Source organism: Polypterus senegalus, chromosome 3, assembly GCF_016835505.1.
Source record: "Polypterus senegalus isolate Bchr_013 chromosome 3, ASM1683550v1, whole genome shotgun sequence".
NCBI classification, from domain to species: domain Eukaryota; kingdom Metazoa; phylum Chordata; class Cladistia; order Polypteriformes; family Polypteridae; genus Polypterus; species Polypterus senegalus.
Genome location: NC_053156.1, coordinates 14,300,102 through 14,444,280, shown reverse-complemented (window position 1 = coordinate 14,444,280; position 144,179 = coordinate 14,300,102). Strand labels below are relative to the sequence as shown.

General features: G+C 45.2%; 2 protein-coding genes and 1 non-coding gene across 6 annotated transcripts; all 3 read left to right on the top strand.

The window, feature by feature from the left end:
* Nucleotides 1-16,227: 16,227 nt before the first annotated feature.
* kansl2 (KAT8 regulatory NSL complex subunit 2) lies at nucleotides 16,228-62,268 on the top strand. Of its 3 annotated transcripts, none has more exons than XM_039746663.1 (10): nucleotides 16,228-16,320; nucleotides 27,706-27,964; nucleotides 33,169-33,347; nucleotides 33,427-33,541; nucleotides 33,623-33,786; nucleotides 37,336-37,502; nucleotides 40,671-40,767; nucleotides 49,616-49,869; nucleotides 50,719-50,943; nucleotides 61,518-62,268. In XM_039746663.1, the coding sequence occupies exons 2-10, from the start codon at nucleotides 27,714-27,716 to the stop codon at nucleotides 61,608-61,610; spliced, it is 1,545 nt and encodes a 514-aa protein (XP_039602597.1). In that variant the 5' UTR covers nucleotides 16,228-16,320; nucleotides 27,706-27,713; the 3' UTR covers nucleotides 61,611-62,268. The 3 variants fall into 3 exon arrangements, with proteins under 3 accessions (XP_039602597.1, XP_039602596.1, XP_039602598.1); XM_039746662.1 differs by lacking the exon at nucleotides 16,228-16,320 and adding an exon at nucleotides 16,327-16,542; XM_039746664.1 differs by lacking the exons at nucleotides 16,228-16,320; nucleotides 50,719-50,943 and adding an exon at nucleotides 16,327-16,542.
* On the top strand, nucleotides 46,280-46,414 carry LOC120526977. Its single transcript, XR_005633259.1, has one exon. It is a non-coding gene; the product is annotated as a small nucleolar RNA SNORA2/SNORA34 family (small nucleolar RNA).
* A 16,046-nt stretch (nucleotides 62,269-78,314) lies between the features above and the next one.
* On the top strand, nucleotides 78,315-137,571 carry nckap5l (NCK-associated protein 5-like). Of its 2 annotated transcripts, XM_039746659.1 has the most exons (14): nucleotides 78,315-78,520; nucleotides 82,122-82,251; nucleotides 102,304-102,373; nucleotides 106,566-106,704; nucleotides 113,707-113,775; nucleotides 119,749-119,787; nucleotides 119,992-120,111; nucleotides 124,779-124,871; nucleotides 128,469-131,452; nucleotides 131,548-131,692; nucleotides 131,804-131,882; nucleotides 133,623-133,925; nucleotides 134,028-134,176; nucleotides 136,739-137,571. In XM_039746659.1, the coding sequence occupies exons 4-14, from the start codon at nucleotides 106,570-106,572 to the stop codon at nucleotides 137,000-137,002; spliced, it is 4,380 nt and encodes a 1,459-aa protein (XP_039602593.1). In that variant the 5' UTR covers nucleotides 78,315-78,520; nucleotides 82,122-82,251; nucleotides 102,304-102,373; nucleotides 106,566-106,569; the 3' UTR covers nucleotides 137,003-137,571. The 2 variants fall into 2 exon arrangements, with proteins under 2 accessions (XP_039602593.1, XP_039602595.1); XM_039746661.1 differs by lacking the exon at nucleotides 102,304-102,373.
* Nucleotides 137,572-144,179: the final 6,608 nt, after the last annotated feature.

The following is a 144,179-nucleotide window of genomic DNA, read 5'->3' as shown; positions in this document are numbered from 1 at the left end:
CAGAGTAATTACCATTCGTTTGCGCTAATGTGATCTTTACTATCCTTTTTTTTATTATTATTATTTATTAAAAGACTTTTGAATTTTACACTTTCATTATCTCTAACCTGCTCTGCATGTGTATCGCACCATCGTTTTTGAGTTCTTTATGACATTCTTCTTTGTCATCTACTCTTTGTCCTTTATTTCCGGCCCCAGGCGTGGTTAAATCTCTTTTTTTTGCCGGACGTACAAGTGTCTCTCCGAGAAAATCACGTCTCGTCTCCTTTCAAGATTTTTTTTTATAATAGAAGTTTGGAATCCTGTGCTCAATTCAAGGATTTAGATGGGGTAGTAAAGGCACACACCGTCCGCAGTTCACCAAAAAATAAAAAGTCATGAGGTTGAAGGAATTGCCTGCCGAGCTTACAGACAGGATTATGTTGAGGTCTGTAGAAGGGTGCAAAAAAAAATGCAAAGGTTCTTGAGAGCATGGTGGTGGCCTCCATAATTCTTAAATGAAAGACGTTTGGAGCAACCAGGACTCCCTCTGGAGCAGCGCTTCCCAAACTCGATCCTGGGGGACCCACTGTGGCTACAGGTTTTCGTGTTTCATTGGACTCATCCTAATTAAGTGAGTTATTTTCCACTTTCTGTGTTTTGGTGTCAATGTAGAAATTACAAATTAAGTTTGGTAGATTTTAATAAAATGTAATAAGCAGTTATATGGGGAAGGTGTCGTTTTGTTTTTTTTGTTTTTTTAAGTTGTTAACAATATTTTCAAACTACAGTGGAACCTCGGTTCACGACCATAATTCATTCCAAAACTCTGGTTGTAAACCGATTTGGTCGTGAACTGAAGCAATTTCCCCCCATAGGATTGTATGTAAATACAATGAATCCGTTCCAGACCGTATGAACTGTATGTAAATGTATATATTTTTAGTTTTTAAGCACAAATATAGTTAATTACACCATAGAATGTACAGCGTAATAGTAAACTAAATGTAAAAACATTAAACAACACTGAGAAAACCTTGAACAACAGAGAAACTAACACTGCAAGAGTTTGCTCTATAGCCTTACGACCCGCTCGCTAAAAACACTTTTTTTTTTTTTTTTAAAATGAGTTTTAAGCACAGGGAAAAAAGTGAACATTTGAAAAATCCGTAATTTAATAAACAACCAAGAAAAGTAACATTGCAACAATGCACGATATGAACCGATCGCTGGAAACAGAACTGAAAACTAAAACAAGTCCTTTCTACCTCATGCGTCCAGACGCTCGCTCGCTCGCTCTGTCTTTCGTGTGTGCGTGTGTCTCTTTCGCGAGCCTGGAGCGCCTGTATGTGTGTGTCGCACTTTCTTGCTCGCTGCACAGGGAGAGAACATGTACAAACCAAAAGGGAAACTGGCTTGTTCGTATACCGAGTGTGTGGTTGTGAACCAAGGCAAAAGTTTGGCAAACTTTTTGGTCATAAACCGATTTGTACGTGTACCGGGATGTTCGTGAACCGAGGTCCCACTCTACTCTTCCAGGTGTTCTGCTTATTTAATTGATTATTTACTAATTAGTGGGTCTGACACTGAAGTTGTTGCTGCTTTCCTGGGTGTCTGCTGTGCTGGTTGTTAATTGTCACTATTAGAGTTAAATGAAGGGAGCAAACTACACAGGAAAAAAAACAAAAGAGAGTTAAACATTTATAGCTTTAGAAAACAATAGAAATATTTCTAAATGTCTTATCTCTCTATTATAAAAGAAAATCTTGAGACGAGACTACTGCCAAGAGATTTTTTCATTCGTGTGAATGCTTTTGTCAGACGCAGTTCCTGCTCTCTCAGCTCTTAGTAGTGAAAAGCCAAGCAAAATGAGCCCTTTTATTGGCGAAGTAAAAAGATTACAATATGCAGGCTTTCAAGGCCTCTGGATTACATCCTGCCTGATCTTGGCTCTTTTGAAGACAATCTAAGGAAGAGTGTTTTTCACTTTAGATAAATCTCTCTGCCCTAAGATCTAAATATCTAACCTCACTGTAAAGGTAACTGATGTAGGGGAAAAAAAAGAAATGGTGGTTTTGCATTTAATAGTTGCAAAGGGTTTACATCTCGCCTGAAGAAGGGGCCTGAGTTGCCTCTCAAGCTTGCATATTGTAATCTTTTTAACTTGCCGACGCCTACCGTAGCATACGGCGGTGTAAGAATAGGAACAGAAAATGGTGAGAAAGGAATTCAGAAATCGAGAAGAAAGTAATACTTCTTGAAAGACGTAGTTGTGAATAGGTGTTTTGCTGGAGATGACAGATAATGAGTCGAAAGATCTAACCCTAGAAAAAGCTGAAGACTGGTGGTTGTAGATTAACGCAAATCTTTGCAAACGCTTGTCCTTGGGACTTCCTTTTCAGACCCGGTTCCCCCACGCCATTTCTCGATTCCTATTCCTCCTCTTCCAAACCCTTCCCCACGCTGGCTGTGGTCTCCCATACACCCCCATGCCGCTTTTCTTGATTCGTATTCCTTCTTTGGATGACTGCGTTCCCTGCTCCTCTCTCATGACCCCATTGGTGTCACGTCACCATCAAAGTGAAAGGTCACGCGGTCAGGCTAGATATAGGGCTGTGACGTAATGTGACAAAGGTTTGAAGAGGAAACGGGACGAACCAGAAGAGAAATATAAAGAAATCTATATATCCTCTTTAATAAAACCCCTGTGTGCGTCTTCTGGTGAAGTGCGCATGCTCAGGCCGTGCCGTGCATCAAACTGTGCCCCGCACATGCGCACAGCACAGTGAATGGCCTTGCCACGGCCACGCATGATAACAAATAAAGGACACCATGGCTGGGGAAGAGTGCTGATTGGGTAGTTGCGGCTGCGCACATAAAATCCATTGCTGGGGAGACGCCACACATACAATAATCGGCTGCACGCCAGCACAGATTAAAATACTTGCTGGGGAGACGACACAGTCACGATTATCGGCTACACGCCACACATTAAATCAGTTGCTGGGGACACTCTGCTGATTGCCCAAAGTTGTGACAGAAAATTAAAGTCATACTAGCCATGTGCGCCTAACTGTGTTGCGCGTGTTAAAGTTGTCTGTGAAGGGCTCCCTGTTTAAACACGGCTGCCAGTCGTGAACTGGGCCCTTCGTCGCACAGCATTATGATTTTTTTATAAGGGAAACAAAATTACAAAAGAAAACCCTTGGATATTGATTTGATAGGACCGGCCTACTCTTAATCACTGTCCGAATGGTAATTATGTGGTGGTGTAGGAGCATTCTGCTTCTGTCCGTTCACAGTCCGTCTCGTATTTCACGATGCTATCGTTTCCTCTCACGATGTCTTCTCAACCTTCCTCCAATCTCGCAGGTTGCTTTGTGGCAATCCAAAGAGTAAGGCAATATACACGGAGCAATGGTTATAAAAGGGGGACACATAGGTATCCAGGCTCTTTAAAGCATAAATAGGGATCACTTCACTGACATGTGAGCAAGCCACGGTACAACTGTGAGACGCGCAGCACTCGCCGGCTACAACGTAACAATAATAATTTCCAGAACGTGCTGTTACGTTGTCATTCATCATACCCACTGTCTTTCTTTCATTCATATGTTACGTAGGCACGTACCTTTTATCTTCTGCAATCTCATTCTCTAACCAGGCCTCAGGAGCTGACCAGCGTAACACTGTCCACCACCCCTTTCGTTATTCTGGCACATTGTTGACATCCGTGAGTAACAACAACGTACTAAACTGGACGGTGGTCTACGATACGTGGAATTCACAGACAAACAACGATCAGGATCTAAATGAAGATCTCTTTAGTTAATTTAAAGCACAACAATTTGTTTAGTTTGAATGTCTGTGTTTTGAGGTGTGACTGGCGTACTGCAGTCTTCAGTAGTATAAGCCTGGAGGAGATTCTTAATGCAATGCCTATGTTTCAGCTGTCTCTCTACTGTCTTTCTACTGCCATCTAGTGCTTCTTCTTCTAATTCATTCACGGACAAACAAAGATCAAGATCCAAATATAGAGAGATTACGGACAACAAAGCCAGTATTGCCGTCAGTGAAAATTACAGGCATTTTACAGAAATACAAACCAGTATTACTGCAAGAGAAAATTAGACACACAATACAGTGATGCATATTACAGCCACATACAGGCCAGTATTACTGTAAGTGGAAAATATTACGGACGTATCTACTAACAACATGTCACCCAAAAAAGGACACGTCAATCAAATCCTATATAAGCAACATCTCCTTGAAGAACAGTCAGCTCAACAAGTAAACATCAACAAAAGAAAGGCTGAAAAACAAAGAAAAATACGAACAAATAGATCGATTGAAGAAAAAGAAAATGAGCGTCAGAAAAATGCTGAAAGAGAGAGACTCAGAAGAGCAAACCTTAGAAAAAGTTGGCGTTTACTTGCCAGATCCAGTATTCAGCCACGGTCAGTTATGTTGCATTATCAAGCGTTAGAAGTTTTCCAGATGTTGTTGTCAACGTTGTAGAGATTCCTGAACAAGGCAAACTGTTGCCAAACTCGGACAGAATATTTACAAGAAATGTTGTCTATAATTGTACAGAAACATTTCATGAGGTAAAAAAATAGAAAATTTTACCTAAATATCTTCTTCAGATATTGTGTCCTACAGATAAAGTTTTACACTAAGGCAAAATTAATTATAAGTCTCATGTGAAATAGTGTTTAGTTTACGCCTGACATCATCTCATTGAAGTGTGGCTCTTCCTGTAGGGTTATTCTGATCTCCTCTTGGTTACAACTGTACTCCAAAAGCCGTGCTCCATGCTTTTCCACTTTTCAAGGCTCACTGGGAGAGGAAAAAAGGTGAGCGCTCATCATTACAGAGAGGCTGCAGAGCCATGAGAGTTTGTTTAGCCTTTCCTTTGTAGATCCTTTGTGTATTTTTATAAATATCAGCTGTGTTCTTATTCATTATTTCATGTTTTTTACTTTCTCGTATATAAAACATAGGGAAAGTATTGTCAAGTTGGGTAGCATGCACTGGTACAGCGTGTTGCCGCACTCGCTACACGATGAAACAACTCGGGATCTCGGTTGGCAACCCCCCAGGCAGACACGCGGTCCGGAAATGACCCTCTATCTGCCACAGCCAGGTGTTACGTGAGCGACCCCTTGGCCTGGTCCAGCCATTCGGGTCCCCAACAATGAGGATCTTGTGAGCCGGATCACCCTCGAGGAAACGCGCCACATGGCCGTAGTGCCGTAACTGACGCTCCCTCACAATTCAGGTCATGTGCCTCATTCGGAACTCCATGAGCAACACAAAGTCACACCAGTGGGACCCAAGGATTCTCTGAAGAGACACACATGAAGGAGTCCAGTCTTCGTCTCAGGTCACTGGGTAGCGTCCATGTCTCACAACCATATAGCAAGACAGGAAGAATCAGGACTGTAAAGATTTGGACCCTCGTCCTTTTTCAGAGATATTGGGAGCACCACACACTCCTTTCCAGCGACCTCATGACCCCCATGCTCTCCCAATACGTCTATTGTTTTGTCTTTGTTTTTTATCAGGACCCTCACTCAGTCTCTCAAGTGCCCAGATCAGAGCTTCCATTGACTCCATGAAGATCACAACATCATCTAAAGTCAAGATCAGTGAATCTCTCTTCACCAACAGATGCCCCACAGCCGCTGGACCCCACAACCCTACCCAACAACGAGTCCATACAAGCATTGGACACAGTAGGAGCAGAACAGACCCCTAACGGACCCCAGAATCAACTGGGAAAAACACAAAGGTCCTGCCTTCACTCTACACAGCACTCACAGTACCAGTGGACAGGCCGGCCATGATAAGTATTGTAATCGCCCAAAAATTCAACGTTGAGATTTTGATGAGTCTTTACATCTTATAGTTGTGGCCAAAAGATTTAAGAATGACACAAATATGAAGTCTGCTGCCTCAGTTTTTATGATGGTAATTTCCATTGACTCCAGAATGTTCTGACGAGGGATCAGATGAATTGCCAAGTCCCTCTTTGCCAGGAAAATGAACTTCATCCCAAAAGCCCACTGCATGTCAGCCCTGCCACCAAAGGACCTGCTGCCGTCACCTTAATGATCCTCTCATTAACTCAGGTGAGAGTGACTGAGTCACAATAGAGGGGTGAAGAAGGTTACAGGGCACCAAAGAGAGTCCAGCAAGCACCAGGAGTGTCACCTAAAGTGGATTCAGTAGCGGGCACCACCAGGGTAGAGCTGGTTCAGGAATGGCAGCGGGCAGGTGGGAGTGAGGCGAAGACTTGTGGAGGATGGCCTGGTGGGTGTCAAGAAGGGCAGCAAAGAAGCCATCAGGGACAGACTGATATTCTGGGATTGGACTGCTGGGGTCAAGTCATTGTCTCTGATGAATCCCCTTTCCAGATTGATCCAGAAAAAACAAAAGGTGAGCGGCGCTACCATCAGTCCTGTGTCAGGCCAACAGTAAAGCATCCTGAGACCAGTCATGTCAGCCAAGGCAGTGCAGGGCTCAGAACACAGCCAGGAGTAAAGAATGGGAGCAAAACATCAACGGAGAGCAACTTCTGTCAACCATCCAACAACAGTCTGGTGACCAACATGATGGAGCACCGGGCCATAAGGCACAAGTGACAACTGAGTGGCTCGGGGAATAAAACATCAAAATTTGGGGTCTAATGCCAGGAAACTCCCCATTGAGAACTTGTGGTCAAGAGGCGGGTGGACAAACAAAAACCCACCAATTCTGAATGTTCAAGAATGGGCTCAGAAGTTGATTGACATCCCGCACGGGCGAATTGCAAAGGTCTTGAAAAAGAGAGAAGGGCCAACACTGCAAATATGGACACTCGGTGCATAAACTTCACGTCATTGTCAATCGAAGCCTTTGAAACTTCGGAACTGCTCGTCATTCTACTTCAGTACACCAGAGAAACATCTGACACAAAGATCTAAAAACACTGAAGCAGCAGACTTGGTGAAAAGCAACACTTGGGTCATTCTCGATACTTTTGGCCACGACTGTAGACCTCCCCAAGTGTGGTTTACTTTCTCATAGGGAAAGTATTGTAATCGTCCAAAAATTAGATTTTGAGATTTTGATGACTCTCGACGTTTGAGAGTCCGAAATTGACATTTTTGGAATTATGTCTGTGTGTGTGTGTGTGTGTGTGTGTGTGTATGAAAACACAATAACTTGATTACGCTCTCACTTAGGTCAACCGAATTTTACATAAAAGTACAGTATTACGTATAAAACTTTTTAGCTCTTTCTACCGTACTAACTGGTAGTGGTACTTTTTTTTATTCATGTAGCTACAGAGTCCGATTTATTCAACTTTTTCTATACTAATAAAAGGTCTCACTGACTGACTCGTCACTAATTCTCCAACTTCCCGTGTAGGTAGAAGGCTGACATTTGGCAGGCTCATTCCTTACAGCTTGCTTACAAAAGTTGGGCAGGTTTCATTTCGAAATTCTACGAGGCGACGGTCATAACTGGAACCTACTTTCGACCATACGGCCATAGCCTGCAGCTCGGTCACCGTGTGAGGCGGAGTTGCGTCCCTCATCGTCTCTCCTCCCACGTAATTGAGTGCCTGCCCATATAAGGCCGTCCATCGGCAGCAATCCAATAGACACGCTGCCGCTAAATATTCGCATATGAAGCGAGTGACGCATACAAGCATATTCATAAGTGCAACTACTGCGGAAACAAAGCACACGGTGGAAACCTTAAGTTTAAATTAAGTTCATAGACAGGCTGCCGCTGGCGTTTGTCATGCCTACGATGAATACGATATTCACGAGATACAAGTTTAATGAGAAGACACGAGGTATAAACAAGACTTTGGATCACTTTGTAGCGGAGTTCAAATTGCGGGTGAAGGACTGTGCTTATGCAAACGAAGATGAGATGGTCAGGGATAGACTAGTGTTTGGCACAAACTCAGTGAAAGTGCGAGAGAGACTTTTAAGTGTCGGGTCTGAGCTAACATTAAATAAAGCCGTGGACATCGCGAGATCGCACGAGAGAGCACAAGCACAGCTGAGAACCTTTGATGCATGTACTCCGAGCGGCTCACGTGAACTGACTGTGAACGCAGTACACAGAGAACAAGGAAGAGCTCCAAAGAGCGCTGAACAAAAAACGCATTACACAATTGAGGAGGCAGCAAAAGAATATGAAGCGAGTGACGCATTCAAGGATATTCAACAGTGCAGCTACTGCGGAAACAAAGCACACGGTGTAAACCTTAAGTTTAAGTTCATAGACAGGCTGTCGCTGGCGTTTGTCATGCCTACGACAAATACGATATTCACGAGATACAAGTTTAATGAGAAGACACGAGGTATAAACGAGACTTTGGATCACTTTGTAGCGGAGTTCAAATTGCTGGTGAAGGACTGTGGTTATGCAAACGAATAGGAAAGCAAGGTGTAAAGCTTAACTTTAAATTAAGTTCATAGACACCCTGCCGCAGCGTTTGTCATGCCTACGACAAATACGATATTCGTGAGATACAAGTTATTAATGAGAGGACGCAGGGTATAAACGAGACTTTGGATCACTTTGTAGCGGAGTTAATATTTGCTGGTGAAGGACTGTGTTTATGCAAACGAAGATGAGATGGTCAGGGATAGACTAGTGTTTGGCACAAACTCAACGAAAGTGCGAGAGAAACTTTTAAGTACCGGGTCTGAGCTAACATTAAATAAAGCCGTGGACATCGTGAGATCGCACGAGAGAGCACAAGCACAGCTGAGAATCTTCGCTGCATGTACTCCGAGCGGCTCACGTCAACTGACTTTGCAGGACTGGGAGAGGTAAACCTGCGCATGCAGTGTGTGATGTCTCAGATAAAGAGGAAGACGAGCTGTTTATTGATGCAGTAAGACAGGAACAACCTTCTGACGCTGAACAAGCCTTTGTAGACATATCAATAGGAAAGCAGGGTGTAAAGCTGAAGTTTAAATTACGTTCATAGACACGCTGCCGCTAAATATCCGCAGGCAAATCCACAACTCAATACCGGGAATGCCTGTTAAACATCTTAGATTCACGAGTACCGATTTGGGTAGTGAACACTTCGATTAATGAAACCTGTCATCTTTACCAACGGTTGACAAACACGGACTGTAACTTGAACACAACACGTCCTCCAAATACGAACCTGATTGAAAGAAATAATGAGAATCAAATCCTTGATGACAGCAACACTCACAAAACAATTACATTGACAATCATGTTACGTTATTTTTAAAATGTTTCCTTTTCTTTTTCATTACTTCTTTAACACACTACTTCTCCGCTGCGAGGCGCGGGTGTTTTGCTAGTTTATAATAATTGCTCAATTTACGAAGGGGGGGCCCAAAAAATGAGATTTTTTTTTGGAGGCCGGAGGTGCATTCGTTCCGATGTTTGCCACTGCGGTGCGTGTACTTGACGGCCCTCCGTATCATTCGGCCAAGCGGCGTCCTTGAAATTGCTTAAGCGATTGCACGATGCAGTGTGGAGAAAACGACCTGAATTATGGCGACCAGGCGAGTGGCTTCTGCATCCAGACAACAAACACAGCATGGAGTGTGCGGCAGTTTCTCACAAAAAATGGGATAACCGCAGTTTAACCTCAAACCCCACTCCCCGGAACTTTGCACCCTGTAATTTTTTTCTTCTTTCCAAGAATGAAGAGGGACTTTAAAGGAAAGCGCCTTCAGGATGTAGAGGAGGTCAAGAAACAAACGAGAGAGGCACGGAAGGCCGTCATTTTGCACGAGTTTCAGAACCGTTTTGAACAATGGAAAAAGTGTATTGTGTCTCGGGGAGAGTATTTTGAGGGTGATACCATTTTGGAAATGTTCTGATTTTTTTTTTTTTGATTTTTCACTCGTATTATTAATTTGATTTAATAAATCAAATTAATAATACGAGTGGGGACCCAAAAATAACTGTATATTATACAGTATTATACTGTATATTATAAAAAAAAAATTATCCTGGAAAGGAAAAGCAGGGCGCCGAGACGTGATCTTCTAGGAAGACACTTAAAAGACCCGCGAGACGCAAACAAAATCAAATAAGAGCGCTCAGTCGTGTAAAGGCACGTAGCACACACAGATCCTGTGCTTTCGACACGTATAAGGACGATGCGTTTGAGAGGAAATGCCAACGCTTAAGGGAAGAAGAAAGAGCCGCGCGGAGAAAAGAGACCCAAAAGCACTGGAGAGAAAAAAGGAGATTATGAAAGCAGTGGAATTCGAAAGGCTCAAACAAACGATGGCGCGATACACACACAGAGAAAGGTGAAGAATATGAAAGCAGTAAACTTCAAAAGTATTGTAGCGTCCCAGCCAGGGTGAATCCTTTTTTGTTTTAAGTGACTGTTTGGTCCGGTGCCCGGTGGTAAACTTCCACCTCGGGTTGCCCTCCGTGTTGTGGTGTATGTGCAGAGAGAGGCCACAAAAGCAGAGTTTTAAAACATCAAAGGTGGCAGGTGGGGTTTTCAGCTCTCCCCAAGCTCAGCTCATAAATGGTTCATTTGGTTGTCCTTACTCGGTCCGCCCCATCCATTCTTACATAATGAGTTATTAAGTATTTGATTCAGTGTTTCTTGCGCTGCTTGCACTTAGTATGCATAAGTTAACATTGACATTAACATTTTGACTGTCATGTCAAAAAACGGGGAAGGGCTCATTGTATGTCAGCAGACTTTGCCAATAAATGTGATTCTGATACTGATGTTCACTACGGAAAACTTTCTTCTTCATCTTTCGGCTGTTCCCGTTAGGACTCACCACAGCGGATCATCTTCTTCCATCTCTTTCTGTCCTTGTCATCTTGTTCTGTCACCCCTATCACCTGCATGTCCTCTCTCACCACATCCATAAACCTTCTCTTAGGCCTTCCTCTTCTCCTCTTACCTGGCAGCTCTATCCTTAGTATCCTTCTCCCAGTATACCCCTCATCTCTCCTCTGCTCAGGTCCAAACCAACACCATCTCGCTTCTCTGACTTTGTCTCCCAACCATCCCACCTGAGCTGACCCTCTAATGTTCTCATTTCTAGTCCTGTTCATCCTCGTCACACCTCGTCTCCTGCTTTCTGGTCAGTGCCACCGTCTCCAGCCCATATAACACAGCTGGTCTCACTACCATCCTGTAGACCTTCCCTTTCACTCTCGCTGATACCCGTCTGTCACCAATCACTCCTGACACTCTTCTCCACCCACTCCACCCTGCCTGCACTCTCTTCTTCACTTCTCTTCTACAATCCCCGTTACTCTGTACAGTTGATCCCAAGTATTTAAACTCATCCACCTTCATCAACTCTACTCCCTCATCCTCACCATTCCACTGACCTCCCTCTCATTCACACACATGTATTCTGTCTTGGTGGTCCTACTGTCCTTCATTGGTCTTCTCGACCTGCTCCCTACAGATACAATACAATACAATTTATTTTTGTAGAGCCCAAAATCACACAAGAAGTGCTTGACAGCCCCCTCAGCCTTGACAATCTAAGACAGTGTTTCTCAACGTCAGTCCCGGGGACCCCCTGTGGCTGCAGGTTTTTGTTCCAACCAGATTCCTAATCAGTGACAACACCTGATAAAACTGATCTCATTTAATTAGCTGGTATTTATTTTTTCGCCATTCAGAAAAGCACAACAGCATGATTTTTACATTTATAAGACATTTATCAATATTTCTGCTTTGGCTGTAGATTTAAATGCTTAACTCTCTTTAGTTGATTTCATTATACAGGGTGGGCCATTTATATGCATACACCTTAATAAAATGGGAATGGTTGGTGATATTAACTTCCTGTTTGTGGCACATTAGTATATGTGAGGGGGAAACTTTTCAAGATGGGTGGTGACCATGGTGGCCATTTTGAAGTCGGCCATTTTGGATCCAACTTTTGTTTTTTCAATAGGAAGAGGGTCATGTGACACATCAAACTTATTGGGAATTTCACAAGAAAACCAATGGTGTGCTCGGTTTTAACGTAACTTAATTTTTATATTTTATTGTAGAATCAACGCTTGGCCGTGTGGCGCATGTGTACGGGCGCCGTTCTCATTCCCTACCACCTTTGCCGTCACTTCCCCTACCTCTTCATATCTTAAATCAGTGTTTCCCCAACTTCAGTCCTGTGGACTCCCCCTGTGACTGCAGGTTTTTGTTCCAACCAGATTCCTAGTCAGTGACAACACTGATCTCATTTAATTAGCTGGTATTATTTTTCTTTTGTTCTACATTCAGAAAATGTAGAAAAGCACAACAGCATGATTTTTACATTTATAAAGACATTTAGAAATATTTCTGCTTTGGCTGTAGATTTAAATGCGTAACCCTCTTTAGTTGATTTCATTATACTTTGCCCTTTCTCTGTGCAGCTTTTCCCCCTTCAGGCCTTGTTCACAGGGGCGTTAAAATCGAGCGGTTTTTTTTTTTTGCGTTCGTAGCGCCCGGTGAGCGCGGATCAAGCGCCGAGTGTTTTCTACACGTAGGAGTCAATGAGAGTTTTCACACGGGCTTTGGTGACGTGCGTTTGTCCGGCAGCGCGTTCATACGGCATCAAAAAAACGTTGCATGTAGCTTTTTCTTGGCGTTCAAAACCCAACGAACGCAAGGAAACCGCTTCTAGTTCTGCGCGTTTATTTTACGCTTCGGAGGACCGGATATATCCCATGATATTAATATTTTTATGTTTTCATATACAACATATATATTGTAGTGACCCGGCAGCCAGCGCTGGCGGCATGATGCATTGTGGGTAATTTATGTAAAGTTTACTGTTGTGTTAAATTAGCAAGGCAATCGAATTATTGTTCCTGTTGTAATTGTTGTATGTGTTTGTGTTCAATTGGTGGGGTGGGTTTGAGTTATTGCCGTCCGGGGTTATTAAATTGTAAATAGTTACCATCAATGAGAAAGATGGCTTCGTTAATGGCTTTGCAATGAGATTGAGCTTTGTTTTCTGACTATCTGCTCTAAAAAAGAGATACAACAGGACAGAGCTGTGTATTGCTAAGATTTCATCTAAGCAATGATTGCCGAGACACTCGGAGTCGTGCGGTGTATGGGACACGAGTGCTCGCTGGCTTAATGAGCTGGGTACAGCTGCGTACATGGCGCTGGCATTCCGCTGGCCAACCAGCTTGGGGGAAGTAAATGGCTGAGTTCGGCTCTGAAAACTTAAGACTCAACCACGGGTCGCTACAATATTTTCATATTGCTTATTTTATTTTATTGTCTCGTGTAATTTGTAAACCATGAACCTATTAATTTATGTTCTAATATAATATTTGATAACGATTATGTAGGGGGGGCAATCCAGGGGGGCGGGCATTTCAGTGCATAACCCCGGTGTAAGCGCACACTCGACTGCTGTTTCCTTACCTCAAAGTGACAAGTTGTCTCTCTTCGGGGCTAACACCAAGTCGCATATTGGTTGATCGGCGTGCAATGTGGCATTGCACCAGCTGCAGCAGACAATCAAAAGTGGAAACCGACATCCGACAGTAATTAAAAAACTTGCGCGGAAATGTTCGCATTTCTTCATAAAGCACAAAAAAACTTCCTTTAACCCGACGTTGTGCAGTCAGAGGATGAACCCAGTAGCGGCGGCGATTTTTCTCTCCCTACGTCGCCGTATTACGAGTATTTTTAAAACAAGAAGATTAATATCTAACATAGCAAAATGGTCCATATTGAAAGGAGGCACCTCAAATAAAACGACAAGGGCTTTCATATCCAGTTCCCGACACTGCCTCCACAGGTTAACACACAAACTACAATTTGGGCTGCAGGCTGGCGTTAGACTGAGACAAACGAACGCCGGTGTAGAAATCAATCGATCGCCACCACAAAATGCAACATAAACGTCTAGGACGTTCAGAGCAAGTTCGTTTATCCAAAAACTTAACGCCCGTGTGAACAAGGCCTTATTGTATCTTAATAATGACAATTAAAAATGAGCAGAGCAGACACCCAGTGACCCAGGCAAACAACACAGAATAATCAAAGGCTGCAGCTACTTTAGAGTCAGAGCCACTAATTAGTAAATAATGGATTCATTACACAATTAGAACACCTAGAAAAGTAGAATGAAAATCAAGACGAAAATACAGTGGAACCTCGGTTTACGAGTAACTTGGTTTACGAGTGTTTTGCAAGACAAGCAAAAATTTTTAATAAATTTTGACTTGATAAACGAGCGATGTCTTGCAATACGAGCAGTATGGATACACTTTGTCTGCTGAGCGTCATGTGATCATAGCTGAGCTGATGGTTCTTCTCTCTCTCTCCTTATCTTGCTTGCTTGCTCGCCCAGCGTGTCTCTTTGTTTACAGCGCGTCTCTCTCTCTCCTATTCTTGCTCGCCCAGAGCGTCTCTCTGTTTACTACAGCATTGTGACTCTGTGTGTGTTGTGAAGTCCGAGTCCCCATCTTGCTCCCCAAAACACGAAGCTGAGTCTCAGTACTTTAACACTAGTTTTATTCAGCTTGAAACAGCAACAGCGCTGTTGTTTAATGCAGCGGGATCTTTATAATGTTCCTTGTATGACCCATCGACGACAGGCGCTTATAGCATGTCTGCGATCTTTTTGGATGCGCTTATACGGCGACCTGCTACAGCGCTGGGAGACTGCGATTGCTTTGGGACGCTCTTACGCGTGTCGTCCCGCTGGGTGGAATCCCACATGACTTTAGAAACTCACACCAGCCATGATTCTTTTTAAAGGTAAAATGCAGGTTAATTTGTATTATGTATTTTACTTTATATTTTGTCTTAATCATTTTTATATGAATAGTTTTGGGTTGTGGAACGAATCATCTGAGTTTCCATTATTTCTTACGGGGAAATTTGCTTTGATATACCAGCGTTTTGGATTGTGAGCACGTTTCTGAAACGAATTATGCTCGCAAACCGAGGTTCCACTGTACTGCTAAAAAGAAAAAAATACATTATTCCTATATAACTGCTTGGTACATTTTAATATATATATATATATTTACCAAACTTTAGTTTTCTAATTAATATATTGTTCCTTAAACAAAGAACTTGGGGAAATATCAGTTCACTTAATTAGCCCAGGAGTTCAATTAAAAACACAAAAACCTGCAGCGACAGGGGGTCCCCAGGACCGACGTTGAGAACCCCTGCTCTAAGAAGACAAGAAAAACTCCCCCCAATAAAACCCTTGTAGGGAAAAAAATGGAAGAAACTTCGGAAAAGGCAGTTCAGAGAGAGAGAGACCCCTTTCCAGGTAGGTTGGGCGTGCAGTGGGTGTTAAAAAGAAGGGGGTCAATACAATACACAGAACAGAACAAATCCTCAATACAGTATACAGATAAACATTTTAAAAGTACGGAGCAGAATTTAACAGTAGATGATATCACATAATATGATTTGGATATGGCTAGAGTCCTGGAGACCTCATCCATCAAGCTGCCTCCCCCATTTGGCCATTCCACAGCTGAAATATCGCTAATCTGATGACAGGACACCTCACGATTCCTGTGATCAGGGATGACTTTACCTTAGGCAGGCAAAACAACTTGGCAGGTGGGCCGTGGCACCAAGTGCCACATTTGAGCACCGAGAAGAGAAACAGAATAGGTGAGGGTTAGTAACCAGTTCTAACTATCATGTTACTTATGTTTTAGTGCTAATGATTAACAACAGAGATGCAGTTGGCACAGTTAATCAGCAGCTCTAGTCAGGATATGCTAAACCGAAGTCGCGAGTCTTCAGTCGGGATTTAAAACCTGAGACCGAAGGGGCATCTCTTATAGTAGCAGGCAGACCACTCCACAGTTTGGGGGCTCTGTAACTAAAGATCACAATGTCATGTCATCGGCAAACATCACAGTCCACGGAGACTCCTGTCTAATCCCGTCTGTCAACCTGTCCATCACCATTGCAAGTATGAAAGGGCTCACAGCCGATCCCCGATGATACTACGGAAAACATTACGGAGTTAATTAACCCTGAAAAACAGACGTTGCAAGGTCGTCTCAAGGCTTTGCGCTGCGCCGCCTGCATTTTCTCGTGCAGCAATACGGTGAGAATCCAGTCTGTCTTGGCGGCGGTCGTAGTGACGCAACACGTACGGACGTCATGGACGATCACCGCTCATCTGCCTTTACATTGCTACATACCAGCCAATACGCGTGAAGAACTGATGTAAATGATGTCTATTCAGTCCAATCATCATTTAATCATTGTTTAGCTGGCCCAATAGAACTTTCTAGGGGGCGGGGCTTGTATCGAGTTTTCTGAACTGTTGCAGCATTTGAGAACGGCGAGTTGAAGAGGTAAGATGCATGGGGCACAGTGCTCATGTTGTATGGTGGGAAACCAGCAGGTTTACCCTTTTATTATATTTGGTCGCAGTTACTGGAAGGCGTCTCGATTTGAGGCCATGAGCTGCTTATTTGGAGAAGAGTAGCCTTTTGTACCTGACTCGACTGGAGGTGGCTGTTTGTGGTGCAGCAACAAAATGGCCGGCTCGCTTTTACCCAGAGCGGCGGTTAAAGGTGCCAGTCTTTGTATGCGTTTGGCTTCTCGATGCACGCGTGTTTGAGTGGTGCTTTACTGTAAGAACGAGGCTATTCAGAAGAAGGGAGGGAGTGGAATTAAGAAGTCCTATGGAAGATGGTAGTGCCTCGTGTGCGCTTAAAAATCGATAACAATTTAGAAAATACTGCAGTGTTAAAAACAACATACGCGTTGAAACCGAAATAATCGACGGCGGATGGATTGGCGTTGATTGCACGACTGTCGCGAGCCCAACGCCACGCGGTGGAAGTGACGCGTGCGCAGTAAGTGTGAGACTCTGCAATAGACCTGATCGGCGCAGCCGTTAGCGCTGCGTTTGCTGGGTGGGGTTCGCAGATTCCTGTGTTTGCATGTTTTTTTCCTCCCATATTTCAGATAATTAAACCTTAAGTGAGTTGTGAGCTCTTATTGGTTTGGTATGAAATTATCTCAGTGCGCGTGTAGTGAGGCCAGGGACGGGGTTTCACCTCATCCAGTTAGTAGATCCTGCTTTGCGCTCAGTGCTCCCGGGATAGACTCCGACTTCCATTCACACGGGGATAACGGGGTAGGGGGATTGGTTGAACTGAAGAGAGCTCGGAGAGTCGGCATTTGAGACGATGTCCGTTAGATACAGATTATTCATCATTTGGCTGCAGGGTGGGCTGCGTGTGCGCTAGCTTAGAACCGCATACCTGCTTGGCAGTGAAACCTCGCACTGCAAACCATCGCGCCCGTGTTGACGGTTTTTTAGATTTAATTTTAGACCACAATTGTAATGTTGTGGTGTATGTTTTTTAACATGCATGATGAAATTGTAGCGAGTCAAACCATTCTGTCCGAGTGCTTTTCGTTGAACTTAGCAAATGGAGTGAACGAGAACTGGAATGCAGACAATAGCCGTCTTACACGTTTTGAAATAAGTTGCCTTTGTTGATTTTACTCCTTGTCAGCGGTCCGACTCTGCATGTCATGTATCCAATTTTGTGCTAGTTTGAGTGGGAGACACGGGGTGAGGGCGTCGGCTACTGTTGCATCGGAGGTAGTCTCGCGGAGCCAGACGTGATTCTCAAACGAGAATTCACATCTGGGGACAAGTGTGTAGGCTACAGTGCTGTAAAAGCCTCAGTCACAGTCCTGGAGGGCCGCGGTGGCTGCAGGTTTTAGTGCTAACCTGGTTACTTAATTAGAAAGCAATTCTTGCCAATAATTGAATTTCATGGCTTGTTAGTGCTTTAACTATGTTATGTCAGGTCATTCTCATATCCTAGTTTTTCTTCCCCTTTCTAAGGACATCATCCAAATGATTTGAAGGCTAAAATGGATGAGAAATTCTCAGTCTTTTTTTTTTTTTCTCCACTTTCCAAGTATTTAATCCCAATAGTGCATGATAAATACACACGGGTGTAAATGGGGAAATGCTGGGCACTTTGTCATATGCAAGTTATTGGTAATTGGGAACAATTAACAAACAAGACCACAGCTGTTTCTAAAATAAGCAAGAAGGGTTCAAAATCTTAACGAGAGAGACAACTAAAGTGAAGCAGAAGAGTTACTTGAGCAATAAGAGCTTCTTAAGCTATTGGTTTGGAGCAAAAACCTGCAGCCACTGCAGCCCTCCATGGCCATTATTGAGGACCCCTGCTGTAAAAGGCTACACCCCCAGTAGTGAGTGCTTCCTGAAACGCCCGCTCCCAGTTTCTCCAGCCTTTGCGTTTAAAACCATTGCTGAGGGGATGAGAGCAAAAGATACTTGGACAAAAGGCAAAAAATTGTCCATTCAGGAGGTCGGGAGCACAAGGTCAATGAAGCTTCATAATTTGGTTGCTGTAATGAGTGCTGCGATAGTGTAGACGGACACACACACGTTGATCACCGCAGCTACTGTGCTTTTGTGAAGACCCTCTTTTCTCCTACAATATATTTCTGTTAATTTGACCATTAAAATCGCATGTGACATAACCACAAATAGACGTTAGGTAAGCATTGTCGTCTGTGGATGTACAATGTGTAAAAATGTTGTTTGCATTTCCTATTTGACTGTAATGTTCTGTTTTCTAATTATTTTTTTTAGACATGCAGGTAGGTGTGTGTTGTGCAGCCTCATCTGTGTATCTGCTGGTGTCGTTCGGCAGATTTGTTGTTTTGGGTGTTGTGCATCTCCTGTGGCTATTTATTCTGAGCTCTAACCATGGCAGTAGTGTTGATGGAGTGCGACACACTGTTTACTTATTTCATGAACATAGTTGCCATTTCTTTTAAACTTGCATTGGTGCTTAGACAATCATTATAAAGCTGAACAGCAGAGAGCACACATGGCACCAGTGACACTATTCACTTATGCTATTCATCGTTTGATGCCATCAAATGCACATTTATACGTCCAATAGGGTTTTATAGAAAACTTCAACTGTAGACGCTTCATTTGAAACCAAAGCTTGCAGTCTGTCCGACCCGATCAGCGAGGGCAACTCTGATCTTTGCAGTTCAGATATAGAGAGAGATATAGATATACTGTATATAGATAGATAAAAAAAATACATTTTAAAAACTGTGTTTTTATTAAGTTCAAAAGTGTACTAAAAAGAAAGAAATGTCTCTCATACATCACTCGAAAAATAAAAGCATGGGTGCTTTTGCTAAGATTTTATTGATTGATGAAAAACACCCACGCTTTTATTTTTCGAGTGATGTATGAGAGACTTATTTCTTTCTTTTTAGTACACTTTTGAACTTAATAGAAGTCCAGAGGCTGAACACCCACTAAGGAGATGCTGGTCGGATCATCTGCTGGCGAGCTGCGTGTTTTGCTTGTCGATGTTTTAAGAGCTGGGAGCACGTGATGTCTGTCTGCCAAAGGCATTTCAACAACAGCTTAGTTAGATGGCCGTGAACTTGTTTTAAATGTTGTTGTCTTTGGTGGGACGTCAAAGTGTCTTTCGAGAAGAACATGTCTCGTCTCCCAGATATTTATTTATTTATTTATTTATATTTTCAGCTTTTTAGTCTTGGGTCTGTTTTAGTATAATTTTGTAATCAATATTTTAACACTTCCTTTAATATTTCTATCCGTTACTAGCGCCATGTATTGGTGAAATCTAACTATTAATATGAAAATTTCATTTCTTAATTTGGATTAATTGATAAATTAGTGAAAATGATTATTGATTCTTGTATTGTCATCGAAAGTAAGTGTGCACAATTTCCAGTCATTTGGACAATGGGAAGTGGGTTAAATATCGACGACAAGATTTGTACCAGACAACAAACGTGAAGTTAAGAGACGCGTGGAAAAATCGCCACCCCTACATTGAGGGCCACCTGCACGAGGTGTTGGACTGGTTTAGAAATGTCACACTCGGTGAGCTGTTTACCGTATATACTCGCATATAAATCCGGTCTTGAAACCCAAGATAATTGATCGTAAAGTCAAGCCCCGACTTATCCACGGGAGAACTTAAAGCGATTGTATTCGGTAATTATTCCCACCCTCCTTTTTAAGCAAAATTCAGCCATGGTTGTCTTTACACGTGGTTATGTCTGGCTTCAGCACAACTACGTCAGAGGTTGCTACTTGTTATTATTAGTAAGAATGCCGTGCGGGATTTCGTTTTCCCTATGAGAGGAATACGAGTGAATATTTGCTGACATATATAGGCAGGTTCACGGTGATGATCCTGAAAATGTTTTATGTAGCCCCACTCAAGGAGGACTTCTGCCACTGCTAATGCAAAAAAAAAAAAAAGGTTCTTTCCAAACCAGTCCTGCAGGGTCAGACGAGATTCTCCAACGAGAATACGCTTGGTGGGAACAAAAAGCTAGTAGTGAACCGCAGAGAAATTCACTGCTTCAGTACAATACATTAAATTCATCAAAGCCCGTCCAGGATTTTCAGTCAGTCCCAGGTTTCAGTGAAAGTGCAACCGAAGGGGAATAGAAGGCTTGACACTGAGAGGAAATCAAAAGTTGCAATTTATATCCTCCATTCAGGAGCTCAGTAGCACGAGGTAAAGGAAGCGTAATGATTAATCTGTATTTTGTAATGAGCGTGGTGACAGAGGAGACGCACGCACGGATCACTGCTAGTACTTGGCTCCACTTGCTGTCTGCTACAGTTTCCTTTTGCATCAAGGACTGAACTTGAGAACTGCAACTTTCTTTAGTTGGATGCTTATTGGAATGGTAGCCATAGAATAATTAAAATTGTTTGCTATCTCCATCCATCCATTATCCAACCCACTATATCCTAACACAGGGGTCTGTTGGTGCCAATCCCAGCCAGCATAGGGCGCAAGGCAGGAGTAAACCCTGGGCAGGGCGCCAGTCCATCGCAGGACAATTTAGGATTGTCAGTGCACCTAACCTGCATGTCTTTGGACTGTGGGAGGAAACCCACGCAGACACAGGGAGAACATGCAAACTCCACGCAGGGAGGACCTGGGACTCCTAACTGCGATGCTGCAGCTCTACCCACTGTGCCGCCCGTTTGCTATCTCTTGCCCTGCATGTACCTTCTCAGCACCTTTCCTCTTGTTATTTTTGTGCCTGTAAATGCTTCTTTACCGACACACCCATTCTTGAGCACGTTCCTGTAATGCCTGCATCTCGTACTCTCTCGTTATTTACGAGGCACCTCTCTCGTCTCCTTTTTCTTTTTTTTTTTTCTTGACATTGAAGGCGATTTCTCTGTCTTTACTCCTCTTCATGTGTCTCACGTGAATACTTCCCTCTTTCATTGTATCACTAAAGCTAAAGTGACCAGAGCGACTTGACACAAAGTCCTTAATGTTTTATTATATAGTACTAAGGTTCCCAACGGAGGGGCGGTACTGCCCACCGGTGGGCGCTGAAGAAATCTAAGGGGGCATTTCTGGTCCAAGACTTACTAAGGGGGCATTGAGGACCAGCCGCCGCCCCCTTGGGCAATACTCGCAAGAACGCACTGAAAAGTGTTTAAAAATCATCAAAAGTGTGCTTCAAACAGTTACTCTAAATGTCCATTAAGAAAGGCCCGACCGTATTAAATAGTACTTATTAGTACATAATATTTACAGTTTTGCACAAGTCATTCATTCTCAGGTCATGCAAGTCCTTACAAGATTAATGCACGTGCAGAAGACCGAGTCTATGCCTGGTTTTGACAGGTTCATTGAACATTACTGTAAATACATGAAGTTTTTTTTTTATTTTTTATTAATCCCAGATTGTTTCAGAATTCCTTCATTGCAAGTGTAAACCTAAAATTACAGAGCGGTACTTACAGATAACATACAAAGGAAAACTTGCGTGGACCTACTTATTAAGAACTAGGGGGCTTTGCCCTCTGCTCGCTTCGCTTGCCAACCCCCGGCCTGCACTACGCGTCTCTGCCGCTCACATATGTGGATTTCTCTTTCACCAAACAACAAATCTTGAGGATACGCCTCTTCATTGGGAACAAACCCTACTTTTCCCTGATGGTAACGCGAATTAAACGATCTTCAAGCCTCCCGTCATCCTATTTAGCCAAAAGAGGATTTAACTTGGTCAACAATCTGTTAACAAAGAAAAGAAACAGATTGTCAGTAGTGGAATGTGGCGATTTAAGATTGCACCAAACATCGAAAGATTTGTGTCATCACAGCAAGCTCCGCCCTCCCACTATTAATTTTTTTTTAATAATCTATTTTTTTTTAATCATGCTTTGAGAAATGTTAATATCTTCTAATGAAAATCTCCTTGTTTTTCAATATATAGTATAGTTGACCCTGGGCACTATTGAATCACTCTTTGGAAAAAGTGGGCTCTGACCCCAAAAAAGGTTGGAAACCTGTGATATAGTAGGTCAGTGTTTTTCAACTAATGTGCCATGAAAGCTGCCCAGGGATCCCGTGGAAATAGTGTAGCACACAAGGGTCTGATCCTGAGAGGGACAAACTCCTCAGGTGGTTGAGACCTGTCTGAGAAGGATTGGTGGTCTTGGACAAGCTGGCATAAAAGCAGCTCCCTGACCACTGTCTTAAAGGCACAGCACTTGGCACACTTCAGACCCATCTCCTGGGTGTGTGTGTGTGGTTGTCAGTGATTCTCACAGAACCCCATATATAGTGGGCACACTAGATGTCTATGAGGCATGGCGGGTTGGGCAGGTAAAAGGAGGAAGCAGCTGGGAGATGCCAGCAAAGTGCCCAGTAAGTGCTGTGCCTGTGAACACTGATCTTGGACCTGCTTTTTTTTTTTTTTTCTGGTAGTCTTGCTCCTTTAGACAGTTGAGCATGTGTATGAGATATCATGTTTCTGGTTAGTAGAATAGTGCTGTACTTTGGGATGTTTTTGGTTACAGAAAGTGTGCCACCGCAGGCAAAAGGTTGGGTACACTGTTGTAAATTAATAAAATTTTAATAGGAAGATGCTGTTCATCCCAATGTGGTCATCCATTCTGTTTACTGAAATTTTCCAAAATGACATCAAGTTCAGATGTGAAAGTCCATCAAGTCCTACTGTCTTACAGTTATGTAAGAATTTGTTTGCTCTCGTGTGTTCTTTTCTTTTTTTATACTTTCGAATTTTCCTACTTTCATATTTTTTAACTTGCTCTGCATGTGTGTATTGCAGCAACGCTTTTGAACATCTTTATTTCTGTCCCCGATTGGACCTGCGAGGTTTTCAATTCCACTTGGTCCGGCCTGATTATTACTTTCCTTATTTTCTGAATTTGCACTTCGATTATTATTGTTGTTCTTTTTTTTTTTTGCCGATTTTTCTCTCCAATGCTTTTGTGTCTGTTTTCGACGCAGTGCTCTTTCTCCTATGCTTAAGTCGATGTCGTGTCATCTTAGAACGTATAAAATTTTTAAGAGCTGGGAGTGTTTCTGCCTAAAGCATCCCAACAACTGAGAGGTTAGGTGTCTGTGGTCTTGTTTTAAATTGTTTGCAAGTAGGGTGTGACGTGCAAAATTCACCGTCTTCAGGGTTCCTGCTTCCAAAGGTTGTAAAATCTAGTCTCGCGGGACATCAAAGTGTCTTTCCGAGAAGATCACGATTTTTTTTTTTTTGTTGTAATAAAGAGAAATAGGCTGAATGGCCAGTTCTCGTTGAGGTTGCTCTAATGTTCTAAAGAAAGACTTCCTAACATTTGTGCAAAGTCTGCCCTTAGCAAGTGTCCTGAGGTTTTAAGAAAAAAGCGTCAAGTGCTACAAATACAAGTTTCCCGCAGAGAATTTAGCCCAGGTAACACGGTTTAGTGGTGGAGGACTAGACCCGAGTGGTCCATACCAGGGTTTCTTTGTTGTCGCCCACGTGTAGAACTGCCACTGATCGTCTGAGCGAGATGGCTTCCCCCTTGTAGAATCGCCGCAGGGGTGAGAGGTGTCCCATTGGACAGTTGCCGCCAATTCCTGGTGAGTCGAGGACAATCGTCACAGCAGCGTTGAGTGCGTAAACAGCCCTTGGCGACTCGCTTTGCAAGCTATTTGTGGACCCATTCACGTTAAATACAACAGGGACTCGGGACTCATACTTTAAGAATCCCCGGTCTCCACTTCTGTTTAATAATTAATTGATGTTCAACAGGTACAGTACAATATTTAAACAATTTAAAATAGTCTGAACCACAGGAATGTATACTTTGTCGACTTTATGCTTTAAAGTGCTGTCTCTGCTTTGGAATTGCTCATCCAAATAGCTGCACTCCCTGAGACATCCCAGCTGTGAGGCGTCTTCAAGAGTCTGGCAATTAGAAGCACTTCGTTGTACCGCTTGGCTAAATGGACGGCGGCTTATGTGTTAGCTGCATGCACTGCTGGTTGCATTTAGTGGTACAGTGGAACCTCGGGTCACTATCATAATTTGCTCCAAAACTCTGGTCACAACCCAATTTGGTTGTGACCCAAACTAATTTCCCCCCCATAGGATTGTATGTAAATACAATTAATCCGTTCTAGACCGTACGAGCTGTATGTAAATGTATATTTTTTTTAAAGATTTTTAAGCACAAATAGTAAAAAAAAAAAAATAATTATACCATAGAATGCACAGTGTAATAGTAAAGTAAATGTAAAAACCTTCAATAACTCAGAGAAAACTAACATTGCGAGAGTTTATGCTACAGCCTTACGAACCGCTCGCTGTAAACACTTTTTTTTTTTTTGGTTGTTTTAAGCACAAGGAAAAAATGAACATTTGAAAAATCCATAATTTTATACAAAAACTAACCATAAGCAACCAAGAAAAGCAACACTGCATGAGTTGAGTTCTGGCATGAAGGAAGTGAGCGGGAAGCTGGGTGGAGAGGAGATTACAGTTTTGAGGTAAAGTCCCTCTGCATGGTGCACGTCTGACTGAGAACAATGTACTGTACAGGGAGAGACTGAACACGTGCGGAAATCACCGGCGTGTGCGAACCGGAAGGGAAAACAAATGGAGCACAAAGAGTTCACAGCGAATGCACAGGGAGAGACTGAACACGTGCGGAAATCATCGGTGCGTACGATCCGGAAGGGCAACTGGCTTGTTCGTCACCCGAGTGTGTGGTTGTGAACAGATGCAAACGTTTGGCAAACTTTTCGGTCGTAACCCGATTTGTATGTGTTCAGAGACGTTCGTGGCCCGAGGTTCCACTGTACGTTCAACAAAAGCCTAAAACTAACTTGAAAATAGTGAATGCAATACAATTTTATTTTGGTATAACCCACAATCGCACAAGAAGTGCCGCAATGGGCTTTAACAGGCCCTGCCTCTTGACAGCCCTCCAGCCTTGACTCTCTAAGAAGACAACGAAAAACTCTCAAAAAAAAAAAACCCTTGTAGGGAAAAAATGGAAGAAGCCTTGAGAGAGGCAGTTCAGAGAGACCCCTTTCCAGGTAGGTTGTGCATGCAGTGGGTGTCAAAAAGAATAGGCCCATACGGTAGAACCTCTGGTCACGAACATGTAGAAATCGGGTTGCGCTCAGTTTGCCAAAATTTTGCATCTGTTCACGACCACACGCTCGGGTGGAGAACAAACGCTGGCGGCCAGTTTCCCTACGCGTGTTCGTATGCGCCAGTGATTTCCCATTCTCCGTTTTCCCATTTTCTTTTGTTTGCGTATACAGGGCCTAACAAAGCAGCTGATGTTGCAAGAGGAGTTACAGTGTTAACCAAGCAGAGGCCTCAAGAGGTGGAAAAACTGTTGCTAGTGTGGCTGAACGAGCAGCACCTTGCAGGGGAATAGCGTAAGCGAGGCGATTGTATGCGAGAAAGCCAGGAAGATTCATGGCGATTTGCTTGAAAAAAAGTCCTCCTTTTTGAGTGGCGAAGATGAGGAATTTAAAGCCAGTAGAGGATGGTTTGAAAAGTTTCGCAAGAGAAGTGACATTTAATTTTTTTCCCCCTGTGCTTAAAACTCGTGAGTGTTTTAACGTGAGCGGTTCTTAAGGGTGTAGCGCAAACACAACATTCGGTTTCTCTGTTGTTCAGGGTTTTCTCAGTGTTATTCAATGTTTTTACATTTAGTTTACTATTACACTGTGCATTCTATGGTATAATTTAATTATTTACATTTTTATGTTCGGGTCGCATCCAGAGTTTTGGAACGAATTACAGTCGTGACCAGAAGTACCACTGTACTGTGCTACGCCTCTTTGTCTGTGATGCCAGATACATACTCATCCATGTGAAAGCTAGCTCACTTTGTTAGTAAGTTTATCCATCCATCCGTTATCCAACTCAGTTATATCCTAACACAAGGCCACGGTTTGTGGGGGCCTCTGTTGGAGCCAATCCCAGCTTACACAGGGCACAAGGCAGGGTGCCAACCCACTGCAGGGCGTGCACACACACATACACTAGGGACAATCTAGGATCGTCAATGTACCTAACCTGCAACTCGGGGAGACACAGGGAAGAACATGCAAACTCCACGCAGGGAGGACCCGGGAAGTGGACCCAGGTTGCTACCCACTGCACCACCGTGCCACCCTTAGTACGGGTTTTTTTATTTAAAAAAAAAAGAGGAAATTATTATTTAATTTGATCTAACTTCATCTGAAAGAAAAACTTGTGGGGTGCATGTGCTCGTTCGTATATGCAAATGTGCTGTTATCTGCATTTAGGTGTTCGTAACCTCTCCTCCGTTTGATGTAGAAGACGAGGCTCTTCAAATACAGGGTGAGTCAAAATTAAGTTAACACTAATGGTAGTACTATGTATAGACATGTGGACAATTTGTGCCACGCATGGTGCAGGTGCTGAGCATGATGGCGACCAGAATGAGATGTTCCTGTAAATCGACTTGCACATATAAAGTATGTTTTGTGAATAAATTTATTTCCACCATTCAAATGTTAATATAATTTTGACTCCCCCTGTATGTCTTGAGTTATTAATGCCTAATTTTACCAAAAGCGCCACTGTGTACCTCAGCTGCTGAATGTTTCACTACCAGCGTTGGATCTCTGAAATCCATTGAGTGTGGCACGTTGTTGAATGTGGGCAGAGTAACTGCTGCTGTTATGATGTTGCAAGCTATTTGTGACCCATTCACATTAAATACAACAGTGACTTGGGGCTCATATTTTTAAGAATCCACGGTTTAGTCCCCAGTGTCCCCCAAATAGCTTTGTATCTATTTTTTGTATTTGGTGGTTAAAGCTTAGGTGTCCTATGGTAGGAATGGGGCTGCAGGTGGGAATAGTGTCTTTTTTGAAGTAAATTTATTTGATCTGTCCCGTGAACACAGTTACTGTCTTGTTTTTCCTACTCGCTTTTGTATCAAGATCTGCCACCATCTGCTCCTTCTGGCCCCTGCTGATGACTGTTAGCTTGGTGTAGCTATCAGGCCTCTAAGCAGAGGGCCTAAAGTAATGTCTTCTCTGGTCTGTTGGATGTACTGTAACTTTTACACCCTGTATGGAGCATCCAATTAAAGAAGAAGGCACATTATAAGAAAAAGGCTTTGTGGGTACTGATGTGGGTGGTGGTTTTTGTTTCACCTGAAGGAATTCGGTGGTATGTTGATGTCTAGCCGGTGTAAGTTGGATAAAATGTAACTTCATTCGATGATCTGCATTTGTACCTTCACTCTGTGGCATAACTGTGTTTTGTATTCATTTTATCAGTCTTGCTCTGTAGTGTGTGTGTCTTCTAATGTCGAAAAAAACTTTGAATATATATATATTTTTTCTTCATCTTCCATGTGTTCAAAGCTTTGGGAATGAATAGAATCCGAATTCACGTGCTACCAACCAATCGTGGGAGACTGACCCCTGTGACCAGGCTGCAGGAGTCATTAGCCTGCTCATATTCGCAGCGACCATGCTCCCGTCCACGTCTAGAAGGCTTGGAGTACTGCATCAGACACATTCTGGAAGACAAGAACTCTCCGTACAAGCAGTGCAGCTACATCTCCACCAAGAATGGCAGGAAGTGTCCCAATGCTGCCCCTAAGCCAGACAAAAAAGATGGGTAAGTCGAGCACCAGCTGCTAGTTAAACAAAAGACATGAAGGGCATCTTTTAGTTGCTACTTTTTTGTCCATATACCTGTGACTGTCCATACCTGATACACCCACTGGTTGCTCTAGAGATGCAGTTTGAGTAGAGAGCTATATAACTAAAATGGTCCAGCAATGTGTTCTTACCAGGATCCTGCAGTATAGATCTATACCAATGTGATGAACAATACACTGTTATCAAAGTTAAAAAAAAAAATGTAAAGCAGCTTGTCTACTAAAACATTAAGAAACCATTAATTTATTTTGACCAACAACCTGACTAAAAGTCTGCTATTGAATGAGAGTCTTTGAAGAATGGGACCATGCATTTTGCAGGCTTAGAAGCACGTGCTATAAATGTAATAAGTTTCTTTGCTCTCTCCACACTTGTTGCACACAACACCTTTTGGTTTTTAGTGACTGTTTGTGCTCACTGGGTGTCCGAATGTCCGTATTATATTCTCCTGACCGCTCTGATTAAGGGACGCCATCAGGGCAGCTAGTCCTAGAGCCTACGGGATCCACATCATCCAATTGATTGTCGCTGATTTGATCACTCTCATTATCAAATTCTTCATCTTACCACAACTCTTGATTCAAACCATCATCGCCTTTATACCTTTTTTTTTTTTTTTTTATAGCTACTGGCTCTCTGTTTATAGCACTATTTTCCACAATCTAGTTATATGAAAAAGTTTTTGGGAACCCCTCTTAATTCTTTGGGTTTTTGTTTATCATTGGCTGAGCTTTCAAAGTTGCAACTTCCTTTTAATATCTGACATGCCTTATGGAAACAGTCGTATTTCAGCAGTGACATTAAGTTTATTGGATTAACAGAAAATATGCATCATAACAAAATTAGACAGGTGCATAAATGTGGGCACCCCAACAGAGATGTGACATCAATACTTAGTTGAGCCTCCTTTTGCTCCTTTGAGCCTCCAGACGCTGTCCTCCTATAGCCTGTGATGAGTGTCTGGAGTCTGGGTGGAGGTATTTCTGACCATTCTTCATTACTAAATCTCTCCAGTTCAGTTTGATGGACAGCCTGCTTCAAATCATCCCATAGATTTTCGATGATATTCAAGTCGGGGGACTGTGGCGGCCATTCAGAACATTGTACATTTCCCTCTGCATGAGTGCCTTTGTAGATTTCCAACTGTGTTTTCGGTCGTTGTCTCGTTGGAATATCCAACCCCTGAGTAACTTCATCTTTGTGACTGATGCCTGAACAGTATCCTGAAGAATCTGTTGATATTGGGTTGAATTCATCCAACCCTTGACTTTAACAAGGGCCCCAGTCCCTGAACGAGCCACACAGCCCCACAGCATGATGGGACCTCCACCAAATTTGACAGTAGGTAGCAGGTGTTTTTCTTGGAATGCGGTGGTGTTCTTCCGCCATGCAAAGCGCTTTTTGTTCGGACCAAATAACTGTTTTTGTCTCCTCAGTCCAAAGCACTTTGTTCCAAAATGAATCTGGCTTGTCTAAATGAACATTGGCTTACAACAAGTGACTCTGTTTGTGGCGCGAGTGCAGAAAGGGCTTCTTTCTCATCACCCCGCCATACAGATGTTCTTTGTGCAAATTGTGCTGAATTGTACAGATACAGATCTGTGGGTTGTCTGTAACCATTCTAATAATCCTGTTCATATGCCGCTCCTGTATTTGTCTTGGCCTGCCAGACCTGCTGTGTTGGTTTAACAGCAACTGTGCCTGTGGCCTTCCATTTCCTGATTCCATTCCTTACAGTTGAAACTGACAGTTTAAACCTCTGAGATGGCTTTTTGTAGCCTTCCCCTAAACCATGAGACTCCACAATCTTTGTTTTCAGATCTTTTGAGAGTTGCTTTGAGGATCCCATGCTGTCTGTCACTCTTCAGAGGAGAGTCAAAGGGAAGCACAACTTGCAATTGACCACCTTTAAATACCTTTTACCACTCATGATTGGACACTCCTGTCTATGAAGTTCAAGGCTTCACCAGCTAATCCAACCAATTTGGTGTTGCAAGTAATCAGCATTGAGCAGTGACAGGCATTCAAATCAGCACAATTGCATGGGGACCCACATTTTTGCACAGCCAGTTTTTTCACATTTTGATTTAATTTCATACGACTACATACTGCTTCACTAAAAATCTTTGTTTGGAAAGAAACACCCCAGTACTTGGATGTTCTTAGGAAATAAGACATGCCACTGTTATCTTTTTTTTGTTGAAAGTAGAGTTAATTATTATGCAGGCTGAGAGGGGTTCCCAGACTACTTCACTTGACTGTATTTCATTTAAAAAACCTGAACAGAAAAAGATTCTGTGGCTATCCACTAGATGGCAGCACTGTAATACATAACTGAGATGTGACCGCAAAACTAGTCGCAAGTTCGCTGCATGTCTAGTGACTTTATACTGAGCTATGAGTTCTATTGTACGCCACGTCTAGATAGGCTCAATGCGATACAGAATAATTCGTAGCCTCACATTCAAAATGTTAAGGCCCTGTCGCATTGCACAAGTGTTTTACAGATTTTTTTTTTTTTTTTCCCCCCCCTCTGTCTCCCTTCATTTACGTAATCATAGGGTGGCTTCTGCAGTTGGGGCATGTTGCCAGGATGGGCACTCGTGTAATGTGACCCCTCCAGTGATTCAGTCCAAGCAGTTTGCAACTCATCCCCAACAGAATCAAACAGGCTTGATTTTTGTAGGGGCAGACTCTTGTATATGTGAGAGCTGACAGCCAATGAGCAGTCCGCTGCAAATACAATGCATGTAATGCAGCTTCAAAGAATTTGGATACATGGGTGTTTTGGACTACACAGACCTAAGAGATGCTCATCTGTCTGATTTCTTGTGTTTTATGTGCCACAACTGAATAGGAAAAAACAGTACTATGCTTGGAAAGCAATCAAACAACTGTGTTGTCGTGCATTATGTTATTGGCTGTCCGGATGGGGTGAGCTCCATTAGCTTGACTCCTCCCTCATATAAAGTTAGAAAATGGAATGATAATTCACAAAACTGATGCTGTAGTCTCCACCCTGTTGAATGCGCTGGCGCCCACCTGTCTAGAAGTGCAGGGACTCCAGCAGAATAAAAGGTTTTGCCTTATCCTGGCAGCCACTCGTGCACAGTTTTTCAAGTCATCAGCATCAAGATATGGTGTGTGTGGGGTGTTTTTTGTGCACGGTCCAAAAAGTTGAAAATCACACGGTACCCAATCTGGCGAATAAGGAGGATGTTCCAGACAGGCCTTGTTGTTTTTAGCAGTGTGTCATTGTCTTGCAGCCCACAAAAGGACTCCTTGAGACCACAGTCCCCGCTACTTGGTTCGAATAGCAGGCTTCACATTAATCTACAGCAGGTCACAGCAACTTGCACTGGTGACTGTCGTACCCCTCAGCATGTAGCGTTCGACAATAACACAGGTGCACATGTGGTGATGAGGACAGGATAAAACCTTTTATTGTTCTGGAATCCCGGCACTTCCAGGCAGGTGGCGCAAGTGCAACGATCAGGGTTGAGACTCCATTGAGAAATGGCATTATCAGTTTTGTTCCATTTTCTAACTTTAGCTTGACTCCCATTCATAGTTTAGAAATGTGATACTGTACTGGAAAGTTGTCGCAGAATCTTGTAAATTGTCATGCCCTGCTATTTCTACTCAAGTTTAATCTGATATCGTCCGGCGACTAGATCGGTAGCTGCACTTGTCACGTTGGACATCCACCCTGACTCAAGACGTGTAAAGTGCTACTTGGCTTTAGCTTCGACATGGAGAGAGAGCATTCTCAATCCTCTGAAAATGTAACCTTGACTCAAAACGGTTTAGCAGTTGTGTGCAGCAGGGAGGGTTATCTTAACAAATGGCTCTGATTCAGTGAAGGGAAATGCACTGTTGGAAAGTTTATTCCATATACAAAGACCAGAACTAACATAATCACAATAACAATGCAAACCAATCGCAACAGAAAATGTATTATTTTAAGAATCAACCGGCCTAGTCCACATTGGGCTTCGTCTAGAGACCCCAAATGATCATTGGCAGAATGAAGGTCTTGGTAGTCAGGGGTCTCTCTCGCTCTCGCTGTTGGTACCCCAATGGCTTGGCCTAGTGGTGCCAGAGAGTGTGCAAGATTACTTTGGACCAAAAGTCCAGGGTTGAGCAGGTCGGCCGTTTTGTGCTGCTCCATCATGTCTGGGGTTTGCAAGTGCTAGGGTGTCATAATGTATTTTGCAACTTTAAGATGGTTTTGTTTTGGTACAGTAAACCAGTTGGTGTCATTTGTCCAGTAGAGTCCTCAAATAGACCCGGTTCATTGCTGGGAATTGCACTGTGGAAGAAGGTTGTTCCGCCGGAAGCAGTAGCTTCAAAATCACAACAATGAAGACTCGCCAATCATGACACAAGAAATTTTAGACTTTTATTAAAGAATTTTTCTTTCACCATTCAAATCTTCAAACCACCTCAAGTTGAGACTAAAGAGGTGAATGTAGCAATCGGCTGATACGCTTGCTGAGCTCTCGTTATCTTCTGTTGACCTTAAAGGTTATAGAAGTTTGGAGGTGGAAGTTTAGACTGCAATTCAAAAGTCCCAGGTTTGTGCAGGTCAGCAGTGGTGGGGTCTTGGCGTGCTAGGGTGTGGTAATCTTGGAATATATTTTAATAAAAACTGTCTGATTTTAGGAGTTTTGCCCCACCTTTTCAAGATTTCTGTGTAAACCAAAGTATTTTTTTCCTAGCAGAGCCCAAGAATGAAAACAAAGATTAGCAATGCATAACAAAAAGAAAGATCTCTGTAACCTTTGCAAGTGTATGAAGGAGTCAGAAATTCCATGTGAATGTCCTAGAAATTCGGAGCAGAGAAAACCAAGCTAGCCAAGTTCTGAGTTGTGACATAACTTGGACCTTTCATCTTGGTCAATTGTATAAAATAAAAAATATATATATCCTTGTCTACTAGAAATGCCATTTTTATGGTTGATTCCCTATTTGGATTGAAGTGATAATACATTTATCATGTTTAGTTTGCTGTTTATGGCAATGGAAGAAAATTGTTTATTTTCATTTGTTTGGCGATTTGAGTAACAAATCAAATTGTTTTTTCCCCTAATATTCTGAGCTACTTTCTGGTGTGTCCCAATTAGCGTTGTGTTTTTTTGTTTGTTTTTCTCCTTGCAGTGTTACCTATTGTACAGAACATGCTCGCAAAAATGCACTTGCTGTTCAGGCCCAAATGAAGAAGGTATCATCTGGTCCGTCTCCAGAAATATTGCTGGCACAGTTGAGTTGCTACGCTAAAAGCGATTTGAGCTCTCAGAGTCAGGACTCGGGCCGCAGCGATGCCAGTAGAATTCTAGGTGAGAAAGCTGACTTTGACTTTGTGCATTGCGTATTTTAATACAGTACCTTCCTATAACCTTGCCCTAACTTTTGTAGATGAAGACAGTTGGAGTGAAGATGAAGTTGAACCTGCTACAGTGGACCAGACCTGGCGTGGTGATCCTGACAGTGAAGCAGATAGCATTGACAGTGACCATGAAGATCCCCTGAGGTCAGTTTGCTTCACTGTTATTACCCAGCCGTTTTTGATGATGCTTGACCTTCTTAGGTTAAACACTATTTCACTTCACAGGCATGCAGGCGTGTACACGGCAGAGGAGGTGGCATTAATCACCAGGGAGAAACTAATCCGCCTTCAGTCCCTGTACATCGACCAGTTCAAACGGCTGCAACACCTCTTAAAAGAGAAAAAACGCAAATATCTGCACAGCAGAAAGCTGGAACATGAGGCAATAGGTAAGCATGGCACGAAGGCATCTGTGAATTCCTCCAGGACCAACTGTTCAGCTGAATTGGTACAAACATGAGAGCTCTTAGTTCTTGTAAAGTTTAAGTTAAAAAGAACGGTGTCAATTGACACCTTACTGCAAGTGGTCAGGTGGTTGGCAGGTAGTGGCACTTAGTGACTAAAGTACTAGACATAATACAATAAGGCTACATCCATACTACTGCATTTTTGTATAAAAACCAGAGATGTTAGTCTTCATTTTTTTTGCCTTTCATCAATACTAGCCCAGCATTTTTAACTCCCGAAAACGGGGGTTTTTTTTTTTTTAAAGTTTGGTAACCCCTCTTAATTCGTTTTGGATTTTGTTCATCATTGGCTGAACTTCCTTTTAATAGATGACATGCCTTATGGACATCAGCAGTGACATTAAGTTTATTGGATTAACAGAAAATATACATCATAACACAGACAGGTGCATATATTTGGGCACCCCAACAGAGATATGACATCAGTACTTAGTTGAGCCTCCTTTTTCTAATATAAGAGCCTCTAGACACCTCCTATAGCCTTTGAGTGTCTGGATTCTGGGTGGAGGTATTTTTGACCCCATTCTTTCATACAAAATCTCTCCAGTTCAATTGGATGGCTGCCGAGCAGGGATAGCCTGCTTCAAATCATCCCATAGATTTTTGATGATATTCAAGTCAGGGGACTGAGATGACCATTCCAGAACATTGTACTTCTCCCTCTACATGAATGCCTTTTGTAGATTTTGTATTTTTCTTGGCCTGCCAGACCTGAGGTTGGTTTAACAGCAACTGTGCCTGTGGCCTTCCATTTCCTGATTCCATTCCTTACAGTTGAAGCCAGCAGTTTAAACCTCTGAGATAGCTTTTTGTAGCCTTCCCCTAAACCAGGAGACTCAACAATCTTTATCAGATCTTTTGAGAGTTGCTTTGAGGATCCCATGCTGTCTGTCACTCTTCAGAGGAGAGTCAAAGGGAAGGAAGCACAACTTGTAACTGACCACCTTAAATACCTTTACTACTTATGATTGGACACCCCTGTCTATGAATTTCAAGGCTTAACAAGCTCATCCAACCAAGTCGCCAGCATTGAGCAGTGACAGGCATTCAAATCAGCACAATGACAAGGGTGACTGCATTTGTGCACAGCCAGTTTTTCACATTTGATTTAATCTCATACAACTAAATGCTGCTTCACTTAAAATCTTTGTTCGGAAAACACCCCAGTATTCAGATGTTCCTAGGAAATGAAAGACATACCACTGTTAGGTTTTTTGTTGAAAGGAGAGTAAATTTAATTATGCAGGCTAAGAGGGGTTTTTCATGTGACTGCAAGTCTGAAAATGAGACCACAGTTGTTGCAGTTTGGATAGGTGAAAACGAAGGGTTTCAAGCTTGTAGACACTTATTGTGCTCTGATTGGTTTGGGCTTATGTGGCCATTCCCTGATTGGATCCAACTCAATATGTCATATTCCCTGTTTGGTTACCCCTCATAGCTGAACACTATTTTGAAAAATAGTAGACATAGAGGAGATACTTTCCTTGTTGTGTTGCTTATCTGTATGCATTTAAATTGTGTTTAGTACAGTTTGAGTACTGCATGCACACAAAAAGGCAACCGGTATGGCATCTCGGCCCACTTCAAGCCCTGGGCACAACACAAGCCAAGAGTGAAAGCATGTCTTGGTCAATTTAAACGGTTTGCACATCTCACTAAAGGGGTTCCCCACCGACAGAACTTATTGTACATGGATCACAGTTTTATTTTTCACTTGTCTGCTATGGCAGCTGCAACATATCCGACCACAAGCGCGTGCAAAGGATAGTGAAGACAGCAGAGAACATTATTGCGGTGCCTCTCCCTTCACTACAGGACATATTTTACAAACACAGTGTCTGTAAGGCCTGCAGCATTATGCAGGACCTCCGATGGACTTTTCACACTTTTGCCATCCAAGAGAAGATACTGCAGCATCAGAGCCGGACTGCAGGATAGTTTTTACCCAAGCTGTCAGACTCCTTAACACCATGCTGCCCCAGAGATCTTCGACACTTCCTCAACCACCTCTAAAAACACAAGTTTTATACATGCCAGCCACTTTCCTGTAAAGACATGTGCATGTAGAGAAGAACTGAAAATCTCCTACTGACCTTTAAGACTTTTGCACACTGCACTTTGACATCCTTCTGCTGTGAAACATTCTGACCTGTCATTGTTTTGCACATGTCTTTAACTGTTGTCATAATTTCTGTATTATCTATTTATTATAATACATATTTGACTATGTATCTAGATTGCATAATACCATACATTGCATCTTATATCTTGTTTGTGTTTTAATTGTAAATTTCTATTTAATTCTATTTTAAATTTTCATTTTTTATTTGCACTTAAATGTTGTTACACTGTGGACCCTGAGCTTCGCAATTTCTGTGTGTGTGTGTGTGTGAGGTATGTCTGTCTGTCTGTCTGTTCGTTTTGACTTTATCTGTGCACTGAGTTAAAAGTTAAATTTCACCTTATACAATTTCTTGTATTAGGAATTTGTTAGTTTTCACATACAGGGCCAGCCATTGTACAGCACCCCTGCAGTAATTTTAAGGTTAAAGGCCTTGCCCAAGGGCCCAGCAGAGTAGGATCTCTTTTGACAGTGACAGGGATTCAGACCGGCAACCTTCGTGATACCAGCATAGATCCTTAGCCTCCGAGCCACCACTCCGCCCAATGCGTAAATGTGCAGCCTGTAAATGTCAATGCTGATGTATTAAGTTAAGGAAACCCACCATTCACTATGTATTATTTTTGATCTAAATTTCATCTGGTATATTGGACCCAATGATACATTATATTGCCAATTACTACACGTTAGTAACTTTAAGGCCTAACTTAAGACTTTCATGGCTGTGCATTCTTGGCAAGCTGGAGAAGAAGGCTTGAAGCCATTGTTCATGTTTTTGAGAGATTCTGGTTTGGGTTTATCTGCTCAATTGCCGCCTGCAAAGGTGATGGTGATGATGCTTGTTTGAAACCTCTGTTTTCTATGTGACATGACATCAAAATCCAGGCATCACTCTTGTTGTTTGTGTATATATTGTTGACTTTCATAACTTTTCATGACGCTAGGTCAGTACCAAGACGTACTGTATAAGAAGGAAGCTGATCAATTAACAATTTGATGGCAACTGTTCTCACTTTCTTGCATCATTGACATTTAGTAGTTGATGAGTTATGTAGCACATTGAGAGCTACCTTGCCAGATAAAGTGAAACATGACTTGAACTGCAGTTGAGATGGAACACGTTTGTCTTGGGCTTGACGGATTTGTATCATGAACTTCAACTAACTGCAAAAATATTATAAGTGTATGAATTGTCTTATAAGAAATAATGACCGACTGTGACATCTCCCATAGTGTACCAGCAAATCCCATGAAATTGTCAGTAATAGCTAAACTCAGTCATTCATTTGTTGCCTTTTAATGAGTATGGCGTTGTCATGGTCTTCATTATTTTTTCCTCCTCCATTCAGGCAGCAGTCTCCTTACAGGACCCGAAGGACTCTCTATTAAGGAGAGAGAAAACTTGAAGAAGCTCAAGGCACTACGCCGCTACCGGAAGAGGTATGGTGTTGAAGCTCTCCTGCATCGGCAGCTGAGAGAGAGAAGAATGGCTGCCACGGAAGGAACATTACAGCAGGCAAGGGAGTGTTGTGGTGTGTGTTTGTGTTGGCTTGTTTATAATGTAGTACAAGGTTCAGGTGTCGGAATACCAGGATTTTTGTACCAGTGAAATTTTGTTAATTAGTTCCCTTTGTGATACCATGGCAAAAACAAATCTCATTTAATAGCTTTTTTTAGGTATTCCATTACTCAAATGAACACTATTGTACCTTTTTTATGTAATCAAATATAAAATGCATAAATACTGATGGTAACAGCAACTTCAGAATGGTTTGTTGTATAACTCAAGTGGTAGCCCATCTATCATTTAAACAAGTACTGACATTGATATATTTCAAAATACAATGCTGGTCTTGAATTTTAGCTCGTGACGGGCATAAGAATTCTCTTATTGTAACAATAAATGGGGTACTGTTATCTGAGGTATTTCAGATTAGTGCTTATAAGGAATGATATCCCGATTTTATGTTACCAAGTGCACATTCCAAATCTATTCTGATATTTTTCTCTCCAGTGATGAGATACTGCAAAAATCAGTACTTGAGCAAATTAAAATATTACTATACTAGTAATGGCACACTACTATAATAACGTGCAGTAAATGCACGACTTGGTTCTCCTCCTATTTATCTGTATGTTTACCATTTGTTTGCTCAGAGGTTGATGCGTTTGTTGCTTCCTGTGCAGCTCTTCTCTTCTTTCGTTGGCATTTTTTCACATTAAAACTGATTTAAGTCAGTGTTTGTGTTGCAATTACTACTACTACTAATTTTTCACTTAAGCTGGCACTTAAGTCTTCAATCTGCCCCAAGAATGATTTAAGACCGTGTTTCCCAAACTCGGTCCTGTGGGCCCACCTGTGACTGCAGGTTTTTGTTCCAACCAGCTTCTGTTTTTAATTGGACTCCTAGGCTAATTAAGTGATGTGTTATTTCCCAAGTTCTGTGTTTTGGGAGCGATATAGAAATTAGAAAACTAAGTTTGGTTCAAAAAAAAAAAATGTACCAAGCAGTTATAAGGGAATGTGTTTCTTAACAATATTTTCATTCTACTTTTCCAGGTATTCTAACTGTTTTAATTATTCCATTATTTACTAATTAGTGGGTCTGATGCTAAAGTACTTGCAGGCTTTGCTTATTCAGTGTTGTTTGCCTGGGTGTCTGCTCTGCTCGTTTTTAATTGTCATTAATAAGATACAACGAAGGGGACAAACTGCACAGAGAAAGGGCAAAATAGAATCAACAAAAGAGAGTTAAGCATTTAAATCTACAGCCAAAGCAGAAATATTTCTAAATGTCTTTATAAATGTAAAAATCATGCTGTTGTGCTTTTCTACATTTTCTGAATGTAGAATAAAAGAAAAATAATACCAGCTAATTAAATGAGATCAGTGTTGTCACTGACTAGGAATCTGGTTGGAACAAAAACCTGCAGTCACAGGGGGAGTCCACAGGACTGAAGTTGGGGAAACACTGATTTAAGATATGAAGAGGTAGGGGAAGTGACGGCAAAGGTGGTAGGGAATGAGAACGGCGCCCGTACACATGCGCCACACGGCCAAGCGTTGATTCTACAATAAAATATAAATAGAGGAATAACCTTGGAGGTCAATCATCACCCCAAAAGCGGACAGTAGACGTCGCATAGTGTATGTGTACCAAATTTCAAGTCAATAGGTGAAACGGTTTGCAAGCTACAGGTGATTTAAAATCCTGGACAGACAAACGGAACAGCCACAGTAGCACATTTATATATGAAGACCTGCTCTGTTGAATTGGTAAATTCCACGATAATTCGGGGCATTTTCATTTGAACAAGCTGGTAGGGTGGGTGCTTGGTAAGAGAATAAACTTCAAATCAAATGAAAAGTTAATGTTGTTAAAGTGCCTTCCAACATGGAGTAGAGACAAGAATTCAAGCAAGTGCAATGTGCAGCGCAAACGTATTACATAAAAATCAAGAAACAGTTGTCCATTTTGCACCAGAACTGGTTTGACAGAGCTATGTTGCATTTTATTAGTTTACACACATCCCACTGTGCTCATAACTCCCTCTACAGAGTTGCATATTGGCCTCATCGTGAAAGAAAATAAATACATGGCGAGTCAAAATTGTTAACATTTGAATGGCAGAAACGGTTTATTCACGTAACTTATGTGCAAGATGATTTACAGGAATGTCTCACGCAACCTGTTTGCCATCATGTTCAACACCTGTATCATATGGGGCACATACATTGCCCGCAAGTATATACATAGCAGTACCATTAATGTTAACATCATTTTTACTCGCCCTTTATACAGGGCATGTCATGGAGACCTCCTCCTTGTTTGTACTTCATTTGTAGCACTATAGAGATTAGGTACTCATGAAGAGATTTGATTGCTTGTCAGAAATCTAGATTATTCGTTTGATTTGCTGTTGCACATGTTGGCAGTATGTATGCAGCACCAAGAAAAGTGCTCACATCTGTGTTTGCAGATAATCTCTTACTGACACAGTGGTGGAATCAACCATGAATTGCTTGGTGACTGTTTCAGTATGTTGCCTTCTGTTTGCTGCTTACCTTTTCAAACTAAATCCAGACTGGTGACACTTCGGCAATAGCTGATTATCTGACCACTTGGTTGCATCAGCCTGGCTGTATGGGGTGATAGGTCTGCAGTTTTATGGCAGGCCTTCCTGCAAATCCCCACATAAATGCCCTTGTCTGACTCCATTAGTTCAAATTGTGGAACTTCAGGGATGTTATTTACTGTCAATTTCACGTCTTTTTTACGACAATTGCCTCCTTGATGTAGTTACACCATGCATAGTTGTATTGAACAGGTTTACTGCTCAATCCCATGGTGCATAGCTGATTATGTCAACATCTACTCGGTTTTGTCCATTGAATGTGGTCTTGTTGTGGACCAATATGTTTTCTTATTTAAAATTTGAATTCTTGCAACATCTATTTTTTTTTTATTATACTAAATGCTGGTTTTTATCCAGGATAGGCTACTTTGTCTGGTTTCAACAGTTTTTGTTTTCACTGTCCACCTCCTGTGTTGGGTTGTTTAGATGGGTTGTCTGTTTGCCTTCTCTGCCAGTAAAACTTTCAATAATTTGTTTTCCTAGAAATGCTTCCCTGCTTGCAGATACTCCACTGTGTTCTGACCTTCTTATTTTACTTCATTTCCAGGCTAACCCTGTACGTCCCATTCAGAGGTGCATTGCGTTTACTGGAGGAGTTCGATGCTCAAATCAGTGCCTCCCGATGACCCGCCATTGTATTTCTCGTATCCTTTTATGGTGCATGAATCATTTTTTTTTTTATGGTATACGTATACTTTTTTATAGTTGTTCCAACACAACCTCCTTTATGCAGATTTCTGGGTAGAAAACATTTTTAGCATATAGCTAAACAGCTGTATTTTGATAGTTTTTTTCCTTGGTTATTTGTAAGTGCACATACTTGAGGTTTTCTTGTCTATATACACAGCTGCAAAATGTGACCAAGTGTAAAATGAATGCAGGGAACAGTGGCTGTTAATTGATTAAATTGGAAAATTGAGGGTATCTGAACACCATTAACTGTGCTCCAGTTTTTATGTGAATTAGAAAACAGCTGCATCTGTCAAATCTAAATGCTGTTGATTAGTGCTGTCAATACCATTTTCACTCTCAAAGTGCACCAGATATTTTTCCCCTTTAGTTGTTGTGGCTTCTCTTTTCTTTGGATCAGTAGAATTAAAGGACGTCCCTTGCGTCACATTTGATGCATTTAGTTGTATTTGGTGAATATTTTGGGTGCTCAATCTGCCGCTTATTGCTTTTGTGACAGGCACTTTGAAGTTTTTCACAAAACAGCTCCTTTTTACTAGTGAGTGAATCTAATTATGTGCAGGAGTTACCTACCAGTGTTAGGCCAGGATTATACTTCACGCAACGTGATGCGTGCTCAAGCGGATGCTCCTGCTACGCCAGCGTTTTACTGTTTATACAGGTGCTGGTCATAAAATTAGAATATCATGACAAAGTTGATTTATTTTAGTAATTCCATTCAAAAAGTGAAACTTGTATATTAGATTCATTCATTACACACAGACTGATGTATTTCAAATGTTTATTTCTTTTAATTTTGATGATTATAACTGACAACTAATGAGAGTCCCAAATTCAGTATCTCAGAACATTCGAATATTGTGAACAGGTTCAATATTGAAGACACCTGGTGCCACACTCACTCTAATCAGCTCATTAACTCCAAAGCCTTTAAATGGTCTCTCAGTCGAGTTCTGTAGGCTACACAATCATGGGGAAGACTGCTGACTTGACAGTTGTCCAAAAGACGACCATTGACACCTCACACAAGGAGGGCAAGACACAAAAGGTCATCGCTAAAGAGGCTGGCTGTTCACAGAGCTCTGTGTCCAAGCACATTAATAGAGAGGCGAAGGGAAGGACAAGATGTGGTAGAAAAAAGTGTACAAGCAATAGGGATAACCGCTTGTACCCTGGAGAGGATTGTGAAACAAAACTGTGGGGGAGATTCACAAAGAGTGGACTGCAGCTGGAGTCAGTGCTTCAAGGACCACCACACACAGACGTATGCAAGACATGGGCTTCAGCTGTCGCATTCCTTGTGTCAAGCCACTCTTCAACAAGAGACAGCGTCAGAAGCGTCTCGCCTGGGCTAAAGACAAAAAGGACTGGACTGCTGCTTAGTGGTCCAAAATATGTTCTTTGATTAAAGTAAATTTTGCGTTTTCCTTTGGAAATCAAGGTCCCAGAGTCTGGAGGAAGAGAGGAGAGGCACATAATCCACGTTGCTTGAGGTCCATTGTAAAGTTTCCACAGTCAGTGATGTTTTGGTGTGCCATGTCCTCTGCTGGTGTTGGTCCATTGTGTTTTCTGAGGTCCAAGGTCAACACAGCTGTCTACCAGGAAGTTTTAGAGCACTTCATGCTTCCTGCTGCTGACGAACTTTATGGAGATGCAGATTTCATTTTCCAACAGGACCTGGCACATGCACAGAGTGCCAAAACTACCAGTACCTGGTTTAAGGACCATGGTATCTCTGTTCTTGATTGGCCAGCAAACTCGCCTGACCTTAACCCCATAGAAAATCTATGGGGTATCGTGAAGAGGAAGATGCAATACGCCAGACCCAACAATTCAGAAGAGCTGAAGGCCACTATCAGAGCAACATGGGCTCTCCTAACACCTGAGCAGTGCCACAGACTGATCGACTCCATGCCACGCCGCATTGCTGCAGTAATCCAGGCCAAAGGAGCCCCAACTAAATTGAGTGCTGTACATGCTCATACTTTTCATGTTCATGCCTTTCAGTTGGCCAACATTTCTAAAAATCCTTTTTTGCATTGGTCTTAATTGATATTCTAATTTTCCGAGATACTGAATTTGGGACTTTCATTAGTTGTCAGTTATAATCATCAAAATTAAAAGAAATAAACATTTGAAATGCATCAGTCTGTGTGTAATGAATGAATCAAATATACAAGTTTCACTTTTTGAATGGAATTACTGAAATCAACTTTGTCATGATATTCTAATTTTATGACCAGCACCTGTACTTGCGCGTGTACTTTACGTAAATCTGGTGGAATCCACCAGGTGACAGTGTGATATATCATCACTGTGATAACTGGAACTGAACGCAACGGCCATAACTGGAACCTAATTTCGTCCATATATTGTAATAGCCTGCAGCTCGGTCGCCGTGTGAGGTGGAGTTGCGTCTCACATCACGCTTCCCACGTAATTGAGTGCCTGCCCATATAAGGTAAATTTGCGGGTGAAGGACTGTGCTTAGCATATTCAAAAGTGCAGCTACTGCGGAAACCCTCCCTCAGTGAAAGTGCAAGAGAAACTTAAGTGCCGGGTCTGAGCTAAAATTAAATAAACCCGTGGACATCGCAAGATTGCACAACATAATAGGTGTGAAATGCACGGTCTGCCACTGGACCAGATGATATGTAAATTTGATGAAGATTACAACCCGAAAATAAACAAAACTGTAGAGGGGTTCAGATTATTCTTCTCCCAGTGCGTCTCTCTAAATCCTCCGTGTGGGAACATTATCATAAGGCTTAACAATCTTCTTGTTACACCTTATACGTACAACGAACCGTCCTTTATTATGAAGTCTTCCTTGCTTTACCGCTGGCTGCTTCTTTCCATTCACCTTCCTAGCTCTTTATTTAAACAGTTTTCCTTCTCACTTTTCAGCTCCTTCTCTGTATTCTCTCTTTTCGTTCAAAATACGCGCCTCCTTGCCTTTTTACAGTCCGCTCCCCTTACGTCACACCATGGTACGTTTAGCACAAGTTAATACCGGGAATGCCTGTTAAACATCTTGCATTCACGAGTAGCGATTTGCGTAGTGAACACTTCTATGAATGAAACCTGTTCTCTTTACAACGGTTGACAAACACGGAATGTAACTTCATAACACGTCCTCCAAATACGAACCTGATTGAAAGAAATAATGGTAATCAAATCCTTGATGACAGTAACACTCATAACAGTGACAAAGCAATTGCATTGATAATCAGGTTGTTTTTTAAATGTTTCCTTTTCTTTTTCATAACTTCTTTAACACACTACTTCTCCGCTGCGAAGCGCGGGTATTTTGCTAGTCGAGTATAAATCTTAGGATTCTAAATGTGCAGAGAGCTGGAATATTGTACATGTGTTCTGTGTGGCGATCTATTGCGGTTTGCTGCTGCTGTCCGCTCAGGAGGAAGTCCTAGAAAAAAGAGGGCACAAAAGATGGTATGTGAGACTTTTAAAGTGTTCCATGTCATTATGATTGGGAATATGCGATGCTTGAATATAAAATCGCCACGAATGCATCTGTATGTCGGCATTTTGCTTCACCACATCGAACCATTCATCGATCCCTTTTCATCGCTTTTTGTCACATGTAAACAGAGACTCTTAACGTCACATTCTAACTTTTATCACACTGTGTCTACCCCCACGAACCCTGACTTTTTGCTGGCACTGCAAGTGGCGCACGCATCGTATTAATTTCTGAGGACCTGCTCAGAAGACGCGTCAAATCGATGCTGGGAACGCGTGGCAGCCATGATGCGTGTGTGTGCACGTTCGGCTTCTGAGCGTGAAGTATAAACGAGCCCTAAAACGAGGCCTGCTGCAGGGCAAAGCCCCTAAATGTTGAAAACTTCCCACAGCAGCTCGATACAATTTGTGTAAAAAGGGATTTGTTTATCAGTCCATACTGAATTGGATATGAATCAGGAGATGCTACGCTTGGACTGTATAAAGCACTAGTGAGACCACATCCGGAAAATAGTGTGTAGTTGTGATTGTTACACTATTAAAAAGACAACAGCTGTCAAGACTGTGCAGAAGAGAGCAACTGGGTACATCCCAGGACTTATGGACATGCTCTGTTATGACAACTTTAGAGAATTAAACCTGTTTAGACTTGAGCAGAGGAGACTTCATTGAGACTCGATCATGGCCTTTAAATTCTCAAAGGCATATTTTGCTCAGAAATGGTGTTCACAGATCCCTATCTTTCAGATGAATGCCCTTATTAATGGGTATCCCATTTTATTTCTGTGTTGGTCTACCTTGGCTATTAATACATTTGGTGAGCCTTCATCTTATTCAGTTCCTTCCTGTACTTTTTTTTTTTTTTTCTTTTTTCTTAGTGGATCGTCTCTTTATTCTCCCCATTTTTTTGTTTTTCAGTTTCTTCTGTTGGTTTTCAATTCAAAATGGCCTCCATGCTCTGTGCACATCTCTGTGATTCGAGCCAAAAGCCTCTTGCTGTTTCAGTCAAGTAGCATTCAGGTCTAGGACCATCTTCTGTCTTGAGCTGGGATTCTATTTTTGAAGAAGTCAAAAATAAAAAAAAATAAAGTAAAATTTCAACTGCTACTCCTTTTAAAAACCCATCTCCGCGGTCCTTTTTCCACCTCTGTTTTGCACGGTTTGAACATTTCTGTTCCTCGTTCTACACATTTTTTTTTTTTTTTTGGGGGGATCTTGGTTTTTCATTGTGGTCCTTTTCATCCATTAATAAGAAATTGGCTTCCATAAATCCTTTAGTTGCTCAGATCCTACTGGCATCTCATTGGAAAACCCAAGACCAGGTGCTCCAGGAATTCTTGGAGAAGTTTCTTTATAGCTTAACTTATTTTAGAGCTTTCAGTTGCTTGTATCATTTCTCATCTCTATCCACTGTCATACTTAAGAAATTGCATTCATTAAATACAAAAAAAAGAAAAATTTGTTTGCTCAGATTGGGATGTGTGGGGCATGCTGCTAGACTGTGTGTGTGCTTTTTTTTAATTTTAAAGAGGATGTGCAGTCAAGAATTTTGTCAAAGAATTTTTGGAATGGGAATCTCACAAACTGCTGAGACATGTAGTTAAAGCTGAAATCTTGACAACCTTTAAGATGGATCAGGATGAGATATTGGGACAGCTTAGCGATCAGCTAAACAAACGAGCGACAAATGGACTAAATGGTCTCCACTTTTGTCAGAATTTTTATTTTCTTCTGTACTATGTGATCACAGCCAGCATACGCTCATTAAGCAGATTTGCCCCAATAGGAAGCGCATTTCATCTCAAAGCTGAATTAAATACTTTCTGTATTAGTTATCTCCACTTTGTTTTTTTCGGTTTTAGCCATTGTAGGAAGCATGATTGGATGACTTAAGTCCGGGTTAAATGGAAGTCTTTCAATTGTGTAAAGTGTCCATTACTGGTTTCAGAACTAAATGTTGGTAGAGTATGAATATTCCACTACATGGCCCTGAATGAAGACTGGCAGTTTGTAGTAGCTGTCCGTTTCAAGCAGGAGCCTACAATAACTTCTTCCTGTGGTCTGTTGGATCTCTCATAATTTATACAGAGATTCCCAATTCAGTTGGAAGATACACCCAAGACATTTTGATTAATTTTATTGGTTTATGGAGGTGGAGGGCTTGTGTGTTCTTAATGGATAGGTGAATCTACAAACAAACGTTTTGTTGAGTCTTGTAGTTTGATACAGAAGTACAGGTCAATTTTCTGTATGTCAGAATTCTAAATCACAATTCTTTTCTTGTAGAAGCAGAATGTAGTATACAAGTTTATAATATACACAGTTATGTACATTATTTAGGTCAGTGAACACTGTTAATGAAGAGCCTTCAGATGATTTCTAGGAGGTACCACTTAAGTGTACAAAGTTTCTCTATCTGGTCATTTTGAGGTTTTGTTGGTGTCGTGTCTTGGTAATTTTTGGAATGATTGCGAATTATTCGGCCATTACTAACACTGTTGATTTAATATGGACTTCTAAAACTTGGGTTCAGTGCCTATAAGTGTTCATTCCTATCACATTTTGGTGTACAGTACTGATTCACAGATTTTAATTTGGCTTTTAATGTTAAAGTGAAAACCGATATCTGCGAAGTAGTGTGCATTACCAATAAATATAAAATAATGATCAGTGTTCACCACCATCAAGCTAGTGTTTAGTGCCTGAAAACCTTGAGTCTGTATCGGCTTTGCCTCCACCATACACTACCCACCCCTCCTCTTCCTCTCCCATAACCCCCCACAGTACTACTTTGCCGATTTTGCTCAAACTCCTGTCAGGTTTCATGGTACAGTAATCCCTCGCTATATCGCGCTTCGACTTTCGCGGCTTCACTCCATTGCGGATTTTAAATGTAAGCATATCTAAATATATATCACGGATTTTTCGCTGGTTTGCGGATTTCTGCGGACAATGGGTCATTTAATTTATGGTACATGCTGCTTCAGTTTGTTTGCCCAGTTGATTTCATACAAGGGACGCTATTGGCGGATGGCTTAGAAGCTACCCAATCAGAGCATGTATTACGTATTAAATAAAACTCCTCAATGATATACGTACGATATGCTTCCCGCGCAGTGCTTGATTGTTTGCTTTTCTCTGTCTGTCTCTCGCTCTCTCTCTGACATTCTCTGCGCCTGTCAGGCATTCCTTTTGAAGAGAAGATATGTTTGCATTCTTTTAATTGTGAGAAAGAACTGCCATCTCTGTCTTGTCATGGAGCACAGTTTAAACTTTTGACTAAAGGGTGTTATTTCATGTCTAGAGGGCTCTAATAATGTTAACAGTGTGGGAGAGTTTATAAGGGCTTAAAATATATAAAAATAACCATACAAACATATGGTTTCTACTTTGCGGATTTTATTCTATCGCGGCGGGTTCTGGAACGCAACCCCCGCGATCGAGGAGGGATTACTGTACTCATATTTGTCGCTAGCGGTTTAGACATTAATTGGCTGTGTATTATTTTGTGTGGACAGCAAATTTACACTGTGATACAAGCTGTACACGAACTGCTTCATATTGGATCAAAGTGTCATATCAGTGTTGTCCCATGAAAAGAGAGAACCAAATATTTACAAAAATGTGAGGGGTGTACTCTCTTTTGTGAGATACTGTATATCTATCTTTCTCTATTTAATCCAATGTCTGTGTCTGTCTGCTTTTCACGAGAGAACTTCTTAACAGATTTAGATTGGAGTTCTTCTTCTATAATTTGCTTGCACATTCTGGTTGATTTTGTTACTTGTCTCATTCCGCTATGTATCATAGTTGGCTTGTGGTACCAATTTATTTGCGCAAATCTGAGAGACGCACAGTGGGCCAAGGGAGGGGGGCCCTCCTCACTCACTCACTCATGCGCCAGCCTTGGGGCGTGTATCATACCTTCGCTTATCTAGTGAACAAGAGAACTACTTAACTGATTGAGATTGGGTTTTTTCTATGATTTGCTTGAACCTTCTGGTTGATTTTGTTACTTGTCTCATTCCTCTATGTATCTCGGTTCGCTTGTGGTACTGATTTTATCTGCGCAAATCTGAGAGACGCACCGTGGGCCTGCCTCGGGGTGTGTACCATACCTCCGCTTATCCAGTGAACTACATAACGGATTGAGATTGGGTTTTTTCTATGATTTGCTTCAACATTCTGGTTTATTTTGTTACTGCTGTCATTGCGCTATGTATCATAGTTCGCTTGCAGTACTGATTTATTTGTGCAAATCCGAGAGACAAGCAGTGGGGGCGGGGGCCTTTCTCACTCGCGCACCAGCCTCTGGGCATGTACCATACCTCCGCTTAGCTAGTGAATGAGAGAACTAAACAGATTGAGATCAGGTTTTTTCCATAATTTTGCTTCAACATTCCGGTTGATTTTGTGACTTCTGTCATCATGCCAAGAATCATGGTTCACTTGCAGGAGCAATTATTTGCGCTAATACGTGACAGAGGCTGCGGGCCGAGGGGAGGGTGAAGCGTTACATCAGTAGTAGGGAGCAGGGTAGGGCCGCCCTCCCTGTCCTGTTTCACTACTATGCAGGCCTAACTGCAGGGGACGGCTAGTGTGCTTTATAATGCAATAGTGAGTACCATGTGCAGTGGTGGAGACCAAATTACAAAAAAGACACAGCAGGAAAGTCCAAGGAAGAGCGACTAAGCTTATTCTGAGACTGGTAGGTGTGAGATGTGAGAAGAGGTTTAAGCAGTCAGACTTTTTTTTTAGTTTAAGCAAAAAAGTGTTTAAAATTTATTAAATGAATTTGCACAGAGGCTGTCAGGTGTTACCATAAAATTGAGCTTTTTAACCAGGCTACAGGGACACAGTTGGGAACATGTTAAGAGCAGATTTTTCATCATTCAAAGAAATAACAGACACATGGAATAAATGAGCAAATGATGTGGTGCAAAGACTTTAGGGAGCTTCAGATCTCCCCTCATTGTTATTTTCGAGAGTTTAGGAGAATGCAATTGGCCGGTTGTCAAAAATGTATCAGGCAGGACTGCATTTGGAAACCACTTGTGTAAGATATCTGCCTTTCAGGTGACCTGCATGGAGTTGCCATCTGTTTGAAGAAAAGGCAGCATAACGGTGGAGTGACTCAAAATGGCTAAAAAAAAAACCAAAACAAAAAAAACACGGTTAATGGCTATTAATCTCCGTGATCATCTCTAAAAGATTTGTTGATAACATTCCTCACATCCCAGGCTGGCCTTGTTTACGAAGCGGTGAAGTCTTTTTGATCTTTTCCACACTTTTTTTTTCTTTCACTCTTTACCCTGTCAGATATTTATCAGGACAGCAATCAGGTTCTGTTCAAGATGTGTCCTGGCATGAAGGATATTCCCTGTGACAGGCCTGTGCACATGGGCCAGTCTGAAGACCCCCGCTGCCACCTACATCTGCAATTGCCTCCCCCCATGTATAAAGCTGAGCAGGATCCTTTAGTCCCTGAGCAGCTGGAAGGCGCGCCTACAGACCTGTACCTGAGTGCAGCTGAACTACAGCCCACAGAAAGCCTACCGTTGGAGTTCAGTGATGTAAGTTCTTTTTACGCCATCTGCACGTGGTTTCTGTCATTATGGGGCAGGTAGGACATGAAATATGTGCAGGTCTTTAAATTGCACACTTCCTTTTAAGGGGCTTGAGATAATCTGTGCCTGATGGGTAATGTTCACATTGAGAGTAATCACTAGGCCCTTTATAGTGCACTGCATATTTATTATTTTTATTTTTTTCTCCAGCCGTCTGGAGTTTTTTTGTTTTTTCTGTCCCCCCTGGCCATTGAACCTTACTCTTATTCGATGTTAATGTTGATTTATTTTGTTTTATAATTGTGTCTTTCATTTTTCTATTCTTTAATATGTAAAGCACTTTGAGCTACTGTTTGTATGAAAATGTGCTATATAAATAAATGTTGTTGCATAGTAAATAGGATGATAATCAAATGATTGAAATACAAATAAATCATTGAATAGGTGTAGAAGTTAAGATGAGATTTTTGACCTTCCAGTAATGAAATATCAGGTGGTTTGTGGGATTCACAATAATTGAGGATGAGCTGACTGAGCTGCAGTGTTTCAAACAGACGAGTTTCCAGACCGGGTCCTCAGATCTGTAATTATTTCCTCCATCTTGATGAGCTGCTCTTGTATGAGGCCTATAATCAGGCCACAGTGCCTCAAACTAAAGGGAATGTCAAGATGGGGGGGAAAGCCCACTCTTTTTAATAGTTTTTCACACATGACTTGAATGTATAGTTACGTGTTTGAGATCCATGGTTTAATATTTTCAACAGGCAGCCCTCTTGGATAACAGTGGAATGAGTTTGTTTTCATAAACTGCACAGTGCACTTTAAGTTAATCATGGGTTTTGTTCTCTTTTGTAGGACTTGGATGTGGTTGGTGATGGTATGCAATGCCCACCATCCCCACTCCTGTTTGACACAGCACTGGCACTTGAGGACCAGTCTATTCGAGAGATTGCCGAGGCACCACTCGATATATTAGCTAGTGAGGAGCATCCGCTACTAGAGGCCACAGATTCCCCGCAGAATGCCATCCCAGCCTCTGGCCCTCTTGATGTTCAAATGGACATTGGCCATGCTGAGCTGGTAAGTGGACATCAGTGTGCACCATTCTGTACTTTTACTCTGGAGCTGTCCCCCTATAAGATTTAAGACTCTTGGCTCAATCTACTGTTCTTGGCATCCATGGCTGATGCCTTCTAGACACCAGTATTGCTCATTTCTTTTCAGTGCTGAATACATACGTAAGCAGGCTTAGAAAATTTTTCCATATCTTGTATTGTCTGATGGTAGCCACCATTTGTTGAAGGCTTTTGTTGGCATTGGTTTCCATGTACGCACCTACAACATTTGAGATGCAACTGTTTTTTGTTTCTCAATTAAAGCACAACCTAAGGGTTTAAAGTACAACGTCTAAACCACTGGTCCTTGGTGTACAGTCATATGAAAAAGTTTGGGAACCACTCTTAATTCTTTGGATTTTTGCTTATCATTGGCTGAGCTTTCAAACTAGCAACTTCCTTTTAATATAAGACCTGCCTTATGGCAGCAGTGACATTAAGTTTATTGGATTAACAGAAAATATGCAATATGCATCATAACAAAATTAGACAGGTGCATAAATTTGGGCACCCCAACAGAGATATGACATCAATACTTGAGCCTCCAGACACTGTCCTCCAGTAGCCTTTGAGTGTCTGGATTCTGGATGGAGGTATTTCTGACCATTCTGCCATACAAAATCTCTCTAGTTCAGTTAAAATTGATGACTGCCAAGCATGGACAGCCTGCTTCAAATCATCCCATGGATTTTCAATGATATTCAGGTCAGGGGACGGTGACGGCCATTCCAGAACATTGTACTTCTCCCTCTTCATGAATGCCTTTGTAGATTTCCAACTGTGTTTTGGGTCATTGTCTTGTTGGAATATCCATCCCCTGTGTAACTTCAACTTTGTGACTGATGCTTGAACATTATCCTGAAGAATTTGTTGATATTGGGTTGAATTCATCCGACCCTCGGCTTTAACAAGGGCCCCAGTCCCTGAACTAGCCACACAGCCCCATTGCATGATGGAACCTCCACCAAATTTAACAGTAGGTAGCAGGTGTTTTTCTTGGAATGCAGTGTTGTTCTCCGGCCTTGCAAAGCGCTTTTTGTTATGACCAGATGACTCCATTTTTGTCTTATCAGTCCAAAGCACTTTGTTCCAAAATTAATCTGGCTTATCTAAATGAGCATTGGCATACAACAAGCGACTTTTTTTGTGGTGTTAGTGCAGAAAGGGCTTCTTTCTCATCACCCTGCCATACTGATGTTCTTTGTGCAAATTGTGCTGAATTGTAGAACGATGTACAGATACACCATCTGCAGCGAGATGTTCTTGCAGGTCTTGGGAGGTGATCTGTGGGTTGTCTGTAACCATTCTCATAATCCTGCTCATATGCCACTCTATTTTTCTTGGCCTGCCAGACCTGCTGGGTTTAGCAGCAACTGTGCTGTGGCCTTCCATTTTCTGATTCTATTTCTTACAGTTGAAACTGACAGTTTAATCCTCTGAGAGAGCTTTTTGTAGCCTTCCCCTAAACCAGGAGACTCAACAATCTTTGTTTTCAGATCTTTGGAGAGTTGCTTTGAGGATCCCATGCTGTCTGTCACTCTTCAGAGGAGAGTCAAAAGGAAGGAAGCACAACTTGCAATTGACCACCTTAAATACCTTTTACCACTCATGATTGGACACTCCTGTCTATGAAGTTCAAGGCTTAACAAGCTAATCCAACCAATTTGGTGTTACAAGTAATCAGCATTGAGCAGTGACAGGCATTCAAATCAGCACAATTGCAAGGGGACCCACACTTTTGCACAGCCATCTTTTCACATTTGATTTAATTTCATACAACTGAATACTGCTTCACTAAATATCTTTGTTCGGAAAACAGCCTAGGACTCAGATGTTCCCACTAAATGAAAGACATACCACTGTTATCTTTTTTTTGTTGAAAGGAGAGGAAATTATTCTGCAGGCTGAGAGGGGTTCCCAAACTTTTTCATATGACTGTATGTAGTATCATTGTCACATGTATAGAGTTCAGTGAAATTCTTTCTTGCACGTGCTAATCAGCATACAACATGCTGTCACTCTCATTAGGCAGTATAACCACCTTACCTTGAAAGTTCTGTCTGTCTTATCTGAATTATTCCCAGGAAGTCAGATATGAAAAATGGCATGTATATTTTACTGCAATAATGCAGAGATTAATCAACACAGGTTGACAAGTGAACTTTAACCCTTTACATGTCTGGTTGGATAGTCTACCTCCTCTCTCTCTCTCCTAACTTATCCAACTGTCATAATTTAGTAAGTTAACATTTATTAAAATTGCCAGAATTATGACATTTAGATTTCTATTTGTAGAAGTGGTATATTTAAATAACTGGAGAGATCCAGCAGGCTGAGGTGTCTTAACTTCCATCAGCTCAGTGGCAAGTATTTTCCTGTTTGTATGTTAGGCTTACTGGTCTATAGTTACTTGGATCAGCTCAGTCACACTTTGTATACACCACTAGTAAATTAATACAAGTAATTATTAAGAAATAGATCGAGCAGCATGTGTCAAGAATGGGTCTATTAGTGAAATTCACCATTGGTTCAGACTGGGAAAGTTGTATTTCACTAATATGAGTTTTTATGAGGAGCCAAACGGAAGCTGATAATCGGAGAGGTGTGTAAGATACGATTGATCTTATTTTCTGGAGGATTTTGAAAAGGTGCCACATGAGTTATTGATTCCCTCACTAAGTGGGAATTCAAGGTATGGTTTGTAGTTGTTACTAAATTGGCTCAAATACAGGAAGGAAGGGGTAATGGTGAGGAGAACTTTTTAAGAACTAGGTGATGACTGTGAAGAATTGGTGCTGAGGCAACTGCTCTTTTTAATCTATATAATGACGCTTAAGTTTGCAGATGATTCCAAATTGGGTAGAAGGGCAGATAAGGTAGAATCCGATGAATTGTTGCAGCAGGACTTGGGCAGATGTGTGTTGGATTAATTTTAATTACCTGAAAATTCAGATATTACTTGTAAGAAATGCAGATATCAGATTTTATTACAAAAGTTTGAAACTTGAAAGTATCCCTTGTGAGAAGGTATAGTAATCATACTGGACTTCTCAAAATCTACAGTTACCTCTCTTTAACCCAGTATGTCGTACCAACATGCTTTTACAGATTCACAATTGTCAGTGTACCTAAGCAATCAAATCCATCCTGCCTAAATGGCTATCGTCCATGTTGCACTAATGTCTGTAACAATGAAGTGTTTCCAAACGTTTGTCAAGAATTACATGTGCTTTTACCACCGAAAGCTCTTGATCCTACATACATTACTGGCCCAATTCTACAGCAGGAGAGGGAAATTGTACAAATGCAATTCCTAGACTATAGTTTAGCATTTTAACTCCGTAAACCCCTCTAAGTGGACCTGTCTCTGAACACTTTGGTGTGCAGTTGGATTTTTAGGTCAACAGGCAGACCCAAGGTGGTTCAGATGGGTGACCACACTTCATCATCCCTCACTCTCAACACAGGTGCTCCATGGGACTGTTTCTGTAGTCCACTGCTGTACTTCCTCTACACATGTCTGTATGGCTGCACATGACTCTAACATCAGTGTCAAGCTTGCTGATGACATGGCTCTGGTTGGCCTGATCTCTAACAGCAGTGAGCAGTATTACCTGTCAAATTGGTGTCCGGACATGGATCTTCCCTTGCATTTCAGCAAGACAAAAGAATTGATTGTGGACATCAGGGGGAAATGGTAGAGGCACAACCACTCCATCAGTATTAACAACACTGAAGTGGAGAGGGTCGACAATTTCGAATACCTCACTGTCCACATAAGAGAGGACCTGGTCTGGTCTTGGCACATTGACACCTTGGTAAAGAAGGCATAACAACATCTTTACCATGCTTAAAGGATTTCCGGCTGCCCTCCCTGATACTAAAGGGTTTCTATAAATCCACCACTGAAAGTTTCCTGACAAGTGAGGTATTGCTGTCTGGTTGGAAATGGTATGCAGCAGGACTGCAAGGTCATCTGAAAGCGTCACTGGGTGTGCGCTGTCTAAATTCTTGGACATCTTTATAAACCGAAGTTGAACCAGGGCAAAAAAAATTATCAGAGAGATTACAGCCATCCTAACAATGGCCTCTTTTCTGTACTGTATTCATTGAAATGCTATTGCTGCCTAAAGACAATTTCTGAGGGAGGAAGTTCTGTCCACAGTCCATCCACACCCTAAACATGGACAGTGTCTACAGTATTCTCCTGTATTTATGTATTTTTCATAATAGTTAGGTCCATAAATATTTGAACAGGCAACTTTTTCTAATTTTGGTTCTGTACATTACCACAATGAATTTTAAATGAAACAACTCCGATGCAGTTGAAGTGCAGACTTTCAGCTTTAATTCAGTGAATTGAACAAAACGATTGTATAAAAATGTGAGGCAACTAAAGCATTTTTTTTAACACAATCCCTTCATTTCCGGGGCTCAAAAGTAATTGGACAATTGACTCAAAGGCTATTTCATGGCAGGTGTGTTCAAGTCCGTCGTTGTGTCTTATCAATTAAGCAGATAAAAGGCCTGGAGTTGATCTGAGCTGTGGTGCTCACATGTGGAAGATTTTGCTATGAACAGACAACATGCGGTCAAAGGAGCTCTCCATGCAGGTGAAAGAAGCCATCCTTAAGCTACAAAAACAGAAGAAAACCATCCGAGAAACTCCTACAATATTACGAGTGGCAAAATCTCCAGTTTGGTACATCCTGAGAAAGAAAGCAAGCACTGGTGAACTCAGCAACGCAAAGAGACCTGGACGTCCATGGAAGACAACAGTGCTGGATGATCGCAGAATCACTTCCATGGTGAAAAGAAACCCCTTCACAACAGCCCACCAAGTGAACAACACTCCAGGGGGTCGGCGTATCGATATCCAAGTCTACCATAAAGAGAAGACTGCATGAAAGTAAATAGAGGGTGCACTGCAAGGTGCCAGCCACTCATAAGCTTCAAGAATAGAAAGGCTAGATTGGACTTTGCTAAAGAACATCTAAAAAAGCCAGCCAGCCTGGAAAAACATTCTTTGGAGAGATGAAACCAAGATCAACCTCCACCAGAATGATGGCAAGAAAAAAGTATGGAGAAGGTGTGGAACAGCTCATTATCCAAAGCATAGCACATCATCTGTAAAACACGGAGTCAGGCAGTGTGATGGCTGCCAGTGGCACTGGGACACTCGTGTTTATTGATGATGTGACACAGGACAGAAGCAGCTGAATGAATTTCTAGGTGTTCAGAGACAGACTGTCTGCTCAAATCCAGCTAAATGACGTCAGATTGATTGGTCGGCGTTTCATGATACAGATGGACAATGACCCAAAGCAACCCAGGAGTTTAATAAAGCAAAGAAGTGGAAAATCCTTGAATGGCAAAGTCAGTCACCTGATCTTCACCCAACTGAGCAGGCATTTCACTTGTTGAAGACTAAACTTCAGACAGAAAGGCCCACAAACAAACAGCAACTCAAAGTAAAGGCCTGGCAGAGCATTGAAAAGGAGGAAACCCAGCATCTGGTGATGTCCAGGAGTTCAAAACTTCAGACTGGCATTGCCAGCAAAGGGTTTTCAACCAAGTATTAGAAATGAACATTTGATTTCCAGTTATTTAATTTGTCCAATTACTTTTGAGCCCCAGAAATGAAGGGATTGTGTTCATAAATGCTTTAGTTGCCTCACATTTTTATGCAATCGTTTTGTTCACCCCACTGAATTAAAGCTGAAAGTCTGCACTTTAACTGCGTCTGAGTTGTTTCATTTAAAATTCATTGTGGTAAAGTACAGAACCAAAATTAGAAAAAAGTTGTCTCTGTCCAAATATTTATGGACCGAACTATGTCAGTAATGCTGTCATTGTACATATTGATTTCTAGAGGTTGAGTATTTACTACAGTTTGCCTTAGCGATTTTACAGGCCTTGGGGGCACAGTACCCTTGCAAATGCAAAAATCAGAATACGTTTAGCAACGTAGGTAACCACACACACACAAAGGTGATGCATGTACAGCACAATTACAATATTACTCAGTTCTGTATTTAAATCTCCATAAAATACGAGTTTGTATGGTATACCCATGCCTACCTGTAAATTGAGAAAACAGTCTTAAACACAATTGATGAGTAGCTGCTACGGTGGCTTCACGGTGCTCTTTTTATCCTGACATACCTTACTGTCGACTTGCTAATTCCAATAATGGTAACTGCATCAGCTGACTTCACCAAACGACACACATCCAATAATACAACATTTTCTTTTAGGGTCGTCACTTTATTCTGTATCTTGTGAGCAATTTCAGAACCTCTAGAAACACTGTTTTGAAGTCATGCTTACATTCTAAGCTTATTGCACTAAATAATATGCTAAAGGTGTGAGAAATACAAGAAAATGATCACTGCACAAGCAAATCACGTGCGAGGCTGGCAGGTCAGACTGCGATGCATGGCAGACAAGTGTGTAGTTCCACAATTGTTTAGCAAACATTTTTTTAACAAGTTTAACTTACACATTTGTTGGTTATATTTTCCTAGTAAATGCTAAAAACGATTAATATTACATACGATTAATATTACATATACAGGATGGCGCAGGGAAAACAAAACAGGAAATTTTCAATTGATGTTCAGTGCACAAAATACATTTAAAGTTGTACAGGATATGAAATGAATGATGATGATCAATATTCATTTTATGTTTTGAAGATAACATGAAGGTGTTGTCCATTTCTCCATACACATTCTGTTCAACGTAATATCTCGAGGTATGCCAGTGATTTCCTCTTCAATCCTCCTTTTTACTTGAGAAATGGTTACAAGACATGTGCGGTACACTTGGCTTTTAAAACATCCCCGCAAAAAAAATCAAACCGTGAGATCGGTGGATCTCGGAGGCCATGTACTGTCACTGCTGGATGAAATGGCGTGCCTTCTAACCAATCGTCGAGTAGCTGCCATCGATTGTCAGGCAGGCAGTATGTGAAGTGGCTCCACCTGGGGACTTTTTTTTTTTAAAAAGCTGAACCTGTTTCTTCAAAATTCTGCACCCATGTTGTAATCCCATGAGCAGACGGGACACTATCATGATGTCCTAACTGGTAAAGATGCCAAAATTCCCTTTGTGCAGCAGGCGCATCCTCCCCATTGTTATAAAAGGCTTTCTCAGCGAATGCTCGTTGCATACCACTCCGCTGCTCCATTATAGCTAATGACATGAGGTCCTAAACAACGTCACATTGGTCCCAAACAACTGCCGAAACCCCAGGTTCACCAACACCTAGTTCCAAAATTTCCTGTGCCACCTTGTATGTTTTGCGTTTGTGACATTTTTTTAGTTTTATTACCATTTTATGGCCTGTACTTGTCTGCAAATTTCCACAGTAGGCCACGAAACTTGCAAAACTTCCTCCATTTAATTACTGATAAACCCACAAATTGCATGAGCCAGCTGTGTTTCAATTTGTTCATCTAAATTGCAGTTGTGGAGTTCAGCAATGACGCATTTCACTATATATTGTATAACAGTACATGGCAAATAAGATATGCAATAGATGGAAGTGATCAAGAAAGGTAACAAAATGTTAAATTATAAAGCACAATGTGTAGAGTATAAGCCAATAGATGTTATGCTTAAACTACGTAATCTCTAACTAGGCCTCTCCCTTTGATATCCGTGTTTCAAAACCACCATAATGGTGCTAGAGAAAGTCTAGAGAGGAATGACTAGGCTGATTTTGGTATTGAGAGGTATGAGATAATGACAAGAGAATGAAAGAGTTGAACCTTTTCAGTTTAGGCAAATAAAATTAATTCCCTTCACAATTTTAAACGCGTCCCCTAAAGAGACTGTGTGAATCCTGACTTGGTGTTATTTTGTTGAATTCAGGAGTATAGAATTGGCAAGCTTGTTTGGCTGAATGGCCTGTTCTTGTCACATTTTGTTCTAATGAACACTTTTAGACTGACTGACTGTAAAGGCAAATGCAATTTTTTTTAGTCTTGAGTTTTCCTAGTGACTGATGCATTGTATCCGGAAAATATTCACAGCGCATCACAATTGTTATGTTACAGCCTTATTCCAAAATGGATTAAATTCATTTTTTTCCTCGGAATTCTACACACAACACCCCATAATGACAACTTGAAAAAAAATTTTTTGAGGTTTTTGCAAATTTTTAAAAATAAAAAAACTGAGAAATCCCATGTACATAAGTATTCACAGCCTTTGCTCAATACTTTGGCGATGCACCTTTGGCAGCAATTACAGCCTCAAGTCTTTTTGAATGTGATGCCACAAGCTTGGCACTCCTGTCCTTGGCCAGTTTCGCCCATTCCTCTTTGCAGCACCTCTCAAGCTCCATCAGGTTGGATGGGAAGCGTCGGTGCACAGCCATTTTAAGATCTCTCCAGAGATGTTCAATCGGATTCAAGTCTGGGCCACTCAAGGACATTCACAGAGTTGTCCTGAAGCCACTCCTTTGATATCTTGGCTGTGTGCTTAGGGTCGTTGTCCTGCTGAAAGATGAACCGTCGCCCCAGTCTGAGGTCAAGAGCGCTCAAGCAGGTTTTCATCCAGGATGTCTCTGTACGTTGCTGCAGTCATCTTTCCCTTTATCCTGACTAGTTTCCCAGTTCCTGCCCCCCACAGCATGATGCTGCCACCACCATGCTTCACTGTAGGGATGGTATTGGCCTGGTGATGAGCGGTGCCTGGTTTTCTCCAAACGTGACGCCTGGCATTCACACCAAAGAGTTCAATCTTTGTCTCCTCAGACTAGAGAATTTTGTTTCTCATGGTCTGAGAGTCCTTCAGGTGCCTTTTGGCAAACTCCAGGCGGGCTGCCATGTGCCTTTAACTAAGGATTGGCTTCCGTCTGGCCACTCTACCTTACAGGCCTGATTGGTGGATTGCTGAGAGATGGTTGTCCTTCTGGAAGGTTCTCCTCTCTCCACAGAGGACCTCTGGAGCTCTGACAGAGTGACCATCGGGTTCTTGGTCACCTCCCTAAGGCCTTTCTCCCCCGATCGCTCAGTTTAGATGGCTGGCCAGCTCTAGGAAGAGTCCTGGTGGTTTCAAACTTCTTCCACGTATGGATGATGGAGGCCACTGTGCTCATTGGGACCTTCAAAGCAGCAGACATTTTTCTGTAACCTTCCCCAGATTTGTGCCTCGAGACAATCCTGTGTCGGAGGTCTACAGACAATTCCTTTGACTTCATGCTTGGTTTGTGCTCTGACATGAACTGTCAACTGTGGGACCTTCTATAGACAGGTGTGTGCCTTTCTACAACATGTCACATCAACTGAATTGACCACAGGTGGACTCCAATTAAGCTGCAGAAACATCTCAAGGATGATCAGGGAAACAGGATGCACCTGAGCTCAATTTGGAGCTTCATGGCAAAGGCTGTGAATACTTATAGACATGTGCTTTCTCAGTTTTTTTTTATTTTTAATAAATTTTCAAGTAAAGTTTTTTCATGTTGTCATTATGGGGTGTTGTGTGTGTGTGTGTAGAATTCTTGAGGGGGAAAAAAAAAATGAATTTAATCAATTTTGGAATAAGGCTGTAACATAACAAAATGTGGAAAAAGTGATGCGCTGTGAATACTTTCCGGATGCACTGTACGAGAGTGTGCTCCCCATTTATCATCCATAGGGTGCAGAGCCTGAAGCCTTTAGAAAGTTTCCTTCCTCTGTTCACCTCCACTTAAAACAGATGTCCCATTGCATGATATTTTTTTGTCTTGGTGTATATCCAGTTTGCCCATTGCAGTTGCAGACGTCCTCACAGTACTGTCAGTTCACTCCACTGAAAATCACAGCCCATGTCGTGTTTAGCATCCGAGTTCCAGTCTTCCAGCGCAGTCATGCTTGTCCCTTTCTGACAGGCAATAGGGAGCTGGATGAAGAGTTAATAAATGTGGTCTATTCAGTCTCTGCCCGGTTTTTATTTTCTCCATTCTGTTTTAAAACATAACACGAGACATCTAGCAGACAAGCTTCTCTTCTTTGTGAGGATCAGAGCATGCGTGCCCCTTGCTTTTTGTAGCGGCGCTACACTCTTACGTAAAGAGCCCACCCCTCCAACCAACGAGAAAATCAAAATTGTGTGGTGATTATGGTAGCCAGTCATAGGCTGGTTGGTCTCGCTCAGTACGTATGTCACATTGGACAGTAGACTTTGTGGAAGTGTGTTGCCAACTGTCTAAAAATGGCCAAGATTATGTAAATGAAGGCTATGACTGAAAAGGCCTCTAACGTAACATACTCTAAGTTTAATAACTGATATGGGAATAACAACAAATCTTCCAGTTGCAATTTTGTTTGAAAATGGTACTGTAAAGGCCCATATAGATGATAGCTGAGGCATTGCATACCCTATAGTCAGAGCTGTGAGTTCAGTGGAGTAGAGAAGCCCAAACTGCAGCACTGTGTTGGCTGTCCGAGTTGCACAAAATCAAGAGCACATAGAATGGAATTTTGTTGGAAGGTTTGTTTTCAGCTTTTTGCCTTTTGTGATTCATTCTTGTTTCTGTTTTTATAGGTGGCTTCTGATCCTAGGACAGATATTTCAGAGGAGCCTAACTCCGTCTCCTCTACAGCAAATGGAGCAGTGGGGCAAGCAGGGGCGACCTGAAGAGAACGCTGAGAGCATCGGCGTTTTGGAACTGGTGATCTACTCGTAAGAGATGATGACCAAACTCTCGACATGGGCCCTGAACTGCCAGTCACCACTTAATAGGAGAAAAGTCTTTCCTAAAGCAGCTCACTTTCTGTCCAAGACTTCCTGAGGATCCTACTGTTGTTGCCAAATGTGGCTTTACTTTTAAGTGGCAGGCTGATGTAACAGGAGTGTGGCTGCTGGAAGGAAAAGGCATTGAGGGATGTTAACTTTCCTGTTGCTGTAAACCCTCTGTAATTGCTTTCTGCCATTGTTCTCTCTTAATTTGTCATTAACTGTGTTTCCTGGTGTTGCAAATGTGTCCTACTTTTATCTCAGGATAGATGCAGTTGACTAACAGGAAGTGAGCTTATGGCCTGGAGCAAACCTGAGGTAGGAGTAATTATAGAAGTAAATTAGCTGCTTTACAAATCGGGGAACGGAAGAGGTGGAAGCGAGAGGAATTGGGGGAAGTTAAGTTGTGTAAAAGGGCAATGCAGTGTGGCAGCCATCTCGGTTGCAAGAGCAGATGGGCAGTGGGGCCTTTGAATCATTGTTTTGCTTTGGGCTGAGCCTCATCTGTACCGTGTGGCATTGGATTTTTATTTAACAATAACACTCATTTGCTAACCCATCTGTGTGTGACATTGGGCTTTCTTTATGACAAGAGTTTTGTGTCCTTGATGTCCAACCTTGCAGTATGAAACTGCATTTTTCACTTAATGAGTGATGATTGGGGGGGATACTGCAGAATAACCGGAGCTCAGTGAACATGGCCACCTGTGCCAATGTTACGACCAAAACCTAAAGTTCAGCTAGTTCCCGAATTGGCCAGCCAATTCACATTTTGGTCGTGAGGTGTGGCCAAAGTCCGAATTACTAGAAAGGACCAGTGTATGTGCTACTTTGGCCGGCCATTTTGTGAAGTGGCGAGAAATTCCTGGCCAGAATTCTGTGTGCTGGTGCAAGACTGTCCGCTCAAGGTGCGCAGATGTTTAAAAATTCAGATGCAGATTCAGAAATGAGTTTTCCATTCTGCTCGAGAAACTCCTCGCACTGGAATCCGCAAGCACAGAAGAAAAATCACTACGAACCATTGCGTCTTCCCAACCACTGACCGGCGGCCAAGGCTACACCGATGCAATTGCACTACTAAGTGTGCAACAAATTGCTGCTCGTGCTTTTCTTCAGACTTTGGCCGATCGCCCCATGCTATTTCGCAAACTGGCTGGCCAAATCCCTTAATCAAGGAAAAGATCGGACATTGGTTGGTCAGTTGACCGCGACATTGGCCATTTCCCGATTTGGCCGGACACTTCCCACTTTGGCTGATTTTGGGTTTTGGCCGTAACAACATGTAATATGCAAGGGGCAAATGAAGTGGTCTGTCTTCAGAAGGTACAGCGGGCTTTATGTCAGACAGCTGTGTGTGCCCAGTGCTTTGTCGCATCTAAAAAGCATCGAGCTTGGGGCGCTTGATACTTGGATGACGTTTATTACTACTAAGAGTGTGCAGATAAGATGGTTTATCTCATTCAAATAACTCGAATAAAAAATACAGTAGAGGGTAAAATTAGCCGCTAGATTTGCAATGGAAGATGTGACTGGTTCCGGAATTGTTTACTAAAGAATGACCGAAATCCCCAAGAATTTGGTGGAAATTATTTTAACTGATGCAGTGAGTTGAAACAAGAAAAAACTAATGGCAAGGCCCAAGATGATTAGCCCTCTGACAATGATTTGCTCGGTCGTGTCCCCTTTCTGACTTGCAAGTGACAGCAACCTCCTCCTATAGTTTCTATCAAGCTTGGCACGTAGGTCTCTTGAGGGGTCTTGGCCTGTTCTTCCCTCCATGGTCAATTACTGTAGGTCACCCAGATTAGATGGTTTTTAACTATGGACCTTGAGCTACCGCCAATCGGACCGAGATCTGGGCTTTGAGGAGGCCACCGCAGGATCTTTGGTTTTGTTGTCTTTCAGATCATCTATCTTGCTGGAATATGGAATGTCCTGACTTAGTTGGCTTAGTTGGCTCACTCCACATTTAATTTCTGTTTAAGGTAAGAAATGAAGCAATTCAGACAAAGAATGAGGAAATTCAGGGGAAAAAATCTTAAAAAAAAAAAAAAGTCAATTGAAATTTATTCAAAAGAAGTTAATTACAGTTGAGGCCAAAATTATTAGCCCCCCTGGAATCATTGAACATTTTCCTAAACTTCTTCCCAAAGTTTGCAACCTTGATGAAACTTGATATAATCAAACATCCACCAGTGCTATTTACTAGCTTTTGATACATTTTGTAATATAAAATATATTTTTAGTCTTGCTTTATATCAAATATAGTAAAAAATGGGGTGGTCAAAAATATTAGCCCCATGTTAATGTTTGCTTTCAAAACACACCTACACTAATTAACCAATCAGCTTTGAAAACAAAACCTGTGCAATCAGTTGGCTTCCTAACAACACTCAGTCAGCATCAAAAGACTCCCAAGGAACAGGGCTCTTGAACACATGAGAGGGACTTCTGTTACTGACCATGCCAAAGACAAAGGAAATCAGTCTGGAGCTCAGAAAGAAGATAGTAGAGGCTCATAAGGGGCAAGGCTACACTGCCATTTCCAAGCGATTCACTGTGTCTAGAACTGCTGTACGTTGCATCATTTCCAAGTACAAGGAGACAAATTTTGTTAAAAAACAAACCTGGCCGTGGCCGTAAGCGCAAGATTTCAAGAACTCTGGAGAGAAAAATAGTCTGAGATGTCAGCAAGGAACCCCGGACATCTGCCAAGATGATTGTTGCTGACCTGGCCTCTTCTGGAGTTGATGTTTCAAGGAACACAGTTGTGAGGGCTCTTCACCGTGATGGGCTTCATGGCCATCGTCCCAGAAGAACCCCTTTACTCAAAGAGCGGCACATCACAACCTGACTGAGGTTTGCCCGTGAACATTTGAAATGTAAAGATGATTTTTGGAAGTCTGTGCTGTGTTCTGATGAGACTAAACTGGAACTGTTTGGGCACATGGATGTTGCTTATGTTTGGCGAAGAAAGGGACAGGCCTTCAACCCTAGGAACACAGTTGCCACAGTTAAACATGGTGGTGGGAGCATCATGCTGTGGGGCTGTTTTGCAGCCTCGAGCACAGGGAGCCTTGTTCAAGTGCATGGCATCATGAAAAAAGAAAATGATGTTGACATTCTGAGGGAGAATATGCAGAAATCTGCTCGTAGTCTAGGCTTAGGTCGTCGCTGGGTCTTCCAACAAGACAATGACCCAAAGCATACATCAAAATGAGTTCAACAGTTTTCCAAGGATACCAAAACCAAGTTCTTGGAGTGGCCCGCACAGAGTCCAGACCTCAATCCCATTGAGAATCTGTGGCGAGTGCTCAAAGTGAATGTCCACGCTCGGAAACTACGCAATTTGGACCAGCTAGAACAATATGGAATGGAGGAATGGACCAAAATCCCTCAGGAGACCTGTGCTAATCTAGTAAAGACCTACTCTAATAGACTGTTGTCAGTTGTGGCTCAAAAAGGGTACAGTATTGACTATTAATGGGCATGGGGCTAATAATTTTGGAAGTCTCATTTTTTTCAGTTAGTGGACCTTGTTATTTTGGACACAGATACGCTTTAAAAACCAAACATTTGTTGTTACTGGTCATTTTCATATTGGAATCGGGAGTGTTGCCTAATTTCATAAGGGGGCCTAATAATTTTGGCCACAACTGTAGCAGCAAAAATAGTGCACTAATTAAGAAAAGGGTTAGAATGAAAACCTGCAGCCACTGGGGCCTTCCAGGACCGGAGTTGGGGACCCCTGTGCTAAAGTTTGTTATCGTGCCTAAGCAGTTTCTTAAAACAAAAGTTGGGGTTTATAAATCATGACCTTGATTTTAAAAACTAGGGGGTTTACCCCTGCTTGCTTCACTCTCCCAACACTCCTGGCCTGTGCTACGCACCAGCCGCTTCACATGTCTGCTGCTCACGTTGTGAAGAGGGGGCCTGAACGCACCCCAAGGAGCCGTGATCGCTCCTCTGAAACCCCCTCTTAAACGGTGATTACAATCGGAAACAAATTCAGGTTTTTTTTTTTTTTTTTTTCGTTTACCTCCTCTTTGCTCGATCAGCTGCTGCCTTGCTGCCGTGTCGTGTGATCTGCATCTCGCTCTGCGTTTCGAACATTTAAAAGCCTGTACAGCAGCTGTCCTACTCTTTTTGGCTTTTATTTCCGGTCCCGGGCCTAGTTAAATCTTCAAGTCTCGTCTCGCAGGACATGAGTTCTTGATATTTTTTTAGTTTAGAATTTTAAAAACGAAATAGGAATCTGAAAATCTAACAACATCATATTAAAGTTTGATAAATTCTGAAAAGAATGATACCAAACATACGGACACTGTGTGCACAATTATTAGGCAAGTGAGTATCTTGACCATATCGTAATTTTCATGCATATATTCCATCTCCAAGCTTTATAAACTTGAATGCTTATTGGATTTAAGCACGTCAGGTGATGCGTATTTGTGTAATGAGGGAGGGTGTGGCCTAAGGAGATCAACACCCCATATCAAGGTGTGCAGAATTATTAGGCAGCTTGTTTTTCTCAGGCACAACGGGCCATAAAAGAGATTTAACTGACTCTGAAAAGTCAAAAATTGTAGAAAGTCTTTCAGAGGGATGCTAAGATATTGGCTCGTGATCACAGAACCATCAAGCGTTTTGTTGCAAATAGACAACAGAAATATGATGAGAAATAAAAAAAGATGCAAATTAACTGTCAAAGATTTGAGAAGAATCAAACGTGAAGCTACCAGGAACCCGTTATCCTCCAGTGCTGTCATATTCCAGAAGTGCAACCTAGAGGTACAAGGTGTTCAGTGCTCAGAGACACGGCCAAGGAAAGGAAAGCTGAAACCCGACCACCACTGAACAGGACACACAAACGGAAACGTCAAGACTGGGCCAAGGAGTATCTGAAGACCGGTGTTATGGACTGATGAGATGAGAGTGACTCTTGATGGACCAGATGGATGGGATCAGTTAACGGGCACAGAGCTCCACTTCGACTCGGATGCCAGCAAGGTGGAGGTGAGGTACTGGTATGGTGCTGGTATTATTTAAAGAGGAGCTCGTTAGACCTTGGGCGGCACGGTGGCGCAGTGGGTAGCGCTGCTGCCTCGCAGTTGGAGACCCGAGTTCGCTTCCTGGGTCCTCCCTGCGTGGAGTTTGCATGTTCTCCCAGTTTCTGCGTGGGTCAGGTGTGCTTTGAAACCTGGAAACTTCCATGTGACACCCTTTATTCAGGATGTGAGGGGGCTAATGATTTTGACCACCCCAATTATCAAGAAATTTTGTTCTTCAATTGGAGATTTGTGCAAAGGCCATAGTGTACCAAATGGAGGAGGTCTTTTACACTGAAGGATTTATGTGTTTTCATTAATATCAACAGCACTGGATAGCACGTTAGGAAATGATTTAATTTCTGTGGGGGGGGGCTCTAGTTTTCACATATTATTGTACTGGGGGTGTTTGGTTTGGCGCAGGCTAAGCTGTGTTGTGCCTCGCAGTTAGGGGACCCGAGTTCGCTTCCTGGGTCCTCCCTGCGTGGAGTTTGCATGTTCTCCCAGTTTCTGCTCTCCAGTTTCCTCCCACAGTCCAAAGACATGCAGGTTAGGTGGATTGGCAATTTTAAATTGGCCCTAGTGTGTGTGTGTGTGTGTGTGTGTGTGTGTGTGTGTGTGTGTGTCCTGTGGTGGGTTGGCACCCTGCTCGGGATTGGTTCCTGCCTTGTGCCCTGTGTTGGCTAGGATTGGCTCCAGCAGACCCCCGTGACCCTGTGTTCGGATTCAGCGGGTTGGAAGGTCGATGGATGGATGGATAGTTGGACCTTTTCAGGTTGAAGATGGACTCAAATTCAACTCCCAAACCTACTACCAGTTTCTAGAAGACACTTTCTTCAAGGAGTGGTACAAGAAAAAGTCAGCTACTTTCAAGAGGACCATGATTTTTATGCAGGACAACGCGCCATCACCTGCATCAAAGTACTCCAGTGCGTGGCGAGCCAGTAAAGGCCTTAAAGATGACAGAATAATGACATGGCCCCCTACCTCACCTGACTTGAACCCAATTGAGAACTTGTCGGCCCTTCTTAAACAGGAGATTTACAGGGAAGGGAAGAGCGTCTGGGAGGCTGTGGTTGCTGCTGCACAAAAAGTTGATCGGCATCAGATCAAGGCACTAACAGACTCCATGAATGGAAGGCTTATTGCTGTTATTGAAAAGAAGGGGCGCTATATTGGTCACTGATTTTCATCTTTTTTTTCCATGTCAGAAATGCTTATTTGGAAATTCTGTGTTGTTTGTTTATTATTCTCACAGATGAACAGATGCAAACAAACAAGGGAGATGGGAAAACGGAAGTTTTTGATTTAGTTGCATAATAATTCTGCACACTAATAGCTGCCTAATAATTGTGCACACACGTGTTTTCCCCGATGATGTTCACACTCGCATTTCCTTTGCATAACCTTCAGGTTTATTAACATTTTGTATTGACTGATGGCACTGTATTTGTTTCATATTAAAATTAATCCCAAAAATACAGCTTACCTAATAATTGGGCACACAATGTAGTTTTTAAAATAAGCCCGATTTTAAACGTGACATGAACACATCACATAACATTGTTGCGCAAAATCATTGCGCTTTTAGGCGAAGGATTTTATACATCGAGAGTAGATTTTCTTAAAGTTACGGAGAGTTTTGACCTATGCAGATTTTTTGGTGTTAAATCTCATTTCATTACACATTTCAGTGTAGCATCAGTCACAATCTGATGTCCGTCCATCTACGTTATAAACCCGTAACGGCGTGATTTCTGAAGGATGGCCTCTAATGTTGGCTTTGATTCAGCACGCAACTCCAAGAGGACGGCTCTAAATAAGTCCGTCGTCATCACAGTAAAGGCCACGCTTACAGTTCACGATATTCAAGTGACAGAAAGCGCCGAGTTTTTCAGTTTGTTTGTCTACGTAGTTTCATTGTCTCTGCTGATCCTCTCACGCTCTGTCAGGTGGGGTGGAGACCCCCGGTGGGCTGTCATGATCATGTCTCTCCAGGAATGTACGATTGGGTTCAAGTCCGGACCCTTACTGGGCTGCCCAAGGACATTCCCAGAGGAGTCCTCAAGCCGCCCCGTGTTGTCTTTGTCTTGTGCGCCTTCAGCCCATCCTGAGGTTGCAGACATTATGAGGCCGCGTCCAGAAGATCTGCCGGTCTGTGAAGGCAGGTGAACGTGGGAGGAAATCAAAGACGCCGCCGTTAATCGGATAATACAGCAGCAGGGGATTCGGGAAAAGTCCAATTCTATGATTACGTCAGATGGTAGGCGCGAGCGCGCTTTGTTACGTCACCGTCACAGTCAGGTGAGCACTCGAGGCCTCCGATCCAGCAGTGCAACGCCGACGCCATTTCTCTCTGGCGCCAGTCTAGAGAGGTGGGTAAGAGGATTTGGTTGCCGTTTTATTACATGGAACATTGAAATTTGATTAAAAAAATCACTTGATGGGTCTTTACAAAAACAAGAAAACAGACAGGTGGTGCTACATCTGTGAAAGGCGCTATATGGGATAGATAGATGGATTGATAGAAGTGAAAAGCACTATAGATGGATGGATAGACAGATATCTAGAAGTGAAAGGCACTATAGATAGATGGATAGATAAAAAGAAATGAAAGGCAGTATATGAGATAGATAGATCGATGTGAAAGGCACTATAAAATAGATAAACAGAAGTGAAAGGCAGTATATGAGATAGATCGATGTGAAAGGCACTATATAATAATGATAGATAGAAGTGAAAGGCTCTATATTATATAGATAAATAGTACTATCTCTATGTGAAAGGCACTATATGATACTGATAAATCAACAATACTTTTTTTGTCCCCAACAGGTTGTACCCCGATGTTCTCATGGTGGGCACCAGTGCAGCCTTCTCATTACCAGTCAGGTCTTGCCCAGCCAACGTGCCAGGACTATAAGAATGTGCCCACATCACCCTCACTGGGTGGCTGCTCCTCTGTCTCCCCCTTGGCCCTGCTCGAGATAAGCAGGTTTGACGTTGGATGAATGGGTGGGTGGCACGCGCTGCCGGTACCTTTCTGATTATTTTTATTGTTTTATTTCTTTGTATTGGTCGATTGTTGTAATTTGTTTCATCTCTTTGAATGTCATCATCTATACAGAGCTCTGCTGTGAAGGGCGCTATATACAGTAAGAGAGAGCCACCTGAACAGCTCTCCAGGCAGAGTTGTGCCCCCCACACCTCCAAGGTCCTGAGTTCAGACCTCCACATGGTCGCCATCTGTCAGGCATTTGCATGTTCTTTCCATGTCCGGGTGGGTTTTTGCTCTGCCGTGTAAGTTCAGTTGGATTGTTTGGGATGTGTGTGACCGGACCCAGACACAAACTGGCATCTGGTGTGTGTCATTCAGCCAGAGCAGCCATTGGGGGTCATTGTGATGCAATAATGGGCAGAGTGGGCTTCTAAAATCGATGGATGAAAGAACTCTCTACATGTTGTCCACCATCCAGGATGCTTTCATTAACCAACAGCACAAGCAACGAAGAAAACCAGCTGGTGCCAGGCATGTACATGCAGTTCCACAGCTGGCCACCAAGTGGCGCTCCTCACACAGGGTAGCAGTTCCTTTCATGGAGTTCAGCAGCAAATGCTGTGATTGTGTCCCATCCCCCCCTCTCCCATTTAATGAGGTGTTTGGGTGTCTAGACGGCTTGTAAACGAAGCAAGCGACGCTTCATAAAGACGTGTGGAAAAAGTGAGCGTACTGCTGGCACGCCTGACTTCATCAGTGTCCTTCCTTCGTAAACAAGCTTATCCTGTCATTTGGGGTTTTCTGTGTCCTGTCCAGAACAACAGAGAGCTCTGAATGCTGGGATTAGGCACAAGGACAACGGGGGACTGACCCAACAGCTGCTGCCGACACCAGGCAGCCATGCCAACCTGAAGTGCTTGGGGATCTATGGAGGCAGACCACTTACTGTCCTGTCCACCCTTCCACCCTTGTCCAGCACTGCTGCTGGTCACCCAGACAGAGCCGGAGGCAGGATCACCCTGGAAGTTTCCTTATTGTCACCAAGCCACCGCCTTCATCTCTAAATCAAGAGCAGGAACACCCCTGATATCAGTAAAGGATCTGGCAAAAAGTCAACCCATCGGGCAAAGCTTTGTCCAGCTTCATTACAGTATGTTCTAGGAGGCTGATCCTGCCCGGCCCGGAGGTGGACCCGACTGGCCTTCTGTGGTTCCCTCCCCCTGACATGGAGACTCACCCTGTTGGCGCTTAGAGAGTCCATTTTGGACTCCTTTTAGGATTTCATAGAGGCTGATCCTGTCTGCTTCTTGAGCTGGTCCCCCTCGGCAGCCTGTGCCCTTACTGTAGTGGGGGCTCTGACAAGACAATTTGGCTCACCAGAGGTGTCCCACGACTGACCTTGCCAGCGTTTAGTGAGTCACTTTAATTTTATATGACGCCTCCCCTCTGCTGCTTTCAGAATGTCTGATTGCCACCTCGTGGGCTGACCCTGTCTGCCGTTGGAGTGCTGGTCCTGCCCGCTTTGCAAGGGCTTTTCGTGTTCAAGATTTCCCCTACCAGCCTGGTGGGAGCTCTGAAAATCAGCTCAGCCCACTAGAGGTCCACCTAGTCAACTTTGAGGGACTCGAGATTGCCATTGTGTCGACTGATTCCATCTGCCTGCGGTGGGCTGGCGCCCTGCCCGGGGTTTGTTTCCTGCCTTGTGCCCTGTGTTGGCTGGGATTGGCTCCAGCAGACCCCCGTGACCCTGTAGTTAGGATATAATGGGCTGGATGGATGGATGGATGGATGGATGGATTCTGTCTGCATTTAGAGAGCCGCTTCTGGCCAATCTGAACCGGAATTCTGATTTTGATGTTTTTTGCCTTGCCAACTTGTAGGGTGAATCCAACTGCTGTCAAAACTCAAAATGCCTACGGAGGCTGACCCTGACTGTTCTTCATGAACCTCTGCTTTGTCACCTTGTGGTCTGACTGTGGCTTTATGTTAGAGAGTTGCTTCTGCCCAGTTTGAAGAAGACTTGGCTTCATTTTAGGGTTATCTCCTCGCCGCTCTCACTTCTATCCATCAGAAGGTACGTTTTAGTCATTTCCTTTTCCTGCCTAGTAGGCCAACCATGTCTGCATTTAGAAAGCCAGCTTGAGGAGGACTCCGATGTTTCAATATGTTTCAGTGCCAGTTTGTAGGCCGACTCTGACTGGTTTTAGAAATCCACCTGGAGATGAATGGGATTGCATTTTAACATTTCTGCTTCACGCCCGGTAGACGGACCCTGTCTGCAGTTAGAGAGTCTCTTCTGCCCCGAATGAGGGGTATTCCCCTGGCCCTCTTGGAGGTGGACTCCCACGGTTGTCCGAACGTCGGTTACACCGATCCCTCTCCCACTTGGACAGAGGCAGCGGTGCTGTAAGAATTATGTCTCTGGACTTCTCTAGCGCCTTCAACACCATCCGACCTCTGCTCCTTAGGGACAACCTGACAGAGATGGCAGTAGATTCACACCTGGTGTCATGGATCATGGACTACCTTACAGACAGACCTCAGTATGTGTGTCTCGGGAACGGCAGGTCTGACATTGTGGTCAGCAGCACAGGAGCACCGCAGTGGACTGGACTTTCTCTGATCCTGTTCAGCCAACATACATCGGACTTCCAATACAACTCGGAGTCCTGCCACGTGCAAAAGTTTACTGACGACACTGCTATGGTGGGCTGCATCAGGAGTGGGCAGGGAACGGTGTATAGGAACCTAATCAAGGACTTTCTTAAATGGTGCAACTCAAACCACCTACACCTGAACACCAGCAAGACCAAGGAGCTGGTGGTGGATTTTAGGAGGCCCAGGCCCCTCATGGACCCCATGATCATCAGAGGTGACTGTGCAGAGGGTGCAGACCTGTAAATACTGGGAGTGCAGCTGGATGATAAACTGGACTGGACTGCCAATACTGATGTTCTGCGTAAGAGAGGACAGAGCCGACTATACTTCATTAGAAGGCTGGCGTCCTTCAACATCTGCAATAAGATACTACAGATGTTCTACCAGACGGTTGTGGCGAGCGCCCTCTTCTACGCGGTGGTGTGCTGGGGAGGCAGCATAAAGAAGATGGACACCTCACACGTGGAGAAACTGGTGAGGAAGGCAGGCTCTATTGTAGGCACAGAGCTGGGCAGTTTGACATCCGTGGCAGAGCAACGGGCGCTGAGCAGACGTCAATCATGGAGAATTCACTGAACAGGATCATCTCCAGACAGAGGAGCAGCTTCAGCGACAGACTGCTGTCACCATCCTGCTCCACTGACAGACTGAGGAGACCCCACACTAAGTGACTCTTCAATTCCACCCGGGGGGGTAAACGTTAACATTAAACAGTTATTGTCTGTTATACCTGCATTGTTATCACTCTTTAATTTAATATTGTTCTTATCAGTATGCTGCTGCTGGAGTATGTGAATTTAATAAAGTATCTATCTATCTATCTATCTATCTACAGTATCTATCTATCTATTTATCTACCTATTATATAGTGCCTTTCACATCTATCTATCTATCTATCTATTATATAGTGCCTTTCATATCTATCTATCTATCTATTATATAGTGCCTTTCATATCTATCTATCTATCTATCTATCTATTATATAGTGCCTTATTTATCTATCTATCTATCTATCTATCTATCTATCTATCTATCTATTATATAGTGCCTTTCACATCTATCTATCTATCTATCTATCTATCTATCTATTATATAGTGCCTTATTTATCTATCTATCTATCTATCTATCTATCTATCTATCTATCTATTTATCTATTTCCTGGAGGCTGACCCTGACTGCTTTTTTCAAAATGTCTGCTGCTCTCCTTGTGGCCCTGCATTTAGGGAGCTGGTTCTGCCCAGTTTGATTTTACTGATTTCCTCCCATCAGACTGTGGTGGGCTTCCCTAAAGTTACTGTAGTTGTGCCCATCAGAAGCTCTCCGATTCTGCTTGTCACCTTGTTGTCGGACCCTGTGTGTCATTTAGAGAGTTGCTTCTGTCCAGTCTAAGGAAGACTTCACTTCATCTTAGAGATTTCCCCTCTCTCGCCTGAAATTACGGGCCCCCTAAACTCAGTTCTGCTCACGAGAGGCCGGCTGGTCCGTTTTTGCCATTTCTCTTTGCTGTCTGCATTTCGAATGCTTGTTCTGGCCAGTCTGAGGAGGACTCTGACGTTAGAGACTTCCCAGTGCCCGATTGTGTTCTCGCCTCAAGTGTGTTTAGAAATGCAGTTCCACCTCCTTGAGGAAGACCCTGGGTGCCACCCTGTAGACTGGTCTTGTCTGAAGTTAGAGAGTCTGACCTGTCGAGTTTGAGGAGGATGCCGATTTCATTTTAATGATGTTCTCTTGCCTACTTTTAGGTTGACTGTGAATACGTTTTAAAAACTGGAACTTCTCCCATTCTGGTTCTGACGGCTCCACTCACCACCATAGTAGACTAACCCTGGCAGCAGTTAGAGAGTCGCTTGTGATTTGTATGAAGAAGACGTACCTCCGTTTTTCAAAATGTCCCTTTTCTGAAGATACTGAAAACCGGCATAAGAAACTCAGTTCTACCCGTTGGAGGTTTGCAAGCCTGTGCTTCAGGAATGTCCCTTCGCTGCCTGGTAGACTAACCCCTTTCAGCATTGCCAGCGTAGGTTCTGCCCAGTTTGAGAATCACTTCCAACATCTCCCCTCTCCAGCCTGAAGGTGCCGACCCCCCAGCTGCCCCCCTAAACTCAGTTCTGCTCTCTCTACAAGTCTAACCCCGTCTGCATTTAGAGAGTTGGTTCTGTCCAGTTTGAGGTGGACGTCACTTCATTTACAAATTATCCACCGAGCGAAGCACTCGAGGTTGCTGGTTATCATGGCCGGCCTGTCCACCGGTACTGTGAGTGCTGTGCAGAGTGGAGGCTGGGCCTCTGCGTTTGTTCCCAGTTGATTCTGGGGTCCATCAGGGGTCTGTTCTGCTCCTACTCTGTTCAGTGCTTGTATGGACTGGATGGTGGACAAGGTCGTTGGGTCCAGCAACTGTGGGGCATCTGTTGGTGAAGAGAGATTCATGGATCTTGACTTTGCTGATGATGATGTGATCTTCTTAGAGTCAATGGATGCTCTCGAGAGACTGAGTGAGGAGTCTGAGTATCTGGGCTTGTGAGGGTCCTGAATAAAAACCAAAGATCAGGCCTTTAATGACCTCTTGGGCACGGCCATCAGCAGGGTGTCTGTCTGTGGAGAGAGTGTCGACCTCGTCGAGAGGTTTGCTTACCTCGGCAGTGACATTAATGTGACTCTGGTGACTCTTCCTATGATTTATAGAGCATGGAGGGTGGTCATGAGGTCACTTTAAAGGGGTGTGTGGCGCTCCTGATATCTGAAAAAGGACGAAGGTCCAAGTCTTTAGAGTCCTGGTGCTTCCTGTCCTGCTATGTGTTTGCGAGACATGGACGCTATCCAGTGACCTGAGATGAAGTCCGGACTCCTTCACGTGTGTCTCTTCAGGGAGTCCTTGAGTCCCGCTGGTTTGACTTTGCGTTACTCACAGAGTCCCGAATGAGGCACGTGACCTGCATTGTGAGGGAGTGCCAGTTACGTCACTACGGCCATGTGGCGCGATTCCTCGAGGGTGATCCAGCTCGTAAGATCCTCATTGGTGAGGACCTGAGTGGCTGGACCAGGCCAAGGGGTCGCCCACATAACACCTGGCTGTGGCAGATAGAGGGTCATTTCCGGAGGGTGGGACTGGACCGTGTGTCTGCCTGGGGGTGCCACCTGGGAGCCCGAGTTGTTTCGTTGTGTGGTGGGTATGCCAACGTGCTGTACCAGTGCCTGCTCCCCAACTTCACTTGACTTCACTTACAAATTATTCATATTAATTTTATTATAGAAGTGCCCTGTGTTCACTGGGATTGGCTCCAGCAGACCCCCGTGACCCTGTAGTTAGGATGTGACAGGTTAGACGATGGATTATTATAGAATCCTAATAATGATAGTAAAATAAAGCTATTGAAATCCATACGTGTTATTAGTAATCAATATTCAAGACATGTATACTTGTATACCCTCGGCCTTTGTGTGGTTTTCCTCCTCCTGTTCTCTGACGCACCACCGGCACACTGCTGCTGAAGCCCCTCGCAATGGCAGGGCGCCGTGATTGAGGAATAAAGCAGAAATGGAAAGTGCCTTTAGAAAGTGTGGGGCGCCTTTCACGTTTGGTCCTCTTGTCGAGTTCATTTCAATTCGTGTTTTCCCTCATCAAACAACGCGCAATACCCCCGAATGACAACGTGGAAAGAGGAGTTTAGGCTGGCAGTTCCAGCCTGGGGTCTTCTTGGGTCTGACGTGACGAGCTTTACCCACCCCTAGGTTTGGGATTATCTGACATTCTTCTCTGCTGATCCTCTCACGCTCTGTCAGGTAGGGTGGAGACCCCCGGTGGGCTGTCATGATCATGTCTCTCCAGGAATGTACGATTGGGTTCAAGTCCGGACCCTTACTGGGCTGCCCAAGGACATTCCCAGAGGAGTCCTCAAGCCGCCCCGTGTTGTCTTTGTCTTGTGCGCCTTCAGCCCATCCTGAGGTTGCAGACATTATGAGGCCGCGTCCAGAAGATCTGCCGGTCTGTGAAGGCAGGTGAACGTGGGAGGAAATCAAAGACGCCGCCGTTAATCGGATAATACAGCAGCAGGGGATTCGGGAAAAGTCCAATTCTATGATTACGTCAGATGGTAGGCGCGAGCGCGCTTTGTTACGTCACCGTCACAGTCAGGTGAGCACTCGAGGCCCCCGATCCAGCAGTGCAACGCCGACGCCATTTCTCTCTGGCGCCAGTCTAGAGAGGTGGGTAAGAGGATTTGGTTGCCGTTTTATTACATGGAACATTGAAATTTGATTAAAAAATCACTTGATGGGTCTTTACAAAAACAAGAAAACAGACAGGTGGTGCTACATCTGTGAAAGGCGCTATATGGGATAGATGGATATGAAAGGCACTATAGCTAGATAGAGGTGAAAGGCACTATATAATAGATAGATAGATAGATAGATATGAAAGGCACTATATAATAGATAGATAGATAGATAGAAGTGAAAGGCTCTATATGAGATAGATAGATAGATAGATAGATATGAAAGGCACTATATAATGGATAGATAGATAGAAAGAAGTGAAAGGCTCTATATGAGATAGATAGATATGAAAGGCACTATATAATAACATTTCCCCATGTCTGGCCTGAATATATTGACTCCAACTGCCTCCTGCCTTTAGAAATTCAGTTCCATCTTCCGGAATGGGACCCTTAGTGCTTTCACTGTTTCTTTTGGCCACCCTGTAGACTAACCCTGTCTGCATTTAGAGAGCTAGTTCTGGGCAGCTTGATGAGGAGTCTGATTTTAGAGACTTATTGGTGCCCACAAACCCCCTGTACCCCCTCCCCCAATAAACATCATGTTTGGTTGTGCTCACCGGAGGATCGCTGCTCTGCTTTTAGAAATTCCCCTTTGCTGCTTAGTAAACTGAACCTGCTAGCATTTACAGAATTGGGTTCTGCTCAGTGTGAGGAAGACTTTGATTTCATTTTTGAGATCTACCATCTCTAGCCTGAAGGTATTGACCCCAGACCGCCCTCCCCCTCCCAGAATCAGTTCTGCCCACCCGAGGTTCACCAAGTCTGCTAACAGCATTCTAGACTAACCCTGTCTGCATTATAGAGCTAGTTCTGCCCAGCTAGAAGAGGAGTCTACTTTTAGAGATTTCTTGGTGCCAGCTGCCAGCTAAGATCAGTCCCCCTACCCATCTGAGGCTTGCTAGTCTCTGTTTTAGGGATTTCACCTTTGCTGCCTGGTAGACTAATCCTGTCTGCATTCAGAGACTGTGAATAGGACTTTGATTTCATCGTAGGGATATGCCCCTTGCCAGTTTTTCATTCTATTTACCCTGACTACATTTGAAGATTTGCCCCATCCAGGGGGCAGACTGACCCTGCCAGTATTTAAAAGGTCGCTTTAATTCTAACTGCGTCTCCCTGCTGTCGGTTTGGAGGCCGATTCATTGCCACTTAAAGCATATTGTGAGGGCGTGTAGGGCAAGAGAAAGGGAAGCAGGCGGGTCTCCATTATTTTATTAAGAAGTGACTTTGCGCTTCCACTGGGATTCTTGACCCTTCGTCCACAGGAGCCTGTGACAACACGTCCCCTTATTTCAGCCTGCTTTTCTTTTTTATTACACTTTTTTTTTGTTTGTTTGTTGTTACCCCCCCGGTTTTTCCCCAAATCATATGGTGCCAGCCCCCAGCTCCGAGCCGCCCCACCTCCTCCACCCAAAATCCTTTCACAGCCCCCGACAGGCACTGCAGCCTGCCTGCCCGCTACCACAGTCTTCCTCGGCGTCTAGTCCCGCCCAGGTTGGTCGCCTCGTGACGTCACGGACCGCTCCACAATGAGAAACATCTGGCTGGACGCAGCTGGCCACAGGCGCTCTCCGATTGGCTGCCCAGGGGCTGGAGGGCGGGCCCGGTTGTTTAAAGCTCTGACATCACGCTGACATCACGACTGCCTGCAAACACAGGGAGAAAAAAAAAAGGGCAGACTGAAGGTATTTGATTTTTTCCCAGTCCAGCGAAAAGAACGGACAGAAGTGGAAGCGGCCAGAAGCAGAGGGGGCCGAGCGTGCCATTGTTCGTGCGGGGCTCTTTGTTCTGCCGTGAGGGATTGAGCGCACCCAACGAGATCATCAGAGGAGGTGAGAGCGAACGGGGCGGACAATGCAGCGTGATGAGCCAGCCGGCCGGCCGGCCGGGGGTTGTGGGGGGTGCCGGCGACGTGTCATCAGGGCGAACAATACGCGCCGATCGTGTAATGTCGTGTAGTGGAGTCGCTGCCCCCCTACTCCCCCCAGCTCCAACGCGCCGCCCCCCTTCAGACATTACATCCGAAATGCCTCAAAATGTGAAATCTGGCAGTCCTTCAGGGAACTGGGGGGCGATGGCGTCGGGATGAGGCGCAAGGACGAGGTCAGTCCACACGATCCATGAAGGGGCCATCCACGGCCCGTCGTTCCACGCACAATGGCGTTACTATTAACACCCCAAACATCACCCCCGCAACCCCCCCTCCACCAAATCGTCGCGTAAAACGCTGGACTTGAACTGCAAAGCGACGGAGGGTGGCCAACTCCCCCCCCTGCCCCAACCCCCAACGGCCCGGGGTCTGTCCCCAGTAGCTGCGCTCAGATTTTTGATTTTTTACGCTCTCAGTAGCCGCCTGAGTAGCTCGTGCCATATAAGGGGGGAAGTCCGCCTGTGCCAGCCGCCTGTTCGGGTAGACAATGCCGCGGCGTCGGGGGAGCCTTGATCGGGGCTTATGTAGCGCCTGTCAGATTGGCAGCAATGAATGCGGCAATAAAAAAAAAAAATAAACGAGGAGCTAAATCTGGCAGGTCAGTGCCCCTTTGTGCAAGGCGCTATATTCATGAAAGATTCATCACCTGGCGGACAAGACGCAATGCCGCATATTTGTATACGCAGAGGCAGGACATAAGATTAGGGTGAAGAAACCCGCCGATCCATGTTGAGTTTGCAGAGCGCCGTATTTGGAAAAGAGAAACCAAATGAAAAATGTCATCCAGACAAAGCACGCAAATGAAGTGGAATAAAGGGGACCACCGTGAAAACGGCATTTTTATAAAGCGCCTTTCACCGTTTATGATCTTATCGGAGGAGCACAGAAACACCACTTAGGCCTCCGAAGAACAGTCTGAGAACTCGAAGGCCCGCCAGTCTGCGGGGATCGCTTTACCGATTTGTAAGAGTCCCGGGTTCAAGTCCCAAACTGGTCCCTATTTGAATGGGGGCTCTATGCCTAAGGCCCACGGACACGCGTGTTCGGCGAATTGGTCCTCCGTGTGGGCTCAGCGACAAACTGGCGTCCCGTCCAAAGCTGCTTCAGGACAGGTTGCTGCTAGGGAAGGCTCCACCTGTCGAGACCCTGAACTGATTTACGTGGCTTCTGAAAATTATCTGGATTTACAGATACATACAGACTAGAATGGAAAGGCACTTTATAAGATAGATAGATAGATATGAAAGACACTATATGATCGGTAGATACATACATAAATCAGAATTGCTCTCTGTAATGTATGCAAAGGCAAATTTGAAAAGGCACTGTATGATGGATAGATAAAAATGAAAGGCACCATATGACAGGTAGATATGAAAGGCACTTTATAATGGATAAATAGATGTGAAAGGCACTATATGATAGACAGGTAAGTCTTTATTTGTCCCAGAGGGGGTGGTGTTTGATTTGTACCAAAACCTATAAAGTTGCTGTAATGCCTTTATAGAGAACTGGCATGGTCATTCTCTCTGGGATAAGACACACACTTCACACCGAAATCAAACCAAGAGTTGTGAGGTGGCAGTGACACCCACCCAGTGACCCCTTGGCCTCCCCAAATACAATACAAGAAATCTGAAGCCTAAGTAGGAGCTTGAGCCAACATAAGTGTAGCAGCATTATATATAGCGCCTTTCACACTTGCATATAAAACAGAGGAATGTTAATAAACAGAAAATCGAAGGATCTGGCTTGAATCCTAAGATACGACTGGCTTATGGTTTTTAAAGACCACACAAGTGACTTTGGTTATTTTTTAGGCTGTTTAATTATTGCATATAGCGCCTTTCCCAGTTTGTGTTCTGTCTCTCCCCTCACAATAATCGGATTAGGCAGGATGGAAAATGTAAGGATTGCTAAATGGATGGGTCTTTCCTCGTTGGTGGTGACCCTGACACTGGGGGTCTGCAGTAGTACGTGGTGACCCTGGCACTGGGTGTGCGCAGTAGTATGTGGTGACCCTGGCACTGGGTGTGCGCAGTAGTGGGTGGGGACCCTAAAACTGGGGGTCCACAGCAGTGGGGTGTGACCCTGAAACTGGGGGTCTGCAGCAGTGCGTGATGACCCTGACACTGGGGGTCCACAGCAGTGCGTGATGACCCTGATGCTGGGGGTCTGCAGTAGTGGGTGGGGACCCTGACGCTGGGGGTCTGCAGTAGTGGGTGGGGACCCTGACACTGGGGGTCCGCAGTAGCAGTGGTCCATAGGTTTGAAGTCCCAGTTACGTGTGCTTGGACCCTTTGTCTGATGGCCTCACCATAAGCAAAAAAAAAAAAACAAAGAAAAAAAATTGAGTAGATGTTGTGCTAGGGGGTATCTATAATGGCAGGGGGGCTTCAATGGGCATTTTTCTCAAGGAGGTCTTGCAAGATGTTTATTTTTAGATTTTATTTTTTTCTAAAATCCAAACCCCTGGGAATTTAAAATAAACGAGAACAATGATGTGGGCCCCTAATGGGAAGCACAAGGCTGTCTCCAAGTGCCCGCCGTTCGCTGTCTGTGTGACCTGAGGGTGGCACTTCACCTGCCAGACATGGTACATGGAAATTAAGGTGTCCATAACATAAATGTACAAAACCAGGAAAAGAAAAATTGGGCACCAGTCTCAAAAATTGTACCCACTGGGAAGGCTTGTGGCATGCAGACTGTGAGGTTGGGGGTCCCTCTTCCTGGGTGGGAATTTCTCTTTATTTCTCTTATTCACTCACCATATGGCACCTTCCTGGCCAGGCTCAAAGCCCGCACCCCACTGTTTACATTATATAGCACCTTTCCTACTGGGATGACATTTCACTGCCTCCTTAACTTTTGGTCTTCAGACTCCGTGGCATGCAAACCAGGATGCCAGGTGAAGGGCATTTAGAATAAAACAAAACTGTCAGCTGCAGTCCACTCCACTCCACATGCGGTCATCTGCACTGCCCAGTTAGCCCTCCTCCGTAAATGCCAGGCTGCTACTAAACCCAGTTTGACCAAGCTTCTATGTCCTGCTCTTTAAATGCTAGGTGGCTGCTGTGCCCAGTGGGAGAAGGCTGCTATGCTCTGTAAATGCCAGCTGACTGCTATGCCCAGTTTTAGCAGGCTGCTATGCCTGCTCCTTAAATGCTAGGTGACTGCTGTGCCCAGTTTTAGCTGGCTTCTTTACACTATGCTTAATTTCCAGATGGCTGCTGTGCCCAGTTAGAGTACTCCCAGTGAGGTGCAGTAAATGGACCCTGCAAGTGGGTGGGCTGCTGAGGGCTGTGGGGTATGCCCACTGTACTCGGTGCTCCCATTGCTTTAATTCAGTTGATGACCACCTTGCCCGACCCTGTAGTTGCTTTTGTCCTCATTATTTGTCCTTGCTAATCTCAGGTGGTCACTCCTCACCCAGACCCCCTCTGTTACTGTATGTGTGTCTGCAGGTCACGTGTGATTAAATCTTCTTTACGTCCCTTTTGCAGTTGTATGAGACCTGAAGGGAGGGCGACGTGGCATGAGAGCTGGCCAGTGACACCACACCTGCCTCGCTGGGATAAACGCCGGCTGGCAGCGCACGGAATGCCACTGCTTTGTGGCCGCCTCAGCAGACAGGTAAGAAGCTCCGCCCACGTGTACATTCTGCCTCCATTCTGATTGGCTCATTCTCCAGACCCTACCACGAGACCCTGCCCCCTTACAAGCAGCCAGTGAACTCTCGGGTGTGGCCCTGGAATAGAACTGAAGCTCCGCCCCCACACTAGTGGACATCGATGCCCCGCCCCTTTCTGAGATCTGATTGAAAGTGGTCAGAAGTGTGGGGTCCGCATTATAATACGATAGTCCAGTAAATAAGTAAATAGTGCCAGGTGGACGTGAGGCATCCTGGAGTCTGCACCTTTTGTTTTCTTTGTGACATGTTATAGTGTGCCACCTTGTGTTGAGAATGGGGAGGCACTGGTGGGCAGAGGTGTGCCAAGGTCAGGAAATCATGAAGTAAAGATATTGAGTTTAGTTGGACCTGTGCCAGCCATGCCCAGTCCTAGACTGATCACTTCTTTCTGTTTACTACTGCGACTCTGCTGTTTGGTAATGAATAAGAGGGTCATGCTCCGCTTTGTGTTGTGAAAGGCGCTATATAACTAGGCAATCTTAGACAGGGCCAGGCGTGAGCTTAGATTAGTTCATCAGGCAAACTCTCACCGACAGCAGGCCTGAAAGGCGCTACATAAGGACCATTTGGGCATCATCGTCAAGTGGTGTGGTGTGGCATTGTGTAGTGCGCTATATAAATGATGCAGTTGTTGTATTCACTGCCCTTTGTCTCGGTGATGGCTGTGATAACCCACAGTGAAAGGCGTTATATAACCCTGCTGTCATGTTGTACCTTTGTTCCCACCATCTTCTGGCCCACATCCTGTAATGGCAGTCCCTCTGGCTGCCAACATTTGGCCATACTTTATAGGCATTATGTTAAGATTGGTGTGGTGTGGCATTGTGCAGTGCGCTATATATATTTAATTCAAGTGTCCTAGTCACTGCTTGTTGTCTCATTGATGGCTGATGCAGCCCGGCCATGAAAGGCGCTATATAGAACTGGTACCAGTGTCAGATTTACTGTTCTCCAGTGTCCTCTGTGATCACCTACAGTGAAAGGCGCTATATAGCACCGGTGTCCTGTTCTATTTTTATCCACCACCACTTTGAGATCCACACGCGGTAATGGCGGCCTGGGGCACTGGGGGTCGGATGACAACATCTGGTCTGCACACTCGCAGCCTCCAAGGTGGCAAAGCCATTTCTGTTTCCAAGCTGCCTTTTGATTTGTGCCTCCCGCCGCCCCCTGAGGTTGTTCTGATGCTAATAATTAAGAGCCCTCGGGGGGCCGGGAGGGCCGAGGAGGGGGGCCACTGGTGGGACGGGTAATTCCGTCCTTCACTTCAAATGAATGTGTGAAAAGCAGATGTGTGCGGCAGAACCAAATTCACTCTCGGCTTGGGGTCCTACAGTAAAGCCTCGTTGCCCACCGGATCCCAATACAGGGCACCCCTCTAAAGCGGCCACGTGGGCCGGGGTTGATAAATTTGGGTCCAGCTTCTGAGCCCAACCAGATTGGCTTCTTGGGTCCCACAGAGGTGCTAATGAGGTGCAGGGTCTGAAAGGCGCTATATAAATGGGAGTCACTAGTCCAGTGTTAGTCAGTGAATGATGAAGGAATGCCTGGGGGTCCATGGCTACCCGTAGGCTTCTCTTTGCTTTGGTCTTCTGTCACTCAAGGTTTCTTTATTTGTCATTTGGTGTAAATGACCTGCAGTGAGGGGCAAACGGACATGATGGCCCCCTCCATTCCGCTGCTTGCCCCACCCTTTGCAGGGCTTTGCAGTCTTGGGCAGAGCAGTTGCCAAACCAGGACGTGAGGTTCAAAGGTTCAGATGTTTCTTACAGCACTTGTGCAGGTTTTTAGGACCCTAAATATTAGGACCCTTTTAGATGCCTTTTTGATCTGAGCTTTGATGTGCTGAGTCCATGTCAGGTGCTCAGAGACATCAAGGAATCTGTGGCTCCATGGACTGGTGTGAAGGACCACTGCTGCTTCCTGCTGCAATCCACAGCTCCAGCTGAAGCCTGTTTGCCTGGCACTGCAATGCCAGGTTCTCCACCTCCTGCAGACAGGAGGCCGTGCCATCGTTGTTAGAGGTGAGGACCCGTTGGCACACAGAGTTTCACAGGTGTAAAGGGAGCACAGCTGGGGGGGCTCCTATGTCGAGGACACACTGTCACCCCCCCGAGGTCTGCCGTCACCCGCTCACAGAGGTGTGTGTTCATTCCCAAATCCCGTAGTGTGGTGAACAGTCTGTGGTGGTCCATCAAAGCTGAGCTCTAATCCATAACTACCCATCTCGCAAAGTTTCCATTTTTGGTGTCCACGTGGATGAGGGTGTTGTATAGGACAGGAGAGATGGGGGGTCTTCAGTTGACCAGTGGGGGCAGAGGTGCTGCAGATGAAGGGGCCCGCCAAGCACCTTCATGGCTGATTGGTCCTTCAGGCAGGGGGGGTATTGCCGTTCCTTGGTATCGGGACAATGACGGATTTCTTGCATCATGTGGGGTCCCCGGACTGAGCCAGGGACTCATTGAAGGCTGCAGTGAAGACCCCAGCACACGCCCAGGGATGCAGTCAGCACCAGCTGCTTTCCTGATGTTCATCCACTGTAAAGCCCCCCAAACCAAACCGCCATGCACATCATGCGCAGAAACGGCGGCTCCCAAAGTCTCCCATCGATTTATTTTATGTCTGCCATGCTGGTCTCACCAGCCTGTGTGTTTTAATCCAGACTTCACACATGCCCCCATCCCACCATGTATGCCAAGGTGCCAACCCCTTCCCCGTCCCAGTGCCCCAGAAGTGTAGTGGACTGTTTGGCCCAGGGTGACAACACGATCATTCATGTCGAGTTTTGTCAAAGTCACACCCTTTGGCTGCTCCACATGTGGTGTGTCTACAGACCACTGAAGTGTTGGCTCTCTGGAGCGCCTCGGGGGGCCACCATCTGTTCTTGACTTGCCACAAATGAAAAGTTCTTGTTATTGCCCACAATCCTCCTGGGTGCCAGCAGCCCGACCGGTCTCATGTGTCCTCAACCCCTCCAGTTTCGACTGTATAGCCCACCGCCTGTTAGTGACAAACTGCCGCAGGGTTCAGAGTTCAGAGGTCCCGCCTGCGAAGCCCACCCCTCCACCCCCTAACCAGGGCCACTGTCAGGGTTGTGTTTATTTTAGGTAATGAGAACTTCCTGCTGCCATGTGTTGCCGGGATGTGCGCGTCCGCCTTTTGTTCTGCCTGCCAACCGCTAACCTCTGCTAATGGAGCCCAGGAGGGTCAAACGGCTCTGTTCTCCGAAGGGCTGACTCCGTCCTGTTAGGACCCCCCTGTCTGGTTTCTTTGAATCTTTTGAGGAAAACTTTCTGCCGGCGGGGAGCCTGATCCTGTCGGATTTACACTTTGAAATCCTCATCCTGTCCGTGATCTTGTTGGATTTGGGGACCAAAGAGTTTCTCCGGTGTTGTGAAAAAGTATTTGCCCCCTTCTTGGGGTCCTCTTTTGTGTTGATTTCGTCACAATGAATGGCTTCAGTGCCCGTATTTATTAAGCATCTCAGAATCACACCTAGGATCTGTAAGTAAAGTCGGACTACAATGAGAATTTGCCCCACCGGAGAGTAGGACTTCCGAAGTAGTCCTGAAGTGTTGTCCTACACTCCACCCAGTGAGGAGTGGGAGTTCACATTCGAGAGTGAATGACGGCACGTTTTTTACGGCACTGCTACTGGTGATGACGCTTTGTAGTTTCCTTGGAAATCATGATGATGCTTTGCAGTTTTCTAACACTTACGCTAAGACTTCACAACAAAGATAATCCGAGTAGTAGAACATGAAGAAGAGGAAGGAAGACCTCATAAGGTGGGACAGTGCGTTAAGTTGCACGTAACCGTTGCCACTTCTCAACAACATCAAGAACAAAACTGTAATGAACATCGAGATGGAAAAACCGTGACGCACACACACACCACTACCAGCAGCGAATGAGAGTTAACTCCGATAACGAGCAGGATTCTTCAACGATGGACGATCCACAACCGTCCTTTCAGAAGAATTGCCTTCCCTCTTTTATGGCTGCCGGAAACACCCCATAAAATAAGAATTCCAGAAACTCGTCACAGCTGGCCACTTTTGCTCTTCCCGTGTCCCCAATCGTCCCCCAGAGTCGTGTGGCCCGTCCCTCTTCTGTGACCCCCTTGTCGTCTCCAGTTCTCTATTTATCTAATACAGGCAGCAGGGCTTTGGGCACATTAGATGAGGAGAACACCATTACTCAAATGATACCTTAAATCAGGGGTGCCCAATGTGTCGATCGACCAGTAGATCACAAAGGTAGTGCAGGTAGATTGCGTTGCATTCAAAAACATTTTTTTAAGCGTTAGTCTATCATATATTATCCTCCGTATGGCATTTGCCACTTGATTGACATACAGGGCGGCCAGTCTGAGATCTCCTTTCTTCTAACACACTGGTCATCTCACACGCACGATCAAACACGCGAGCTACTGCTAAACTCCGGCTGTGATCTCGTTAGCCTAAAGACTAAAGAAGGGATTTAAAAAAAAAAATTGTTTGGGGGGTTATGGGCTGGATGTGGAATTGGAAGAAGATTTTTTTTTTTTCTCACAATGTCACAATCGGAGTGCGTTTGTCTGACGTCCGAGGTTCGATCCCCTATGAGGGGTGCAGTGGAGTGTGTACGCCTGATGAGCCCAAAACAGGGCGAAACACGTGGCGCGTACTCTTTGCATTATTTGACAGTAAACTACAGTATGTAACATTCTATGATCTGCGTCTCGCAACTGAGAGGGCACCCGTGGCGGATGTTTGCCGACTCGCAGACCAACCACACGCGTTACCTGGTAGGTAACCACCCATACGATCAGATTGTGATTCAGACTTCGAATGCTAGATATAGATATAGATATACAGTGGTGTGAAAAACTATTTGCCCCCTTCCTGATTTCTTATTCTTTTGCATGTTTGTCACACAAAATGTTTCTGATCATCAAACACATTTAACCATTAGTCAAATATAACACAAGTAAACACAAAATGCAGTTTTAAAATGATGGTTTTTATTATTTAGGGAGAAGAAAAAAAATCCAAACCTACACGGCCCTGTGTGAAAAAGTAATTGCCCCCTTGTTCAAAAATCACCTAACTGTGGTGTATCACACCTGAGTTCAATTTCCTGATTACTGCCTCACCTGTTTCAATCAAGAAATCACTTCAATAGGAGCTGCCGGACACAGAGAAGAAGACCAAAAGCACCTCAAAAGCTAGACATCATGCCAAGATCCAAAGAAATTCAGGAACAAATGAGAACAGAAGTAATTGAGATCTATCAGTCTGGTAAAGGTTATAAAGCCATTTCTAAAGCTTTGGGACTCCAGCGAACCACAGTGAGAGCCATTATCCACAAATGGAAAAAACATGGAACAGTGGTGAACCTTTCCAGGAGAGGCTGGCCGAACAAAATTACCCCAAGAGTGCAGAGACGACTCATCCGAGAGGTCACAAAAGACCCCAGGAGAACATCTAAAGAACTGCAGGCCTCACTTGCCTCAATTAAGGTCAGTGTTCACGACTCCACCATAAGAAAGAGACTGGCCGCAAAAACGGCCTCCATGGCAGATTTCCAAGACACAAACCACTGTTAAGCAAAATTGAGACGAGCCCTAATGTTCTTTTGCTAAGAAACATCTCAATGATTGCCAAGACTTTTGGGAAAATACCTTGTGGACTGATGAGACAAAAGTTGAACTTTTGGAAGGCAAATGTCCCGTTACATCTGGCGTAAAAGGAACACAGCATTTCAGAAAAGAACATCATACCAACAGTAAAATATGGTGGTGGTAGTGTGATGGTCTGGGGTTGTTTTGCTGCTTCAGGACCTGGAAGGCTTGCTGTGATAGATGGAACCATGAATTCTACTGTCTACCAAAAATCCTGAAGGAGAATGTCCGGCCATCTGTTCGTCAACTCAAGCTGAAGCGATCTTGGGTGCTGCAACAGGACAATGACCCAAAACACACCAGCAAATCCACCTCTGAATGGCTGAAGAAAAACAAAATGAAGACTTTGGAGTGGCCTAGTCAAAGTCCTGACCTGAATCCAATTGAGATGCTATGGCATGACCTTAAAAAGGCGGTTCATGCTAGAAATCCCTCAAATAAAGCTGAATTACAACAATTCTGCAAAGATGAGTGGGCCAAAATTCCTCCAGAGCGCTGTAAAAGACTCATTGCAAGTTATCGCAAACGCTTGATTGCAGTTATTGCTGCTAAGGGTGGCCCAACCAGTTATTAGGTTCAGGGGGCAATTACTTTTTCACACAGGGCCATGTAGGTTTGGATTTTTTTTCTCCCTAAATAATAAAAACCATCATTTAAAAACTGCATTTTGTGTTTACTTGTGTTATATTTGACTAATGGTTAAATGTGTTTGATGATCAGAAACATTTTGTGTGACAAACATGCAAAAGAATACGAAATCAGGAAGGGGGCAAATAGTTTTTCACACCACTGTATATATAGAAATATAGAGATATAGATATAGAAATATAGCATTTTTAATGTAGGTAGATCATTTCGACCTGGTTATTTTAAAAGTAGCTCGCAAGCCGAAAAAGTGTGGGCACCCCTGCCTTACATGAATAAATGGGAGTGTAGAAGGATGAGAAGGGGGCACAATAGTGCCAAGGAAAATCTTCTTCTTCTTTTGGCTGCTTCTGTTAGGGGTTGCCACAGCTGATCATCTTTCTCCATATCTTCCTGTTATCAGCATTTTGTAGATCAAGCAAAAGACAGGGAGCCTTGGAGAGGAGCTGTGGTATTGTATGAGGAGGTCAGAAGTGGCAGAGAAGTACGTAAGAGTGGTACAGGATATGAACGAGGGAAGTGTGACTGTAGTGAGATCTGCGGTAGGAGTGACGGAGGTGGGATTACATCAGGGATCGGCTCTGAGCCCTTTCTTATTTGCAATGGTGATGGACAGACTGACAGACGAGATTAGACAGGAGACCCCGTGGACTGTGATTTCTGCTGATGACATTGTGATCTGTAGAGAGAGTAGGGAGCAGGTTGAGGAGACCCTGGAGAGGTGGAGATATGAGAGGAGAGGAATGAAGGTCAGTAGGACCACCAAGACAGAATACATGTGTGTGAATGAGAGGGAGGTCGGTGGAATGGTGAGGATGAGGAGTAGAGCTGATAAAGGTGGAGGAGTTTAAATACTTGGGATCAACAGTACAGAGTAATGGGGATTGTGGAAGAGAAGTGAAGAAGAGAGTGCAAGCAGGGTGGAGTGGGTGGAGAAGAGTGTCAGGAGTGATTGGTGACAGACAGGTATCAGCAAGAGTGACAGTGAAGGTTTACAGGACGGTAGTGAGACCAGCTGTGTCATATGGGCTGGAGACGGTGGCACAGGAGACAGAGCTGGAGGTGGCAGAGTTAAAGATGTTAAGATTTGCATTGGATGTGACGAGGATGGACAGGATTAGAAATGAGGGCATTAGAGGGTCAGCTCAGGTGGGACGAGTGGGAGACAAAGTCAGAGAGGCGAGATTGCGTTGGTTTGGACCTGTGAAGAGGAGAGATGAGGGGTATATTGGGAGAAGGGTACTAAAGATAGAGCTGCCAGGTAAGAGGAGAAGAGGAAGGCCTAAGAGGAGAGTTATGGATGTGGTGAGAGAGGACATGCAGGTGACGGGTGTGACATTAATTAATTAATTAAACAATTTTCAGAGGTGCTGAGCTCTGGTCCTCTCGGAAGAAGATTCCGACTTCCATGGTGGACGTTCAGGTGGGTACTGACGAGGGCGGAGCTTCACTCTAACTAGATGTGACCTCAGAGGTCCTCCTGGGGTTAACTCTATGGTAATCGATGGAACAAACAATTAGCAGTAGTGTCACAATGAATTCCTTTTCTGCTTTAATCCAGCTCAAATCTATAAAGTGTCCACCCACCCACCTCCCCCCCTTGTCCACGTGTCTGACATCCAACACCAGTGTAAAGGTGAATGTCCCATTAGCTGACTACAGTTCAAAGATTATTCAAACACATACTCTGCTGGTCATCACCAGTCCTCACCACAAGGACATCCATCCAAGGAAATGAGAGAAGAAATGAGAAGATGTCACATCTGTAAAGGGTGACAAACCCAGTGAGAGCCATCATCTCCACAGAGAGAACATGTAACAAAGGGCGACCTGCCTAAACGACCCATGGGGCACAGCAACGACTGCTTAATGAAGTGACAGAAGACCTCAGAAGACCATCCGAAAAACTGCAGGCCCCCTCCAGCCCCAATTAAGATCAGAGTCCAGGACTTTGTGATAAGAGAGAGTCTGGGAGAGGAGCAGAGTGAAAACGTCAGCTGTCCAAGAAGAACTTCAGTGCAAAGACGCATCAGGATGATCCTCAAAAGCTTTTGTTCTTTGGACACTTAGGTCAGAAGTGGTCCAACCATGCGTGTGACAGTAAGAGCGTCACACCTACACTCCATCACATCAGGACTCACAACTTTTACTGAAGAAGGAGCCGTGAGCGGTTCGTACCTGAGCAGGACATTCCTCAGGAGAACATCTGCTCATGTGTCTGTGACCTGAAGCTGAAGTGTCTTTGGGTTACGCAGCAGGACAATGGAGCCCAAACAACAAATTCGGATCTACGGTTTCCATGGTTCTGGAGTGGCAGAGTCAAAAGTCCTGACTTGAAGTCCATAGAAGTGCTGAAATGAGCGGCTGACACTCACAGACCTCCCGACATGTCTGACTGAAGGCAGCGTTGCACAGATGAGTGGGCGATGGGAGAGGCTCTCACCAAATTATGGGAAGTTGAAGCCGAGTATCGAAGCTGTGGCAGAAAGTTGTTTTTTTTGCCACGTGTTGGACGCCTTTGTTCTGTGAATAAGGGAAGTTGTGATTCAAAAAGTGCATTGTGCCTTCACTCAGGTGCCCTTTCTCTCAGATTGGATTTGGTGGGCAGGGCTGAGGCTGTTTGGTGTGTAAAATATGCAAAAATGGAAGCCATTAGGAAGGGGGCTAATACTTTTTCACAGCGCCGATCCGATTACTAGGGCAGTGATTCTTAACCTTTTTTGAGTCACAGACCCCTTTAAGAATCTGATAAAATCTGTGAATATGCATGTATATATGTATGTGTATATTGTGGAAAGCAGCCCGGACCACCACACACGTGTTTATTAAACATTTCTTCTATTTACAATGTCCAACAGCACACAACCCAGTGCCCCAGCACCAATCACCCATCACCCCTCAAATCCAGGCCTCACACAATGCCTCTCTTCACCGCCTGATGGTGACCACGAGCCCCTATAGGGTTGAGCTTCCATGCTCTGCTCCCGTGGTCCCCATACCAACTAGGGCACCTGCCCTCTTGTGGTCCGGAGGAGGCGCAGTCCCTCTTCTGGACCTTCCATGCGTCCCGGCTGGGTACCACCCCCAGCCACTCGCCACTAAATATATCTCTCTCTCTATATCTATATCTATATCTATCTATATATATATATACTGTATATAGAGAGAGAGAGATATATAGATATAGATATTAATTAGACATTAAGCCCGTTAAAATAACGGGCGCGAGAACAGTAGTGCATAAACATTTGTATGAACAGTCTCTATTAAATGGCAAGGGACCTTGTATGTGGCTGTAATATGCGTCACTGTATTGTGTGCCTTTAATTTTCTCTCTCAGTAATACTGGTTTGTATTTCCGTAAAATGCCTGTAATTTTGTCTGACAGTAATACAGTGGAACCTCGGCTCACAACCATAATCCGTTCCAGACCGTATGAAGTGTATGTAAATATATATATTTTTTTAAGCACAAATATAGTTAACTATACCATAGAAAGCACAGCGTAATAGTAAACTAAATGTAAAAACATTGAACAACAGAGAAAACTCACACTGCAAGAGTCCGCGCTGTAGCCTTATGACCCGCTCGCTTAAAAACTCTTTTTTTTAATGAGTTTTAAGCACAGGGGAAAAAATGAACATTTGAAAAATCTGTAACCAAGAAAAGTAACATTGCAACAATGCACATGTGCGCCTGTGTGTGTCTCTTAAGCGCACGCCTCTGTGTCTGTGTGTGTGTCTGTCTGCCTCTCGCCTGTGTGTGTGTCTGTCTGTCTGTCGCGCGTGCGTGTGTGTGACGCACGCGCCTGTGTCTGTATCTCTCTGCACAGGGAATGCACAAGAAGAGACTGAACACGTGCTGTGTGGCCCCGTGCATGCGCACTTCACCAGAAGACACACGGACAATGGACGCACACAAGGGTTTTATTAAAAAGGATATATATGTATGTATGTATGCATGTGTATGCATGTGTGTGTATGTGTATGTGTGTATATATGTATTTATATATATATATATATATTATTTATATATAAAAACAATTTTATTTATTTAATGTATGTGTACACTCACCTAAAGGATTATTAGGAACACCTGTTCAATTTCTCATTAATGCAACTATCTAATCAACCAATCACATGGCAGTTGCTTCAATGCATTTAGGGGTGTGGTCCTGGTCAAGACAATCTCCTGAACTCCAAACTGAATGTCAGAATGGCAAAGAAAGGTGATTTAAGCAATTTTGAGTGTGGCATGGTTGTTGGTGCCAGACGGGCCGGTCCGAGTATTTCACAATCTGCTCAGTTACTGGGATTTTCATGCACAACCATTTCTAGGGTTTACAAAGAATGGTGTGAAAAGGGAAAAACATCCAGTATGCGGCAGTCCTGTGGGCGAAAATGCCTTGTTGATGCTAGAGGTCAGAGGAGAATGGGCCGACTGATTCAAGCTGATAGAAGAGCAACTTTGACTGAAATGACCACTCGTTACAACCGAGGTATGCAGCAAAGCATTTGTGAAGCCACAACACGCACAACCTTGAGGCGGATGGGCTACAACAGCAGAAGACCCCACGGGTACCACTCATCTCCACTACAAATAGGAAAAAGAGGCTACAATTTGCACAAGCTCACCAAAATTGGACAGTTGAAGACTGGAAAAATGTTGCCTGGTCTGATGAGTCTCGATTTCTGTTGAGACATTCAAATGGTGGAGTCAGAATTTGGCGTAAACAGAATGAGAACATGGATCCATCATGCCTTGTTACCACTGTGCAGGGTGGTGGTGGTGGTGTAATGGTGTGGGGGATGTTTTCTTGGCACACTTTAGGCCCCTTAATGCCAATTGGGCATCGTTTTAAATGCCACAGGCTACCTGAGCATTGTTTCTGACCATGTCCATCCCTTCATGACCACCATGTACCCATCCTCTGATGGCTACTTCCAGCAGGATAATGCACCATGTCACAAAGCTCGAATCATTTCAAATTGGTTTCTTGAACATGACAATGAGTTCACTGTACTAAAATGGCCACCACAGTCACCAGATCTCAACCCAATAGAGCATCTTTGGGATGTGGTGGAACGGGAGCTTCGTGCCCTGGATGTGCATCCCACAAATCTCCATCAACTGCAAGATGCTATCCTATCAATATGGGCCAACATTTCTAAAGAATGCTTTCAGCACCTTGTTGAATCAATGCCACGTAGAATTAAGGCAGTTCTGAAGGCTAAAGGGGTCAAACACGTATTAGTATGGTGGTCCTAATAATCCTTTAGGTGAGTGTGTGTGTGTGTGTGTTATATATATATATATATAAAATCCTCTGTCTGTCTGCTTTTAACGAGAGAACTACTTAACGGATTTAGATTGGAGTTTTTTCTAGAATTTGCTTGAACAATCTGGTTGATTTTGCGACTTCTCTCATCGCACTAAGCATCATAGTTCGCTTGTGGCACCAATTTATTTGCGCGAATCCGAAGGGTGTGGCCCTCCTCGCTCATGTGCCAGCCTCTGGGTGTGGCCCTCCTCGCTCATGCGCCAGTCTTGGTGTGCTCCTTACCTCCGCTTAGTTAACGAACAAGAGAACAACTTAACGCATTCAGATTGGGTGTTTTCTATAATTTTCTGGAACGTTCTCTCATTGCACTAAGAATCATAGTTCGCCTGCAATATATTCATTCTAATCGACGATCGAGGCTGCAGGCCGAGGTGAGGGGGAAGCGTGACGTCAGGAGTGGGGAGTCAGGTGGGACCCTCCTCACTCGTACGCCAGCCTCCGTTCGAGCCGCTCTATCTCTGTGTTTTGGAGTGTTCATTGTCTCGCTTACCTAGTGATACCTTTTTGTTTATTGATTTTTAAAATGTTTCCTGTTTCACTACTATGGGGGGGAGACGTGGGGGACGGCTAGTTATAAGTATGTAATGCAATCCTCTTGTGCGAATTAAAACCGATCTTCTATTACCATTACTACTACTACGTCTACACTAAATCAACAGTACCAGGCTGTGTAGTGAATATAAATGTTCATTTCTATATGACTCTCACGGACCCCCTAAAACTCATCCATGGACCCCCTAGGAGTGTACAGATCTCAGGTCAAGAGCCCCTGCTCTAGGGAGTCATACGCCTGCAGTTTCCTGTGCCTACCCCGTTTCTGTACTCCTGTTGCATTTCCACACCCAGTGAGATGAAGACTGGACTCCTTCACGTGTGTCTCTCCAGAGAGTCCTTGGGTCCCGCTGGTGTGACTTTGTGTCGCTCACGGAGTCCCGAATGAGGCACATGACCTGCACTGTGAGGGAGTGTCATTTACGGCACTATGGCCATCTGGTGCGATTACCCGAGGGTGATCCTCATTGTTGAGGACCCGAGTGGCTGGACCAGGCCAAGGGGTCGCCCACGTAACACCTGGCAGATAGAGGGTAATTTCTGGAGTGTGGGACTGGACCGTGTGTCTGCCTGGGGGGATCCCGAGCTGTTCCGTCATGTGGTGGGTGTGGAAACGCGCTATACCAGTGCCTGCTCCCCAAGCTGACCTGTTCTGATCCTGTCTGACATTTTCCCGTAGAGTCTGACTGAAGCGGACCTCGATTCTTCCCAACCTCTGCTAGTTTACCCCTCAAACTCGACACTCTTAGTGGTCTTCTGAAAAGCAGCTGCTCAACAGGATTTCGACATCCGGTTGGTTAACATGGAGGGAGCCTGATCCTGATTTTTGGCTCTCATCGGGTTCTTCCTCTACACAGCTTTGTTCTGCGGGTGTCTAATCCGGTGGGATTGTAGGAGCCGACAGTTGCTTTCTCCCAGTTGGAGTTTTACACGGACAGATAAGTCGTCTAATCCAGCTGGATTTCTGCATTTTGTGGTTTTACCACAAAGGCACCCAATCCTCTTAGAGTTCTGATCCTGCTGGCCAATGCTGATCCTGTCGGATTTTTTTACTCCTTCATTTTTTTGGCCATGGTAGAGAGGAAATTCCTACTCCAGAGTCTCGCATTTCTAAGAGGTCTGGCCCTGTCACGTTTAGTGTCTGGAAGTATTAGCCTACAAACCTTCATCCAAGGAGCCCAGGCCGGCCCGATTTCAGATCCCTCTCTCTTTGGCACTAGCGAGTCTGGCCCTACCGTAGTTCAGTTTGCCCCCTGGACCGCAACACTCTAAGGGTCTTCTGAAAGCCACTGCTCTACAGGATTTCAGCATCCAGTAGGTTAACGTGGAGGGAGCCTGATCCCATCACATGTTTTGCACCTTAGGAGTTTCCGATCTCGGCGGGCTCTTCACCTACAGTTTTGCCATGCGGGTGCCCAATCTGATTGGACTGGAGGGCCTGACAGTTGCTTTCTCCCGATTTGGAGTTTTACACCCACAGACAAGTATTCGAATCCAGTCAGATTTCTGCATCTTGTGGTTTTACCACAATGGCACCCAATCCTCGTAGAGGTAAAGTGGATATTCCTGTTCCCCCAGTGTTACCTTTTGGTCCTGTTTGATTTCTTCATGTTTAGTGTTAGAAATATTAGCCCAAAGGCCGCCATCCACGGAGTCCAGGCCTGCCCGATTTCAGATCCCTTTGGCACTGGCGAGTCTGGCCCTGCCGTAGTTCTGTTCCCAGCGGTTTTCAGTCATTTGAATTTCTGCCAGTGTACCCTCCTGGGCCTCGACAATCTTAGGGTCTTCTCAAAGCCACTGCTCTACACGATTTCGACATCCAGGAAGTTAACGTGGGGGGAGCCTGATCCCGTCAGATGTTTTGCACCCTAGGAGTTTCCGATCTCGGCGAGCTCTTCACCTACAGTTTTGCTCTGCGGGTGCCCAATCCGATTGGACTGGAGGGCCTGACAGTTGCTTTCTTCTGATTGGAGTTTTACAACGACAGTCAAGTATTCGATTCCACAAAGACACCCAATCCTCTTCGAGGTAAAGAAGAAATTCCTGGACCCCCAGTGATTGTGCTCCTCATGTCTGGTGTTAGTAGTATCAGCCCAAAGACCGCCATTCACGGAGTCCAGGCCTGTCCGATTTCAGAATCCTTTTTTGTACCGGTGAGCCTGACCCTGCGGTAGTTCTGCGCCCGGCAGCTTTCAATCGTTTGGATTTCTGCTGGAGTCCAGCCCCTCCAGATGGTCACATGCCACATTTTGCCGTCGTCACCCTGTTAAGTTTCTACACGGCCAGCACAGTGTAGAAGTGACCAGCAAGAAAAGCAGTTTGAGAAGATGAGACAATAGCCATTCTTCGACGATAACGTGCGGAGTTCTGTGTCGTTGCTCCCGGATCATGTAGAGGACTCCGAGCGTGTTGGCGGGCTCTCGTATATTTTTGTGGCGTGGTCCTTTATCAGTGGCGTGCTGTCATATTTATTTATTTTTTTTTTGCAACGATGCAAAGGAGTCGTTGTTTCTGTTATTTACTACAATGCCAGTTATTTACTTGGAGTGACGTCGGTGTCAACTACGGCTGCTTACTGCCCTGCCATGCTGACGCTGCTTTGAATACAAATGACAAGATTCTCAATTTGCAGATACTCCACAAAGACTCCGCTGCTTTTGCTCCTGCGCAGGCAAAAAAAAAACCTTATAAAGGGGGGAAAAAAGCTTTAAAAAATCCCACGCGGCCACACAAAGTTTTTAGGAGCAAAGTGTATTTTTTTTTTTTTTTAAATAACTCTCACTCCACAGGCCACTAAACTCTCGGCTGCTTCTCAATCAGTTGCAAAGACGACGTCAGCACATTACTGTACAGCTCATTAGAACATTGGAACACTCTGGAGGAGAACAGGCCACTCAGCCCACCAAAGCCCACCAGTCCCGTTCACTCCATTCTTCTAAAATTACATCAAGTTGAGTTTTGAAAGCCCCTAAAGTCCTCCTGTCCACCACGTTACTTGGTCGCTCACTCCAAGTGTCTGTGGCTCTCTGTGTGAAGAAAAACTTCCTAATGTTTGTGCCAAGTTCACCCTCCACAAGTTTCTAACTGTGTCCCCATTGAACTCATTTTAAAGTCACCGTCTGATCCACTGCACTGATTCCCTTCATCATTTTAAACACGTCAGTCAGGTCTCCTCTTCCTCACTGTGAAGGCTCAGCTCTTTTCATCTTCATAACTCACCCCCTGTAGCCCCCTCAATCAGCCTTGTCGCTCTTCTCTGGACTTTCTCCAGTGCTGCTGTGTCTTTATGGAGTCATAAACTGACCACAGGACTCCAGATGATGCCTCACCAGTGTGTTATAAAGCCTGAGCAGAACATTCTGTGACTTGTACTCCACACATCAAGGCGCTATATAACCAAACCTGCTATTAGAACATTAGAACAATGTGGAGGGGAACAGACCACTCGGCCCACCAAAGCCCACCAGTCCTATCCACTTAATTCTTCTAAAATAACATTTAGTCACGTTTTGAAGGTCCCTAAAGTCCTGCTGCCCACCACACTTCTTGGTCACTCACTCCATGTGGCTGTGGTTCTGACTTCCTAATGTTTGTGTGGCATTCCCCCCTCACAAGTTTCCAGCTGTGTCCCCATTGAACTCATTTTAAAGTCACCGTCTGATCCACTGGACTGATTCCCTTCATCATTTTAAACACTTCAGTCAGGTCTCCTCTTCATCACTATAAAGGCTCAGCTCTTTTCATCTTCATAACTCATCCCCTGTAACCCTCAATCAGCCTCATCGCTCTTCTCTGGAAGAGGTGTCTTTATGGAGTCATAAACTGACCACAGGATTCCAGATGATGCCTCACCAGTGTGTTATAAAGGTTGAGCAGAACCTCCTGTGACTTGTACTCCACACATCAAGGCGCTATATAACCTGACATTCTGTTAGCCTTCTTACTGGCTTCTGAACACTGTCTGAATGTTGATAGCATAGAGTCCACTACGACTCCTAAATCCTTCTCATAAGGTGGACTCTCGATGTTCAGAACTCCCATTGTGTATTCAGACCTAAACCTGGAGACCACAACTGTACCCAGGACTCCAGGTGAGGCCTCACCAGTGTGTTATAAAGCCTGAGCAGAACCTCCTTGGACTTAAACTCCACATATCAGGGTGCTATATAAAACAATAGCCTCCATGGTCACTTTAGTCCACTTTAATCATGTCACCTATTAATCCCCATTTGGTTCTGTGACTCCAGTTTTCCCTCCATTGTTGGTCTCTGTGGTCCAGGATCAGCCTTGTTACTTGCCTCTGCTGAGTCCTTTTTGTAGCCTGGAGACCACAACTGTACTCAGAACACATGAGGCCTCACCAGTGTGTTATAAAGCCTGAGCAGAACCTCCTGTGACTTGTACTCCACACGTCAAGGCGCTATATAACCTGACATTCTGTGTGCCTTCTTAATGGCTTCTGAACACTGACTGTCTGATAGTCCTCTACGACTCCTAAATCCTCCTCATAAGATGGACTCTTGATGTTCAGACCTCCCATTGTGTATTCAGACCCAAACCTGGAGACCACAACTGCACCCAGGACTCCAGATGAGGCCTCACCAGTGTGTTATAAAGCCTGAGCAGAACCTCCTGTGACTTGTACTCCACACGTCAAGGCGCTATATAACCTGACATTCTGTTAGCCTTCTTAATGGCTTCTGAACACTGACTGTCTGATAGTCCACTGCGACTCCTAAGTCCTTCTCATAAGGTGGACTCTCGATTTTCAGACCTCCTATTGTGTAATCAGACCTCACATTTTTATTTCCTACATGTAATACTTTATTGACTTTAAATTTCATTTGTCAGAAAGCCTGTATGCTGTCCAAGTCCCTCTGTGATGTTGGATTCTCGATGATCTGCCACTCCGCCTATCTTGGTATCGTATGCAGACTTGCCCAGCTTCTTATTCCTATCCAAATCATTTCTATTTGTCCTACTGATCTCCTCAGCACCTTCTTGAAGTAATGGCTGCTTCTCAGCCCCTGGCACAGAGCTTGGCTTGGAGGTGCAGATCTCGGAGGTCACTCAGGGTCTCCCACTCCAAAGTTGGCGAGCGTTTTGCTCCATGGTGGTTGGGTGGCTCCTGGCTCCGCATGCTGGTTTTAATGGAGGACGCACATCGAGCCTGAGGATTATCGTAAGAAACGTGACCAAGGGGAGTCGAAAGACCTGGTCACGAGCAGTTCGCGAAGGGTCAAAACCAGAACTGAGTGACCAACGCTAGAGGACAAAGCAAAATAGGTCAAAAGTCAGAAAGCAAAATCTCATTCCTACCACTGAGACCTCCTGCTTGTAAAAACGGATGAGGCGTAACACACTGAGGTGGTCCTGACTCTCTGGGCGCAGCCTTTAAAAAGAGTCAGGTGTATCCTGGTGTCCACCATGGCTGGCCATTCTCCTCCCCTACTCACCCCCTGTCCCTTATTCTCTCTCACTAACCTCTCACCCCTTCACCTCCTGATGTGTGGTGGGTGAGCTGGCGCAGAAATGGCTGCCGTCGCCTCCGCTAGGTGGATGCTGCACATTAGTGGCTCCCCACTCACTGTGTGTCAAGTGCCCTGAGTAATGACAAAAAGCGCCATCTAAATGTCATTATTGGTGTTGTTATTCGCTATGGCGGTCAGCTGGATGCCTGGCACCCCGACTTTTATTATTTTTGTGCCCCAATCCTTACTTCTCTGTAGTTCCCACTTATTCCCCAGTTCTTTCCCTTTGCACCGGTGGTCTGAATGTGCTGAATTTTGCTTTTACTTTGAACACACCTCATCTTGTCTCAGGGGGGTCTTCTCCTGGAATGGCATGTGCCACCTGCTTCATGCAGGTGGGTAAGATGCCTGCGTCTTTTCCTTTGTCCTCGTTTTGCCACACACAGGTCGGGTTTTCATTGAACGCCATAGCCGTGACAGTAAGGACCATATGGCTCCAATGCTCTCAGAAGCCTGAGGTGCCCCCTTCTTGTATCTATTGATTGCATATTGGGCACCCACCAGGCTGTTGCCTTGGCATTTGGAGTCACACGACAGCCAGCACCCTGATTAGCTGCACTTCCTGTTTCAGGCTCACTTCACTTCCTCTTTGCACGGGTCAGAAGAAAAGAAGAACAGGAGAAAGCGATGAGCGAGGGGCGCTACGGGCACCCATGATGGCATCGAGACACGCTTCCTGTTTGTAACTTCCTCCTTCAGTTCCACTTGCTATTTATGTCCATGGGATGAGTGTAACTTCCACCCCGAGGATGTGCGCCTGGCTGAAAAATACAGCAAAGCGGGCACAAATTGGAGCGGGGTGGGCTTTGAACAAGACCTCTACTGACCTGGGGTCAGGTGTGACCCTTGGCAGCACCAGCGCGCGACACGGAGTCAAGGTGGCTGTGTGGCTCTGCCGAGGCTCCTGACTCCCGCCGGTGCCCACTTAGCTGAAGGCACTTTTGTCCCGCATGTTGGGAGCAAGCGAGGGGGCTCAGTGGAACTCCAACCCCAGAAATTCAGCAGCTGTCCCGCTGATTGTCCCGTGCGCACACCACAGCCTCCTCATCCTCAACCTGGTGGGGCTGAACTTCCTCAAGTCTGTGGGCCGGAGGTCTTCATCACTCGTCAGTCCTCCCCCTGCTCTGTAAGCCCCCAGGGCTGCCCTGCCATTTCAGTGTTGGCGTTTTCTTCTCCATTCTGTGTCTTCCTCCTGTTTGCTTGTTGTTTTGTCTTCCTCCTTTTTCTGCTCTGAGTCTCCCTCCTCCTCCTCCTCTTTTTCTTCACTCGTTTGTCCTTCTCTTTTTCCTTCCTTCTTTTCTGATCCTCATACGTGTTTTTTCTTTTTTTTTTTTTTTTGCTATTCTGCTCCTCTTTTCTTCAGTTCCTTCTCTTTGCTCATAAGCCCACTCTCTCGGTTTTCCTGCTCCCCATTTTCATACTGCCCTGTTCAGTGGTCTCGTCCTCCTTTTTATTTCACATTCCTCCTCTTCTTCTTAGCTCCTCCTTCCCTCACCTTGTTCACCTCCTTCATCTTTTCTGCTTTGTCTGTTGTTTTGTTCCTTTTGCTCCTCTTTTTTGTTCCACACTCTTCCTCTTCCTTTACTCCTCTTTCCTCGATTTTCTCTCTTCTTGCTCATCAATTTCTCCTCCTCGTCTTTAATGGATTCCCTCTGCCTGTTCCTGTCTTCTTCGTTCTTGCTCTTCGCTCCTCATCTTCGTATGTTCTCTCTCTCTAGTTCCTCATTCTTCTTGTTCATCTTTCCTTCCTTCCTCCCTCCTGCTCATCACTTCTTCTTGTCCTCTTTTTCATGTTCAGTTGCTCTGCTGCTCTTCCTCATGTACTCCTCCTCCTCATCCTGGCCTTTTCCTATTTTCCTGCTCCTCTTCTCTTTCCCAGTTGTCATTCTCCTTGCTCCTCTATGTTAACTCCTCTTCCTCCTCATGTCTTGTTCTCCTTTTCTCCATGTTGTGAGTGAACATCATCTTCTTCTTTGTCCTTAACCCACACACGCACAGACCCTACTCCATATTCTCCCCCTCTCTGGGGTGGGATGTGCCTTGAATCCCCCATGCAGGCTCCACATGGGCCTTACCAGGAGGTTCTGCTGCCAGTCAGTATGTCAAACCTGTGACTGGCACTTTGGCCCACGGAGAGGTGATGGTCGCACCCTCACCTGGGCACATTTCACCAAGGGGTCCCGCCTCAGTCACACCTGACCTGGGTGATCCATCATGTCCACCTGAGCTCACTCGGCCTTCTCTGCTCACTCCTCTTTAGGTGAGAAGCATCCGGACATAAGCGGGACTTCCCTGGACCAGGAGGCGTCCTGGACGAGGAGCACAAGGAGGTGGGTGGCATGTGGCTCTTTCTGTGGCCTTCGGCCCATCCACTTTCATTTCTCAGTATGTCTTTATAGTTCAATATAGCGCCTTTCAGACGCGTGGGTCATTTCTGTTGGCCTCTCTCAGGATTCGTTTCTCTCTGTGTCTGTCACTCACCCCAGAGTTTTTACAGACCTGACGCCCGACCTCAACGTGAGCCGCAAGGCATTTCGCTGCACCTCTGGGTCCGTTCCAGTTTGGCTATCTGTGTCCTGAATCTGGGAGCCAACAGTGCAAACACAAAGACACACAAGTCACCAAACATGGAGACTTCACACAGCTGGCGCTTGAACCCACGACACCTGGTGGGTGAGGCAACTAACCACTGAGCCACCCCTCCTTCATTAATTAAGGAACCTGAGGTGTCACACAGCGCACTTTAGGAGAGGACACAGTGATGCCACAGCGCCCCCAGCTGTCGCACTCCAGCGTGTCACTCTGCTCTCTGGCTTCACCCCATTGGCCTCACCTTTCCCTCTAAGTCCACCAATACACTCCACTGTCTCACTCTTTGCTTCACCTCATGGTGATGACCCGCCCCACGGTTTCACTCCACTGCCTCATTTGTCTCCACTGTTTCTGGTCTGTCTTGACCAGCTCACCCTCTCTGCACTCCCTTACCTCACTTTACCTCACTTGACTCCTGTCGGCTGAGACCCAAACGTCACGGTCAGGCAGAGAGGACATGTGGGACGTGTCGATGAGCACACGAAGGCAGAACTTCTCACTGGACACGCGACCAGAGGGATCCTGGGAACATCTGAGCCTGTGTAATGTTGGGAGTTACACTTCTATCTGTTATATAGTGCCTTTCACGTTGTTTTATAGTGACTTTCGTAGCTAATGAGTCTGTCATTTTCTAGTACCTTTCATGTCTATTGTAGAGTGCCTTCCATGTTTGTCATTTTTACAGAGTCCTTCATTACTATTTATGTATTATATAGCGCCTTTCATACATCTCTCATTTATTTTAATACATTTAATGCCTGTCCATTATATGAGGGGGAGTCAAGCTAAGGTTAGAAAATGGGACGAACCCTCACAAGACTGATAAGGCCATTTCTCAATGGAGTCATCAGCCATTTCAATGCACTGGCACCACCTGCCAGGAAGTGCCGGGATTGCAGCAGAATAAAAGGTTTTATCTTGTCCTCGCCACCATTTTTGTACCCATGTTATTGTCAAACATCACATGCCAAGGGGTCCTACAGTCACTAGTGGAAGTGACTGTGACCTGCTGGAGACCAATGTGAAGCCTGCTATTCGATCCAAGCGCTGAGGACTGCTGACTCAAGAACAAGACAATGCCCGCCTGCCCACAACAAGGCTGGTCTGGAGCAACTGAAGTTTGAGGTGTTGCCACAGATTGGGCACTCTGCGATTTCCACGTTTTTGGACCGCTAAAAAAGGACATCTGGGTGGTCGTTGATTCAGGATAAAGGACAACATGAAGAAAGTGGCACACAAGTGGGGGCGAGGACGAGACAAAACCTTTTATTCTATTAGCACTTCCAGGCAGGTGGCACCAGTGCATTGAGAAGGGTAGAGACGCCACTGAGGAATGACAGCAGCAGTCTTGTGAAGGGTCGCCCATTTTCTAACTTTAGCTTGACTCCCCCTTATATAGTGCCTTTTATAAGTACTGGATCTGTCATTTATATAGCGCCTTTCACATCTATCTATCTATCTATTATAGACAAGAGAGACATTATCTATATCTATCTAATATATAGCGCCTTTCATATCTGTCATTTATCTAGTGTCTTTCACGTCCATTATGTAGTGTCTTGCGTGTCTATCATTTATTTATCATCCCTCATTCCTATATATGACTTATATGGAGCCTTTTGTATGTGTCAGTCATTTATGTAGTTCCTTTTATCTCTATCTATTATATAGCGCCTTTCATGTCTCTTACATAGCTCTGTAGTGTCTTTCATGTCTCTCTATGATGTAGTGCCTTTCAGATCTATCTGTCATTTATATAATGTCTATTATATAGTGCCATCCATATCTGCCATGTATATACAGGGTGGTCCAGATCTAATTATGCAATTTTCATTACGCTATAACTTATTAAGTTTATTACTCCGAGCCCGTATCCAACTGAATGGAAGACAAGTGGTACATTACATGGAAAATCAGTGAATTAATTCAATGTACAGTAAGTCCTTTTTGTTTATTACAAGATATTCTGAGCAATTCTTTTGTCTTGTATTGTTTTCCTGTAATAGGCAGCGCGTTGGCGCAGTGGGTAGCGCTGCTGCCTCGCAGTTAGGAGACCCGGGTTCGCCTCCCGTGTCCTCCTTGCATGTTCTCCCCGTGTCTGCGTGGGTTTCCTCCCACAGTCCAAAGACATGCAGGTTAGGTGCACTGGTGATCCTAAATTGTGCTTGGTGTGTGTGTGCCCTGCCCGGGGTTTGTTTCCTGCCTTGCGCCCTGCATTGGCTGGCATTGGCTCCAGCAGACCCCCATGACCCTGTAGTTAGGATATAGTGGGTTGGATGGATGGATGGATGGATGTTTTCCTGCATTGCATTAAAAGTTGCATAATTAGATCTGGACCACCCTATAGTTTTCTCCATGCCTACATACGTATTATATAGTGCCTTTCATGCATGTCTGCCATTTGTCCAGTGTCTTTCATGTCTGTAATTATTGTATGTCTGTCAGTTATTAATCTCTCTATTATCTATTATATAGTGTTTTTCACACATACAGCACCATTCATATCTGCCTGCCACTCAGTTAGATACTGTATATAGTGCCTTTCATGCCATTCTGGTCACTCAGCACGGTGCCGGAGAGTTTTGTATGTTGATTAACACGTGCGAATTAGAATTTCATGTGACAGTTAGAGCCCTCTGTGTGTGTCTTATCTAGCTCTCGTTTATATAGCGCCTTTCATATCTATCTGTACTCGCTCACCATAGCACTGGACACTGGTGATGTGTTGCATGCCGCTGATGGACCCCCTAACCCCATTATCTCTCACTACCCTTAGACCCCCACCTGCTTAACCTCATGAACCCCACTGCCCCCCCCACTTTATGTCACCTTGCCACCTCCGCTGTCTCTCTTCTTACTTGACCGTCTCACTCCCGTCTTCTCACTCCATGTCTCGCCTCACGGTGGTGGCTGTGCCCACATCAGACTCGTGCTGTCTCACTCCCTGCCTCACTCCTGCTTTTGCCAGATTGTCTCACAACTTTCCTGTCATTTGTTCCTGTTTCTCCAGATGCCAGTCTGCCCATTAACACGGGTGGGCTCGGCTGTGCCACCTGCAGTGCCCGATGTTGGATGCCATGTCCACAGTTTTGATTTCTCTGCCCGGTCTCGTGTTTGTTTCCATATAGCGCCTTTTGTAATCCGAGGGGCACTGTGCCTCATCGTAAGTGGGGCAGTAGGCCGGCCGGCCCTTCCCAGGGGGTCTGAGCCACGGCGCTAATCCCTGCTAATGACTCTGGAAATCCCCCGCTAAGCCGGATGGCTTTTGCCCACAGCTGCTTTCAGCTCCAGCGCTTCATGTGTCTGGGGGGCTTGCTGGAACTTACATTAGGGGTCCCCTGTGTGTCCTCCTGTGAACATTAGTGTGGGGTCAAATGGCACAGAGAGGGCACCAGAAGTTAGGTGTGTGTGTGTTTGACAAAAGTGGGCAGGATGGCCAGTCAGAGGCAGTCCGGGGGTCTACTGAGAGTGGGAGAAGAGGATCAGGGCACCTTAGGGGTGGCAAAAGTGGGAGTAAACTGGGGGTGTCCAACTGTTCAGCCTTTAGTCGCCTTCAGGCATTTAGACTGGCAGCGAGGAGCAGGAATGTCTCAATCTCTCCACCCCTGAGGGCTATGGGGGGATTAGTGGGAGGTGTGGAAAATCCTGAGCGGGTTAAATGAGCTGAGCGCTTAATCTGTGCACCGAGGCTGGCGAGGGCATCTGGAAGTGAAGGGCCAAGCACTGCCAAAGTGGGCGCGTCTGCTTCATGGGCCTTCAAATATCCACCAGTGGAAATGAGTGTGGCCCCTCTGGAACCCAGCAATGCAGAGCGGTCTATAATGAAAGGCGCTATAAACAGTAAGGCTTGACCAGGCTGCCTGTATAGGACTTGACCTCACCATGTCGGCGACTGGGTCTCACTCTGTGTGTCTGTCACTTTGTCTGCAGGATAATGAGCGAGGTGGCCTCACAGAGGGATGGCACCACCACGGGCCGAGCAGCAGAGGGCGCACTGCAGCCGCAAAACAGCAGCGGCACGGAGGGAGACGGCAGCAGGAGCTTGTTGGAGAGGCTCCGAGAGCTCGAGGTGAGCAGACGGGTCTTGGGCATGGGGGGGCGGTTTATGTTTGCATAGTGGAGGAGTGGTCTTTGAAGGTACGACGCTTAATTTAACCCCGCAGACTTTTCTGTGTCTACAAAAACAAAAAAATGGTGTCTTGGTTCACTTTTTCAGATCGTTTGTGTATCGTCTGAGGCTTCCTTAGAATGGCCAGCAGGTGGCGCACTTGGTCGAGTAATACGTGGCGGCGCCTTCTACACATCGGTGGGCAAACGGAGACTCGTGCGGCGGGGGGCGTAAATCAAACGTAGAAATGCGTGTGAAGCCGGGAGGTCGAGCAATGAGTGACCGCACGCGTGCTTTGTGCGTGTGGAGCAGAGAGCGGTCGGTGCAGGGCTGCCATCCACTCCTCTTCTGGGACATTCAATGGCAGGCTCCTCCCCAGCGCACCCCGGGGGTCTTTGAAAGGACGGGACTTTAAATTGGTTTTATATAGTGTAGAGATGAGTCTGAGTATTCAAGACTGATCAGTATCGCCTCTGGAAAAGAAACGGGTGGGAGGCGAGGATCATTTATTAATGTGTCTGATTTGAAAGTGGTGGAAGAATTGTGTGGATGGGAAGTTCAATTTGAAGATGCAGACATCATCCGCGTACGAATCTCGGAAAGCGCGATAATCCGAGGCGTGTTCCAAACATTAAATACTGGGCAGGTGTGAGAGGGTATGGTGGTCGTCATGTTGAGGAGCAGCAGATGAAAGCTCCTCTGTCTTAAAGTGCTTCCTTCCCTGTGAAGGGCAACTCATATAGTGCCTTCAATATTAATCTATCTGTTATATGGTGCCTTTCTATTATATACCTATTATATAGTGCTTTTGTATCTATTAATCTATCATATAGTGCCTTTCATATTAATTTGTCTATTATATCGTGTCTTTCTATCTATCCATGTATTATTATATGGTGCCTTTCATATCAATTTATCTATTATATACTATCTATCTATTTATCAATCATTTTGTGTGTTTACATCTATCTATCTATTATATAGTGCCTTTCACATCTATCTATCTATTATATAGTGCCTTTCACATCTATCTATCTATCTATCATTATATAGTGCCTTTCACATCTATCTATCTATCTATTATATAGTGCCTTTCACATCTATCTATCTATCATTATATAGTGCCTTTCACATCTATCTATCTATCTATCTATCTATCTATCTATCTATCTATCTATCTATCTATCTGTCTATCTATCTATCTATTATATAGTGCCTGTCACATCTATCTATCTATCTATCTATCTATCTATTATATAGTACCCTTCATGTCTATCTGCCTGTCATCTTTATTAGAATTTGTAGTATTGATGGTAGTGGTAGTTGTATTTTATATTATTATTATTATTATTATTATTATATAGACTCAGGGTTTGCCAGCATAAGTCTGATCACTGAAAACGTGTTGTTTGTCACAAGTCTGGAGGATGAAAGGCTACAGAGGGCTGCAGTCCAGAAGCCGCAGTGTGGAGCAGGTCAGCAGCTGCAGTGGGGTCCCAACCTGCCATGGTGTGGTGACACGTTTTGTACCTTTTAGGATAAAATGATTTTGGTACAATAAACCAGTGAGGGTCTGACTAGGAGCTTCACTGGCCTCTTTCTAGAAATCTCTCCAAAAGAAACCGCTTTGTGTGCCTGTGCCGGCAGAGCCAGAAGACCTGCTGAAATGCTTTCTCACAGGTGGTGCCAGCTCTGGGCATAAGCCAAAGTGAGCACCGGCCTAAAGGGGGCGCCAAAAAGTCCTTTCACATACAATCATGAGGGTGGTGCTCGCTGCTTTCAGTTGTGATTACAAGTTGGCTGATCTCCAATGGGGGCACTCCCCCACATCACCCCCCAACATCACCCCTGCTTCCCCCACTAGTCAGTCTCAGTTACGTATCCAAATCTATAAGAGGGACTCTGTTTTGGATGTCAGTTTTTGGACATTTGGAAAAGAATCTGTCTAGGGGGCCCAATGTCCGCTCAAGCCGGCCCCGCTCACGGCTGTGTATACAGCAGCACAGGAAAGAACGCAGACGTATAATAAAAAGGCCAAGTGAGCCCTGTAACGATAGTAATATTAATAATCAGAAAAGAAAATCTGCACTGCATATTGCAGACTATTTCATAAGCGTGCAGACCACAGTAGTGAACTAAACGCTCTCAGTGCTCACTGCTGCCTGCAGCCATCTGCCCGCCTGTCTGTCTGTCTGCCCGCCTGTTCATCTGTCTGTCTGTCTGCCCACCCATCCGCTCACCTGTTCATCTGTCTGTCTGCCTGCCTGTGTGTCTGTCTGCCCGCCTGTTCGTCTGTCTGCCCGCCTGTCTGTCTGTCTGCCCGCCTGTCTGTCTGTCTGCCCGCCTGTTCATCTGTCTGCCCCCCTGTCTGTCTGTCTGCCCACCCATCCGCTCACCTGTTCATCTGTCTGCCCGCCTGTCTGTCTGTCTGCCCGCCTGTTCATCTGTCTGCCCCCTGTCTGTCTGTCTGCCCGCCTGTCTGTCTGTCTGCCCGCCTGTTCATCTGTCTGCCCCCCTGTCTGTCTGTCTGCCCACCCATCCGCTCACCTGTTCATCTGTCTGCCTGCCTGTGTGTCTGTCTGCCCGCCTGTCTGTCTGTCTGCCCGCCTGTTCATCTGTCTGCCCCCCTGTCTGTCTGTCTGCCCACCCATCCGCTCACCTGTTCATCTGTCTGCCCGCCTGTTCATCTGTCTGTCTGTCTGCCCGCCTGTCTGTCTGTCTGCCCCCTGTCTGTCTGTCTGTCTGCCCACCCATCCGCTCACCTGTTCATCTGTCTGCCTGCCTGCCTGTTCATCTGTCTGCCTGCCTGCCTGGATTTACAAAATGCTACGGTCACATGGTTAATGTTAATAATTAATGGGGTAAAAGTTTAATTGTGGTCTTAAATCAAAACCCTATAAGCCAATCTGTTTTGGAAATTTACAATAATTAGATTTTTTTTTCTGGGCACTTTATGGGTGGGCACAAAAGTTAGTTGTAATTACAGCACGACCACACACAAGCCCATCTACTGATAGACCCCCTCACCTGTTGTGTGGTGTTTTACTGAGGGGGCTGCACGTAGTAAAAAAAGACAAACAGGTAAAGGTTTGGGGCGACACCGGGACCCCGTATATTATAAACAGAAAATAATAAAGAGATTTTCAGCAAAAAGGAAATGCCGACTGAAAGCAGACTGACCAAGATGGCGACACTTAAATATGCGCCAGGCAGGAAGAGGTGGGTCCAGGTGGGCGGAGACTGGAAGTGACATCAGAGACGGGGAGGTTGTCAGTCATCCGAGTCATCCGGTCTGCCGAGAGAGGGGGATCTGATTGGTCAGTTTCGCTGTGGTTGCTCAGTCAAACGCGATCATTTGCTGAAATACCAGGCAGGAGAGGTTGACACACGCAGGGAATACCAAGGAAGAGCGCAGAGAGTCGCCTTTGAATCCCATTGATGATTTCAGTGTGGACAATGGGAGCCCTGACTATCGGCAAGAGTGACAAGGAACACAATCGAGAGAGGAAAAGCGCCAGCAAACGCAGGTTGAGACGCACGAGGAGACCGAAGAGAGGCGTAGGACGAGCGCTGAGGGTACGCGGAAGGCAAAAGCAATGAAATCGTTTAAAACGGACTCCGTCTCTCGATCTCGCAGACTTGATGTAGCGAGGAGAGATGTGGCGTACAAAGCTGACTGCCCGACTCACTCACTCGTCCACTACTTCCATTTTATTTACAAAATGGCCAGAAAGCTCATTTGAATATGTCAGTAAAAAAACAAACAAACCAAACACCCCAAAATCACCAAAACGCTTTGAAGATTTGACAGAAATTTGCCGATGTTGTGGATGGCCGACCCGTGTTGTTTTTTTTAATTTGTTGCTAAGGACACGGGAGCGAGTGGGCTGTGCTAAGATGACCTCATACATGATTGGCGCAGCGCAGAGGCGGGGCCTTTTGGTTTATGCTAATAAAGGCCATCAGCAGAAGTGATGGGCGGGGCACACAGAGCGGCACTGACCAATGGGGTGGGCGGATAAGTGAAGAAGTGGGCGCCTCCTGGACGGGAGAAAGAGAACGAGCTGAAAAAGTAAAGCTGGTGAGCAAGTGTGCCATAAAGGCCAATGGGCAGTGCCAGGTGCCATGGCCAGGGTTTCGCCAGAAGCAAAAAAGGGAATGAGTGAGCATTTGAGGAGGAAGTGGTGTCCTTGGGTCCAAGAGAAGCTTGGCCAGATTAAAAACTAGTGCTGCTTGGTAAAGCGGCCCCCCCGTCCACAGCCAGACCACAGAGGGGCCGGCCGCTGTACGTGGTGCTCAGGAGGTCATTTCTCTTCACCTCTTCTCTTCTGTTTTGAGCCCATAAAGACCTTGGTTGTCTACATTTGAGGCTGCCGTGTCTTCTTTCCTGGGCCCATGAAAAGGTCACTACAATACAACCGGGGGGACAAAACAACCCCAGAATCGAAAACCTTCAATTCACTGCACGGGTCGTGTAAACGTGTGGCCTGCAAGCGTCATTGCTGTTTGTGATAAATTAAAGTCAAAGACCACTTCAGGACCAGGAGCCCCAATGCACAAAAGTCCCAAAAAGTTCCAAAACTCACCACTAGAGGGGGAAGTCGCACTCAAACCTTGACTAGTAATAAGAGCGGGCGCCAAATCTTCATAACATAAAATTATTAACTCCTAAAATTATTCAAGTATTCGATTATTACTAAATATTCATAAAATTAATTTTATTATTCAGAAAACATAAAGTTTATAAAATAAAAAGTCTCATTATGAGCTCCAAAGAGGACAAAAGGCATAAAGACGTTGCCAGTAAGGCAAACAAAATGCAGTAAAATTATCCCAAAAAGAAAGCGTAGCAAAAACCAAAGAATTTAGCAACTGGGCGCCAGGCAGGACCTGCGGGAGACCCTAAGGATTTAAAGGGCGGAGGGCAGTTCCAGACTGTGATTGACAGGTGGCCCCGCCCCTCGGGAGCCCCGCCCACAGATTATATGGCACGTAACACAGGGAGCTTGGATACACAGAGAGAGCCCACAAAAGAGACGTCAGATATGAATTTGCAACCCTGGCTAAGACATGACATTAGGGAATAAATCCATCCATCTATTGTCCAACCCGCTATATCCTAACTACAGGGTCACAGGGCTCTGCTGGAGGCAATGCCAGTCAGCACAGGGCAGGAACAAATCCCGGGCAGGGCGCCAGGCCACTACAGGGCACACGCGCACACAGCCACGACTGTGGGAGGAAACCCACGCAGACATGGGTAGAACATGCAAACGCCACTCAGGAAGGACCCGGGAAGTGAACCCGGGTCTCCTTACAGCGAGGCAGCAGCGCTACCCACTGTGCCACTGCTGTGCCGCCCGGAATAAATCCATATTAACCAAAAATAAAAAGCAAATTACACAGAAAAAAAGGTAGAAACTTGAACATACAACTGATAAAGACGTAAACCAAATGAAAATGCTGATGTTTGGTCAGGGATTAACACAGAGCAGCAAATACCAAATATTGGGGTCCTATGGTCACCCCTTTGTACTCTTTAGCCTTCATATGTTACACTGCCTTACAGCAAGCAATAGAACAAACAGGAGCGCGTTACACATTAAATCAATTATGTATCATAGATAATAGACCCAAATTATCTACCTTAATAAAAGGATAAGTGTCTCAGTGTCCGTCTGTGTCCACTTGCTATGTCTTTGTCATTCCAACAGATGGCGCATCACACACATTTATAGTAATAGTCCAGCTGACGTCACACCACAAACATTAACAGTGCTTTTACAACAATCGTACCAAATGACATATCACAGACATATGCATTGTGCTTTTCATTCCAACAAATGGTGCATCACAAACACGTCTGGTAATAAAATGCATTGCATTTGTCATTCCACGTAAACATTAACACTACTTTTATGAAAATCATACCAAATGTTATATATTTTAGAGACATATGCATTGCATTTTTCATTCCAACAGGTGGTGCATCCCAAGCTTTTCCACTAATAAAATACACAGCATTTGTCAGCCCAACTGACACACCAACTGTCACACCACAAACATTAACAGTGCCTTTACGAAAATCATACCAAACGGCATCTATCACAGACATATGCATTGCACTCGTCATTCCAAAGTAGTAATAAAAAGCATTGCATTTGTCATTCCAACAGATGGTGCATCCCAAACTTTAACACTGCTTTTATGAAAATCATACCAAATGTCGTATATTTTAGTGACATATGCATTGCATTCATCATTCCAGCAGATGGCGCATCTCAGACATTAGCACTGTTTTTACAAATCCCATACCAAATGGCACATAACAGAGACGTGTGCCTGGCCTGGTGCGCTGCAGACATTACCACTGAGGTCTACGTTGATTATTTAGATTTCATAGACGGGTCACACAGCTAATTCATCAAAATAAAATGTGAGTGACACAAAATGGCATTACAGCCTAAGCGGCAGTGCATCATTTCAGCCTTACTTTCTGCGTGGCTTGGTCTATCACATGCCCTCATGCCCTTCTCAATACGGCCAACAAGATAGATTTGTGTTCATCATGCAGTAATGGCAGGAGAGACAGGGGTGGTCTTCTCTTACCAGACAGATGGTGAAAGGTAGAGGGGCTGGGTGACCAACTTCCAATTGCAAATCCTGGACCAATGGCTGCAATCAACTAACTTGGCTCATCCAATCCTATTTCAGTTACAGTCCAATTGCAGCAATCAATCGAATGGTGGCATCTCTCATCTTGAACCAGAGTGGCACTGCCCCCCTTCACTGCTCGCTGGGTGTTTGAAGAGCCCCCGTACCTCCCGTTCCCCCGAAGTCACCTTCTCCTGTCATGTGTTTGTTCTCACAGGACGGGCACCTGCTGCCACCCACCACTTTGGCACTGCCTTTTGCCCCGGGTTGGCACTCACACTAACAGGGGATCTGCTTCTTCCTTTTCAGGCTGAGAACTCTGCCCTGTCTATGGCCAATGAAAGTCAGCGAGAAGCGTATGAGCGATGCCTGGACGAGGTGAGCCACCGAGGTCCGTGGTGGTGGTGGGGGGGATTTGATGGGGGGGGGGCAGAGACTCGAGCCACCAGAACTCGCTCTGCAGTCCCCTAAAGGCCCTGTCACATTAGGTGACTTTTCTAGTGATCTCCAGTTGAGGCCTTCATTTGCACTCAGTGGTGCCCGTCCATGAAGCCAGTCGTGTAATGTGACATGTCCAGTGACTCGGGCCAGCTGTGTGCGACTCGCCCCTCAGTCAGCTTTGATTTTGTTGTTAGTCGCCAAGTGGGACAGCTGGCAGCCAATGAATGCTCGTCTGGGAGTCCAGAGCACAGAGTACAGTGATGAAGACTGGGGACCCCGGGGGGCTTTGGACCTCACAAAGAAACAGAAGCTCATCAGCCTGATGTCTCATGTTTCACAAACCCTGACAGAATGGGAAAAAGAAAAAAAGGGGGGGGGGCAGAGATTACCGTTAAACTTGCCATCCTGTTGAGTCAGACTCTGGGGGGATTAAACCATCAGAGCATTCTGGGTGGGACCTAGGGGGTCTTCTCACCAATCACTACCCCTGAGTCAACTGAAAGATCTGCTGGTCCTGTCGCACCAAAATGACAAAGTGGGGGACCCCCCAATTAATGAAGCGATTAATGAGGAAGCATTAAAACTACCGGGTGTGCCCTCGCTGCATTGTTAAAAGTGTGACCAACACTCCGTTTAGGAGTCACCCAGGGGACCATGAGGGGCATCTTCACCCAGGCTGGGCTGTCACCAAAGTGGGCGAGCAGGACTGTGCTGGAAGATTCATCACCCAGTCAGTAAACGTGAGATGAGCACCGGCGGTCAGCAAGTCTGACATACCCGACGACTACAAGTCCCGCGACGCCACATCGGCTTTGACGGCTCATTATGGGATGATCGCCAGGGCAACGGCCTCGTGTTTGTACCCGCAGCACCCTGTGGAGAAATGTCACCGTTCCGTTAATGAGGTGCCAATCGACTTGCCCAAACTCGAACCTGGGGACCCCCCTGTGGCTGCAGGTTTTTGTTCCCACCATTGGACTCTTAGCCTAATAAAGTGAGTCGTTATTTCCCAGTTTCTGTGGTTTGGAGTCCAATGTAGAAATTACAAACTGAGTTTGGGAGCTTTTTATTCAAATGTGCGTCGTTATTTTATGTCATTAACAGCAAATTTTAACTTCATTTTCATTCTGCTTGTCCCGGTGTTTTGCTTATTTAATTGATTATTTACTAATTTGGGGGTCCGACACTGAAGTCGTTGCTGCTGTGCTGGTTGTTCGTTGTCACTTCTTCTTCTTCTTTTGGCTTCTCCTGTTAGGGGTTACAACAGTGGATCATCTTCTTCCATATCTATCTGTCCTCTCCATTTTGTTCTGTCACACCCATCACCTGCATGTCCTCTTTCACCACATCCATAAACCTTCTCTCAGGCCTTCCTCTTCTCCTCTTCCCTGTCAGCTCTGTCCTTGGCATCCTTCTCCCAATATACCCAGCATCTCTCCTCTGCACGTGTCCACACCAACACAATCTCAGCTCTCTGACTTTGTCTCCCACCTGAGCTGACCCTCTAATGTCCTCATTTCTAATCCTGTCCATTCTCGTCACACTCAATGCCAATCTCAACATCTTTAACTCTGCCACCTCCAGCTCTGTCTCCTGTGCCACCGTCTCCAGCCCATATGACATAGCTGGTCTCACTGCCGTCCTGTAGACCTTCCCTTTCACTCTCGCTGATACCTGTCTGTCACCAATCACTCCTGACACTCTTCTCCACTCACTCCACCCTGTCTGCACTCTCTTCTTCACTTCTCTTCCACACTCCCCATTACTCTGTACTGTTGATCCCAAGTATTTTAACTCCTCCACCTTCATCAACTCTACTCCTCATCCTCACCATTCCACTGACCTCCCTCTCATTCTCACACATGTATTCTGTCTTGGTGGTCCTACTGACCTTCATTCCTCTCCTCTCATATCTCCACCTCTCCAGGGTCTCCTCATCCTGCTCCCTACTATCACTACAGATCACAATGTCATCAGCAGACATCACAGTCCATGAGGTCTCCTGTCTAATCTCGTCTGTCAACCTGTCCATCACCATTACCAATAAGAAAGGGCTCAGAGCCGATCCCTGATGTGATCCCACCTCCGTCACTCCTACCGCAGACCTCACCACGGTCACACGTCCCTCGTTCATTTCCTGTGCCACTCTTACGTACTTCTCTGCCACTCCCGACTTCCTCATACAATACCACAGCTCCTCTCAGTCACCCTGTCATTTGCTTTATCCACAAGATGCAGGGAACAGGAAGATATGGAGAAAGATGTTCAGCTGTGGCAACCCCTAACTGGAGCGGCCAGAAGAAGATGAAGATTTTCCTTAGCACAATTGTGCCCCCTTCTCATCCTATGGACTCCTTCCAGCCTTCTCTCTATGGTGCTTGTTAATTGTCACCATTAGAGTTGAACGAAGGGAGCAAACTACACAGGAAAAGGGGAAAAATAACAACAAAAGAGAGCTGAGCATTTATAGCTTTAGAAAAAACCCAAAACAAAGTATATATATATATATATATATATATATATATATATATATATATATATATATATATATATATATATATATATATATATATATATATATATATATATATATATATATTGTTTATTTGATTTTAGTAAATTTAATAAAATGTAAAAAGAAAATAAAAAAACAAATCAGTGCAATAGCAGCAATGCCTGCTGGGTAGAGGACATAAGGCCTCCTCCTCCCTTTGCCTGACGTCTGGCGGCCATCTTTAGGACTCTCGTGTGAAAAAAATCAAAATATTTCTAAACTAGCAGAATACCCGCGTATCGCAGCGGAGACGTAGTGTGTTAAAGAAGTTATGAAAAAGAAAAGGGAACATTTTAAAAATAACGTAACATGACTGTCAATATACAGTATTTGTTTTGTGAGTGTTACTGAGTGTTGCTGTCATCAAGGATTTGATTCTCATTATTTCTTTCAATCAGGCTCGTATTTGTAGGATGTGTTGTGTTCAAGTTACATTCCGTGTTTGTCAATCGTTGTAAAGATGACAGGTTTCATTCATCGATTCGTTTCTTACTGCATCAATAAACAGCTCGTCTTCTTCTTTATCTGAGACCTGACACACTGCATGCACGGGTTTTTTTACACTGTCTTCCTTTAGCGGGACATTGACTTTTTCCACCGTGTGCTTTGTTTCCGCAGTAGCTGCACTTATGAATATGATTGTATGTATCAGACGCTTCATATTTTTGCTGCCTTTCAATTGTGTAATTCGGTTTTGTTCAGCCTTTGGAACTGTTGCCTTTATCTGTGCACTGCGCCAGTTCACGTGAGCCACTCGTGTACTTGCATCGAAGTTTCCCAGCTGTGCTGGTGCCATCTCGTGCTATGTCCATGGCTGTATCTAATGTTACCTTAGTCCTGGCACTTAAAACTTTCTCTCGCAGTTTCGCTGAGTTTGTGCCAAACACCACCCTGACCATCTCATCTTCCTCTCCATAAACACAGTCCTTCACCTGTGAATATTTAGTGGGAGTTTGCTATTGGATTGCCGCTGACGGACGGCCTTATATGGGCAGGCACTAAATTACAAACGCCAGCGCAGCCTGTCTATGAACTTAATTTAAAGTGAAGGTTTACATCGTGCTTTGTTTCCGAAGTAGCAGCACTCATGAATATGGTTGTATATGTCACTCGCTCGCTTCTTATTGTTTCGCTGCCTTCTCAATTATATAATGCATGTTTTCTTCAGCGCTTTTTGGAGGTCTTCCTGGTTTTCTACGCACTGCGTTGACAGTCAGTTCACGTGATTACGTGGGAGGCGTGATGATGTCACATGAAACTCCGCCCCCCACAGCTTTTGAGCTCAACTCCATTACAGTATATGGAGAAATATACCTTCCAGTTATGACCATTAGGGATAGAATTTCGAAATGAAACCTGCTTAACTTTTGTAAGGAAGCTGTAAGGAATGAACCTGACAAATGTCAGCCTTCTACCTACACGAGAAGTTGGAGAATTAGTGGTGAGTGAGTGAGGGCTTTGCCTTTTATTAGTATAGATATAAAAAACTGAACTGCTGTGTTTTATTCTGAATGCCAAATAAAAGAAGAGTTAAATAATAAAGACCCGCTAGTTAAGTGAGATCAGTTCTTATTGATTGGGATAAGTTGGTTGGAACAAAAACCTGCAGCCACAGGCTGGGGAGTGGTCCCCCAGGTCCCCCAGGTCTGAGTTTGGGAACCGCTGGTTTAACAGAACAGCAGATGGAAGCGCAGACCACCGCAGGGTTCATACGAAGAACGCCCCCCAACCCATGGAGGGTCCGCCATCGTGAACATAAAAGAAGCGCGTTAAAGAAGCAGATTTGATCGTTCGGTCAGAACACTTCTCTTCTCGATGTCACAAGCTGTGCACTAAAGCAGATGGCCTGCTGGGAATTCAGGACCATCCAGCCAGGGCTGAGGGGATAAAAAGAGAGGCAGGTCTCCAAAAAGAAGAAGAGGAGGAAGAGGTTGGTTTTTATTTCACCATAGCAAAAAAAAAAAAAAATTAAAAATGTCACTCGTCTGTCACCTATCTGTCACTTGTCTATCACTTGTCTCTCACCTGTCTGTCACTTGGCTGTCACCTATCTGTCACTTGGCTGTCACCTGTATGTCACCTGGCTGTCACCTAACTGTTACCTGGCTGTCTTACTATCTTATGTACATCCTGGGCTTGCACTGGTCATTACATTTGCTTACACAGCAGATGCTTTCATCCAAAGTGACTTACACAACAGGTCCACATAATCCAGTAACATCAGTCCGGGATTGGGTTGGGGGGACTGTTTGGGGACGATCTCAGGGGCGCCAGCAGTCCACTTCTGCCAAATTGACGAAACAATGAGCATGTTACAAATCCTAGATCAGAAAGTCATCAGAGGGTCTTCAAACACGTCTTACACACATTGAGCTCCAGATGCTGGTGGGCAGCTCGTTCCACCCACAAGAGATTTGATGTCACCCAGAGGTGCCATCGCCCGATGCCGTTCATCAGCAGCTCTGAGCCGTTGATGAAGGAGCAGAGGACCCCACGAGTGTCCCCCATATCTGTAGGTGGTGACCCACTGACTACTCTCTGTAGTCACTTAACATGTGCTGCTAGGGAGTGATCTGAGGAGAGGAGTGACACGTGCCCACCTCGGATGTGGTCCTCCTGCCAGTGGTCCGGTACGTCTCAAGTCCAAGGCCTGCGTCCTTTGTCAGATGTGCTCTGATCTGGTGGATGTTGTAAAGTGTGAATCTTCAGGACCGGGAGACCAAAGCCACATGGCCAGTGAAGTGGCCATCGATCACCACGACATGGTTGGTGGGTCTTAGTGACAGAACAGACCGGGTGGGTGCTGAACACAGCTTGGATAACAAGAAGGTCCATCTTTGCCAGGTTGAGCTGGAGATGGTGCTCCGTCATTCAGGTACCAGTGAGACGTGCTGAGGTTCAAGCTGATCCCGCGTGGTCCTCCGGAGGGAATGACGGGCACGACTGACATGAGAACACACGGGACAGGATGATGGGGCCATGTGTGTGGAGAAGAGGGGAGGACCCGCCATTGATCCCCCAATCCCCCAATCATGGTAGGATCTGCCAGCTGAGGGCAGTCCCAGAGAAGGTGGCACTGGTGGTCGACCGCATCAAAGGGCAGAGGAGAGAGCTTGCAGGGTGAGCACAGAAGACATGTTGGTAGCGCCAGTCAGTCCTAGCCTGTCAGCCACAGCAGGTAGGGGCGTCTCGGTGGGGTGGCCCTTCTCGAGTCCCGACTGATGAGGATCAAGCCAGAGATGGCGAGTCGCAGTGTTTTGGGTGGGCAGGACAGGAGAGAGAGGCTGCTCTGTGATGGCCAACTCGAGATCATTCATGGATGTTGACTTTTGTTGTCTTCTTTACCTTCCCTACAGGTGGCTAACCACGTGGTGCAGGCGTTGCTGAATCAGAAGGTAAGTAAGTCGTACCAAGCTGCGGAGGGCACAGGAAGGCATTTAAATCATGCAGGAGGGTTTGGCGGCAGGGGCTGTGCCCACATCAACTGCACCTTCTTTCAATCAGTTGGCTGTTTGTCCTCCGGCCACGAGCTCCTCGGGCTCCTTTTACTGGCGAGGAGGAGGAGGATGACTGACCCCTTGATGTCCACTTGCTTGCAGGACCTGCGGGAGGAGTGCATCAAGCTGAAGATGCGCGTCTTTGACCTCGAGCGCCAGAACCGCACCCTGAGCGAGCTCTTCCAGCAGAAGCTGCAGGTCACCGCCGGGTCGCAGGTGCAGGTGAGGCCGAGGTGGGCGTCCAGGGGTCTCGCGGGTGGGTGTGAAGGTGCACGTTAGACACTGACGGCGATCTGGAAGTCACACCCTGCCAGACTTATTAAAGGAATAGCCCACCCAAAAATATTTTTCATATGTTATGTACCCCACGGGGGTGGCATGGTGGCGCAGTGGGTAGCGCCGCTGCCTCGCAGTTAGGAGACCTGTGGTTCGCTTCCCGGGTCCTCCCTGCGTGGAGTTTGCATGTTCTCTCCATGTCTGCGTGGGTTTCCTCCCACAGTCCAAAGACATGCCGGTTAGGTGGATTGGCGATTCTAAATTGTGCTTGGTGTGTGTGTGTGCCCTGTGGTGGGCTGGCACCCTGCCCGGGGATTTGTTCCTGCCTTGTGCCCTGTGTTGGCTGGGATTGGCTCCAGCAGACCCCCGTGACCCTGTAGTTGGGATATAACGAGTTGGATAATGGATGGATGGACGTACCCCACGTAGTCCGTAGCGATGAACGAGAAAAATCTCGTGTTTCTGATCCAGAAGGGAGTTCACGTCATAAAACGGTGACCCGAGCCGCACAACGACAAATAATGTGAAAAACGTCCAAATAAAGGGAATTAAGAAATATGGATAAAAGAAAAAAAAAAAAAAAGTCACGTTAGTCGTGTCACGTGATCCGCACGTCTGCTATTGCGTGAATCTTCCGGAAAAATCGGCATTCCTCAAAGACAGGAGCACACAAGTCACATGGGACGCCCTTTTTTAGTTTTGAGATTTGAGATTAAAATGATTTTCTCTCCCATTACTACAAACTACATGGCGTATGGAACACATAAAAAATGGAATTTTTGGGTGAAATCTTCATTTAGTATAAAAAAATAAGAAGAAGATAACGCTGGAGGCTTTTCTGCTGCTAAAGGAGAGAATTAACGGCTGCCAATGAAACTGGCCAGTCATCTGTGTGTCCCTCATGAGACTTCTGGGGCAGGTGAGACCTGCGACCCACCCAGGACACCGACCCCGACCCCCCCACCCAGACCTGCACACTCCACCATCTCTGTGCCCCCCACTGTTAGTCATCCCTTTAGCTCCTCCCCCAAATGTAAGGCGTAGATGACTCCACCCCTTTACACCTTCTGCTCTTTTTTTTTTTTTGAAGTGCTATGTGTGCCACCTTGTAGTTGGGTTATGCTACTCCAGATATCATCTCCTGCCCCTGGCACTGTTACTTGTGGCCAGTGCTTACAAGGTGATCGATCGCCCCATGCCACACTGTGGTAAGGGCGCCATTGTCAGTCAGTCAGTCATTGTTTAGCCCACTGTATCCTAACACAGGGTCATAGGGGTCTGCTGGAGCCAATCCCAGGCAGCACAGGGCGCAAGGCAGGAAACAAATCTGGGCAAGATGCCAGCCCACTGCAGGGCACACACAACAAGCACAATTTAGGATCGCCAATGCACCTAACCTGCATGTCTTTGGACTGTGGGAGGAAACCCATGCAGATATGGGGAGAACATGCAAACTCCACACAACGACAAATGATGTGAAAAACGTCCAAATAAAGGGAATTAAGAAATATGGATAAAAAAAAAAAAACCCGTTAGTCGTGTCACGTGATCCGCACGGGAAGTGAACTCAGGTCTCCTTACTGCGAGGCAGCAGCGCTACCACTGCACCACCGTGCCACCCACCATTGTCATGAAACTTTATATTTAGACATTACAAAATAATAATACAAAAAAAGTTAAATGTGAGCCCTTAGAACTGCACACACAATCCAGTGCCTCATTAATATGTTACCTTAAAAAAAAATTATTGAGAAATAGTGGAGCGGTGCTGGATGGAGTTATGAGGTCATTGATGGTGGTGACCAGCAGAGGGCGACATTTAGGAAGTTTTACAGCAGCTGTGAACGTCGGCCCATCGGCTTAGACTTCAGGCTGTTCAGCGTTTAACGTTGCAGTCCTGATGGCGTGCTGATCATTTCAGTTTACTTTGCTACGTCTGTGTCTTCCATACTATGCCAGTATGATGAAGATGATGATGATGATGATGATTGTTGTTGGATTATTATCTATGTTTTAACCTTCTTCTCTCAATATTTGTGACATCACATTGTATTGTAATGACCTGGAGTGTCCCACTCTTCAGGTTCTGACCGAGGGACGCTATAATATAAATACTCGTTATGTCAGTCAGTGTCCAACCCACTATATAAGAACACAGGGTCACAGGGTCACCTGGAGCCAATCCCAAGGCAGGAACACATCTCTGGGCACACAGACACCAAGCACACAATTTAGGACCTAACCTGCATGTGTTTGGACTGCGGGAGGAAACCCACGCAGATGCGGGGAGAACATGCAAACTCCACGCTGGGAGGACCCGGGAAGCGAACCCGGGTCTCCTAACTGTGAGGCAGCGGCACTACCCACTGTGCCACCGTGCTTCCCTACCCGTTATGTCATTCTATTAATTTGCGCTAATTTCTGGAGTCAATTAAATGTCTCTTAAGAGGGGGATGTCGTCATTTACAGAGCCGGTCAATCCATTAGGCGATGTAGGTGGCTGCCTAGGGTGCCGTCATTTGAGGGGCGCCATTTAAGAAAGTTAACCGGACACTGAGAGCAAACCCCTCATCCACCTAAGTCTAATAATGTCGACGGGATGAACACAAAGGAACTGCCGCTTGCGTTTCTGAAGGCCGCCTAACTATGATGATTATGAGTGGGCCCCGTTAATGGAAGTAATCCTGAGGGGGTCCAACACCCGAGTCGTGATGATTCTGAGTGGGCACTCTTACCTGCTGGCTGCTGTTTATCAAAGTAAAAGTGCGCATGCCCTGTACGCCAAGTCTGCATTATATACACAAAGGGGCACCATTTGTGCTACTGAAGGGGCACACACTGCGGACCCCCCAAGAGGAATACAGCCCCCACCCTCCGTCAAACTCTGGTGATAAGTGGGCACCTGAGGGGGACCAACAACTTCTGTCGTCAAACATTTGTGCCACTATAGGGACACACAGTGTGGACCCCCAGGGGGATGCATATATCAGACTCTGATAATGATGAGTGGGTGCCATTAATGAAAGTAAACCCAAGGGGGGACCAATACCAAGCCATCAAACTCTGATGATACTAAGTGGTCGCCGTTACCTGCTGGGCTCCATTTATGGAAGTTAACTGGACACTGAGGGGGAACCCCCCCCCCCAAAATGGTGAAGTATGGTAATAATGTCAGGGGTATGCACACAGAGGGGCTGCCGGCTTTGTATGTGAAAGGGTATGCCTCTGGACATTGAGGGAGATACAGCGCAACCCCACCTACCTCCACCATCAAGGGTTACGATCATGTGGGCACCATTAATGAAAATCTACCTGGGAGGGTGTAATGCCCAGGTCATCAAACTCTGATAAGTCTGAGTGGGCACCAGTTTTCAAAGTAAAAGTCCACAGTATCTACACAAAGGGGGCACACACTACGGACACTGAGGGGGATGCAGCCCCCCACCGCCAAAACTCTGATGATGATAAGTGGGTACCGTTAATGAAAGTAAACCTGAGGGGGACCAACACCTCCAGTCGTCAAACATTTGTGCTACTAAAGGGGCACACAGCAGACCCCCAGGCCCTCAATTGATCTCTGTGGGAGACCAATGGCATGTCCTCAAACTCTGACGATACTAAGTGGGCACAGTTAGCCACAGGGTGCCATTTTGGGAATGCTCTGTACATCAAGGGGCGTGCCCTCTGCTGGGCACCATTTATGAAAGTTAACAGGACACTGAGGGGGGGGTACAGCCCCCCCACCACCCCCATTCAAATTAGGATGATGATGTGTGGGTTCTGTTAATGAAAGCAAACCTGAGTAGGATGAACAAGCCCAGTCATTAAACTCTGATGATACTGAGTGGGCACTGTTACCCATGGGGGTGCCAATTTAGGGAATGCTCTGTACACCAAAGGGTGCGCCCTCCTTAAAGTCCACAGTAGGTACACAAAGGGGTGCCATCTGTGCTGCTGAAAGGGAGGAGAGGGGGACCAACATCCACTCTGGACAGTGAGGGGTGATGTCTGACCACCCCGCCTAGAGCTCCGCCGCTGGTCTTTGAAGCTGCCAAGACTGGCGTGCACGAGGAGGGACGGGGCGGCGTTTTGTTTTGCATTTGGTTTTGTATTCATTTTATTGTTTTCAATACCAGTCGCGTGTGTTTTATTGTTTTAAAGCTAATCATTGTTATTGATTGACATTTTGTTGTCTGATGTTCAGAGAAGGCGCAGTTTAGCGGCTCAGTGCAGAGCTTCGTACTTCACGTCAGTTAAGCGCATCATCACATGACCAGTAAGCATAGGTGGAGGTCCGGGTGAAAAATGTCCACCACCTCAGGCGTCATCATGAAAGTGAACCGGACAGAGCAAGGGAATCCCTGAACCCCCAGATAAGCCCCCCAGTCTCAGAAGTATGATAATAACGTCGGTGGGATCGCTCACTGCTGCCGGCTTCACTCTCGTTTTAAGCACACCAGTGGATTTTTAGGACATCATCCCACCATGGACCCCTTATTGTTTCAGTCCGTCATACTTCTGATTCTGATTTTTAGCCCCCTGTCATGTGACTCAGGCTGAACCCCAAAACCTTCCCTTTTTGTTAAGTTGACTTTTTGACTCCTCTTCCTCAGGTAACATCGGAGCCCCTTCTAGAGCACCCCTCGGAACCCCCAGTCCCCGGGCCGGTGAAGATCACAGACCCCCTAACAGAGGCACAGATGCAGGTGAGCCCCCACTCCTTTTCTTTATGTGTTCTGTTCTGGTCAGACATTTTCCATTTCCATTTATTTGCTTAGCAGATCCCTTTTATCCAAAGCAACTTACAAAAGGGGGTCACCATAATGGAATAAAAAATCAGTGTGGGGGTGGTGGTTGGGGGGGAAACCGCTGTTTGGGAACAAGTGTGACAGGACAAGGGGACAAAACTGATCACCGCAAGTTAAGAGTGCAGAACAAAATGCCAGCAAGTCTCAAAGCCTATCTCAGTCAGTCAGTCTGTCTGTCTGTCTGTCTGTCTGTCTGTCTGTCTGTCTGTCTGTCTGTCTGTCTGTCAGTCAGCCAGTACCCATCCCACCATATCCTAACTACAGGGTCACGAGGGTCTGCTGGAGCCAATGCCAGCCAACACAGGGCACAAGGCAGGAAACAAACCCCGGGCAGGGTGCCAGCCCACAGCAGGGCACACACACACACACACTACGGACAATTTAGGATCACCAATGCACCTAACCTGCATGTCTTTGGACTGTGGGAGGAAACCGGACCACCCGAAGGAAACCCACGCAGACACGGGGAGGACATGCAAACTCCACACAGGGAGGACCCGGGTCTCCTTACTGCGAGGCAGCAGCACTACCCACGTCGCCACCATGCCACCCTGCCCAGAAATTCATCAGACTAGAGGGTCTCCACCTGCTTCTTCAGTACACCGAGGGGCTCCAAATTTCAAATGGAGCTCCACATGAGAAGACTGAGATTTGATACCTCGCAGAGTCACCAGTAGATCTGAGTGGTCGAGAAGGAGCAGAGGACCTCCCAAGACCTCCATTAATGCAGGAGGTGCTGACCCGTTGAGCGCTCAAGGATTTGAGCTCCATGTGTGCCACTCGGTGATATTTTCATAAGGAGGACCAGAACTAGAAATATCGTTTTTCGTTTTTACAAGCACGAGAAGCGAAATTAAGACAAACAAACTAAAACTAAATAAAAATAAAAATGAGTGATATGTGAACGAACTGAGACGAGAACGAAAATTGATTAAAAAAACGAAAAAAAAAAAAAACCCCAGCAATTTCATTTTCATTCGCTGCGGCTCAGAGGGGTTGTCAGTGGCGTTGCGCTGGGCACCATGTGCTGACCGTGTACCCTGGGCCTACTCCAGTCACGTGGCGCGACTTCCCTAAAGGCCCGTTTGTTGGTTTGTTGAGCACGTTTGGCTCGTCGGGTTGCAGCGGTAAGCGCGTCTGGTTGACGATGGCGAGTTTTGCGCAGATGTTTGCGGGTAGAAAGCTCGAAAGTAACGTGTGGCGAGTGCTCCGGTCACTGGTGGGTGAACAGGTAAATAAAAAAAAAGTGCTGCCACATAATCAAACCATAAAAACGGAAGGATAACAATAAAAAAAGAAGCCTTCACCGGAGCCCACCATTGGCCGTGCACCAGCTCCACCAGCTGGCAGAGTCGCCATCGGATTTTATCCAGAGGCCCACCTTCACGTCCAGTGTGCTCCCGCGGGACCCCCAGATGTGCCGCCGAGGACCCGCAGCGTCGCTTAACAAGCCGATCTGGGCAGCAATAAGAGACGCACGGGCTGCGTTGTGGGGGAAAGCTTTTCAAATGATGGAATTAATGACTTCTTTAACAAATGTCTGCACTCCCCCCTGGTGTTCCAGTGTGGCTTATTGAAGCCCACCATAGCGCTAGGGGCCGATAGCCTTTTCATTCGGTGGAGTATCTGGTATGGCTCCTCAATATTATTTAATGTTCATATCGCAGAATTGCATAACTTGTTAGCAACAGTAATCACTTTCTCAATGGCGCCCTAGGCTAGTGCAGACAAACTAGCACATCAGTGTATATAGCGCCTTTCATATGGAGCACTATCACTCTTTTTGTTGTGCCAGCAATAGGCAAAGTGGCAGTGGATTTAATTAAGGGATCAGGAAATGAAACATAGTCAAAAATAATTGAGCTAAAAGTCAAAAGCTGGAAAATTCATATTTATATCCAACACATCAACGTAAAGACACTAAGAAACAAGAACCAGGAAATCATAGACAAAGAACAAACTTAACTATATGTTACAATTTTTAATGGATTCATATCCATAATCTCGGACAACCAGGGATGCTGACTTCTTTATCATGTAAAAGAGTCCACAAAAGCCATGTTGGCATAGATGTACGTGATGGGTGGAGTCTAAAAAACAGGTGGGAGGGGTCAGGGTTAAACAACAGGCCAGAGGATAGCCTGGGATTGGAGACTCAAACACAGATGGGAGGAGTCAGCAGCAAAGCAGTTGGCCAAAAAGTAAGATATGGAGGTGGAGCCTCAAACATGCATGGGAGGGGCACAGAGCAAACAGTAGGTAAAAGGAAGGGATGGGTGGAGCCACAAAAAAACAATGGGAGGGATCAGGACTGCACAGTGGACCCAAATACAGACCAGTGGTGGGAAGGGTCAGGAGCAAACAGTAAGAAAAAGGAAGGCAAGAGTGGAGCCAAAGATGTAGAGAGGAGAGGTCAGAAGACACATAGAAGGCAAAAGGAAGTTCTGGGGTGGCATCTCCGACATAGCTATGAGGGGCCTGGGACAAACCCTGGGTTAAATGAAAGGGTGGGTGGAGCCTGAAACACAGATGGGAGGGGTCTTGAGCAAACAGTAAATGAAGTGACACACAATGTAACACGGAGGGGAGGGGGCAGGAGCAAAGAGTAGTGCAAGGGAAAGTAAGGGGTGGAGTGTGAAACGTAGATGGGAGGGGCTCAGGGCAAACACTGTGATTTAAAGAAAGGGAGGGGTGGAGCCTAAAAACTGATGGGAGTGGTTTGATTTGAGCAATAGGCCAATGGAGAATCAAACACAAGTGGAAGGGGCCCAAAGCAAACAGTGTGTTAAAGGAAAAGCTGGGTGAAGCCTAAAGCACAGAGGGAGGAGCCAGTAGTGAAAGGGGTGGAGTGTGAAATGCAGATGGGAGGAGCCCATGCAAAACACTGTGTTTTAAAGATAGGGATGGGTGGAGCCTAAAAAAAGATGGGAGGGTTCTGGAGCAATCAGCAAATGGAGTGAAGCACAATGTAACACAGAGGGGAGGGGGCAGGACCAAACAGTAGTGAGAGGGGAAGTTAGGGGTGGAGTGTTACACACAGATGGGAGGGGCTCAGGGCAAACACTATGTTTTAAAAGAAAGGATAGGTGGAGCCTGAAACACAGAGGGAGGGGTCTTGAGGAAACTGTAAATGAAGTGAAGCACAATGTAACACAGAAGGGAGGGGTCAGGAGCAAAGAGTAGTGAAAGGGAAAGTTAAGGGTGGAGTGTGAAACGTAGATGGGAGGGGCTCAGGGCAAACACTGTGATTTAAAGATAGGGATGGGTGGAGCCTAAAAACAGATGGGAGGGTTTAATTTCAAACAGGAGACCAAAGGAAAGCTTGGGGGTGGAGATTCAAATATAGGTGGGATGAACCAAGAGACCAAAGCATGGACTGGGGTGATGCCCCAAACACAGTTACAGCGCTTCTCTCTTTGCTTATCTGCAGTCATCCTGTGGCTTGCTGTGTTCCTTTAGGTCTGACTCTGCCTTTCCTTTCCTTTCCGGTTTCAGTTTGGCGGAGAGAAAACGAGAAGCGGCAGCCATGGTCCCAAAGCTCCCACCTCATCCATGGAAGCGCTCTCTCCTTTCTTCAAAAAGAAAGCCCACATCCTGGAGGTCCTGAGGAAGTTGGAAGAGAACGACCCACTCAAGTTTCACCCGTCGTCTGGCTTCTGTCCTTACAGAGACTTCAGCCAGTCGAGCCTCGACCTTGATGGTCCAGAGCACGTTAACGGGGAGGACCCTGGCACCGAGTATGCCAGCTGCCAGTCCTGCCTGAAGTTTTCGCACAAGGGCTTGGACAGCCTCTTCAAGTGGAAGCAGGAGACCAGCGAGAGCTCATCGGCCTCGAGTCCAACCAAGGGTGAGAAGGTGGGTTTGGATCTAAGCGGCCCCACAATGGGCGACTTGCCGAGCAGCTCCGCCGACGTCACTGAAGAGACACCCGCCGAGCTGAAGCAGATCGTGAGCACCAAGTCGTACCTTTACAGTCTGATCCGAGAGACGGAGCCCAAGTGCTCGCTGGGCGGAGGGTCGGTGGAGTCGTGTCTGGGCGAGGAGAGCAAGGCCTGTGATGGCATCCTGAACTTCTCCCTGGAAGGGAAGCTTCTGGGCCCACACTGCCACACCCAGGCGGGCCCAGCCTTAAATGAGTTGGTCATAGCAGACGGCCTAAAGCACGTCAAGGCGGTTACATATCCCGGTTTTAGTGCTGAGAATTACCTTCAGGTGGAATGTAGCCTTCCAGAAGCCGCCAAGAGCAGCTTGTATGCTTCCTCCTCGGGAGGCAAACTGGACAGCTCCTCTGCAGAGCAAGTGTGCAATGGTCTCTTCTTCACTGGGGACGCGTGCTTTGCGAAGAAGGCTGATTCCTTTCTGTCAGCAGGTTCCACCGAGAAGGGCAACCGATCTTTCCTGCAGCAGGCTTCTCAGGGAAAAGCCAAAGTGATCCCCAGTCCCACGTCTCCATGCGGACTGGTGGACACAAAGTCCTCCCCCATCTCCTCTCCTTCCAAGCTGCTCAAGTTCCTTAAGATGTCCTCCCTAGGGGAGCGGGCCCAGGCGGCAAACCCTCTGCGTCTCAGTCCACAGCTGACTCGGAGTTCCAAGATTCCCTGCAGGAACAACAATTACGAAGTCTACCACTCGCCCGTCCTGAGCCGCAAAACCATTCCCGTGGAGCGTGACAGACCTGTGGCCGCCTGCTCCAAGACCGACTCCTACCCCGCCACCCATTCTGCCCCGACCTCCCCACCGAAGCCGGATGTGCCGCCAGCCCCAAACGGGGAGCTTGTCTACAGCAGCCATTCTGCCCCCAAGCCTACTGGCCGCCTTGGCTCGGGCCAACTCTCCAGGCTGGGGTCCGAAATCCAGCCTTTTAGAAGTTGCCAAAAAATTCCTCACTACGAGAATGTGTCCGACATCTCTAGCTTTGGCCCCACCGACACTTCAGCACGTTTCCTCGACAGGCTGCAGCAGGCCACCTTCTCCGCCTTTGGGAGCTCCGAAAGTTTGACATCTTCTCCGGGTCCACCAAGCTCCTCGGACGGCAAACGGGACAGTTCACCGGTGGGTGAGCCGAGTCCTACTCTCATTGATGAGACCGCTGCCACCGCGGATGACCGAAACACGTATGCCGAGAACTTGGCGTGGTACAAAATGCACGGGCCTCAGGGTGACTGCTTGTATCAGGTATCCAGCGAGGACGTGGGGCTGGAAGACAAAGCACAGAGTGGTGGGTTGGCCACCTCCGTCTTGGAGGTCTCTTCCTCCTTGCACAAACGATCTAGCAAAGCTATGGGTGACACGGGCCACCTCCCTTTCAAAGAGCGCTTGGCAGCTTTGGGGAAGTTGAAAAGCACAGAAGACTTGAGACAGCATCTGGAGTTGGATGCCCAGTCCTGCCCTGTCAGTCGGGAGAGGAGCAAAACCGCCGAGCGGATGGGGGACAGGAGCTCAGTGGGGTCGGACCCCCGCCACGTGAAATATACAGACTCCATGGACAGCAAGCCATACCCCAAAGCTGCTCCCAAGCCTCAGGTCCCCGAGTTTGGAGGGCGTTCCCTGCCGGGTGCTCCCACTGTGCCCAAAGCCAGCAATGACGCGTACTGTTCAAAAGCATGCACAGCAAAGACCGAAGTGACCAAGCACAAGGCGGGCGGTCCGTCCTCTACCTCCGTGGCAGACTCCTCTCAGGCGCTGAGGAACTACGTCAAGTGCACCAGTGCTCCTGTCCTCTCGCATGGCAGCAGAGCCACTGCCACCAGTCCGCAGGGAAGTCCCACCAAGGTACCATCCAAGTCTCCATTGAAAACCCCAACCAAGGGGGGGCGCCAGGTTCAGGAGGAGCAGAGGTCTTGTGCTTCCCAGAAGAGAAGTCCCAGGGCCTGTGCCTCCTTGGAGGACAAAGGGAAGAGTCCGGCACACGGTGAGCGGAAGAAGAACCTTGACGGCCTCTCATCGCCGGCCAAAGCAGCTCAGGTGGAGTCTCATGGTGACCAGAGCAGCAGCACGCAGTCCGCCATCGAAGAAAAGGTGATGAAAGGCATTGAGGAGAACATGCTGAAATTGCAGGAGCTGGACAAGGGTCAGGTGTCTGAGGTCAAGCAGAAGGCCTCCAATGGCATCGCCAGCTGGTTTGGCCTCAAGAAAAGCAAACTTCCAGCTCTGAACCGCAAGCCGGACATGCCAAAGCCCAAGGAGGACAAAAAGGAATGGAAGCTCAACGTGTCGTCCTCGTCCTCCTCCTCTTCCTCCAATAAAGACCCCAAAGTGGCGGTGGCCAAGAAGAAGCTGGAGGCTGAAGGCCTCAACATCTCCAAGCTGATGGAGAAAGCTGAAGACCTGAGGAAGGCCCTTGAGGAGGAACGAGCCTTTATGAACGGGATGGCCCTGGAAAAGACCAGCCGGGGACGTCCATGCAATGTGCCCGTGGAGATGCCCACTGTCTACCGAGAAGCAGCCTCAGACACTTTCATGCAGCAGCTACTAAACAGGTAAGAGATCGGGGATTCATGGTGTGGGGGTCGAGGTTGGTTCGGACCACATACTTAGGGGCTCATGGTCTGCACGAAACATCTTGGATTGGCAGGGTCGATGACCGAGATGCACCCTGTGACAAGGAGCAGCGATGCCGGCGTCTGTCCTTCGATTCCAAGAAGTCGCGACCGCTTTTCAGCTCCCAACGGAACGGAGTGATCAGTCACTTGAAGGCCAGAGGAGACATCATTGAGAAGGTTAGGCATGGACCCCCTCCCCAACCCCCTTTGTTTCATATGTGACCAGGAGTGTAACCCGTGAATAGTAATAAGCTCTTCTTCTCTCGGCTTCATCTTCTTTGCTTCCAGAGTGCTGGCCTGGGAGGCAAAGATGACGTCACGTCGGAGGAAAGCCTTGGGGAGACGGTCCACTCGCAGCACTTTACAGGTATGATGGGGTGGGGGTCACAGCTGGTGGGGTACACAGTTACAGCAGGATAACAAATGTGCCAAGCTTGCATGTTTCTGAAGTTGGCACGTGTGAAGAACTGCTGGCAGTAAACTGGGAAAGCCAGGGGGGCTACTGAGGGATTGGGAAACTGGGGAGAGAGAGAGAGAGAAGAGCTGCCAGGTTTAAAGATGCTAAAGACTGTCAAGTCATTCGGACTCAAAGAGAAGAGAAAAGAGAAAAAGAATTCCGGTTATGATTTCCACACCCGTGAATTATTTAATAAGGGGTTTATATATGCTCAGTGGTTTCTTACTGGGACGTAGGAGCATTAAACTGGAGAGCAGGGTGTGGTGTGGAGTATTGAGCTTCCTGATTTATTTGCATGAGATTGTGGGTGGGGCTTTGGGAAGGGGGGTCCCTCTTGGGATATCAAGCATCCCTATTTACTAACATAGGATTAGAGAGCTATGGATTCAGGATTGAGTGTCCAGATTTTATTTGGATTGCATTTTGGGGGATGGCCCCTCTTGGGGTATTGCATGCCCAGATTTATTTGCGTTAGATCCGGGGTGGTCCTTCTTGGGGTATCAAGCTTCCAGATTTACCAACATAGGATCAGAGAGCTTTTATCCCTCTTGGAGGATCGACTGTCCAGATTTATTAGCATAGGAGCACAACATTGTAACAAACCAACATTTTGAGCATAAACATTTATTTGCAATACATCTGGGGGTGGGGGGTTGTTACCTTTAGGGGTACTGAGCGTCCATTTTTATTTGTATTAAATTGGGGGGGTTGTTACCTTTGGGGGTACTGAGCATCCATTTTTATTTATATTAAATTGGGGTGGTTGTTACCTATTGGGGTACTGAGTGTCCATTTTTATTTGTATTAAATTGGGGGGTTTTTACCTTTGGGGGTACTGAGCGTCCATTTTTATTTGTATTAAATTGGGGGGTTTTTACCTTTAGGGGTACTGAGCGTCCATTTTTATTTGTATTAAATTGGGGGGGTTGTTACCTTTAGGGGTACTGAGCGTCCATTTTTATTTGCATTGGATCAGTAGGGTGGTCCTACTTGGAGTTTTGACTTTTACTAACAAACAATCAGGGCAGGGGGGGTCCGGTTGAGGAATGATCACTCTTATTAGCATTAAATTGCAGAGAAGGGGGTGGTCCCGCTTAGTCTCCTCGTTTTCTAACAACACATCGATGAGCGGAGAGCACTGCAGACCAGCCGTTGGGCTACGACACATGACCTGCGTGATTCTCGTGGGCCGACAAAAGTAACTCTAATGCCCGGTGCCAGTCCGTGGAGCATCAATTGGGGACCACTGGTTTAGGGACCCTGCATGCCACCTGATTTTGCAGAAGGAGTGTCCTTGAATTTTATTCTGGCACAGTTGGGTTAGGTGTCTAGTTAAATAGTCCTATTGTGAAGTAAAGTGTATAGTGGGGGCTTTATGGGGTCGGGATTCTGTTAAGGGGAGGTTAGTGAATGGCCTCCTACATTTGTCATCGTCATGAACTTTCTGAGGGTAGGAGTGGGGGTCTCTCCTAGTGACAGGCTGTTTTTGATGTTGGGGCCGGAATTCAGGACCCTCTTTAGTGCCCACAGTTAGATGGTTTGGCAGGACTCTTTGTACGAAACATGGCAACACAGCGGGCACAGTGACTTAGACTGAAGCCAGTCTCTTCCCAAACTGTTGTGTTCATGTGTGTGTCTTTGCACTTACAGGCTCGTCCACCAGGACCCTGGATAGCGGCATTGGTACTTTTCCCTTACCCGACTATGCCAGCAGTCCTTCTGGAAAGGGAATCCCTAAATCAAAGCCACACTGTGAACCCGAGTCTTCAGGGTCCCCTGCCAAGCATGGGCCTGGTACCAAGATGCCACGCAAGGCTAGGACCCTGGAGAGGGAGCTGTCCTCTCTGGACGAAGCATTTGCTCAGGATGAGGACTTGAACCCCCAACTCTACAGCACAGTGCTTGACAGCAAGGGCTTGTCCACAAACCACCTGTCCAGCTTTGTCCGAGAAGGTAAGGTCCTTCTTCCCCCGGGATCACCACTTGTTTTTATCAGTAAGGTGGCCGGTTGGCCGCCCCTGCAGCACGTCTTTAAATTTCTTTTTATTCCATTAGCTGTAGATGTCTACGGTGCTCATGTCAAAACTCAACCATCCAAAAATTGGACCTTCCCGAATTCCAAAGCCTCCGCCTCCACGACCGACATGTATCTGGGAGTGACGTCCGAGCTGGACATAGTGCACGATGAGCAGCCGCTCCACAGGGTAAGTGGGACGGGACGGCGGGATTGTGATTCGGGACCGAAAACTTCTAGAAAGACCTGAATTTCAAAATGCAAAACCCAAAAGATGAGGTGAGGGACCCACAACAGGGGTTACGGCAATTAAACAGAAAGAGCCACAATTTCAAATGTTCTGCTAGTGACTGCCATTTTTGGGCTTTAGGAAGAAGCAGACTAGTCTTAATGGTGAGGAAGAGTACAACGCACTCCATTTTGGGCGTTTGTGACACTGAACGTAACCGGTGGGCTCAGTCATTGTTAAGCAGCCCGAGTGGCAGTGGCAGCACCCACAACATCCCAAGTACACGTCTCAGAAATGCCAGTGGGAAGTAAGGTGACACTCTGTGAGGCCCTCAGACAAGGTGGCACATCACCAAATCAAATTGGCAGCCCACCCAGCCGCACCACAGGCTCTGTCACGGGTACGCAGCTGCCCTTTCAGATTGTGTCACTTCCGAGCTTTGCCCTCTCTGGAAAGGCGAGGTGGCACCCTGAGCAATTCACAAGCAAACACTCTCCTGGTCCTTATAGGTGTCCCGGATGTCCGGCACAAAATGTTTGCGATGAACCATCTGTTGGAATCACAAATGCAATGTATTTTATGATTTACAAATGTTTGTGATGTTCAGTCTGTTGGAATGAGAAACATAAAGCATATCACCCACATTTGTAGTAATAAAATGCATTACTACAAATATTTGTGATGTACCATCTGTTGGAATGGCAGAGACACACAGGCACTTATCCTTTTATTAAGCTGGACTAGCTGTGCTACCCATCTAAGACAGATTGAAACCTACAGTAAGTAATCCGGTTCATGTAGGCCATGTGCACACACAGGAATGGGTACAGAGAACCCTGCAGGGTAAACAGGCTGGCAGCACCCAGCATAAAGACAGTTTCAGAGCCTAAAAGCATATTTAACATGAGTGTTTGCAGTGCGCTATCTATTGGAATGTGTTTTGTAATGCGTGTGGTAATACAATGGATTGCATTTGTAATTCCAACAGATGGGGCAAAAAAAAATAAAATTCAGTTTTTAAAATGAAATAGAAGCCCTTGGCATACTGCCATGGTCCCTCATCTATGCCCCAACTATTATGACAGCCATCTTACTGTTGGAGTGAAAGTACAGGCAAGAGAAGGAGCTATACATTAATTTGGCATTGATACAGATTGTGTCGCTTCTGAGCGTTGCCCTCTCTGAGCAAGTCACAAGCAAACACAGCACATCTCTGCCGAGGGATCAATTGCCAGTTGAAGCAAAGTCGCATTATGGAATTTTTTTCCAACTGATATTCCGTTTTAGCCTTTAATTCCTTAATCTTAACGAGTCGAGGGCAGATGGCGGCGTGAAGACACCCCCAGCGATTATTAGAAGCAAAATGAAATGAGTGTGACCCCTAAGTAGCAGCGCATCTTGCATCCAGAGGCGGCTTTCAGTCTTATGTTTCCCTCCAGCTTGGTCTCTGCTACCACAATGCCATGTGGTGGAGCAACCGAGACATAGCAACCAAACAGGCATGCGGTTACACAGAGTGCACTAGCTGTACTACCCGTCCAAGATGGCTTGAAATCTGAGTGACCGGGTTCAGGTAGGCCACATGCACACACAGCCAAGGGTAGAAAGAACACTGCAGGGCCAATTGGTCCTCCCCTCAGCCAGAAACAGGCTGGCTGACAGTACCTGGACGTGAAGATAATTTCATAGCCTACAAGCATACTTGGCATTCACATCTGCAGGCCTGTGCCAATTACTGCTGCCAAGATTGAGTCGTCTTCATCATGGAGAACTACAGAGAGAGAGAGTGGGAAGGGAGAGAGAGAGTGAGGGGGAGACAGAGGGGAGGGAGAGGGGAGGGGGGAAAGAGAGAGAGAGAGAGAGTGGGAAGGGAGAGAGAGAGAGGGGAGGGAGAGAGTGTGGGGAGGGGGGAGAGAGAGAGAGAGAGAGCCCGTCATTCCATTCCAATCACAAATCCTGGAGCAATGGGTGCAGGCAAGTCCCTTGGTTCATCCAATCCTGTTCTGGCATAACTGGACCAATGGGGTGGCATGGAACAGAACACCCCAGTCATACAGGGCAGAATTTCAGTTATACAGACCAGCTCAATCTCAGCCAGGCAGTATATGGCCTTCCTGTGTGGTTTTGGGGGGCTATGTTCAGGGGTAAGTGATGGGGGAACTTGGACAAATGGACTTGTCTGCCTGCCTGCCCCATCATTTCCCCCCCAGCCCACCCCCCCCTTTGATGTTCAGGGTGTCCCTCTGTAGGTTCATCATTTTCATTTCCATCCTTTCGTTCCTCACACATCACCATATCAGTCCATAGCAGTAGAGAGAGCCAGCATTGAGATCAGATGGGTTCCCAAAGCGGTCCTTTCATTTTTTTGAGCAGTTTATTTGACGGACGCCTTCATCCAAGGGCGCTCACCCCATGTGATACGATGGCTTTCACCTCTTTTGTTTCTTTCCAAATTGGGAGCGTAGGGCCTTGTACTTCCCGTGCCTGACTTTTCTCTTTCTCTGTCCTTCTTTCTCATTACAGCAAAGCACAAAGCAATGCCTGCCGCAGTCGGGACGAGACCCCGACGCATCCAGTCTGCCTTTACCCTCGTCCCTGGGCTTTGGCCGCCGTTTGAAGAGTCGGACGCCCAGCACGGCGGAGGTGACCAAGGACGCCGTGTTGGACATGTCCCGTGAGCGCTCCGATGACATGATCTCTCCCAATCGGCCGTCTGCTCTGGAAACCCCCGAGTCTCTGAGCGACTCCCTCTACGACAGCCTGTCCTCGTGTGGCAGCCAGGGCTAAGTCGGCCTGCTGGACGGATGGCCGCCAAGTTCTTGGCCCTGGCACGGTGCTGTTTGGGCCTACTGTCTGGCTCTCGCCTGCAGGGTCTCAGCTGATGAACTTTGTAAAGTGCTGAGGGCGGGGTGGGGGGGGTCTTTTGGCCAGCAGCGACTGGATGGCGTCCAGCACCAGCCTCGGATCAGGAGACAACACGTCACTTTGGATGCTTGGCAGAACCTGGCATTCCAGTCCCCATCCAACATCATCATCATCATCACCTTCTGAAAGCACATCTGAAACCTCCTTGGTGATCGGAGACCCCAACAGCCCCCCAAACAAAGCTGGTCGCCGCCTGGAGGAACACTTTACTGTATCTCTCCACCGGGATCGCCGAGGCCCAGTGGAGTCAAAGTTTGGGCTTCCAGTGAGAGGACAGCCTCGGTCTTCCTGCCCACTTCATGTATATAGGATTTCAAGGTGCTATGTAAATCGCTGAGCTCTCCATCCATGGAAGCCATGAGAAATCGATGTATTTTAATAATGCACTGCGGCTCGGATATGAACAGCAAATAAAGATCCTCTCACAGCCACGTGTGTGTCTGCCTTCTGACCTTTGAAAACGGTGTGCAGATTCAGGGGTCCTGGGCCTAAAACTCAAAAAAAAAACAGGTCTTAGGGCAACACTTACAAGTAATTAGGGGAGAGGAGAACTGTAAACCTCTGGTCCAAAAGACACCAAGATTTCAAAGTCTAAATGATGCAAGTGACACCTTTTATTATTGGCATATTGTAACCTTTTTTTAGTTAGCCAATAAAAGGGGTCATTTGGCTTGACTTCTCACTACATTCATAACGGCGAACACCCTAGTACTATAAACGAGGAAAGAAATTCTAGAACAAGCGAAAACCAAAAGCCCAAATTTGAAAACCAGGAGCCAGAGTCTGAAATCTGAACAGGAGGAGAAGAACTGGACGGAAAGGTCAAGAGGGCTTACAGCAGGGGTCTCACACTCTGGTTCTGGAGGCTGCAGGTTTTCATTCAAACCCTTTTCTTAATTGGTGACCAGTTGTTGCTGCTAATTAACTCCTTTCTTTCCCTTTCATGTTTTTTTAAGATTTGTTCCCTTGAATGTCTTCATCGTTCCTCTGAATTGCTTCATTTCTTCCCTTAAATGGCACCCAAACAGAAATGAAATGTGAAGTGAGGGAGCCAACAGAAGACCAACTAAGTCAGGGTCTCAAACTCCAACCAATTTCACTCCAACCAGTTGCTTAATCAGGCGGCGATTCTTGTTGTTAATTAAAGTCGTTCTTTAATTCCATGGCTTGTTGCTGCTCTCATTGTGCAATAGCAAACATTTCCGAAATTGTTGATTTTCTCTTTTCTAAGAGCGCTGGTCAAATATTTTGTGCACCTGAGCAGGTCAGCATTCCTAAGACCTTCATCTTTCTTTATTTTCAGATATTGTATTATGGACACCAGTTGTTTTGGCTCATTTTATATCTCATTATTGTTTGCCTTGCCCTTGAAGTCTCAGACCGCTTGTTTCTTTTTCCTTAATTAGCAACCAAAAGTTAATTCAAAAGAAGTTAATTAGCAGCAAAAACAGGCCACTGACTAAGAAAAGGGTTAGAATGAAAACCTGCACTCACGGTGGTCCTCCAGGACTGGATTGAGACCCCTGGCTTACAAGGTCATCTGGCGGGTGCATCCAGCATGTCACTTAAGCCACGGGTGTCAAACTCCAGTACTGGAGGGCCGCAGTGGCTGCAGGTTTTCGTTCTGACCACCTCCTTAATTAATGACCAGTTTTTGCTGCTAATTAACTTCTTTTGCCTTAATTTTAGTTAACTTGACTCAGGCCCTATAGTTGTTTCTTTTTCCGTAATGAGCAGCCAAACAATAACGAGACACAAAATAAGCTGCCACATGACCAGCTCACTGGTGCCCATCATGTCTGCTGTGGCACAATGAGAGCAGCAATGAGCCAAGGAATTAAATAACAAGTTTAATCAACAGCAAGAATTGGCTTCTTGTTAAGAAACTGGTTGGAGTGAAATTGGCTGGAGTTTGACATTCCAATTTAGCTGGTCATCGGTTGGCTCGTTTCACATCTCAATTCTGTTTGGCTGCCATTTAATGAAGAAACAAATCAATTCAGAGGACTGAATCGTTAAAAACAGGGCTATTAAAATGAAGGGAAAAGAAGTTAATTAGCAGTGAAAACTGGTCACGGATTAGGAAAAGGGTTAGAATGGAAACCTGCAGCCACTGCCGCCCTCCAGGCCTGGAGTTTGACACCCCTGATTTAAGCACAACCAAGTCAGGTGGAACCTCCTTAAAAAATGTGCCAGTTACTGTGAAGCCTGCTAGTCAATCCAAGTGCCCTCTGCTGGCACCGATGTAACCCCCAACTCCAATTCCCAAGGTGCCCTCTGGTGTACTGCAGTGTATGACCTCAGTGCTTCTCTTATAATCACCCTGGTCAGTAAAGTTGCCCACAACCAAGCCAGCTCCAGGTCTCTCATTCAGGTAAGGAACCACTCTTCATCCTGGTCAGGATGCCAGTCCACCCACCTTGGCACCTACACTATTTTTTATTTCTTCTTTAAAATTGACTTTTATCAGGATTGGCACAAAAGCACACATACAGTGAACAGTCCAATAAACAGCACCTGATCTAGTCCCCTAGTACTATAAACGAGGAAAGAAATTCTAGAACAAGCGAAAACCAAAAGCCCAAATTTGAAAACCAGGAGCCAGAGTCTGAAATCTGAACATGAGGAGAAGAACTGGACAGAAAGGTCAAGAGGGCTTACAGCAGGGGTCTCACACTCTGGTTCTGGAGGCTGCAGGTTTTCATTCAAACCCTTTTCTTAATTGGTGACCGGTTGTTGCTGCTAATTAACTCCTTTCTTTCTCTTTCATGTTTTTGAAGATTTGTTCCCTTGAATGTCTTCATCGTTCCTCTGAATTGCTTCATTTCTTCCCTTAAATGGCACCCAAACAGAAATGAAATGTGAAGTGAGGGAGCCAACAGAAGACCAACTAAGTCAGGATCTCAAACTCCAACCAATTTCACTCCAACCAGTTGCTTAATCAGGCGGCGATTCTTGTTGTTAATTAAAGTCGTTCTTTAATTCCATGGCTTGTTGCTGCTCTCATTGTGCAATAGCAAACATTTCCGAAATTGTTGATTTTCTCTTTTCTAAGAGCGCTGGTCAAATATTTTGTGGACCTGAGCAGGTCAGCATTCCTAAGACCTTCATCTTTCTTTATTTTCAGATATTGTATTATGGACACCAGTTGTTTTGGCTCATTTTATATCTCATTATTGTTTGCCTTGCCCTTGAAGTCTCAGACCGCTTGTTTCTTTTTCCTTAATTAGCAACCAAAAGTTAATTCAAAAGAAGTTAATTAGCAGCAAAAACAGGCCACTGACTAAGAAAAGGGTTAGAATGAAAACCTGCACTCACGGTGGTCCTCCAGGACTGGATTGAGACCCCTGGCTTATTTCCGAAATTGTTGATTTTCTCTTTTCTAAGAGCTCTGGTCAAATATATATATATTTTTTTGTCACATTACAATTTGGAATTAAAACCGATTTTCATTTGGATTTTGTGTAAAGTGCTTAACAATACACTCCAAATTGTTGAAGTGGAATGAAAATAAAACCCCACGTGTGTATCAATTATGTTAGCAATTGAATGGCAAAAACAATTCAGACCAGCCTTGGTGTCCTTTGTCTTGCAGACACTAATATGACCCCTTGAAACGGCAGCCCCAGCCGCTTGGATTGAATAGCAGGCTTCAGAGTAACTTCACAGGACCCCTCTGCATGGAGAGTTCAACGATAACTCAGGTGCACGAGTGGTGGCGAGGACGACACAAAACCTTTTATTCTGCTGCAATCCTGGCAGGTGGTGCCAGTGCATTGAGAAGGGTGGAGGCTCCATTGAGAAATGGCCTGATCAGTTTTGTGAAAGGTGGTCCCATTTTCTAACTCTAGCTCGACTCTCCCTCGTGTAAGAAAACATGTCTGGAGTTTGCCCAACAGTAGGTGGTGGACTCAATGAACACACAGGAGGTGGTGTTCTGGTCAGACGAGACTAAAATCAAAACTTCTTGGCCATCATGGGAAACGCAGCGTGTGACACAAACCCAACACTTCCCACAGAGGAGCATGGTGGTGGCAGGGCATGGTGAGGGAGACAGGAAAACTAGTCAGGATTAAAAGAAAGACGAATGGCATTAAAGAACAGGTAATTATTGAGGAAAATCTGAGTCTACCAGAGGTGTGAGACCGGGACCATGCTGGTTAGAGTGCACTTCTCTATCAAAATCGGAGTAAAATGCGTCATTCCAGACATTGTTCAGAAGAACAGCGTACTTTGATTAAAAAGTTGATTGGAGAGGAGAAAACTTTAGGTTGGAGCAAAAACCTGCAGCCTCTGCGGCCCTCCAGGACTGACTTTGCCCACCCCTGGGTTAGAATGAAATCTTGCAGCCACAGTAGCTCTCCAGGGGCCTCATGTATAAACGGTGCGTACGCACAGAAATGTTGCACAAGAACTTTTCCACGTTCAAATCACGATGTATTAAACCTACACTTGGCGTAAAGTCACGCACTTTTCCACGGTACCTCATGCCTTGTCGTACGCAAGTTCTCTGCTCGGTTTTGCAGACTGGCGGCACCCAGCGTCAAAGCAGTGCTACTGTTCTTGTGTGATTACTCTTTTATTTTCATGACGCGGCTTTATAAATACACAGAAACTAACCGCATATTGTTTATTAGTGTAACGCATCTGATTGTAATTAACCAGTAACAATATAATGGTCCAGGGAACAGCCATAGTATTCCAAATACCAGAACTGCTTTAGCGTTGTTACTCTCACTTATTGTTCTTCTTCTTTCAGCTCCTCCTGAGTTGCCACAGCGGATCATCTTTTTCCATATTACTCTCACTGCACGACTCGGGAGTATTTATATCGCTGTATCTGAGTGTGAATCACAGCAGCAGCTGATCGGAAAGAGAATTATCGGGATACGGCATCAGGCACACGCTGTCTCTGCCACTGCAAAACGTTTTAAATCCTTTCCTGTACGGACCTCGCGGTTCAGAAACAGTTTCATCCCAAGAACTTTAAATGCACTCAATCAAGTGCTCCTTGTAGAACTGTTAGGACTTATAAGTACAATCACCTCACTGTAAACTTACACTACAGTTATAATATCTCACAACCTGAGACACTTTATAAAGCGCGTATTTACATATGATGACGATATCATTTTTAAGGTGAAATGCAGCAAAATATGTTTATTAAATTATACAGATAAAACTTTAACTTCATTTAAATAATCTATATTCTTCACTGGGAGTGTCGTGAAGGATAGAATAATTAAACATGTACTACGAAGATATTTCAATGTTCTTAAACGCTTTTGAAGAATCGGCTCTAAGCTTACAGATGGCTTAACGTCTATTACAGAGCTGATTGTGTGGCGATCGGTTACTTGGGGAAAGAAAAGCAAGGACTCTTGGGGCGGCCACACCAATATATATTGAATATAAAACAGAAAGAGAAAATAACAACACAGCTAAAAACGCAGTGACAAATTTCGATAAAAGTTAAATGCTTGTGTCATGAGCACGAGGCGGCTAAGCAGTGTCTGCAACGGACGAGGCCATCCACTGTGCATAAGCTACCTTACTGACGGGCGGGCGAAGGAGCCACCGATTCTTCCTCTGCCCAGTGCCACCACAAGCCTAGAGCCGCCCCTGAGTACTGCTGCAATAAATTATTTCATCGAAGTGAAACACATGTTTAATAACGTGCTTTAACTCCTATCATCATGAAAATGACATCACGTATACATCTCAGTATTTTAGTTATTCAGAGAGCTGTAATATCACAAATGTAATGGACTCTGTGTCCAGTTGGAGGAAGAGAGCCGGTTTAAGAAGCAAGTAGTGATTCACACACATAGAGCACATAGAAGATCAAATACAAAACAAAGCATTTAACGTGCTACTTTAATTACGATGTGATTTGAGAAACTGGTTAATTAAACGATTTTAAGATGAAGTTTATGATGTTCTACTAAATGACAAAATAAACTACGTGATTAAAGTGGAAATGTCGAGATTGAAGTTGACATTTCGTGCTTTTTCCCCACCGTGTGCCTTTTTTTTCTGTACCCTAATAAACTTTCATATGACACTCAGACAGTAGGCTATAACTCGCCTTTCCACGGCGACTTTGATATGTGACTTCTTTTTTATTTCCGGCACCGTGCGATTTGTGAATGTGAGCTTTCAAGTTTCTCCAACACGCTATGTCACTCGATCAACTTCCTTTTGTTGATTATACCACGGTTTATTTGAACAAATAGTATGTTTTTCCTTTGCCTCCACTTGGTATTCTCTGAAATTCTTATATTTTCCCCGTGCTTTTCCCATTGTCTTTTCACAGAAGGCTGAGCTTAAGGGCGATTTATATTGATTTGCATATTCAAATAGGCGTAATTCTGGGAGGATTTGGGGCGGGACAGAAAGCGCATGCACGAGAGTTAGTTTTCACGCTGATCGGGATTTATGTAGCGAAAGAACGTGGAAGTTGGAGTACGCACAGATTCCTGCATCTGGATTTTTCTGTGCGTAAGCACATTTCGGCTTTTGTGCTTACGCCATGTTATAGTGCGAGTTCTACGCACGGCGTTATACATGAGGCCCCAGGACTGGAGTCGGAGACCCCTGTCCTAAAGGAATAACACAAATGTGATCGATTTTTCTTCATGTTTTGATTCTCAATGCATTTGCGTGTATGGAAATAAAAGCTATGATGTTTTTATATATAAAACACACTGCTATTATTCTGAACACCACTGTATATCATTCATCAGAATTGGAAAAAATTGACATTTGTTGTGTTTAGTCCTGCAGAGAAATACATTAGTGTTCATCTTTTTTACCCAGAAAACACAGTTTATGACTATATAACACAAATAACCCATTACCACCTCACTGTGCCAGTATCTAGGCTTCTCACTGTAGCTGAATAAACACAAAAGTGCACAATAAAACATCCAAATTCAACTTCCATCACCATTTCCAGTCCCCCATCACATTTAAGTGACTGGTTAAGGCCGTATTTATGCCCACTGACAGCTCTGCCTAAAAGGCTTGGAAGCAAACT

Bases quoted from the DNA above. Each gene is read 5' to 3' on its own strand.
- nckap5l (XM_039746661.1), top strand. From the start codon at position 106,570: ATGAGCGAGGTGGCCTCACAGAGGGATGGCACCACCACGGGCCGAGCA. The intron at 131,693-131,803 runs GTTAGGCATGGA...CTTTGCTTCCAG, and splicing joins GAGGAGACATCATTGAGAAG to AGTGCTGGCCTGGGAGGCAA. The intron at 133,926-134,027 runs GTAAGGTCCTTC...TTATTCCATTAG, and splicing joins GTCCAGCTTTGTCCGAGAAG to CTGTAGATGTCTACGGTGCT.
- kansl2 (XM_039746662.1), top strand. From the start codon at position 16,506: ATGGCCGGCTCGCTTTTACCCAGAGCGGCGGTTAAAG. The intron at 33,787-37,335 runs GTAAGCATGGCA...TCCTCCATTCAG, and splicing joins GCTGGAACATGAGGCAATAG to GCAGCAGTCTCCTTACAGGA. The intron at 40,768-49,615 runs GTATCCTTTTAT...TTACCCTGTCAG, and splicing joins GACCCGCCATTGTATTTCTC to ATATTTATCAGGACAGCAAT.